Raw genomic sequence first — 144,179 nt, forward strand, 5'->3', positions numbered from 1 at the left:
CCCAGAATGGAGCCCATGGTCTGACTCATTTGCACATTAATAAAAATCACCACAGAGAGGTTTTTTGCTTAATTGAAGGACCTGGACATTTTTTGCATGACGGCCCATACTCTGGGGAGAAGTCCTATTGCTCAGATAGACTTGAACAGCTTCTTTTCTCTCTTTTAAGGATGTTGTGTTATAAATTTTTAAAACCTCTTCTTTTCCTGGCACCCCAACAACCCCCCAAACAGACAATGAGCACCTCATGCGGGTGGCTTCGTGCACCAGTGTGATACCAAGGTTCACCATAACTCAAATACAAGGTTTCAGAGCCTATTTCTACAGGCAAGCTTCATATCTTTTTCAAGGCAACGTGCCATATTTATTGTAGTCTTTGTGCATTTCTTAACCATTAACATTTGTAAATTGTAACACTGGTTTCATTAGGTTCCTATCTTTTTCTGTGTATCACAGATAGAGTTTATGAATGTTGTTTCCCTAACCCCATTTTTTTTCTCATAACTCCTGTTGTTTTCATTGTGCGATTTTGCATACTGTTGCATAACGGGATCCTTGATCAGAGGTCAGCAAATTAGGGTTCTTATGCCAAATCCAGACCATTTGGAGGAATATAATATTTCTGGAACACAGCCATGCCAAAGTGTTTATATATTGTTTGTGGTTGCTTTTGAACTACAGTGGCAGAGTTGAGTGTCTGACAATTGCCACAGCCCGTAAAGACTAATGTATTTACTACCTTGTCCTTTACAGAAGAAGTTTGCTGGTGTGTCTTATGAAGGTTAGGAGAGTGAAGCTAAGTTTTTCAATCCAAGGTCATGAACCCTTCACTCCAAGGTCAAGATCACTGATTCAATATCAAGACATTTTGCAGGAGGATGAAAAAACTCAGAGGTATTAGTACTGGATACCCAATAAACAAGGTAAATATGGGGGAAATGCCTTTGATACAGTGTTATTAGATGTTTCCAAAAGCATCAATGTATTCATCATAGGAAAAATTAGGACTTTTTTTGGTGTTCCTTACAGTTTATTCATTTTTTTATTGTTTTAATTTGAACTGCATATGGCATGTGCGGGCAACTCTTCCATGCTTAGGGTCTCTAAAATCTTAATTCAAGGAAGAATTGTGGCTACTGGGCTAGACGTTAAGATTAAGGCAGGGCAACAAAGGGTGGTCAGATCATTGTGGCTATACCTCTTGGTGTATCCCTCTTCCCAAACCACCTGACCTGGCTCTTCTACTTTCTAATACATAACTTCAGTGTGAGTTCCAGCCCCATCATTTTCTGCTGTTTGGGGGGAATTACTTAACCTTCTTCTGCTCCTATTTCCTATCTATGAATTAGAGATAATAGTATCTACTCAAGAGATATTTCACACAAAGTCTTTAACAGTATCTGCTACACAATTAAGCATTCAGAAAATGTTATTTTAAATTTCATTTAAGTTCCCAATATTTTTTCCACAATGACGACTTAGTAAATACTGGAAGGGAACACGTAGGAGTGACTTCTTTTCTACTTAGAAGAAATCAGGTATTTTTTTCCTCTAATGATCTTAGATCTTCGAAGTAAAACCATGCTTCATGTCCTAATTTGTATCAAATGGTCCTTTAATCACTTTTCTACCCATAAGAAGACAAACCACTTTTGAAAGGATTTTAGTCCAGAAGGAAAAGAACACACACACACACACACACACACACACACTTATGTGCTGGCTTCTATGCTGCACCAATGCTCTCTATTTAAATCACAACAGTCCTATCTGATTGATATTATTTGCATTTCACCTATGAGCAAACCAAAGTTTGGAATAACTTTTCTGCTTGCTTGATGGCCCTGCCAGGACTCTGCTTATCCTGGGTTTTGTTTGCTTTATCAACCAGGGGCAATTTTGCCCTTTGTGGGACCTTTGGCAATGGGATGGGGGAGAGGTAGGGCATGGGTGCCACTAACATGTAGTAGGTAGAGAGGCCAGGATTCTGGTAAATAGCCCCAAAATATTCATCCCAAAGTGGATGTAATGCTGAGGTTGAGGACTCTGGGCCATGTCATCCTGCTTCAGAGATTTGAATAAATGGAAAGAAAACATATGCAAATGAGATTTCTAAAGGACTTGCTGAAATGGTTTCAGTTAATTATTAGTCAATTAAATGGATAAAATGTTGATAAAATGGACTCCTTTTTGAAATCTTTTAGTTGCGTTAACATCTATTTTTCACCACTTCCACTGCTCTCTGAGACTAGTGAAATGGCTGTTTGCAAAATGTGTAGAACATGTCAAGGAGAAAAGGGAATGCTCTTTGGTGTTGCAAATACCATGTTGACATTGCCCAACATTAGCAGAATTCCCTCAGAATAAACTCCAGATGCCAGATGTGATTCTCAAGGCCACTCTGAATAATGCTGTGCCAAGCAGTGATACTAAGAGAACGTGCTCATGGGTATGTTTTTTTTAAAAAAACTGTGATTCATATCTCCTTGGGACTGTCAGACATGAAGCAAATGCTGCTGGTGCTTCATCCAAATCCCCTCTACCAGATAGGGGTGCCCAGCTTCTGTGATTTTTGCTGCTGAGGGTACACAGCTGCCCCCAGGGAACTGGGGCCCCATCCTGACAACAAAGGCTCCAGGCTGCCCACAAATGGGAATGAAAGGCTGGTCCTCTTGCCTTAAGGAGGACCAGCTCCATGGTATACTTCATGTTCTGGAGCTCCCCAAGGGATCAAGGCTGAAGCTAGACTCCAGCTAAGACTGCATCCTTGCATAGATTTCTTCCCCTGCTCTGTTTGGCCTCCTATACTTCTCTTCTCCTGAGAGCAGCCCGAATCAATCACTTTTACAAAAGTGCCTGCTAGGGCTCGGGGTCTATGGAACTGGATCCAAAACACATGGGCTCAACACATCCAAATGACTGTGATGAGCCTCCACAGTGACATTCTCCTTGACCCCAGTATATCTCTATTGTTCCTTAGCCAGGGGTAAAGGAGATGCAGGGGTGATCAGAGCTCAGAAAGGTGTGGTCAGAGAGGTGCCAAGTTCTGCCTGCTGACCCAAAGAATACTGGGAGCTTGTCTTCCCAAACTCAAGTTTTTCCCTGAGAGGAGCAATTTGTGCCCTTGGCCTAAAACCAGGCCTCAAGGCAATTGCAGATCTGCCACATTCCCAGCTCCCATCAGACTTAGTGGAGAGAAATTTATCTTACTTCATCATTTTTATTGAGTTTACACATTTAAGATTGTCAGCACAAAATAGTACATGAAACTTTGCATCCATTAAAAAGACTATTATATTTTATGTGAAATGATTATTTTATTTTCTTTTTTTCCATGATTCCTAAAGTTCTTGAGACATATCTCAACCTATTTCTACTACCCAGTCCACCAACACAGATTTTGGTCAGCAGGTAATTAAAATAACAATTAAGACTATTACTTAAATATGATTTTCTAAGCAGTCCTTGGTGAATATAGGATTTTTCTTCAGGAAATGTTGGGCTTTTTTAAACACACAGTCATGAAGTTAAAAGGAAATTTATGAGTTTTCTCTCCTCTGAACACACATTTCAGAGGGATTTTTTGTCCAAGTGAAGATATACATTTATGTATTAATTCCACGTGTATTTGTTGTTGTTGTTTTAAATATATTTTATTGATTTTTTACAGAGAGGAAGGGAGAGGGATAGAGAGTTAGAAACATCAATGAGAGAGAAACATCGATCAGATGCCTCCTGCACACCCCCCCTCTGGGGATGCGCCCGCAACCAAGGTACATGCCCTTGACCAGAATCGAACCCAGGACTCTTCAGTCCACAGGCCGACACTCTATCCACTGAGCCAAACTGGTTCGGGCCCACGTGTATTTGTTTAATACCTTCCTTGTGCCAGATGCTGTTTAAGCCATTGAAGATACAAAGATGAGCAAAACAGACAAAATCCCTCCCTTCTTTGAGCTTATTTTATAATGGGGACAGATAAGAACATGAATACACTGATAAACATATGTTATTATATCATCCTATATAATAAAAGGCTAATACACAAATTGTCCCCTCAACCGGGAGTTAACCGGGAGTTTGACCAGGGGGGCCAACTGGCCAACAGCCCATGGCCCCTCATCTGGCCGGCTGCAGCCCCTCCCCCTGGCCAGCCCCCCGCCTTTGCCCCCCACTCAGATTGGGGCAGGCCCTCCGGACCCCACCCATGCACGGATTTGTGCACCGGGCCTCTAGTATGTTGATAAATGAAAGGAAGAAACATTTAGCAGAGTAACACCTCACCTTAATGAAGGGGATACTAATTTAGAGAAGATTATGATATAGTGTATCAGGACCAACACATAGGGATATTTGGGGAAGAGCTCTTAGGCAGGGAGCAACTAGTGCCAAATCCCTCAGACTGAAACATGATTGACAGGTTCAAGGAGTGTCAAGGTCACTAGCAGGAGCACAGAGAGCAAGGTGAAGAGTGGAGTGAGTAATGAGGCTATTGCCTCTTACCAGAGATGCTGAACAATTCAAGTAAGTCAGTTCTTCATAATCCCTCCTATTACAGGACAATTGGCTTCCTCTGCCCCCGCTTACCAAAGGCTAGTAACACCCAATTTATTATACAGCCAAACATATGTCCTACTCATTTCCAATAGCACACTGGAATACAGAATTAGTCCCCGTGGAGGACTAAGCTTTATAACACGGAAGTGACAGGGTCAGGTTTATATTGCTAAGGTCGCTGTGGCTACTGAGTAAAAACAGATTGAATGAGTGTGGAGTGAAGAAGATGCACCATTTATAATGCTATTGCAGTGGTCCAGGTGAGAGATAATGATGGCCAGAGCTAGGAAATGTCAGAGGAGGTGGTAAGAAGCAGTTGGTTTGGGAATATAATTTGAAAGTGGTGTTGGCTGGATGTGCTGTTGTTAGAAGTGGAGTGAGTGAAAGAGACGTGTCATGGGAAACTCTAAGGTTTGCTATTATTATTGTTCTTCTGCTTATAAGCAAGTGTTAGAAATAATGTAGTTAGCTACTTTATCCTTTTCTGGTTAATTGCTGCGTTTTGTGTGTGTGTGTGTGTGTGTGTGTGTGTGTGTGTGTGTGTGATGCAAGCCTTTATATTTGAATGTTACTTCTATCCCTAGAGTTTTAGTCTTGACACTGTTTTGTTGGGGAGCTGATCTGTGAATGGTAGCTCATTTAGCAGCATCCCTCTGGCCTTTATCCCAGCAGTATATGCAAGTAGGACCTTACTTCTAGTGTGACAACCAAGACATTGTCCAATGTCCCTGGAAGGGGGAGAGGCAAAATTGTCACCAGTTAAGTATCACTGCTCTAAGCAAAAGTGACAGTGAGGCTGTGGTCCTGGTTCTGCCTCTGAGTGACCTTGGGCAAGTCACCAAACCTTCCAGGGCTCTATTTTTTGCAGTGTGTTTATCATACATCTAAGTAGGACATCTGTAAACTCAAGTTGAAAATGCTATAAATTAGTTAACTAAGTTCACTTTACTGAGGAATTAACTTCCATTGAATTTCAAATGAATAGGGTCTCTAAAATATCTATCCAATATAAACATAAAATGGGTTTTCCTTCTGGAAGAGAAAAATGCCCCACCAATTATAGCTAGCAGGGAAATTTTGCTAATAGGCATTCCCAGATTCTAAAATAGCTTCTCAGCTTTCCTGTTTGCAAAGGACAATTGAAAACTTACAACCACAGCTGTCTATGTATGGTTTTCTATGGGCCTTATTGGGCAAGTTGGTTCAATAAAGTCTAGCTTTTGGTAGACAATATTGAATTATGGTAGGAACTGGTGGGGATTATTTTGCTACATTGCGTATGCTCCTTTGCCCAATTAGAGCTGTCCATAAACAGATGTTGAAAAAGAAAAAAAATTGTAGGAACCTCTTCTAAATTATCTTGAAAATCTCCCAAGATTTTTGTGAAACTATTCCCTCTAAATCAGGGGTGGGGAACGTCCAACCCTTGGGCCAAATAAGGCCCATGAAATCATTTGATCTGGTCCTGCCAAGGCTTTAGGGGTGAGTTAATTAAATCTTTGACCAAATATATCCTGCTACACTTTAAGTTGATAATTTTGTATGGCCCTCGAATGACGTTATAAATACCCAATTGGCCCTTGGCAGAAAAAAGGTTCCCCACCCCTACTTTAAATAAGGGGATAGTTTTTCTTAGCCACCCAAAATTTGAAATTGAGGGGTATTCATAATTAAAAGGATGGTTCTCATTTGAATAAACTGAGATTGACATGATATAGGCTCACCTCTAATCAGAGCGGAATTGGGACCAGAGCCTGGGTCTCTTCATCTTAGGTCTTAGTCTTAGACTATGATCACCACATCTACAGTGCCTGCTGCTTGCCAGATATTGAGGAAGCAGGCCAGCACATAAATCTATGGTTGGTTATGAGGGTTTATTTACAAAATCATGGATAAAATAGTAAGTAAAACTTTATTTCTGTATATTAGTGTCTGTGTTATAAAATGGCAAAAAGCTAGTGTGTGTGTGTGTGTGTGTGTGTGTGTGCGCGCGCGCGTGTGTCTGTCCTCTATTTGGATGACTTATATGTGGGGTTTCTACTTTATAAAATCTGTGGATGCTTTTTATTAAATGAGAAAGATAAATCAATTTTCTATATTTATCCCAGCATTCTAGCTTCACTAAGCTTGGCCACTGCCAGAGCCTTTTAACAAAAGCAGAGTCAGCTGAATGAGCCAGGCCCCTCTTTGTTTTTTTTCCTGAATTCTAGATGGCCATGGATTTCCTTCCTGGCCATATTCAGTGGTCAGTGCTGGATGCTCAGTGGTAAATTGATTTGTGGTATTGATTACTCTAAATTAAGCCATATATATATATATATATATATATATATATATATATATATATAAAATCCCAAGAGGACTAGCTCTGGTGGCTTTGAGAGGGGAAACCTTGAGATGACTTTCGGAATTCTAATGATAGTAAGGCAATTAAGCTTTGGGAAGATGGCAGTGATGTGGCCCACCATGTAAAAGGCCAGGATTACCTGGCCAGTGTGGCTCAGTACTTGAGCGTCAACCTATGAACCAGGAGATCACAGTTGTATTCCTGATCAAGGCACATGCCTGGGTTGCAGGCCCCAGTAGAGTGTGTGCAGGAGGCAGCCCATCAGTGATTCTCTCTCATCATTGATGTTTCTATCTCTCATCCTATCCCTTCCTCTCTGAAATCAATAAAAGATATATATTTTTCAAAGGCCCAGGATTTATGGACATCTCAACTCTGAAGAGCTCTGTGGAGCGGGCTCTCCCTGGAAAAGTGGTGGAATAAGAAAACAACACATTTATAGCCCAAGGCAGATCACCAGCATACCTTAGAGTCCATATGGCTATTTATAGGAGGTTCTAAATTTTCATTGGCCGGAGGAATTGCAAAGAACTTATTATTCCCTTTATTTTTTGTTCCATAGATATTTGAATTTTTATTTTCACGTAGCTTAATTCGAGGCAGAAAGGGGAATACAAAGGCCGATATGACACAGGGCCTACTCAAGAAATGTATGAAGTCACATGGGTCAGCCTCTCATAGATATTCCTAACTGTACTACATAATCATGGCAAAATAAAACAAATGCTGTGATAGAGAGGTGGTCAAATATAGAGTAGCAGAAGAAAGTACAACTAATCCACTTATAAAAGCTCTAGATAGCAAGTGTATTAATTAGAATGCTTCCAACTGCAAGGAACAGAATACCTAATTAAAAGTGGCTTAAACTAGTACTGGGGATCTTGTTAAAACACAGATTCTGATTCAGTATTTTAGGGATAATACCCAAGATTTTGCAGTTTTCACACATTCTAGGATATTTTAGTACAGTTGGTCCACTGACCACCCTTTTGAGTAGCAAAAACTTGTAAAACAAGTTTCTGTATTTTCTCATAACAAAAGTTTAGCGGTAAGTGGTTACAGGGCTCATTATGACAACAATAAGAACCCAGGGTCTTTCCATGCTTTCCCTCCTCACCATGATGGCTACTGTCTTCAGGATTTTTCCCTCATAGTCTCAAAACAACTGCAATAGTTCTAGGCATCATGCACAGAAATGGAAAAGTACATGATTAGTAGAAAGGAAGTGTTTTGTTTTTTCTCAAAATTCTTGTTAAGGGGAAGAGGCCCTTACTAAAAAATGTACTAGCAGCAAGCTTCCCCTTGGTTTCCATTAATCAGAATCATGCCTGATGCCCATACTTCATTGCAAGGGCTTCTGGGAAAGCAGGTTCTCAACCTCTATAGTGAGAAATGGGCTCTGTTGAAAAAATGTTGGGGAGGAAAATGGTGATTTAGTTGGATTCCGATGGTATTCTGCCATGTGAGGCTTGAGTTCTGTTGTCCATGAGCATCTTGAAGTGCTAGTCATACCCCACTGAGTTAGCACGTGGAAGGGATGATTAGAATCTTTCATAATGTAGGTATTTAGATCATGTCAGATGCCTTAATTTGCCTCATCACCATCTCCCTCTATTGGTTCATGACTTACCATCCCTCCTTCTATGGTATTGATTCAGAACACTAACATTTCTCACCTGGAGTATTGTGATAGAGTGCTAATGATCTCACTATCCCCATCCCTGTATGTACACCTCTCAACCATCTTTCATACAGCAGTCAGAGACTTCTAGCCTGCAAATGTGACTATGATACGCTTGTTCAAAATTCTTTAATGGTCCCCATACCCTTCATGATAAAATATTAACTCCATAGTATAGTCATCAAGTCTCATTATAATTTCCTCTCTGCTACTTATCCAGCCTCACCATCCAACACTCCCTACCAAAAAGTCAAAGTCACTGATTTAAAGAGAATAAGAGTAATTTTCCTAGGACTGATGATTAAATTCTATGTGTATAAAGTCATCTACTTAAGAATTCCTTTCAATATCTCCACAGATCATGAAGAGTGATTACTGGGATTCCCCTGATTTAGAACATCTATATTTTCTGAGCTACTTCATATCTTAGATGCTTAATCATCAAGGTCATCCTCAAATATCCCAGTAGGATTTAATACTGAGGTCTCTTGGGCCTTTCCACTCACTGAGACTGGAAGCCATTAGGAGTCCAAGTTCTTATTTCCTTAATATTAACTTTAGTATGCCTTCATGTCCATGATTTACTATGTTCTACCCTAGAGGACTTTCTGATTTACTGAAGTTTCACTATGCATGATTTTTTTTATTATATTACTTTTATCATGCTGTCAGATGTAGGTCACAGACTGCTTGCTTTCCCCACCTGTCTACCACCTCCTAAAATCGCAAGCATGGAGCCTGACGTATATTAATAAGTGCTTAGTAAATGCTCTTTCCATTCTCTTCCTTAGACATTTATTGAGCACCTCTTATATGGTTTGGTGGTAGAGTTGAAAATCCAACTCTAGGTCCCAGCCTTTAAATGATCAGACTTGAGTTCACATTGACCGTGGTAGTTTGATTAACGCCTTATTGATACTATGTACATAGAACATTTGGAATGAGGAGGTAATAGACTTGAGGTCTTCCTGGAGGATTTGGAAATGTAACTTGGGGATGATATAGTGGGAAACACTTAAGCTATGGAGGAACTGGCTTCATGAGGTTAAGATGCTGGACAGTATCTCAGCAAGAGGCACGTGTGTGTGGTGAATTTGGGGGGACTGAGCAACTTAACTTGCTGGATCCTAGAAGAAGCAGAAGTGGCAGAGGTTAGTGCTATTAAAATAGACCGGAGATTATAATTAGACTGTAGGCTGTATAACAAAGTTAAGATTTTAGTATGAACCACTGAAAAATTTTGAGTAAGAAATGTGCAGGCTAGGGAGAGGATTACTCTAGCTGTTGTGCTTAGAATAAAGGGAGGGTGGGTGGAGACCTGGGGACAGAGACTTTTTAGGAGGGTGTTAGAGTACTCAGGTAAGAAATGATAATGCTCTGAATCAAGACAGCAGTGGGGTGGGGGTTGGATAATGTGGTACAGACAATTAGAGCGATGTTTGGTGGTGCATAGGGAGGCTAAAGGTGAATATGACTTAGTGGCGAGTATATATGAGCAAGGAGAAGACTGTGAGTTTCAGTTTTCTTCATTACAAAAAGATCTCCCCTTGCTGAAATTATTGCATGGCTCCTTGTGTACCAAGCTGTGTGCCAGACATACCCAACAACCTGTAAACAGAACTCAGTCTTGATTCCGGGTAAAGCTCACTGGCAATATCTCTCCCAATCTAACTCTTGAGGAAATGAGTACTGCGGCTCATAGAAACAGAACATTGGCCACGTGTGAATATTGCACTTGCCTCTGGAGTATGATCTCTATTTTTATTGAACAACTGTCAGTTGGCCATGCAGCATTGCCAACAACACACTGAAAATAGAATGACGGCAATTACCTCAGCAGAGATTAACACAGAAAGTAAAATTGCACTTATGTAATACTCATCTTCCAGGCACTGAGACCAGCCTTCCGTTGGTTTCTCTGTATCAGTTTCAGCATCATAAGAAAATGACACCATCCCTATTCCCATTGGAGGTACCCACCCTCTCCAATTCCTGCTTCTTTCTTCCTGTGTTCTCTAAACCTTTTCTCAGAGCAAACACCAGAACACAGAGCTTTTTCCAGTAATTATTTTCCATCAAGACACTGCAAACAGATGAAAGATAATATTAGCTAACAACATACCAGCACTCTTCTGGTGTTTGGCAACTACTTGTCAATAAACTTCAGGAAAAAATGCTTGCATTTTAGGGAATGTCAGGACTAAGAGGAACATGAGAGATGATTTAGGCCAGTTCTCTCAATTTAAAGAGGAAAACATTGAAGCCCGGGGAATTAAATGATTCATCCATGGCTTCCTTTGCCCCTTAAATTTGGAGAGAGAACTGAAAACCCAGCCTCCACTCCAACAAGGGCATTTCCCCAATGCCTGGGCTTCTTACAATAAACCAGGGATGATAGGAATAGGGGAAGCTTCCTTGTCACATCCCTAACACCACCAGGGGTAGAGGAAACTTCAATACAAAAGAAGAGAGTCAACCCCATAACTACATACAGAACTGACTCCAAACCAACCAGAAGAAATATTGTGCTAGTTTCCATGAGTGCTACCGAAGAGGAAGGAAAGCCTGAATCAGCAGTTACACACTTAGATGTGGATATGATAGAATGATTCCATTTTGATAAAATAATAAATAAAATAGCTATAATGGGATACAAAAAAATAAGAACAACTAATTGCTCAGTTTCTTCTTTCTTTTTTAAATGTTTTTATTGATTTCAGAGAAGGAGATAGAGATAGAAACATCAATGATGAGAGAGAATCATTGATCAGCTGCCTTCTGTACACCCCACACTGGAGATCGAGCCTGCAACCTGGGCATGTGCCCTGAATGGGAATGGAACCATGACCTTCTGGTTCATAGATCGAAGCTCAACCGCTGAGCCATGCCAGCTGAGCTGTTTCTTTTTTTAAACTCATTGATCCACTCCCTTCAGGGTCATAGTGAAGGGGCCAGAGAGATGACTTAGTGCCAAGAGCCGGTCCATCCTTGCTGTTTCAAAGGACCTGGCATATATGGCATACTGTTCTTAATATGTTTGCTCACCTTCTTGGCACTATGTGTTTTAACCAAGGTCTCCTCTCTGAGAAAGGTTGCTTCCCCAGGTAGGGATTTTCCCCTGAAGTTAGGGAGGGAATAAAACCCCTCAACTAAGTGCCAGGCAGGTAATTAATCACTTTAACTACGAACAATCGTGCTTAAGCTACATAATCTTTACTCCCTGGAATGGAGATAAGAACCGCCCTAACCTTTGTAATAGAGATTGATAGGATTGAATCAACTGGTATAAATACAGATGTAATAAGACAGCAAGACACAGAACTTAAAAGACAGAACCAAGAGAGACAGAACCTAGGCACAGAACCTACACAGAACGTTCTCTAGAGACAGAAGAACTTCGCTGGAGAGAACATGGCAAAAGATCCTGGACAGAAACTGGCCTCAGAACCTAGAGACAGAACCTAGCGAGAGAACATGGCAAAAGATCCTGGACTGAACCTGACTACAGAAATTGGCAAGAGAACCTGACTAGAACCTGGTGACTGAACCTGGCTGGAGATCCGAAGCAGAACCTCTCTGGAGATCCCGACCAGAACTTGGCTAGAGATCCTGGCTAGGCTGCTGATCAACTGAACACTGTCTCCATGTCCTTCCTTCTTCGCCGACTCCGTCCACACCTTTGGGGACCCCTGGACCCGCTGGGGTTGGACCCCGGCAACTTAGCTTGAGTTACCCTAGAGGCAGACCCTTGGGATAAAGGTGAGAGTTCCAGTAGTTTGTTTGGAAAGTTCTGGTAGAGGTCTAGGGAAGTGAGGCATGAAAGGAAAGGGAGCCAATAAAGAGTTCACATTTAAGAAGTTAGTGTGTGGGTACTTGGGCACAGTCACACTGAGGACAGTGCAGAACATTCCTTAGAGTCATACCAGCAGAGGAGTAGAGTGTAGGGTATCTACCCATCAATTCTGATCACTCACTGGAGGTGGGGCGGTAGGTCCCCTGGGTAGCACTTCCAGGCTGCAAGGGATGAGGCATAGAGTAGCAGGTGCTTGCAGGAAGCAGTGAGACTGGGAATGGTGATGCCTAGGGCATGTAGTGGAGCACCAACAGCTACAAGCTTCCATCCTGATGATAAAACTTTCCAAGGAGGAGCTGACTGGCAAGTACTGGAGGCAGCACCGTAGCCTTGAACTCACTTGTCTATAAAGTGAGGACTAATTCTGTGTTCACTAAATTCTTAATAATTAGAACTGGAATCATATATGAAGCAATATTATAGTCCAAGACTACCCCCTTTCAGCTTATTGCTCCCTAAGAGATTTCTGCCCCTTGGAGAAATAGGTTAATATATGATTGTGGTGGGCTAGAGAGAGCACACAGTGTGGAGTTAAAATCCTGATGCCAGTATATAGAATCTGTGTGCAAACTGTTGGATCAAACTCTTTACTCTCTGAGAACAAGTTCTCTCAATTCATAGTTGCCCCCACCTCTACTTCTTAGTTTGGTAACAAATGAAAAGAGATGTTTGATGACCCTTAACACAGTGGCTGGTTTTTAGTGTGAATTCAATAAGTAGTAGTTATGTTTTTTTTGTTTTCCTATTTTTTTTTCTGGAAGTAAGGAAGAGATGCAACAAAAAATACATTAACTCGCCCTGGCCAGGTAGTGGGTTTGATCCCCAGTCAGGGTGCGATGAGAAGTAACCAATCCATTTCTCTCTCTCTCTCTCTCTCTCTCTCTCTCTCTCTCTCTCTCTCTCTCTCTCTCCCTCTCTCCCTCTCCCTCTCCCTCTCCCTCTCCCTCTCCCTCTCCCTCTCCCTTTCTCCCTCTCTCTCTCTTTCTTTCCCTTCCTTCCTCCCTCCCTCCCTCCCTCCCTCCCCCTTCCTCTCTCTAAAATCAATAAAACATATCCCTGGGTGAGGATAAAAATATGCATTAACTCATTCAACAAATATTTTTTTTTAGTATATTTTATTGATTTTTTTACAGAGAGGAAGGGAGAGGGATAGAGAGTTAGAAACATCGATGAGAGAGAAACATCGATCAGCTGCCTCCTGCACACTCCCCGCTGGGGATGTGCCCACAACCAAGGTACATGCCCTTGACCGGAATCGAACCTGGGACCCTTGAGTCCCCAGGCCGATGCTCTATCCACTGAGCCAAACCGGTTAGGGCATCATTCAACAAATATTTATTAAATTCCTACTATGTGCAGAATTCTGTTACAATCACCAGGGTAGAGGCTCAAAGAATTAAAATCCTATCCTCATGAAGCCACCATTCAGGTAAATCACAAAATACTGGAATCCTGTTTGTACAGGTCAGATCCTGTTTTTATTGTCTGGAAAAACAGAGTTTAATTTATGTTATTCTTTGGGCTTTTAACTTCTCAAAATATAAACTTCATATCAAAATGTCCCCAAGTGCTCTCTCTCCAACCGTTAATCAAACATATCCTGAGAAGCATTTCTCACATCTTTCTTTGATATTGCATTAGCTGGAATTCTTTTGGTCCCAAGTGACAGAAGCCAAATTTGAACTAATTTAAGGGAAAAGGTAAATTTCTTGAAAACAGAAGATGAATAAAAAGCTGTGGGAAAAGCAGACACATGGCTTACCCTCCACACAGCTGGGACCAGGGACTGAGACCCTACGGAGAATCATTGTGCATCTCACATCTGGCCCTGGGTGGTGGCTTTATCACACACACTGCAGTGTGGCTTTCTCCACATGGAAGAAGCGTGCCTGCTCACAGCTCCAACAGTTTACATCTTGAGGCTTTAGCCACACAAGTGAATAACTCAAATCTCCCAATGTTTTTGTCTAAAATTGCCAGGGAAGAGATTCTGATCATCACAGCTTGAGACAGGGATTCCCTATTGGATCATTCAGCTTTGTAGTTACAAGATATTTACCACATTACTGGGGACTAATAGGGCCCTCATAGCATCCTGTAGGTACCCACACGACCTGTCAAGACATCCAAAAGGCTGATACTCACATCATGGACACCTTTCTGGCAGGTGTCAATGATGTGAGAATATAAACAAATATTATATATTTATGTATAAATAGCAGCTCTGGAAGCTGGAGAAATGAACAAAAGAATAGAGCTGGAAGAGGCCACGTCTTAGTCGACATAGGTATCCATGAGTAGATTACTTCCTGCAAATTAGTCAAGGATATTAAAAAACATTAAAATGGATTATTCACCATTTATGTGTTGGAGAATTAATAATAGCTTAATAGATCATATTAATGTTCTTGAGTGCTTCCAAAGTACTGTGGAACTTCCAAACATTTTCCAGTTTCATAGACTTCATTCGCTCCCCTGTGGAGCAGCTCAGGAGCAATATTACCAGTTTGGAGATGGAATGATTGAGTTGGAAAGGCGAGAGGCATTGAATTATTCATCTTTTCAATAAGCAGGTATCAAGCACCCACTCCATGTGTGGCTCTGGGCAGATGGTTTTGTGGGTATAAGCTGATTGAAATAAAGTCTCTTCTCTCATGGAGCTTATAGTCTAGTAGGAAAGGTGAGCTTGTCAACAGCTAGCTCTAATACAAGTCAACATAAGGCCCAGATCAGATGGATAAACATGACAAGCTAGAGGAAGCTATGAGATAGGTCTTGGAAGAACGTTAAATTGCAGAAACTCATGAAAACCATATAAAATTTAGTTCAGTCTGTAGAGTTATAAATTCATCTAAATGACTAGTCCTCTTATTTTTTTAAATGAATAATAAACCCATTTCTCATATCCCCAATCTCTGTCTCTCGCAATCACCAATCTACCAACGGTAATCTGTATCTAACAGTTTGTTTTTTAAGTCACGTATGAGTGAGATCATATAATATTTGTCTTTGCCTGACTTATTTCACTTAGCATAATACCCTTGAAGTCCATTCATGTAGTCACAAATGGCAGGATTTACTTCTTTTTTATGGCTGAATAACATTTGTGTGTGTGTGTGTGCATGCACACACACACACATTTTCTTTATCCATACATCCATTAGTGGACATTTAAGTTGTTTCCATGTCTTGGCTATTGTAAATAATGCTGCAATGACCTTAGGGGTACAGACATATCATTATACATAATAATTTCATTTCCTCTGGATAAATACCCAGAAGTGCAATTGCTTGATCATATGACAGGTCTTTTTTAAATTTTTTGAGAAACCTCTGTATTGGTTTCCATTGTGACTGTACCCATTTACATTCCCAGTTAGTTCTCCAATTCTTAATGGCCTGATCTCAATAAATGAAAGAAAAATTGATCCATTTGCCTAAATCATTCAGACAATGAGCTCGTTCACTCATTTATTTTGCCCAGTGAGTTCTGGAGTAAAATTTATAATAGTGGGTGGACACTAGATTGTTTGTATAATGGGCAACCTGGGTTTTCATTACTCGGGGAAGGTCTTATTTCTATTGGGGTTCTCATTGTGAACCCAACTGCCATGAAGTGAGGAAACCTATGAGAAACTGTAGAGAGATGCATATGGAGAAGCCCTGGTGGAGAGAAAGTGAGGTCCCTGGCCCTGAGCTCCTATTGAATGCCAGCGGCCAGCCCAGTCTCTAAGGCATGAGAGGGAGCCATTTGGGAAGCACATCCTCCAGTTCTGAGTTCAGTGGCCCTAAGCTGACACTGAGTGAGCCAGAAATGAACCTTCCTCCCTGAGCCTTGTCCCAATTCCAGATTCAGGCTAATAAAAGATAGTTATTATTTTAAGCCAAGAAGTTCAAGAGTGGTTTGTTATTAAGAATAGTTCATTGGAACACCTTCCACAAAGAATTCATGACAGTAACATTTTTTTTTGCTTTGATTCCATTCATTCATTAGATAGCAAGGTTTTAGAAACCCCAACCACTGAGATTTCAGAAATTTAACTCAGGAGCTCAGAGGAATGCTTTTCCATTTCTGTATACAGTTTCAAAGGGAGAATACAACTCAAAATTCAAAGAATTTCCTTTACATGCAAAATTAATTTTAAAACGATGCACTCCCATTTCTTAAAAAAAAGTTAAACTAAAACCACCAATAAATGGTATTTGCCTCTATATATGTAACAGTTGTAATATACACAGACAAGTTTTACATAATCTCCATCTCTGACCCAGAGGGCACTACTGTAGACGTGAAGGTCATTGAATCTCATGACCTTTCAATGCTAGGCTTTTGTCTCTAATTCACTAATCAAAAGTTACAAATATAGCTTCTGGTACCTCTTCTCTCCTTTTCTTTTTTTATTGGCTATCAAGACAAGGCAGGGCAGCAGCCAATCAGCTCTTTATATTAAACAGTGAATTTTGCTGAGCTGGACTTGACTACTGGTTGCTACAAAACAAATCTAAGTTTATATCAGAGGTGACAAACTCCATGCCCTGTCATTTATCCTTTTTATAGCATGGGTGACACCAATAGTCAGCAAGTCTTGTTGATGATTATGTGAGTCAACTAAAGCAGAAAACATCTAAGTCTATAGATTTCCTGTGTTAATTGTCAGAAATTGTTTTCTTTTTAATAAAAGAAAAACTAAATTAAAAACAAACTCCACTGCTTTTGATTACTAGACAAATTTTTTAAAAGAAACCCATAATCTTAGTATTAACAGCCATAAACACTATTAACTCGGGTGTATTTTAGTCTAGACATGAGCTAACTACATACATATGTAACCAAAAATGCACTATACTGTGAACTCACCTTTATACATTTAATGATTTCCAAAAACCCCCAAAATATGTTGAGATTTTATTATGTAGTAATAAGCACTGTACTAAATGCTTCACAAATACTATTTTATTTAAAGCAAAACAGCAATCTGAGATAAATATCATCAATCCAATTATATAGCTGAGGTCTTAAAGGTCAAGATCACAGCTAGTAAGTAGAAATGTCCAGCTCCAAACCTAAATTTGTCCAGATTTGAATTTTTGCTGTTCTATCTCTCATCTTGTGCACCTGAATTTTTAAACTAAAATTATATTATAATTATCCTTTATGACAATATTCGCCTATTCACTTGTAACAGTTTAATGTCCAACTCGTATTCCATTTACAGCGTTTCAATATATTGTACCATTCCTTTCTTGCTCGACATTTGAGTTTGGTTTTGTTTGTTCTCAATTTTCTCCCAGTATGAACAACACTGCAGTGAATATTCTTGTAGATAAATCTTACACATCATGAATTATTTCCTGAGGAATTTCTAGAAGTCAAGTCATTGGGATAATGGCCTGCAAAAATTTTATGTTTTCAATAATGATGCCAAGTTTCCCTTAAGGGAAATTATACCAAATTGCATACCTGCCATCCATATGTACCTATATCTCGGTCCTAAAACCCATTTTCAAAAGCAAAACAAAACAAATAAAACTTCAAGCCACAACCCTCCTACTCACAGTATTATCTTAGAAGATATCTTAGGAGTCATTTTTCCAATATCCTACCCATTATCGACCTGTCATAGAGCATCCCGATCTAGGCTATCTATCTTCTATCCTATATAATATATGGGAAGTTCTGGGGACCGAAAATTTAAAAAATGATTGTAAATAGCCCTAAACTACAAAGCACATTTTTAAGCCTCTAAGCAATGAAATAATTGCCCAAACTGTCATAAAATTTATCCAGAATAAGAGAGTGTCACTGGAAATCATGAGACCTAACCAGCTTTTAACATACTTGACACAGGTCACCAAATGATAAAGATTTTTTGGTCATTCTTCGCCTGGAATGCGTTTGCTCTAGGTTGGCAGCTGAGTACACATCTCTTGCTTTATGCTGTTTCCCTTTGCCTTTGGGAGTTCAACAAACAAAGGTAGGGTGGTCAGTGGGAGAAAAAGATTGCCTAGAAACAAAAATAAATTAGATAGTTTCACATTTCTAGGCCAAAGGGGCTGTGAGCATAACTATAAATGTCCTCTCCTCCCCCCAAATCTCTTAAAAATTTCATCACTGAGTCCCATTCTAGAGACACTGGGATTTAACTATGTTTAAAGGAGAAAATGACCGTCAGCTGGTTAAGCTTCTCTTGAATACCCATTGGATACAAAAGAATGCTGGATGTTGCAGTGGGAAAGAAGAAAGAGAGAGAGAGAGAGAGAGAGAGAGAGAGAGAGAGAGAGAGAGAGAGAGAGGGAGGGAGGGAGGGAGAGAGAGAGAGAGAGAGGAAGGAAGGAAGGAAGGAAGGAAGGAAGGAAGGAAGGAAGGAAGGAAGGGAGGGAGGAAAGGAAGGAAGAAAGGGGAAAGGAAAGGAAAGCAGGAAGAAGGAAAAAAAGAAACAAAGAAAGAAAAAAGAAAAAGAAGAAAGAAATGGTGATACGGGAGAATGAAGCAATATAAATCGATTTTTTAAAATCTAGAAATATGTAAGTTCTGCAACTGATTGGCAAACACAACTATGACAGCAAAGACAGGGAAAGATTAATTCTGCCTGGGGTGAAGGGTGAGGTATGGGGACTATGAAAAATGAGGTATGTGTAATGGCTGGTCAGGACAGTTCCTTTGGCCCAAATTGGTTTTGTTTTTGGTGCAAATCTGATAAATAATTTAAATTACGAAAGAAGAACATTACTAAAACTAATAATTTGCTTTAATCTGAAAACACACACTTTAAGGGCCATATAGATTCCATTTCAGCTGCACATTTACCGTTATTCCTGGAAGGCCAGGGAAAGATGAATTCTCCTAACACCTTCTGCTTTGGGAAACTGAACTGGTTGGGGTTAGAGATCAGGGAATAGGACTCAACCCCAAAACTTTGCCTGCAGGAACTGCAGGGGATCCTTCTGAGATATGCCCATGGAGCCTTCAGGGGGATATCTCACCTTACACATCTTCCCTCCACCCCCACACGACCTAGTGTAGTACTTGGCACCCAGTAGGTGATCATTTGTCAAATGGATTTTTAAGCATTTTCCTTTTTCTCCAATAGAGGACAACCAGCCCATCACCACGTTCTTTTCCCTGCCAGCTGCATTTAGCTCTGGTCTCAGTAGTTAGGCAAACAGGAGAAGGAATGGGGCCATAGCATCCTGAGAGTGAAGCTATGCAAGGGGGTGTTAGAAAGAAAGGCGAGGGCGGCAGAGGGTGCTAATACTCCCACCCCCGCTCCTCGCCTCCCACTGCAAACGCTCAGCCCCCGCCCTCTATCTCCATCCCAGACCCCCACCTGGGAGATGAGAAGGCAGCAAGGGCGAGGCAGCGGCAGGGCTCTGCCACATTCATTTCCTGCTTTGCCAGTCCCTCGCCTCTCCTCCCTCCTCCCCAGCCCAGGTTTGGAGGCGATTCCCCTCTATTGCCTGAGCCCATTGCAGCTGGACGAGCTGCGCTTCGCCACCTCACGCCTTTGTCTCCTCCTCCTGCGAGCCTCCAGGCTCCGGCCCCAGAGCAGGGTCTGCAGCGGTCACCGCCGCAGCTGGAGCCAAGCGGTGCACCGCACGGCTGCCCGGGGCGCACCCGCGCCGGGTGGAGGCACCAGAGGACGCCCGCGGAGCCACGCACCCGCCAGCCCGCAGCCCGCGCTCCAGCCGCCCGGCACCAACCCTGCCGCCACGGCGGCGGGGGAACCAGCACTGCCCGCCGCCAGGTCCGGAGCGGGCAACCCGGCTAGCGGTCGGGTGCGGAGAGCAGCTAGCGGCCGCTGCAGTTCTGGAAGAGCCCACACCCCCGGGCAGACGCACCCAACGCCTCCTCCCTGCGCCGCCAGGATGGAGCTGTCACCGCAGCCCGGGGCTGGCGCGAGGTAAGGTGCGGCCGCCTGTTGCTTTCCGCTAAGCGCAGTATCACCCCTCTTCCCGGGCGCCCAGGGTGCCTAGGCCGTTCCTCCCGGAGCCAGTGGAGGAGAACTGTCACACCACTTCGGACAGGTCCAAAGCCCCTGCTCTCCTTGGCGCAGACTTTGGAGAGACCCCTTCTGAGGAATGGGGCGGGGTGGGGGGGGGTGACCCTCGCTCTTAGCATGTTGCAGCTGGCTTACCACGCAGTAGTCGGAAAACTTTTGTGCCCCCCTCCCTGCGGTGCGCACCCCATGCCTGGCAAGTTGCACGTCTAGTTCTCGCGTGCACCCTTCCCCCGCCCCTGCCTTGCCGTGTACATCTGCCCATTTCACTCTGTGTTCTCGGCAGCGGACTTTTCACTCCCTGCAGCTACCGCCAGACAGGCGAGGGGTTGAGACCCAGCAGTGCTCATCCAGCCTGTACGGGCAGTTTAGTAGCCCAGGTGGTGGGATAGGGGAGGTGGGAAGTGGGGGAGGCTGCGGCCACCCGGGGGGGGGGGGGCTCTGCCCAGCGCGGCGGGAGTCCTTCCATCCTTGCGTGTGCCACCCCCAACTCCTCGGTCATGAAACCCTTGGAGGCGCTTTCCGCTGTGCGCCCGGGAACGGCAAGTGCAGGGTGGGTGAAGTGAGTGGTTTTGGGAGGGAAACGGTTGCTCGCAGGGGTAGGGGAGGAAACTGAGCGTCAGGGTTAGATCTGATTGAGGGGGAACCAAAAAGGCTCAGCTAATGCATGCAGGCGAGGGGGCCAGCCCCCAGCAGGCATCTGATAGGCAGGAAAAGGGATTTGAATCCCGAGGGTGCTGGCCCCAATGTGTAAATACTGGGGGGGTGGGGGGTGGGGGGTGGGTACCTGGGAGGCGCAGAGAGAGGGATGGAGCCCTGGAATGCCGGCCAGGGACCTGGGAAGGCAGGCTTCTGGCTGACTGGCATGGGGCGCTCTCCCTCTCCAGGGGAGACAAACCTCCGGGCGAGATTCTGAATGCGTTGGTGTCTTGGGCGGCGACGGAGTGGTTTAGAATAGATCATGGACCAGGGATGCTTTTCCCGGCTCCCTGAGGACCGTCGTCCCCTCCTTCCCAGGCACCGGCTTCTCTGCCCTTCCACCCCCGAGTTGGTCTGTGGACCCACGCCCACCTTCCCTGCGGGTGCTGGGAGTTGGGGACGTCTCCATAGCCGCAGGGTGGGGAGGGGGCTCCTGGCCCCCAGGGGGACGTGTGTGCAGGGTGGGAAGAGAATCCCCAGCGCCTAGCAACTAGATAGCGGTCCGAGCTGGTGGACGGGGAGCCCTGGGGTGGCGGCTGCAGTGGGAACCACCTTTCCCTCCTCCCCTCCGCAGATCGCACCTGGGTGGAGCAAGCGAGTGGGGGAGCCCCGTGGAGCAGAGTTGAGCAGGGCGTGCAGGGCGAAGGGGTGTGGGCATTGGGGGGAGGGAAGGCCCCTCCCCCCGGGGCCCCCGCGCGGAGGTGGACTGTCCACTTTGCAGCCCCTTCTGGGCAGATCCTTTCGCTTGTTCTAGACGCTTTAGCCAATGCCGGAAGGCGAGGCTCTTTTCCCCCTTGCAACCCAGCCATCTGAATGGAAGAGCAGTAGCGGGAGGGAGCCTAGACTGCCGTTGCAAAAAAAGGTGCAGCCCTCGGGGACCCCATTTATCCCGGTGGGGAGCACACCCGGCTGGGCTGCGTCAGCCCCGGACGCACCTCATTTAACCCTTCTCTCTTCGGGTTGGCGCACGCCCCTCCTAGCGGCGCCTGTGGCTGAGAGTCCGGCTCTGGGTTCCTACTGTACCGATAAGAGGAGCATTTGCAGGTTGCGTGGATCTGGAGCCTGTAAAACCCTCTGGTCCTCCCTGTTCAAACCAACCACGTGCAGGCTTTTAGGAGCACAACCGTCTCTGCGGTTGCCTGGTGGATATCTCGGGCTCTCCTGTACCAACTGGGAGGAAGCTCAGCTCAACGCAGTTCCCTTTTGGGGGGGCCCACGCCTTGGCCAGACCCTCCCGCCAGAGACATCGACTTGCAAAGGCTCCTGGGAGGAGTCCTGAGGTCGGTCCTCCCATCTGGGGGCACCCCCGGAGCAAGGAGTTCCCTGCAGCCCAGCCTCAAGCTTCAGAGCCCCAAGGAGCATGACCGGGGATTCCCTCTGAGCTGGCTCGGGGTGCAGCTCCTGATTGGGGAGAGAGCGTTGGCTTCTTCTGAATTACCTGGATACCTGAGGTAGGACCCCAGAATTCAATGGGCAAGATTTAGCTTCGGATGCCCTAGGATCCGGTAGTTTTTGGGGGGTGCTTATCACCTGGATTTGTGCACAGGCCACTTCCCTTTGCAGTAGAAACAAGATGGAACATGTCCTTTGAGAACTCTTGAAGGAAGGTTTCAAACCCACACTAAAGGGATTTTATCAGGGTGTTGAACTATCCTGGGGAGACAGGTAGTAATAATAATAACAACCAGTGCCAGCATTTACCGAGCCCTTACTCTGTGCGGGCATTATTCTAGGTATTGTATGTGCACTGTTTTAGTTTGAATCCTCTCACCAACCCTGGAAGATAATTAAATCCCATTTTATTGGTGAGGAAACTAAGCCAGGAAGAAATTATCTGCCTCATAGTCATCCAGCCAGTAAGTGGTGGGGCTGGTGTCTCTTGTGAGTGGAGAACACTAGGTGTGTTCCACACTCCCGGCCCTATTTGGTACTAAAGACCCTTTGTCCACAAGGGAGTGTGGTGGGCCTCCAGCCCATTCCTCCGAACCCCAGGGGCCCACTGTCAGTGCCAGCCCTTGCCTGTGAGCCCCTGTGGCTGTGGCACTGGGGAGACTGATGGTGCATCTCACCCTCCTCAGAGTCTGTTGGGGTGGACCTTGGTAGGCTGGGATCCTGATACTGAAAGCAGACTTAGGGAACTGGCTGCTGACATTGGACTTCCTTTCTGAGCCTTTTGGTAGACATTCCCTTCTGAAATGTGAGGAGAAATGGAAGGAGGGATCCAAATGTGAGAAGAGATTTGCTCTGTGGTCAGAAACTACAGACACTGTATTCTGCAAATAAATCTCTAGTGATGGAATCACAGAATATTAGAGCTAAAGGGAGCTCAGATCTCCGCCCCCCCACCCCCCCCACCCCCCCCAGTCCAGGGGCAGGGAGGTGATACAGTGATGGGCAAGGCCACTCAGTGTGTTCCTAGCATAACAGTATTGGAACCGCTGTCTTCTGACCCTGGTCAAATAAACTGTGTTTGTACATCAATACATTATGTTCACTGCTGCTATTTCTCAGCATCTTAAAGTTAATTAGGGGAAATGGTTGTTAAAAAATAGATCATTTTGCTAATTTTTCATAAATGCCTCAATCAGCATAACCAGAAAAAGTCACCATCATATATAATGGGTAAATCACCACAAATTGCCTGTTTTGCAAAAGATTGCAGTAGAATATTTATATCTTCAAATCAACTAAATCAACTAACCATGCAGCCCTTTTAGATGATTCTAAATAAAAATTAAATGGATTCCCAACCATTTTAGCGAAGTTCTTCTGTCAGGTTGAGTAGGTCTTTCTTGCCCCACTCCCAGTTATTGCTGAAAACAAGAGAAAATGTAGCACATCAAAGGGGGGGAAAAATCCTTTTGAACCCAATGAAATGATTTGTTATTATTTCTTTTGGATTTCTGACCCTTGGGTTAAATTGAGGCTGATGTAAATCTGAGGCCAAACAGACTTGGGGGCTCAGAAAGGGGGAAAATAGTTCTTTGCTACTTTCTCACGCATTGAGCCCCTTGACAAAGGGAGCTTTCTCCAGGGGCTTAGGGTTCCCATGTACCCCTAGGCATTCTGGTAGGACAGAAATCTGGTTTCTAAGAACATTCCATGTCTGTTCTCTGTGGCTGTATTACCAAGATGAACTCCCCCTGGAGACAAATCAACAGTCCGCTGGAGGAAACAGAGAGGAGGGCGGGAAAAGCCTCAGAATCACAGTTGGGGGGTGGAGTGGGGAGTGGGGGCGGGGGGGGGGGAGTAAGAATTACAGGCAGATAGTGGAAACTTGGTGCCTTTATGTCACCAGGACAGGATTTTCATCCCTGATGCTGTGACAAGCCAGGTCAGAGGCCCTCTAGCAGTAACTAGGGGCGGAGGAGGAAAAGGTGAGGGTGAGGGAGCAGTGCTGGCAAGGAGGCATGGGGTCAGGGAGAAGGGGCTTGGTTGATCCAGGGCTTTGGTGTGACAGAAATGGCCATGGAGAGCCTGCCCCAAGAGATGCTCTTCTCCCTTTCCCTGCTTTCCACCACCTCAGTCTGCCCTCTGTGTTGGGTTGGCTGATCTGAATCCCAACATCCCAGTGATCTCAAGGGAAGCATTCACTTTCTAGAGAATGCATTAGAAACGAACATTGTCTTTACAGTGTAAGTGGGGGAAATATCCACCAGCTGGCCCACTCTTCAGAAAAACTATCAAACATGCGATCATCCCACAAAGGTACTCTGTGAAGGTGGGATACTCTTCAGTTGTATTACAGGGGTGTTAGAGTAAAAAAGATGTAACATTGAAATCAAGCATGACAAAATCTAAAGGAAATGGCCTATCTGTAGGAACTACAACAAGAGAATCTTTTTGCACCTGGATATACATCTTGGATTCCAATTCTTAGCTTTTCCAGGGAGGATAGGGGAGTTAGCTGTAGCTTCATCCTATTTATGGGGCCCTCGTGCCCTCTACTTATTTTACTTCTGTGTGGGGTAGTATTAAAGGGCAAACACAACACCTCGACTGGGAAAATTTGGGGGGTATGTATTTATCTTAAATCATATATATATATATGAGTTTGTTGACAGTTGGAATAACAATTTCTATTAAGCAACATGCTCTGGGGAAAAGGTTATGAAAAAAAGAACTTTTTAAATTTAGAACACAGTGAATAAATATGTTCGTGCAATACATAGTATGAATGAAAATTCTCAGTTTTGGTTAGATATTTAAAAATGAAAAAATCCAAGAACCAGAGCCTCTGAACTCAACCTCATTTTAATAACAAGAAAAGCCATGCCCAGCCAGCATGGCTCAGTGGTTGGGCATCGACCTATGAATCAGGAGATCACAGTTTGATTCCTGGTCAGGGCATATGCCCAGGTTGTGGGCTCAATCCCAGTGTGGGGTGTGACAAGGCAGCTGATCAATGATTTTCTCATTATTGATGTTTCTATCTCTCTCTCCCTCTCTTTTCTTCTCTGAAATCAATAACAAATATTTTTTTAAAAATAAAAAGAAAAGCCAAATAATAAGGTTCTGTGGAGTTTGAAGAGGACCTTAGCAAAGGGAAAAAAAAGAAGAAAACACGATGACTAAGTAGAACCTGTGAGGCTTTATGTTCATGGTTTTTATTTTAAATAAATATTATAACATCTTAATCTATATTTAGATTGGAATAGCATAAGATTAATAAATTTATCTGCAGATTGACAGCTTGATGAGCTTTATTCTACAAGTGACTGGGAACCAGGATGGAAGCTCTTATATCTGATATGCTAGTTATAGCTATATCTACACTAATAAAAGAGAAAAATGGTAATTGGCGTATGGCGATACCTTTTTCATTGGCTAATCAGGGCTATATGCAAATTAACTGCCAACTAAGATTGGCAGTTAACTGCCAACAAGATGGCGGCTAATTTGCATATGTAGGCACAATGCAGGGAGGCGAAAGGGAAAGCAGGAAGAAGCCCCCTGCCACTGACAGTGATCAGAAACCCAGGGGGGAGCTAAGAGCTAGGGGGCAGGGCAAAGGCGGCCCTGGGGCCGCCTTTGCCCTGCCCCCCAGCCATGATCCGAGAATCAGGCGCCTTTGCCGCCCTGGCCAGTGATAGCAGGAAGTAGGGGTGGAGCCAGCGATGGGAGCTGGGCACGGTCGAAGCTGGCAGTCCCAGGAGCTAGGGGTCCCTTGCCTGGGCCCAAAGCGAAGCCCACGATCGCAGCGCCCCCCGCTGTCACTGCAGGTCCCCGCTGCCTGGGCCGGACGCCTAGGCCAGAGGCGTTAGGCCTGGGCAGGGGCGGAGCCTGCAACCGCGGGGAGCTGGGGGTCCCCTGCCCAGGCCTGACACCTCTGCCGGAGGCCTCAGGCCTGGTCAAGGGGCCAATCCGGTGATAGGTGATCGGAGGGTGATGAGGGTCAACTCCTCTGGCTGAGGCATCAGGCCTGGGTGGGGGGCGGAGCCGGGGACTGGGGGGATATGATGGTCCCCTTGCCCAGGCCTGAAGCCTGGGTCAGAGGCATCAGGCTTGGGCGGGGGTGGAGCAAGCGATCAGAGGGAGATGGGGGTCCCCTGCCCAGGCATGATTCCTGGGCCAGAGGCCTCAGGCCTGGGCGGGGGCCAGAGCCAATGATGGGGGGAGATGGGGGTCCCCTGTCCAAGCCTGACACCTCTGGTGGAGGCGTCAGGCCTGGGCAAGGGGCCGATCAGGCAATCGGAGGGTGATGGGGGTCAACGCCTGAGGGCTCCCAGTATGTGAGAGGGGGCAGGCTGGGCTGAGGGACACTCCTCCCCCCCACCCAGTGCACGAATTTCGTGCACCGGGCCCCTAGTATGCTTTATAAAAACTTAATGAATTAAAACACAACATGACACCTGAAATGCTTTTGAATATGAGAATAAAGTCTGAACTCTTCTCAAGAGCTTAAAGGCTTGGAACATACTACTTTCCCAATGGGAGTATGTTATCAGTAAGGGCCCTACAATTCATTTAATATAAATAATTGAATAAGTATTAAAAAGAACCACATTGATAAAAACATTTTTTCCCCAAGAGGATAAATGAACAGATCAGTACAGTTTATAAAAGTTATGGTTTTATTTTATCCTAAGCTCTCTGAGCTGCTTTTTATGTTAACACTAGTCCAATGCAAGTGTTCCTACACTTCAGGTTTTATAAAAGGCTTTGTCCCTTTTATTACAAATAAAATGGAAACAAATATAAAAAAATAAAATATTGTGAGTGATTCTCACACATGGAGTAACACTTGATGAAACTAAGTATGTTTTCAAATGCAGATTGGTTTTCTTTTTACTCCTTCCTCCCTTCCTTCCTTCTACCTTCCTCCCTCCCTCCCTCCCTCCCTCCCTCCCTCCCTCTTTTCCTCCCTCCCTCCCTTCCTTTTTTCCTTCCTTCTTTCCCCTTTTTCTGTATTTCTTTTCTTCCTTCTTTTTGTTTGTTCTTTCTTTCTTTCTTTCTTTCTTCCATTCTTCCTTTCCTTCTTTCTTCCTTTCTTGGGTCATTGATAGAACTTTCAGTCTGCATGTAAGTATTCAGTACCTAGCTGGGAGAGATGGCTATTTAAGGGCAAATATTTCTCCTGGTGGAGGCAGGGAGAAGGTACAGTGCATTTGTATATTTGTCCAAAGCTAAAACACAAAGGTCATGAAGTCACACTGGCCTTTCCTCTAATCTCCTAACCTCAGTTCTGCTTTAGAAAAGCATACCTGCTACAGAGGGCTCACCCTGTTAGCAGTGACTAAGCAATGTGCTTCCTTTTGCTTGAATGGGAATGCATGCAATGAGAAGAACCCAGCCCAGCCTGCTGGCCTCCCCTATATGACTGGTCATCAGGAATTATCAAGACGAGATGTTTTCCATCCTTTCTACAAATTATATTCAAACACGAGTTTACAAAGTTATGTGGCCTCCTGCCATGTTTCGTAGTTGTTTATTCGGGTGTGGTGAGTCTAGAAACAAAATTAATACCCTTCTCTAATGGAAGGGATAATATAGACTCTTGGTGCCCAAAGTATCTGCTATAAAATTCATGAAAGAGGGATGGCTGATCACCAGCCAGGTCAAGAGGGTCCAGAGAGGCAACGGAGAAGCAGCTGGGATGGGTGTTAGAGGAAAGGGGGAGGGAGGAGAGAGAAAGGCAGTCAGGGAAAACAAACCACCCAAAGGAAGAGAAACGAGTGATTGGCACAGGAAAATGAAGAGGTGTTTGAGAGTAAGCTGAAATTGAAAGATAAGAAAAAGGCATAAAAATAGGAGAAGATAAATAAGGCTAATAGGAGTGATAAAGAAGAAGAGGTGTGTATGAAAAACACAACAACAACGTTGCTAAATAATTCCTCACAGTCTAGATAACTCAGAGGCAGCCTGACTCCTCAGTTAGGGGATGATTCTCTTTCCCACATTCCCCTGTCCCTTGTTAATGTGGCTTCTCAATTGCCAGGTCAAGGGTTCTTCATCCTATTTATGTCTTGGTGCCCTTTGTTTTTTCGTGTTTTTTTTTTAATGAAACATTTTTTTAAAAAAAATATATTTTATTGATTTTTTACAGAGAGGAAGGGAGAGGGAGAGAGAGTGAGAAACATCGATGAGAGAGAAACATCGCTTAGCTGCCTCTTGCACATGTCCCACTGGGGATGTGCCCGCAACCAAGGTACATGCCCTTGACCAGAATCGAACCTGGGACCTTTCAGTCCGCAAGCTGACGCTCTATCCACTGAGCCAAACCGGTGCTGACTCTTGGTGCCTTTTGATGGTCTGACAGGCTGAGGGTCGCCAGAATGATGTGTTTAAATGCATGAAATGAGATATGGAAGATTGTAGTACAAATTTTATTGTGATAACGATATTGAATGTATAAAACAATGTGACCTATTCATGTCTTTATAACAAGATCTAATTGTGGGACCACTGGCTACCATCACTTTGAAGTGGGAATGAGCATACATACTGCTATGAGATCATTGCAGGAACTGTGCTATAATATGAAAATATCTGATTTGTTGATGAAATGGTTGGGGCTGCTGCTGCATTTGAGGTTTGTGGCCTGCATTCATTATACAATGAAATGCTAAATTGTCCCTCAGTGCTCGCAAACAAATTTGTGACAGTTTTCCATTTGAGTTTATGGATCCCTTGAATTCTATTGATAGGTGCCTTGGAGGTCTGCCACCCCAAGGCCCCTGGACTGGGGTGACCATCTAATTTACTATCTACAACTGGAGTAATCTTGAGAATGAAAGGGATCCAAGTTGTTACCCTGAAACAGCAAGTGTGAATCGGGATGGGCCTGGGAAAACTGTGACATAAGTCCTCCTAGCAGCTTGTCCCTCTCTGAGATCTTTCTCACCAGATCATTTTTCACTTCTCTGGCCTAAGGAATTGGATTTCTCTGCCCTGTTCATACAGAGGATGGTTGTGGATACCGAGTGGCATTGGAAGTGGAGAATAGCTTTAGCTGAAAGAAGGTCACATGTCAGGGCCACAGCCAGGCTATGGGATGCCTTTGTAAGAACTGGAAAATGGGCTTCATTGGAGCAGCAGGCTCCGGCTTCTGGCTGGGTGACCATTGACCTGTATTTCAGTTTCCCCCTTGGCCAGATGCCCTGTAAACTTGGCCAATTTCACCTGTAGTGAAGTTCAACTATCACACTATATTGCATTTCAGCCAAAAGTTTTATCTTTTCCTCTAATAAGCTTTTTCAAAGCAGAGGGTCCACAATGGCTTTTAAAGGTTCACTTCCTTTCTCTGCCCACTTCCTCATTATCAAGAACTTGCCTCAGTACAGGCAGGTGGATGGAAAAGGCCAAGATCTAGAGAATTCTTAAATTGGACAATAAGGCCTTGAGTGATAGGGAGGGCACTGTGGCCATGCAGAGTTTCCTAAACAGATGGCTCATATTGTCAGATCCAATGATGGGACCAAAGGCTACATCACTTTGAAGGAGGGATGAGCGTACATATTGCTGTGACATCATTACAGGATATGAAAATACCTGATTTGTATTGTTGATGAAATCATTGGGGCTGTGATTCATTAATAATACTGTGTTGGGGGAGGATGACAGGATGCCCCTGCTCCCAGATATCTCCATGTTTCTATCTGTTCTAATTGGTGAAGTGGAACCTGCTCAGTAGAAAAAAAAAAAAGATCTTTTAAGAAAGCCTTTGACGCAGCAGGGGGAAGGCCAGATCCAAGAACACACTCTCTTTATGTGCATGTAGAGTATTTGACTGGGAACCAGGTGACCTGGTTCTAATTCCAGCTTTGGTTCTAACCAGCTTGATGGCCTTGGGCTGGTTAAATGGATTGCCTCTCCCTCAGTAAGAGGATGATTGGAAGCTAAATGGTTCCTAAAGCCCATTCGGGCTCTATGCTCTGTAATGTCAAAGATGTGTCTGGCATTGTTTTATTTATACTCATATGGTGGCTTCTGTGTTTAAGCTGGTTCAGACCCACTTCTTTGCGTAGGCTGTCCAGCCCTTACATGCCACAGGTGCTACAATGATAGGTGGACACTATGACCCTGAGGGTCTGAGACACCTGGAGCACATGTGGGAGCCTAGAATATAAGGGGATGGGAGTGGGGAGGTGGACGGGAAGATACCTGACAGGTAAAGAGATAGAGTAGGAAAGAAATGGAACCATTGATAAATTTCCTTGCAGCAATCACTGTTACTCAGGAAAGAGGAATAGGGGTTTCTAAAATGTTGACTGTGTATCCATCCTGTGTCTAACTCTTTATAACCATAAATCATGTCACTCCCCATTAACAACTTCCAAATGACTCCTGGTTGCATAGAGGAGGATTAAATCCATGGTATGGTTTAATAGGTCCTTCCTCACCTTGTCCTGCCTGTCACTTCATCTGTCATTTTCCTTGGCATGTCCTGTGCCCTGATGTGTTAGAGCTGGTTAGCATAGGCGATTGTTCATGAGTCTTCTTTCCAACTCTGGTAGCTGGAAAGAGTTTGTTGTTAAAATTTACCATCACGGAGCACTGCCCCCACCTCGCCAGAAGACTTAAAGTTTCTACAATAGAAAGTGCTCCTTCACATCTCTCTCCATTGGGTTTGCCATTCCCCATTCCTGGTGGTTCATCTGTCCCTCCCTCCTTCTCTTTCTCTCTTCTTCTTTCCTTCCTTTCCACCCAATTGTCCATCCACTAGCCATCCACCCATCTATCCAGAGATAGACAGACTCAGTTCTCATTTCTCTTCTGCCACTTAATAGCTGAGTGAGTGACTTGGGGAAATTTTCCTGACCTTTAATATGCCTCCGTTTTCTCTATGTAAAGTGGGTATAATAATAGGTAGTTGAGAGGCTTAAGTGAGTTAATATGTATAAGGTGCTTTGAATGGCATCTGGCACATGAGAAATACGATTTAGTCTTTGTTTTAGGAATTATCACTATATTATGGATTGCTTACCATGTGCCCAGGATTGCATACACTCATGTGATGTGAAAAGAGGTTCAGTAAAACAAGCACAAGAAAATGTTCAAGAGCCTCGAACAAAGCCTGGTTAGTTTTTCCAGAGATATCGAAATTGACTTCATGGAGCCAGGGGCATTTGAACTGAATTGATTGATTACACACACCCACCAAACTGGCAGGACAGACAGAGGCGTCCCAGGAGGAGGGAAGTCATTTGAGCACAGAATTGTGTGTGGCTGAGCATGAGATCAAGGAGGGAGCAGGGGAGCCTTTGATTATATTTGGGTTATCACAAGATCCATGGGGAAGTGAGCTGCAGTGCCCTCTGTTTCTGTTGCTTGTGCCAGTACAGGACAGACCTTTTAATTTTCACCCCCCAAAAGTCAGAAATCCAGATTTTTTATGTGAAAGCTACTAATGTTTAATGGTAGAACTAATTCAATTAACAACAAAGCACATCCACAGGCTCTATTCAGCCCCCTGTGGAGAGTGGAGTCCTAGGTTCCCAAGCTTGGAGAAAGATAAGGTCTACACTACAGCCTGGACTGCGTGGCTCAGTGGTTGAGCATCAATCAGCCTATGAACCAGGAGGTCACCATTCAATTGCAGGTCAGGGCACATGCCCAGGTTTCAGGCTCATTCCCCAGCGTGGGGCGTGCAGGAGGCAGCGGATTAATGAATCTCTGTCATTGTTGATGTTTCTCTCTTTCTCCCTCTCCCTTCTTCTCCTTTATATATATTTAAAGATAAGCTCTACAGTTGGAATTCCTGATTTTGAATATAATTCTGCCATTAGCTGTATGACCACAGGTGAGAGTCCTTACGCTCTCTGAGCCCTAGTTTCCTGCCAAATGGGTATCATATTTCTTGTCCTACATACCATGCTGTGAGGAGCCTTTGGACCATGGAGATAAAAGCTCTTGCAAAGAACCACACAAGCTTTGGAATTATTCGTCAGCCCTACATGCTGTGGCAGAGCCCTACACTTAGTGCAGCCTCAACCCTTATTTGAATCACACCCAAATATTCCCGAATGTCCTCACCTGCCTTTTTAATTTTAACAGTAGATGGGGGAAGAGAAATGTAGGAGTCGTTTTTCCCCTTCCTTCTGCTAAAAACATCACAAGGAGCTTGACATTCCTTTAGGAAGTCTGTATGTCAGAGATTCAGCTAAAAGTTATTGATTGCTCCTGCATGGGTCCAGAATCATGGGGGAAAGGCACACGCTGCCTCTGCGTGGTGTGTCGTTGATTGTTTGAGGTGAGGGGGGATTCTCTGAGAAATCAGCCCGACGTGTTAGTCTAGGTCATGTCAAAATCTGCACCTGCCTTTATGTAATGTCCCCTCTTTTGATCTCTTTCCATTCCAGGCTGGCTTTGATCATGTAGGCTTTTAAGGGAATGATCAGCCTTAGAAGAGTTGAGTTATTTCTAGTTGAGGGGCTGAGCTTGGTGGGTGTTGATGTTCACACAGCTGAGAGATGGCTATGCATCCAGCCTACTCCATCAGACCTGGTTAAAAGCACAGTGTAACTGCAGCTTTGCAAAAACCCAGGCTTGTTCTGATACATTGAGTATCTGTGTCCTTCTGATTTTGTGTTATCTTTATGTGTTTTGTTGGATTGCTTGATTGAACTTGATCCTGAGAAGCTTCAAAGATGCAGGCAGGGCTTGAAGTACAGATACCTGATTTACACAAGAACATCAGTTATGGATTTGGGCCCCACTGCACAGATCTTACCACCTCTGCTTCAGGAACTGACCTGAGCCTCAGAATCTAGTTCATTCTCTTCCTAAGCTCCCTGGGCTCTCAGTATCGAGATATCTGATGCTCCTACAGCTCTCATCCCTTGTTGGTGTCCGGGATCCTGTCCCCCTTATCCACTGCAGGAGCTGAACCACAGAGGAGCAAAGGTCCCACTATTCTGAGATGAATTGGAAACATGTAGGTCTATTGAATTAACATTATAGGTGAAATAGCACTTTTGTTATTAAGGAAGTGTTAGAGCCCTAACTCCTAATGTGATGGTATTTGAAGGAGGGGCCTTTGAAAAGTAATTAGGTTTAAATGAGTTCATGAGGGTGGGGACCTCCTGATGGTATTAGTGCCCTGATAAGAAGAGACCAAAGAGCTTGCTTCCTCTCTTTCTACCTACAAACACAGAGGAAAGGCCATGTGAGGAAACAGCAAGAACATGGCCATCTGCAACCTGAGGAGACTGTCCTCACTAGACATTGCTCTTGCTGGCACCTTGATCTTGGACTTCCAGTCTTAAGAACTGTGAGAAATAAATTCCTGTTCTACCCAATCTATAGTATTCTGTTATGGCAGCCTAGGCTGACTGAGACAGGAAGTTACTATAGGTTAGATTGGGTTCCTAGCCACCTTGTGAAACATCTCTTTGAACAAAAATGTGCCTGTTTTGTACCACTATACCTGATTTTTCACCACCAGCCTTTTACATAATAGGCACTCAGTAGCTACTTGTTGAATGAATGAATGAATACTAATAAATGGAGTGAAAACATCCAATTTATGAACAAACATTTGGAAAACCAATCAAGTGTTAGGGATTTCCTGAAATCATGGTTTGAAATGAAGAGAAATAATTATTTTAAGTATATTGTGTGTGTGTGTGTGTAAATTATATATGTAATATATGTATATGTATAATATGTACATATATGTAAATAAATATACATATGTAAAATCAAGCTTTTAACAGCTTGCACTTTTTTACCAGCTCATCCCACGGAGACGTAATGATAGTAAAATAAATACAGTCAGCAGGGTTTCCTGTTTACCCAGCATGCAAGCAAATAATGCTGGCTGAGTTGGTCTGCTGACTTACCAAAACTTAAGTTTAGCAAATAAAAAAGTACTTTATTTATAGGAGAATCATAGCACCTCAATATTGGAAAGGACTTCTGAGGCACCTTTTCATTTCAAATCCCCGATAGGCAGGTTGCATAAGAAATGAGATTTTTCTGAAAGTATGGTGGTTTTAGGTTTCTTTCTCATCCGTCTAAGAAATCATACAGACTCTACGAGGCATTTGCTCCATGGCTTTGCCATTTGAGAATGGAGAAGCTGTTTCCTCAAGATGCTATTCATCTTTATTCATATCTGGGTGCAGATGAGTTCAGAACGTGTGGGTGTGGGATTTGAAGAATCTGAAGTGCTTAGGTAACAGTTGGCGTGCCAGTTGTATAATGAAGAACATGTATTGACAATATTAAATTGTGGGCTGAATCTTGTTTTTGGTGTTAAAAAAAAAACCCAGAACAAAATTTCTAAAAGCTACAGCCCTGTTTTTATGCCGGGATGTTTCTAAATGTTGGGACAACAGTGCTGAGAAATGCGGGCCTCCAGTATGCATCACTTTCTTCTGCCTCGCCTGATATGTAAACCGTGCATAGCTTGCTTTTTAAGGTGGTAGGTGCTGTGGTGTTTCTAAATCTAGATGCATATTGTAGTCAACTGACAGAGGGAAATAGCTTCAGTAATAATAACAGGTAAGATGTGAGTTCGCTTTTCATATTGAAGCTGGGAGAGTCAGCTGGTTTCTAGAAAAATTGGTGGTAATTTATTAAGTTACTAGGAAGTGACTATTTGCTTTTCAGTCTTCAAACCCTCTGTCATCGTCAACTTCAAGGACTTTTTGCATATGAAATTGTGCACCATGACTTTTAAAAAAACTCATGTTCCTTTCTCTACCTTTGTGTGTGTGTGTGTACTGACAACAGAGGAGGAATACAGAGAAGCCTTCTTTCTACTCAGTTGTGGGTGGAGTGGGAAGTGTGAGCATGACTGTGACCAGTGAGAGGTAACATTTGCAGATTCCACATGCAGCAGGCATCTCTAGCTAAAAACACATGGCTAGTCAGGGTTCCAGATTAGTCATGTAATACCTAGGGCAGGTTTTATTTAACTGCTTTTCCTTTCAGAAGTCTAGAGAAACCTATGTACCCCTTCTTATTTTTAAAAAATTTGTTTACATTAAATGTCAAAATATTTTTAGATGTAAAGTATATAAGATCCTATATTTTTGTAAGTACATAGGATCACAAAAACAACAAAAAAAATACACAAACACACTGATTCTCACAGAAGTTACAATATTTTGCATGGCCTACATCTCTGCCCAATCTGTCAAAAATATTTTTAGAATTTGCTTTTAATAACACACTTCAGTAGTTAACTTACCCATCCGATGTGTTTGAACTTGCCTGATCTAGACTTGTAGCCCACATGCCTCTCACATTTCAAAAGACAATGATAACTAAGGAGAATTAAAAACTCTCATTAGTATTGTTCAGTTTTGCAAAACTGCAACAAATAATTTAAATGGCTGACTTCTTTTCATGAATCCATAAATAATAGACAAGTGCAGACAGGGAAGACCGTAAAGCACTGTAGATGTGGGGGTCACAGTGAGGAGATGCAGCTGCCCCCTTTGTGACCAGATGAGAAGGTAACCAATAATTGCCTCTGTGTATTGTGAGAGTCTATAGTCAGAAGAATGAATTCTAATGCTCTTAAAGTCATGATGTGTATAAATGATATTTCAGGATTTCTGGAACAACTGTGTTGTCATCTTTTTAAAAAGCTGTGAGTTTTACTTGTGACATGATAGGTACTGATAATAGTGTAATCTGTTGCTTGCCTTTAAAATGAAAGGAAATGTCAGATTTCACCCCCCTACCATCCCCTGTTTTTTTTTTGTTGTTGTTAATCCTTACCCGAGGATATTTTTCCATTGATTTTTAGGGAGAGTAGAAGAGAGAGGGAAAGACAGAGAGAAACATGGATGTGAAAGAAACACATTGGTTGGTTGCCTCCCGCACAAGCCCTGACCAGGGCCCGGGCCAGGGACGAGCCTGCAACCAAGGTACGTGCCCTTGACCACAATCAAACCCAGGACCCTTTGGTCCGCAGGCTGACTGACACTCTGTCCACTGAGCCAAACCAGCTAGGGCTCGGATTCCCTTTGGAGATCAATGGAAAAAAATCAGAAAATACACTTCACAGTTGTGGATCCCCTGCATTCTAGCCATGGACACACTGCGGGACTATGGACCCTGAGTTAAAAACCTCTGTTTCAACGTTCAAGTCAACACCTGATAACATGGCAAATTACAACCAAAGCAGCTTTCAGATAGATGAGACCCATAGAAGGGATTATAAAAGAATGCCATTTTCTGTTTGATAATTTATGTGACAAACATGCCAGAATTCTACCTACAGAGTGTGGCTGGCTTCAAAACTGGTCCCTTTGGAGAGAGGGATGCTGTTGACTTTATTCAAAATAGCATTGGGTCTTTTTTCAGAGGCCACAGTGAAATGTTTTGAATATTCTCATCAATGTCAATTCTCAAGTGATTTGGAGTGGGTCAGGTGTTTTTAAATAAGCCAAAGTCATTTGAAGTAAGGCTGCTGAATGAAGAGGGTGATCAAAGTGTGCAAGTACCAGCCTGGGACTTGAAAATCCTAAGGCAAGTTTTTGGAAGGGGCTCACCAGCTGCCCTGAAGGCTGCTCCATAGTGGGTGGAGAGGGAAGGGATGAGACCCTGAAAAGATTGCATTTCCAAATTGATTGTGTCCTTGGAATCAGCCTATAGTCCTCTGACGGGTCCTCATTTCCCTCCATTCAGTAACATTCCAAGATAATTTCAAAATATTCAGTGACAACATTTGATCGTCACTTTCTTCACGTTCTTCAGTAGAACTTTCCAATAGAAATGTAATGCTAGTTACTCGTGTAATTTAAAAATTTCCAATAGCCACGTGAGACATATATAATGAAAAAGATGAAATTAATTTTAGTAATATATTTTACTTAACCCCACATATCCAAGATTATCACTTTAACATATAGTCAAATTGAAATTTATTGAATTATTTTCTCATCTGAGTCTTTGAAATCCAGTGTGTGTTTTATACTGATAGCACATGGAACAGAGGGCTGAATTTTCATCAGAAACACTTGACCTGTATTTAGAATTCATTAAATTTACAGTTGAAAAAGCAGACTTACATAGCCAAGTTGTTTCAACTATACGTAAACATTTTCCAGTTACTGAATCGAGTATTCGTTTTTAGATTTAAATTTAAATTATTCACAAAGTTAAACGTTTAGCTCGTCAGTGTCACTAGCCCCATTTCAAGTGCTCAGTAGGGACATGTGCCTAGCAGTTACTGAATGGGGTGGTGCAGGTCTGGATTATATGAGAGAACAACTGGAGCGGGATCCATAGGCACAGTGGAGATCATTAAACTCTCTGGAAAAATTAGGAGGGATGCTTATCTTCCAGCTTTTTGTCCTTTCTATGAATCAGTTGTTAGTTTGTCAATTCAGTATTTTTCCAAACATTTAGGGTCCTTTTATATGACCCCCTAAAGGGCCTTTCCTTGAATATGTTCATCATTTACATTCAGGGCCACCATGTGGTCTCTGCTTTGTAGATGGAAGGTTCAGGGATGAGTTTAGATGATCAGATGAAGATAGGAAGTTAATGCCCCTGCCCCGGGTTCTTTTGATGAAGCAGTTAAACCAGAGGAGTCAAGTTTCCTGACCCTCAGCCCACTGGACACCCACCACTCTCGAAGCATCTCAGATTCTGAAGATTTGGGTGGGACCCGGGACACTGCATTTTTATCAAGTCTTCCTTGCTTTCCCTATCTCCCTCTACCAAGGGATTCAGAACAGCCCAGTTAAAAGTCACTACCCTAAGCAGCCCTTCTTCCATGATATTCTTTGTGCTCATGGTTCATAAGGTGTGTTTCCAGGATCCACTTCATCAGAATACTGTGTCTTGTTAAACTGAAGAGTTCTAGACTCTGCCCAAAACCAGCTAAATCAGAATATCTGACATACCCCATATTCACAGAATAGCTGTGGCACTAGGAATCTGCACTTTAACAAGCTTTCTAGTAAGTCTTATGCCCAGTAGACTTTAAAAGCTGTAGGCTCTATGCAGACCCTCCAGCTTAGAAAAATGGAATTTTTCAACCCCACCCTTTCTCATCCACCCTCTTTCCCCATGTCTGACACTTAGAAATCCACAGTGCCGCATGTATTCTGCCTCCCCTGTGTTCAGGTCCTTTAACAAGCAGGCATTTGTTCCAGAAAATGGGGATACGGAGATATAGATTATGAGATCCTGTCTCTGATCTCAGAGAGTTTTCAGACATAGGAGGGAGCTGTATCTGTGGAAAAGGCATTACAGGTGGAGAGTTACATGTATGTGCTACGCGCAGCGTGGACACAAGGAAGACAAGGGTCATATCCACCTGGATTGTGAGTTTGTGATAATGGTTTTAAAGGGCTTTTGAGACCCTGGGTTGATTTAGGAAAGATAAAATTTATATCCCAACCCTGATTAGGTTGCTCAGTTTGTTAGAGCATTGTCCTGATACACCAAGATTTCAGGTTAATCCCCATTCAGAGCATGTACAAGAATCAATCTATGAATTCATAAATAAGTAGAACAACAAATCAATCTCTCTCTCTCTCTCTCTCTCTCTCTCTCTCTCCCTCCCTCCCTCCCCCCCTCCCTCCCTCCCTCCCCCCTTTCTCTTAAAACTAAAGTAAAATAGGTATTCCATTAGACAGGAGGGGAAAGACCCCCCCTGGAGACTTGGTATGAATTAGGTTGTGCACAGGGAAGCGGGCTTGTTATGAATGATGTGGAATAATGGATTTACTGTAGGGATCAGACCTTGCAGAGTTGTGGGGAACAGCTTGAGCTGCAGAGGTCTGGCAGGGCTCAGGTGGAGGAGCAGAGAAAACTCACCGAGCAAGGATCATGAAGGGAGCTGATGAGGAGGTTGGCAAAAGGCATCGCCTCTGCTGCTGGTGGTGGACCTGAGGTTGCCCATAGGGCTGACATGAGAGGAAACAGCATGGGGATTGGAATGAACTGGTCTGAGCATCTGAAGTTGTGGATGGAGTTCCTGGTTTGCCACCAACTGGCAGTGTGATCTTGGACAACTCGCTTACTGTTTCTGCGTCTCTATCTCCTCCTGGGAAATGTAGAGGGTGTGAAAGACCAGGAATCCTATGATCCAGTATGCATATTTTACAGCCATAAAGAGTGATCTTCCATCAGTGTCAGAGTTTGCCTGACAAGCCTTTTCCTGAGCCTCGTTTTCAGTCTTGCTGGTTAAGGGTTTGGGAAATGAATGGAGAAGCAATCAATCTGAATCAGGAGACTATAGATAGACGCTCAGTCTCTCAGGAGCTGCAGGTCTTGTCATTTGTTTGGATGCTATCCCCAGCTTGGCCTGCCAACCGTGGCACCTTCTTGTTCCCTTAGTTCTTGAAAAGGCAGGCTTTTCTGCCAACTCTATCTACATGCACATAAACACACACACACACACACACACACACACACACACACACCAATTTGATTACACTCTACTCAGAGTTTCCCTAAGTACTCCATTATGGTATGGGAGGTAGTTTTAGATACACACAAATATTTTTTTGATATTTATGTATACTTTGATAGGCATTAGAAATATACACTAAGCATAGCAAAACCACTAATATAAATATTATTTCTTAGGTTAAGAAATAATTTAAATAAGTCAATTGAATTAAATGATTGCATTAATGTTAATACCGGCAGAATTTGGATGCAACAAAATTCTTGAAGGGAGCATGTGAGTGACTAACATGTGGGAAGCACTAACTTAATTGTATTTTGAAGATTTTAACCAATTCAGAAAAGGTCTTATCAAGTGCTATCTGAAACATATGCCAGAAGTGTTTTATTCCTCATTGTTTTGGCATTTCAGCCTGAAAATTCCTTTAGGAAATCTGAGTTATTTCACATTCACTTCATATTGGTCATGTTAGGTACTTTAAATGTGAGACTTTAATCAGATATAGTTAGGAGAAATAATCAGGCCAATTAAAATGAAGGGAAATTCTGTAAAACAACTGGACTCTATAAAAATCTCTATGTCATAAAAGACCAAAACAAATAAAAACAAACAAAGCCCAAAAGACCATGTCTGGGGAACCATTCTAAACAAAAGGAAACTAAAAAGATATGACAATCCTATATAATAAAAGTCTAATATGCAAATTGACCGAACGGCAGAACAACTGGTCACTATGACATGCACTGACCACCAGGGGGCAGATGCTCAACACAGGAGCTGCCCCCAGCCCACAGGCCCCAGGCTGACAGTAGCCCCACAGCGGGAGGCAATCAGTGGTGGTGGCGGCAGGTGGGGTCAGGGAACAGGCAGCACCAGGCTGACCAAAGTGGGTGCCCTCCCCCCATCACCCTGCCAGTTGCCCCACAGATCGGCCCTGATCACGAGCCACGCCTGGGGACCCTACCCATGTATGAATTTTGTGCACTGGGCCTCTAGTTAAATGTAATGTATGGTCCTTAATTGGACCCTGGATAAAAAATAAATTATAAAGGACACTTGGATATACTTAAGGAAATTTGAAAACCAACTTTGTATTAGAATATAGTATACTTCTAAATATTAAATTTTCTGAATATGATAATTATAGTATGAGGGAATAATCTTGTTGAGATATTTAGGGATGAAATACATCAATATCTGCAACTAACTCTCAGTTTAAGCCAAAGTATATATACATCCACATATACTCACTTGCACATATAATGCCCATATACACACACAGATATATACATGTACATAACACACATATGCACATACATATACACAGATGCATAAACATATGTGCTCACATTTAAACATATGCCATAGATGTGTGTACATGGAGAGGGAAAGCAAATGTGACAGAATATTAACAGTTGGTTAATCTGAATGTTCACTGTGCAATTCTTGCACCTTTTCTGTAGACTTAGACTTCAAATTTTTCAAAATAAAAAGCTGCAAGAAAATATTAGACTTTTTGAGATAAGTCACAGAGGTAATCTAAGAATTTCACTGTATAAATCAAGAATTAGGTGTTCAGGAATCGGATAACACTTTTTAAAAAATTCTATATAATAAAAGCCTAATATGCAAATTGACCAAACGACCAGTGGAACGACTGGTCACTATTACATGCACTGACCACCAGGGGGCAGACGCTCAGTGCAGGAGCTGCCCCCAGCCTGCAGGCCCCAGGCCAGCCAATGCAGGTGCCAGTGGGGGCTCTCCTATCGCCCCACCAGTTGCCCCACAGATGGGCCCTGATCGCTGGCCAGGCGTAGGGACCCTACCTGTGCACAAATTTCATGTACTGAGCCTCTAGTTATTATTATTTTTATTGCTCACCTCACCCTATTTTTAAATTTTTGTTGTTTTTATTTTACCCATCTCCCCTTCCACTTCGCCTACCATGAGATTGTTTTCTTAGCTTTGGATCTGTTTCTATTTTGTTTATTCATCATTTTTTACATTCCACATGTAAGTGAGATCATGCAATATTTATCTTTTTTTGTCTGACTATTTCACTTAGCATATCATCTAGGTTCATCCATTGCAAATAGCAAGATTTTTTATTACTGAATAATAATCCATTGTATATGTGTTCCACCTCTTCTTTATCCATTCATCTATCAGTGGACACCTAGGGTTGCTTCCATATCTTGGCTTATGTGAATAATGCTGCAATGAATATAAGGGGCCATATGTCTTTTTGAATTAGTATTTTTGTTTTCTTTGGGTAAATACCACCCAGAAGTGGAATTGCTGGCATGAATGGTAGCTCTATTTTTAGTTGTTTGATGAATTCTCCATACTATTTTCCATATTGGCTGCACCAATTTTCAATTGATTTGCATTTCTCTGATGATTAGTGATGGTAAGCCTCTTCATATATCTGTTGACCATTTGTATGTACTCTTTAGAAAAATCTCTATTCCATCCTCTGCCCATTTTTTAATTGGGTTGCTTGTTTTTTGTTGTTAAGTTATAGGAATTTCTTATATATTTTGGATATTAACCCTTTATCAGATTATTATTTGCAAACATCTTCTCCCACTCAGTAGGCTGTCTTTTGGTTTTGTCGATGGTTTGGGATGACGTTTTTCTTGAGCCCACTAAGGAGCATGCTTACATTGGTGCAGAGTCCCACAACAGCTCCACAGCTATTCCTCCACTAAAATTCCCTCCACCAACCAAGTAACGATTAGACATAAAGCGGGCCTCTGGGCAGCAGACCCGAAGATGAACAGTTCATGGTGACTTCCTGGATTCTAGCTTGCATAGGCCTGTCTATTACAGCCGATAAAACAATACGATTATAGAATAGCCTCTGCTCTAGTATAATAAAATGTTTGTGAATTCAAAAGTCCTTCAATAACTATTTATTGAGTGTCTACTATCATCCAGGTATTGTTCCTAGGGCAGAGGAAGATGGTTAAGATCTACTTCTTCTGGAGATTACGTTCTTGAGTGGGAGGGACAGAAGTAGCCAAGCAAGTACTGAGATGAATCAGGTGATATAAAAAATTGCCAAGTCTTATAAAGAAAAAGAAAGTATGAGAATAACGTGACAGGGAGTGATGAAGCAGGGTGTTGTGGAAAGCTTCTCTGAGGAGCTGATGGATCATTAATATCACAAGGAAGAGCTATTTTGCTTTAAATGTCTCTGCTGTTTATTCCTAATTAACACAGCCTTTGAGCTTGCCTCTGATGTCAGGGTCTAGAATCTTCTGAAGCTTGACTGTTCTGCTGGACTGCCTCCGGGTCAGTGTGTCTGGTGTATTTCACACCAAGCGACTACAGGGTGGGGCCGACGCACAAGTGTGCTCTCGTTCCCCTGTGCTCTTGTTGACGAATGCAGGTGTTCTCTGTGTACTTCTCATCTTTATGATGGACTTTTAAGGAAGTTTAATTCACAAACCACGCAAAGCTCATCATTTGCTCCTACTGACACACGGTGATGAAAGTGAGTTATTGTTCCTGAATAATGCTGCAAGGAAGCCTTCCAACCAGCAATTTTCAATAATGCCACATTGGCACCCCTCTGAATTACTATCTGCTTTGGCTAATTCAATATGACAGGTTTCTAAAGCAATTTGAGTTCATGTGAAAGCAGTGAGAGAGAGTATTCAAACTTACTTAAAGGAGGGCGTGTGGAAGGAACTTATATTGCAATCTCCTGTAACACAGATCGAGATTTACTTGGATTCATTTCCTGGAGACATTCAATATATTTTATCTTTTTCTTTTTCAATCACCTTTTCAGTTACATCTGATAATTATATTCTATCGGCCGTGCTTCAGTTTACCCCAGAGTATAGAATCCATCAGCTGATTCTCTGGCTCAGAGGCCAGTATTACTTAGCATGAGAGAAATTCCAGTTTTTAAAAAGGAGGTCAACATATGCCCCACATATAAAAATCACTCAGGAAATAGGCCGGCAGGTAAAAAGGAACTATGTAGGATTCTGAATATCAATGTTCCTTCTCTTCCCCTGTTTCCACCTGGCTGAACCAAAGCTGGCTTTCCAGATGGCAAGGTGTGGGCCAGGCAGCGTGGTATTGGTATAAATGAAAGGATTTGGAGTCAGAGAACCTGGTTGCAGTCCCAGCCGTGCCACCTATGACTGTGAACTTGGCTCAAGGCCTGGCTCATTGTAAACATTCAACAAATATGAGCCCCATTTCCTCCTCCTCCATCTTCTTTGCCTTACCATTCTGTCCCTCAGCTCCCATCAGGCATGTTGCCCTTCTTTCTGTCTGTAGAACATGCCACGCATATTCCTGCTTCAAAGCTGCTGTACTTGCACTTCCTTCTGCTGGATATGTCCCTCCCACAGATCACCCCATGGCTTTCTACTCACTTTTAGTTCTCATCTCAAATGCCACCACTAAGAGCAGCCTTCCCACGCTTGGTCACTCTCTAACATATTACCCTGATGGGTTTTCTTCATGGCTCCTCTCACTGTCTTTTGTTACCTTGATAATTTATTTGTTTGTTTGTATTATCTTTCTCCCAGTTTCCACCCTGAGCTCTGTGGGAGCAGAGTCTTGACTATTGTGGGTATACCAACACTGGTGCATATTAGGTGCTCAATAAATATTAGTTGCATGGAAGTTATTGGGACCTCCCTGAGAGATGGAAGAGCCTTGCGTGGCTCTTCTGAAGGTCAGATGATGCAGATCTCAGGGAGTCATTTGGAAATTATCAAACACTTATTATTAAGTCTTCTCCACCTCATCCATGAAGCACCTCTTCCCATCACCCCAGGCTGAAGTGCCCTTTTCATATCCTTGGCAGCTTTTTCTGTAAAGGTCTCGCTTTTCTGACACGTAATTTAACTCCTGATACCTTTCATTGACAGGTGTTCCAAATGAAACTCGGAAGAATTTAAAGCAAGATGAAAGATGTTCCAGCTTGGAAATTGGTACTCAGCCTACAGTTTAGAGATGTAAGTACACAGAGCAGGCAGCATTTACACAATGCCCAGCAGCAGAGGGAGACCGTATTGAGAATGCAAGGTACACACAGCCTCCCTGTGCCAAGTTAGGCCTAAAGAAAACAGTATCATATGCCTGGTTTGGGGGAGGGAGGACATAAATGCAGAGGGTTCTGCTTGGCAGCAGGCACGCTGGTGCCAAGGCCACGGCCACGGCCCATTTCTGTTCCTTGTGTTCTTTCAAGACAGCAGCTCTGTGATGGAGGAGGACAGTGCTGATAATGAGTTGCCGGGGACATCTTGCCCGTGGAAAGTAGAAGGATTCTTTTTTTTTTTTTTTAATCTACCTACCTTTGTGGAAAAATTTCAACCTTTACTATTTATAACCTTTTCCGTCTTCAATCAACATGTAGTATGTTGGCTTTGAAACAGCTTGATTTAAACTGTGGAGAAAAGGAAGGGGAGTTTTCAGAAATCTCAATCCATTATTCATGATGTTTAGAAAGATGTGTGGTTTTCTGTTTTTTCACAAGTGAGAAAATCATCCTGATAGAAGCTGAATCAGGTAGCAAATTGTGTTGATTTCAGAGGGTGAAACCCCTTCCTCGCTCCCACCTTGCAGACACAATACTGTATTCAAGGGCCCTGTGCCTTTTCCCCTCCCCATCTCAGTTTTTCCAGGAAAGGGGTCATTTAATGGTCAGTGGAACTTGACATTTCTAGTTTAAGAAAATGTAACCACATTTTGAATTTGGGGACAATTACTTCACCCATGGATCTCAAAATGCATCATACCCCTCTATTTTGAAGTATAAAAATTTTGGTAAACTGACTCAAAAAAAAGGAGAGTGCACATCCGACCTGCTTTCTCCTCTCCCTGTCTCAGAGGGGCAGAATCCTGCCCAAACCTCCCAGGACCTGGGCTTTCATGGATAAACACCCAAGAGAAACCTTATAAAAATGCTCAGATCTACTGAAAAAAGAAGTATATAGCACAGGATTTTGATGCCAAATGTTTTAATTATATATTTTTTTTATTTGTGTGACTTAAAGAATGAACAATTGAAACATCAAATTTGTAATATGGGCTATACTTTAAAATGATGAATTACACTGTGTATATTCTCTTAAACTCACATTTCTCCCTTTAGGCAACTCAAAAATAAGAACTGGCAATTTTTATTCTTTTGGAGAACTGAAGATTTCTTGTAAGGAGTTTTGTTTAAAGAGGAGTGGTGAATAAGTCAGCACAGGAGAAATCACAAATTAAATCCAGCCCCAAATACAGCTCATTCAGAGGATTCAAGCAAACCTCTTTTGTTATTTATTTTTGAAGCTCCTTATGTTTTTTAAAAAACAATTAGAAATAGAAAGTAGATCTTAAAGGGGTCCAAGGGTTTCATATTGTATCATCTAACTCAAGGCCAGGCTGCCCCAGGTAGGACCAACCACTAGACAGAATTTCCTTGAAACATCACATGAGTGATTCTTTCCCTTGCTGGCATGTTTTTGAGGATGAAAAGCTTCCACTGGCCTTTGTGAAGAAACGAACATTTGAGCTCCAAGGTTCAAAGAGAATGCTTTGCCCCTCTGACTTCTCTGGGCTGTTTCTTTGGAAACTTCAGTTCAGAACATTTCGTCTTTAGTTCAGAACACCACAAGAACAAGTAAAGAGAATTTTTCTAGATGCCCGTTATATGACAGTTTTCTCCAGGTCCTTTTCACATATTCCCCATATTTAAAAAAATTAAACTCTGAGTTTTAATTTTATGGGTTTTGACCTAAGGTCTTATATTCCCATTCTATTTGAAGGAGAATTCCCTCAGTTTAGGTTTCTATCAGTTTATGCCTGTTCTCAGATTTGCTTGTTCTTCACCTTCTTCCTCTACCTCAGGCCTTACTTCAGAGTACCACCAGATTCATTTTCCCAAAATGCCACTTTGAGTTGGTAACTTCCTTGCTTAACGTACTTGGTGACTCTCAGCTATTGATTAAGTCATATTCCTTAACCTGGCATTCAAGGCCAACCACGACCTCCTTCTCCTTCTCCTAATACATTTCATGGTGGGATTCAAGGCCAACCATAGCCTCCGCCTTCTCCTAATATTTTTCATCTTGCATCTCAGTGCTCATGCTGGATGTCATACACACTACTGATGGTCTTAGCACATACTCTAAATTTTCTATGCCACTGATGTAGTCTCTGCTTAAGACTTTCTCCCTTCTCTTCCCTTTTACTTGTCCATTCCTATTGCATCCTTTCTAGACCCAGGTCAAGAACTAATGCAAGTAGTTGACCACCTCTGATTACAATAATCCCTCCTTTTAAATAAACTTTTTATCTTGAGATTATTGGCTCTATTTTTTCCCTTTTATAAGCTGTTTCCAAGACTACATGTCTTATGGTCCAAGACCATGTCTCATAACTTTGTGTACCTCTATTCACTGCGTAGCTTGCCATCTGACACATGATAAGTATTCTGCAATATTTGTTATTTGTTCTCAAAAGTGATGTAAGTCTCTTTCTAATAAATGGGAAGCCTAAGTGGCTTCCATTTCTTTAAAAAAAACTTTTTATTAAATTTATTGGGGTAGCATTGGTTAGTGAAATGACATAGGTTTCAAGTGTACAGTTCTATGATACATCACCTGTATATTGCATTGATATTTACCACCCAAACTCAAATCTCCTTCAATAAACATATATTTGACACTCTTTACCCTTTATTATCCCACCCACCCCTTTCCCTCTGGAAACTACCACACAATCGTCTGTGGAGTTTTTCTTTATTTATCGTGTTTGTTCATTTGTCGCTTTCGGTTTTATTCCCACATGTGAATGAAATCATATGGTTCTTGACTTTTTCTGCCTGTCTCATGAGTCAACTAAGCTTTTCTGTTGAACCTCGGAAACCATATCAGGTCACTTTACTTCCAGAATATGGGCTGTTGTATCCAGGGTCTGAAAGGCCCAGGAAAGAGAGTGTGAAACATATTTGGAAGCGGGAGCATGCTAGATCCAGAAATGGGGAGAAATGGGCCGCCCAGCTCAGCCCGTAAGAGGCATATCCAGGGTGGGGCAGTTGTAGCAGCTTACTGTGGGGCAGGCAATAAAGGCACATAGAAGATTTAGAACTATCATGAAACCAACTAAGAGTTGTTCTGCTTCTTATCAGCAAACACCAGCATTTCTAAACACGGTCAGTAATGAAGTACTCTTTCCTCCCACAATATGCATATTTATTACTGTTAAATTTTAATAGTATAAGAAAGCTCCAAATTAGCACATCACCATTATTATTGTTGTTATCATTATTATTGAATAAATGCTGTATTCTACACAGAAGTTAATTCGGAGAAGTCCCAGATATGCAGACTGGCACACATAGCCTCAGTTACCCACTCACAAAGAAAAACTGAATGGTTCCAGATCCTTCTCTTGCTTCCCGCATAACTGGTGGCTCCAGCCCAGTGGTACTATGTATGTTTGCATTAATCTAGTAGATTCGGAGCAAACAGTGGAGCACTGTGGTTGTAAAACTAAATAGAACCTGAGTTGCATTAATTCTGCCATTTTCTGTGACCACTTGTGGTTTTTCTTGGTGTTTAACTGTTAGCTATTTCCAGCTATATAATTTTGTTTGGTGAGTGTACATTTTTTTAAAAAATAAAACAACTTTGTTTTTTTATTATTGATTTTCAGAGAGGAAGGGAGAGAGATAGAAACATCAATGATTAGAGAGAATCACTGATTAGCTGCCTCTTGCATGCCCCCCACTGGGGATCGAGCCTGCAACCTGGGTATGTGCCCTTGACCGGAATCAAACCTGGACCCTTCAGTCCATAGGCCGACACTCTATCCACTGAGCCAAACCAGCTAGAGTGGTGAGTGTACATTTTAGTTTATACATGCAGTTATGTTTGCTCCATTTCATGATTATCATGGATAATCATTTCTTCCATATAGAGGAGGGTATGTTAAAATGATTACTCCTAGAGGCATGTAGAGTAAGAGTTCCCCTGCATCAGATGTGCTTGTTTTACTGAAGAACGTGAGCTTGTGTGTGTGTGTGTGTGTGTGTGTGTGTGTGTGTGTGTTCACCTGCTAGTATTTGTCTCCTCTGCTAGTCTCAGCTTCCATAGGAACAGGAAATTTGCTTCATCAATGCTGTATCCTGGACATCTTTCAATAAATACTTGTTGAGTGAATGAATGAGAGAAGTGTCATAATATATCCCACAGATACCTTTCATTGATTGTCTTCTCTCCAAACAAATGGGTTACAGAAGTACTGTTTGCCTAGCCTAAAGAATGTGGTTTTCTTGAAATAGATGGAAAATCACCCGAACTTCCTTACGCACCTATTTAGCCTGCAAACCTAACTCAGAAGGGGGCAGCATCGTCAAAGTGACCATATATTGAGAGTTTACTATAATTAGGCCCTTTAATATGTATTATCTCAATGAATTCTCAAAAAGGCCTTGTTATAGGTGACAAAACAACCACACTTGTGTGACATCTAAGCCCGTCCTGTCCCTGGGACTGGGAAGGAAGGACAGCTGGGGACTGCATTTCTCACAGCCTCGGCTGCTTTGGCACCGGCTTCTCCCAGCATCTGCTGCCGGGAAGTGTTAGGTGTCATCGCACAGCTGTGAAGTGGGGCAGAACCAAGAAGCAAATGGAATAGCACAGCGGAGCCAGGGAACTAAATGCCAGCCTTCAGAGGGTAGGAGAACAGACTCAGCTCAAGTTCTGCAAGAATAAAGGTGCTTGGGGGAGGGCGTGTAGGAATCCGTTAGTCCAGAGTCAACCGCGCATAAAGAGGACGGGCCATTTCCAATGTCCCTGACTCAGTATGCCTCTGCAGAGGTACTCTTTATTTTGTCTCACAATTTGCACCATTCACCCACAACCCCACTTTTTAAAAACAATCTATAGATGTTTTAGAGACATTAAGACAAAAATTTTTTAAAGTGCATCCTCTGTTATTTACAAGTTTGAAATGCAACTAACTCAGTTGTAACAGCAGAACAGAGTTACAACAACACTAAGGAAAGTGGACAAAACATCGTCCTAAATTTTACAGTACTACAAAACATTTTCAGGTTGTTTTTTTTTTCGGGGACCTAGGCTGATCCATACACAGGCCGCTTTTATTGTGGTGTGAGCCTGTAGCCTTACTGTGCTGGAAGCTGTTTTCACTGCCATCAGTGCAAAGCATTGCCAAGGTCAGGGAGGAGGAGAACAGATGAGAGCACCCTTGGTAGATAGATACGTGCTTAGTGAGAGGCCACCCCAGAAGCTGAGCTGGAGACAACAGAATGAGCAAGATGTGAATGGATACACTAGGGAAGAGAGAACAAAAGTGCCTAAAAGACTGGATTTTAAAAAAAAATTGAAGTGACATAGGTGGGAGAAAAGAAAAATGAGGTAAGAAGAAGCTATTAGTGGGAATTAATGAAAGGAAAATGACTTGCATCTCTGACATTAAGTTTGGCTAACTCATGTTGTATTATGATGGTTTTTCCATGAAATCTAGAATTTCTGACATTTTCTACAGGCAGAGTAACAAAGACAGCCAAAAGACTGATTTGAAATATTCTCAAAGATGGGTTATACATGTGAGTTCAGAAATTGGCCTGTCATTAATAATATTTTTGGAGAATCTGACATGTCATCTCTCACTGATTTAAGCCTCTGGGAGACTGAGAGAGATGGAGTATAAAACAAAACCTGTAAACTGTCAGAAGGAAGAACTCACAGAATATAGAGCTGATGGTGTCCTTTAAATCACACTAAGATAAGCCGTATTCCAGCAGAGATTTTGAAACTCTTGACCATGCTGGGTGTATTAGGCCCTTAAATCATGTCTCTGATTACAGCTCAGGGCCTGGGGTTAGATTTTACTATGACCTAGGATGTTACCGATTTAAACTCACTCTTGTTTGTTTTGAGGAACAGACTGCACCCATGTGTGTGTCAAGAAGTGTTAGGCACAGTCATACTGAAAGACACCACGTTGAAAACAATGATTCACCTCATTGGTGGCATTTAGTTTACACAGACTTGAGTTGTATCGTGTGGATATTGGAGGAGTTCATAGTATCCATGCCTGTGGCACCAGACATATCTAAGTAACAACCTAGAACAACCTGCATGATACATCTCCTAGTTGCAGAAGCAGTCCAAAGCCTGGCTGAATGTGATGCCTTCCTGTTTCTGGTGATCTATCTCCAATAACCTGCACAATAAAGTGATAGAGTCATGATGGGAATGCATTAGAGATGGGGCTATGCTGGAGCAAGACCAGGTCAGACTTAGCAAGCCCAGCCCCAGATCTGGTCAGAATGCTGAAATGGATTCCTGATTGTTTTCCCACCGCCATTCCATCGGTACCAAGGTGAACAGACGTAAAAGGCTGAAAGGTCCAAAGCAGGGGCTTAGAGAAGATCATATGTCTCTAGCGATAGTTCCTGAACTTTGCTGCCCACTAGTGACTCCTGGAGAGCATCTCAAATCCTCCAAGGCCCAGGCTATACACTAAACCAGAGTGTCTAAGGCTGAGGCTAAAGCACCGGTCATCTAAAACGTCTCCCAGGAGGTTTTGATACACAGCTGTAAAGGAAAGTAGGGCATAATGAATCCTGAAGAGCAGTGTGGATAGGCCTTAGGAGTACTTCAGAGACAAGAGAAATAGCAAAAACTTCTTTGTCAGGGAGTAAGGAGGGTGAGCTAGGCAGAGGGACAACCTAAGCAAAAAGAGAAATAAGAAAGTGTGTGGTGAGTCAGTACAAAGTTCTTTTTTGGCTGTAGCCTGGAGGCATAAAGGAACAGCAGGAGAATACCAGGGAGTATCAGAATATGCTGTAAAGGGCCGGATGTCAGGCCAAGGAAATAGTGTGTATAGTTTCATTGGCAAAGGTAACCATTGGAGAGAGAAAGTGGCTTTTATTTTTATTTTTTCATGAACACAGCACCAGTGTGAATAAATTGCTTAGAAGAAAACAAGAAACTATAAAACCTATATCACATTAGGAGGCTAATGTTGCTTTAAAATGACATTTCCTAACTTTAGTTTTTACCTTACATCTTCATGTATTTTGGTGTACAATTGCCTGATGTTTTTTCTTTAAATTGATTTATTTTTACTTAAATATTTATTTAAAGAATACTAGTATCAATATCTAGATGTCTGTCTATCTATCAAATACTTCTATTATGCCCTTAAATGAAAAAAATGGTATCAATAGTATCACTTTTCATAAATAGAAGTTTAGTTTTAGGAAATAATATCATAAAAATAAAACCAAGTCGTTTCTTGTTAGATATGCTCACCTGCCAGTGATTCTGAGTTTGAGGCCTAGTCTCTTCTCAAAAAGGGAAGATTTGCAAGTGGGTTCAGGACAGAGTAGCACTAAGCAGGGTGGCGACCGTTAGGATGGAGAAGAGGGAATGGAAAGGAGGCAGCTCAGAGGCAGACGCACCCAGGCTTTGGCCCGTGGTCCTTGATGTCTGTGCAGGGGAGTGATGAGCATTTTTTCAGTGGTACCCCAGCGAATAGAGTCCCAGTTTGCCATGCTTCAGCTTTAATGCTAAAATACCGGCAAGGGCCGTGGCTGAGAAACACAGTAAAAATCACAACACCCAATCTTTGAAGGTGCTATCAGATCTAATCATCCCCTTTTGTTCTGCCTGCAGAAAAGGCAGCTCCTAATGGTTTGGTAATCCCAGGAAGGATGTACTTGCTCTCAACGTGAATGCATTTTAACAGGTAACATATGATGTCACTAAATATACTTGCACTTAGAGATTGTCCTTTTGAAAATGCAATATTGAATAACATGAGACTTTGGCATGGCATGGAATTTGAAAATAATATACTGCATGGCTATCGTTTTATATGGGCACATTTTATTTTGGCAATGGTTTCATTAGGTTGAAAGCAATGGAAACCCTGTGGTGTCCACGTGTGTGTCTGTGCTATGTTCACTAAGCACTTTGGTAAATGGGAAGTTTCCAAAGTCAAGTTTTAAAATTATAGGCAAAGATAGCAATGAAAGAAATCCGGCAGTCACAGAGCAACCATTATGGCCCTATCACCATTAAGCCAGTTACCAACAGATAAGAAAATGTAACTCTTTTTAACTCTCTGGAGTTCTCTTAAAGCCTCTTAGAAGCATAATATTCTCTGTATCTTGAGTTACATGCTGCTTTGTTTATGTAGACTATTGGTAAAATCCAATCTGGAACCTTCTACGCTTGCATGACTTAGGCATTTTGCTGATAAGTAGATCTTACTTGGCAGGTTGACCTGGGATGATTAGTAAAATCCAGTCATGCTGGAGATAAATGTGCTTCTGTTCATTTCACTAACTCATCTCAACAGCACTTACCTTTACCGCCTTGTCTTAACTGTCGTCCGTAGCTGTGTCCTCTTTAGAATACCAAATGAAAAAGAGCTCGTGCCTCAGATCCATTATTGACAACCCATACTTTCAGCCACAAGTCAAACTGTGTTGTGGTGACAGAAGAGGTCAGCAGGGCACATGCTAAATATGTATTAATAATGCCTAGAGATTACTGAGTATCCTTTAGGTGGCAGGGTCTGTGCAAGCATATCATATAAGTTGTGATATGGCTTAAAATTCAACATAACAGCCCTGGCCGGGTAGCTCAGTTGGTTAGAATATCGTCCTGTACACCAAAAGGTTGCAAGTTCAATTTATGGTCAGGCCACCCACATGCCTAGGTTATGGATTAGATCCCCAGTCAGGGCACATATGAGAAGAAACTGATATTCTCACATCAATGTTTCTCTCTCTCTCTCTCTCTCTCAATATCAGTACAAAAGTTCACCATAACATTATTGCTGTTTATTATCATCTATAAAATGAGGAAACCAAGACTCAGAGAAGCTAAGGGACCAGCCAGAGTTTGCACAGCTAATAAATAACAGAGCTAGACTTCAGACTGAGATTTTTATCCCACAAAGCCTGATCTCACCTACTTCTCTACGCTGCCTCCAAATAGCTGTGTCTGATTGCTCGTCTCCCTGGGTTATTTTGACTGGATGAGTTAATGGGTGTCCCAAAGAATCACTGCAGGGATGGGTCTGAGAGTCTCTGTGAAGCAGAGCGAGAGGTATGCAGCTGCTGCTGATGCCCCGGGCAGCGGGATTGCAGGGCTGATTGTGTATCAGGGCCGAGATAATCCAAGTATTAAGACAAGTTGACCCAAAGGTGATTGTTCAGGGCAATTTGAGGTTGGTGGTGAGGTGGCAGGCAAAGGTGACTTTGCTCCCTGCAGTCACTCAGGGACCTAGGCTGACTGTGGCTCTGCTAGTGTCAATACATGACTGACAAGAGTGTCACTGTGTCTCCATTCCAGTTTTAGTGAGCAGGGAGGAGGCTTAGAAGACTGTGCACATGACACTTGTATGGACCAAGCCTTAGAAGAGGCCTACCTTGCGCTCTCATTCCATTGACCAGAATTAAGTCACATGGCTGAACTGAATTGCAAGGAAAGCGATGAAATATAGTCAAACCAGGTATCCAAGATGGTTAGGAAATGGATTTCAGAGAGTGCTCACATAGGAAAGCAGAGAAAAGCTCCCCAGTTTAGGAACCCAAAGATGGGAGCTTCAGTCCTGATGACTCATTGCTAGAGCCATTGGACAAGCTTCTCATCTGCTGCTTTCTACTTCACAGGGTAATGTTAGGTCAACATTAGTGTGAAGAAAGGTACGCAGATATTCTTGGCAAGCAACTTAGGACTTTGCATGGGAGAGTCCACAAAGACCTAGATTGGGATATAGAATCCGAGACCAAATTCTTTTTCTGCCCCTTCCTGTCTATGCAAGCATGACTCACTCACTCCGCTCTCTGAGCTGCAATGCCTTTTCTGTTAAGTCAGGAAGAAAAACACTTCCCTTATCTACTTTACAGGGATCCAGAGTATCTACAAATCAGTAGCCTGTGCGTAAGTGTTTGAAAACCATTAAATGTCAAAGAGATATTAAAATTTATGGTTTTGATTTTCACCGGGCCTGCTGCTTATGGACCTGTTGCCTGGAGAGTGCTTCCTACATTCCCAGCTTCGCCCTCCCCTCCTCACCAAATGAAGCAGAGTATTTATGCATAAAAATAATAATTTTTCTCAAAATTGTAACAGAGGCTCACTCTTGACACACACTATGAGTGCCTGCAGAGCACTTAAAGAACAGCCTGAATCGCCTCCATGTTTGAAATTCCCACCACGCGAGGTATATAGTTGCTGCCTAATTGACACTTACTGAATTATATTCAATTTTAAAATATACTTTTTTGCCGAAGATGAAGTGACCAGGAGGCTGGCACAGTAATGGTTAGTGACTAACTTCCTCTGGGGCTCCCATGTCTCTCTCTGAGGGTAGAGCTTGTCCTGAGTGATCCCATTACAACTTTCTTATCTGCTAAGTCGCTTCTCTTCTCTGAATGGATGATGTTAGTCATTTAAACAGATTTTGACTTTCATGCTTTAAGTAGTTCTAGAGTTAGAGTGATTCATTAAGCTATTTTTCTTCCCCCGCCTCCTTTTTTCACTGGATGGAGTCTCTTGGAACTTCTTCATTGCAGCCAAGGTGTTTATTACCTTCCAGGTTGCCTTCTGGGCCCAGTTTTGCAGAGAGATGATTATCTGGCCTGGCTTTTCATTCATTTCTGGGCTCATCCAGCTATGAATCAACAGGCAGGCCCGCTCTGCTAATTATGGAGTGGGATGACTCATTCTTGTATTTTTCTGAGTTGTGGCAGGTGAGGCCACATCTGCTGTTTCGAGCTTTCATAAGTAAATAACAAAAGACATTAGAGAAAATCAGGAAGAGCCTGGCTGTCTTTAGTTCTAGATGATTGTTAAAGTGTACCACAGTTCTATCAAATTTCTGCTAATCTTGACTAACTAGCCCCGGAACAACTATCAGGGTGTTATTCTTTAAATGACCCTTCCAGTAAAAGAGGAATTGCAAATAAACCACCTGCAGAGAGGTAGCCCTGTGCTTCTCCAACTTTCCATGCACAGGGACCTGAGATCTTTTTGAAATGCAGATGCTGATGCAGTAGGTCTGAAGTGGGGCCTGGATTTGGTATTTCTCACAAGCTCCCAGGTCCTGCTGGTCCTGGGCCAGCCACCACCCTTTGAGAAGAAGGGAAGTGGGCGAGTGGGCGAGGCAGGGCCCGTTCTTACCAAGGCCTCATTCTTTATACAGAACCTTTTCAGATGACGTGACCTCTGTGATAAGGGAGTAAATAGCAGGCTGCACTTGGGGAGATAGAGAAAAATTCGCAATCAGAGGGAAACTGGGATATTTTATGTTTTTTCAATCTACAGTATTTTACAAAGTGCCTCCTCTGGGTCATTGTGAGTTTGCACAATTTAGGCAGCCCCAATTCTCTTTATCTTTTTTTAAAATTTATTTTATTGTTTATACTATTTTTTAAATATATTTTATTGATTTTTTACAGAGAGGAAGGTAGAGGGACAGAGAGTTAGAAACATCAATGAGAGAGAAACATCAATCAGCTGCCTCCTGCAAACCCCCTACTGGGGATGTGCCCGCAACCAAGGTACATGCCCTTGACTGGAATCGAACCTGGGACCCTTCAGTCCACAGGCCGACACTCTATCCACTGAGCCAAACCGGTTAGGACTATTGTTTATACTATTACAGATGTCCCCATTTGACCCCACCCCTCTTTGCCCACCTTCCTGTGTCACCCCTTACCTGCCCTTACCCCTCCTTCCCTCTGGCCATCACCACACTGTTGTCTGTATCTATGGATTATACATATATGTTCTTTGGCCAATCCCTCCACCTTCTTTCATCCAGTCCCCCTCTCCCCTCCCCTCAGACAGCTGTCAGTCTATTCCAACTCACAGATTGCATCTACAATGACAATAAACAGGAAGGTAACAGATCTCATTCCATCTGAGTGATGAGATGAGCATGACTATAATCAATTACCTGACAGAAGGGATGGTGAGCTGTAAGAGCAGGGCTTTATCAGGATCCACACACGATTAAGGCCCTGGGTTGGTGTCACATGCTAACTTGCTAATGATTTTGCTCAGCACGTTGAGAGCTTTAGTAAATACAAGTATAAATATTGGAAACAAAACTTCACAAATATATATCTTTATGTTTGAAAGGGGAGGTGGAACCAAATATGTGTATGTATGTTAACAATAACAGCCACATGCATGGTACTTATGAGGTGCCAAGCACTTTACAAATATTAACTTATTTTATCCTTACAACAGTCCTATGAAGTAGGTACTATTATTATCTCCACTTTATAGGTAAAGAAACTGAGTTATAGGGAGGTTAATTTCTTACACGGCCCAAATCCAGCAGGCTGGCTGCTGAGAGTACTCTCTTACCATCCTTTTCCTGGATTTGCATGTGGCAAGGACATGTGAGTTCAAGTTCAGGTTCCACAATTTGTATTTGTCCTTTAATAAGTCCTCTACTCTCTCTGTCTCCGTTCCATTATCTATGAAATGGGCCTAATGATGCCCTGGCAACCTCTTGGAATTGTTGGGAAGTCGAAATAAGATGATGCATGTAAAATTGTATAGATTATATACAACTGCGCAGACAGAACCTGGGATTAGATGGAAGTACTTGATTATTATTGGGATATTTTAAGTAATATTGTGCAAATAGCCAACTTATGTCTCTTTAGTTTACATTTCTATATTGTTGCTGCTTCCTCAGGAAGAGCTTGTTTTGCCTGGACACTTAAACAAAAAACAAACCGAAAAATCATTTTGGATTTGCTTTCTTTAGGTTTTCTGAAAATAGAATGTTCTGTAGAGACTAAAAATCAATGGAAGATGCACCAGCTGATTTCATTCATTCCCGCTTTGTGAAATATTATTCCCTGTAGTCTTCTCTCCAGTGTTAGCCCATCTGAACTGAGATGATTCTCCAATGCCTCTTGCATTTAGCTCTTCATCTGGAAAAGTGTTTCATCATGAAATCAATTTTATCATAGAATTTTACACTCAGATTTAGCCCATGATTTTTCTTGTTGCCTTGTTTCACTCCAGCGTATTTCTCACTCTGCACAAGTCCTCACTTTTCTTAGAACCTTAATGTTCCAGCTGCACATTCTTTTCTTCCTCTGTTTTATGGGAGATAAAACAGGGCTCCCATCATTATATTACTACATCCCTACTCAGCCCAAGAATTCAGCGAACTTGAGAATAGAGGACAATACATAAGGAGGACGAATTTATGGGGCTTTTGCTTGTGTTACTTGGGCCAAGATTTATTTCTATGCCTCTGGTTCCTGGATGTATGTGGTAGAGGTACCTCCTGATTATGCAATCAAAAAATTATAATTGCCATGGCAGCAAAGCTAGTGAATTTTAAACCAGAATTTTATTCTATTTCATTTCATTTTGCCAGATCAGAATTTGTTTCCTTTTAGGCTAAAAGTCATGACAATTCTTTGAGAATAAGTGGTAGAGTTGGATATAATGAGCTCTCTTAAATAAATTAGCACCTTTAAAACAGAACAAAGAAGAAGGAATAAATATTATGCATGTGAATAGGTAACACTTTAAAGATGACTTAATCAAAGGAGAACCCAAACAATTACATCATCATTTTTCTTTAATGTAGCTGCCATCAATTTCTTAACTGCATGTTCTGATTTTCTTAGATTCCTTCAGCTCTAGACCAAAGTCCAAAGTTGGACTCTGACATTTCTGTCTTGCAAAGGCTGGAAGGTCAGGAAAGCGCAAATAAATCGAGAATGAAGAGAGTTTACTCATCCTGCCCAGATAACTTGCCCTCATGACTGTTCTCCACATTCTAGGTTCTGATCTCTGTGACGCCTCAGAAACTCTTAATAATTATCTGAGGGTGCTGAGGCACTTCTGAGAAATGCTGTTCTGAGAAATGCTGTTGTCCTTAACATATCACCCCAGCATTTACTTACTAGTATCCATTCCAGAACACTGGTCATATTAACCTCACCATTAAGGAAATGTAAATTTCAGATCTTTCAGCAAGAGTCCCTCTTTAGTCTTCTCTTGAGTTAGATAATTGAGTCATTTCTTTAGTTATTAATGCTGGTCTGCCCTATCATCTTTGTTTTCTAGATCACTATGATCAATTTAATTCATTACTGACCTTAGACTCTCTTCCATGCCCTACTTGGGCTCCACATTCTGGGATTTGAAGAGTTTAGTAAAAGAAAAACATTCTTGTTTGGGAGGACCGATATTCATTTGATATGCTTGGCTACCAGACCAATTGTTGAAATGTTGAAATGCATTAGTACTGATTAATAAATAGTTTCTGTTTCTATGTCCCCTTAATGGGCCACCATTTAGCCCCTAACATCTCCTCATTTCCAATATACCCTGGCAACCTCATATCCCCCTCTGAAATCTCTCTACCATCCAGCTCCTCAACTCTGCTGTAGCTATGGCATTGTTCATGTTGATCAGTTTCTGTCCATGTCTTTAGATAGGTGATTGATAGATAGACAGATAGATGGTAGATGATAGATAGATAGATAGATAGATAGATAGATAGATAGATAATTTTGTGTGTGTGTGTGTGTGTGTGTGTGTGTGTGTGTGTGTGTGATACTATGCTCTGTTTTATTCAAACTGGGATTTGAGTCTGTAACTATAAATTTCTTGGAGAGAGTAACTCCTTTGGTGGTGGGGAAATCTCTTGATTCCCACGATTGCCTCTTACTCTTACCCACAACCCAGCCTTCTTCCCCAGCAGACAACCTTTTCTCAGATTATGGTGAGATGTTGAGGCCCATTGATATTTCTCTTATTTTTGTCAAAGCCTGAAAGTGATCTTTCCTGTTGCGATTTCTCTCGTTTTGGATACCAAGCAGCTGAAGTCAAATGGAGCAGAGGGAAAAGAGAGATGTGAGTATGTGCATCTCTGTTACTCAGGGAGTCTTTCTAAGAATCAAGAGACTGAACCTTTGGGCAGAAGAGGAAGTGATTTCTGTGCTGACTCTGCTATTCTGTCACTTTTGCTCCCAATGCATCAGGGGCAAGAGGATGGGACTAGACTGGGTGGTATGTTAGGCCCCTCCAGGTACAAAGGCACCAGTATAAAACCTCTTCCAGGCACTTTCCTCAGGCTTTTCCCATTTTTGCAGGCATCTTTCAGCTTGGTGAAGAGAGTTTCATACAAGGAAAACATCCTTGTGTGCTAGAATTGATATTCATCTAATGCGTCTGGTCCCAGCAGACCTGTTGAAATATTGAAATGCATTAGTACTGATTAATGTATAGTTCTTCCTGTTTAATAAATAAAGCTCTGTACTGATTAATAAGTCATGTTCTGCCTTTGAGAAAGGGGCACATTTGATGGGAATATTTATGTGCCAGAGTGAGGTGTTGTCTTTGCTTCATTCCCAATAGTAATTTGTGGAATTCATTTTGCAGTTTGACATATTGACAGCTCATATTGGTAATGTTTTTGTCTTCCCCTAGTTAACACACACACATACATCTTCATTTTACTGTTTGTTCCTTTGGTAAACTTTTGCATGTCTCTATGTCTCATTTTCTCCAGACTTGGAATGTTATTAATTGAGAAATATTGAACATTTTCATAATCTTTCATTTAAAGTAATCACGCATAAATCGTATTTAACTGAAAGGGCTTATTGATCGTACCTGTTGTTTTTGTTGATTTAATTTAACTTAATTTATTACTGCTCTTAGACTCCTTTCATACTCCACATTCTGAGATTTGGAGAATTTAATACAAGAAAAACATTCTTGTGTGCTAGGGATGATATTCATCTGATGTGCATGGTACCAGCATACCAGATGTTGAAATACTGAAATGCATTAGTAAGGATTAATAAATAGTTTCTGCCCCTATATCCCCTTTCGGGGTCCCTATTTAGCCCCAACTTCCTCCCATTTCCACTATATCCTGGCAACCCTAGCCCCTTTGTATCAGTGGCAATTCCATATCAATGCTAATCAAAGCTGCCTTGTATCTTTCAGCTCCAACCAAGTTTTCTACTGACTGTAAATTTAGAATATTAGTTGTATCTGGCATTCCTAAGATAGGAGAGCAATTCTTAGAATGACTGTTTTAGTCATCATGCTAAACTAGCAAAATGGAAATGATTGTGACTCTAAGTTAATTTTATCACTCAAGCCAGAAAACCTGGGTTGTTGTTACCTGGCTCCTCCCTGTCATTCAGTTGAAGTCTTGCCAATTTCACATCCTAAATATTTCTTGGGTTCCCTATGCTCTAGTTCGGGCTGTTGTTATGTCTTGCTTAGACGATGACTATGGTTTTTGACTTGGTTTCTCTGCTGATAGACTTGCCTCTCTTAATTCAGCCAGAAGGATCTTTCTGTATACTTCTGGACATGTTATTTTCATGCTTAAAACTCATCAGTGCATACCCATCATGCATATAATAAAATGCACACTGCCTAGCAAGGTATAGAAATCTTCCTATGCTTTGGAACTTTCCCATTTTTTTCAAGTCCATCACCTGCCCATCTTCATTTTCAACTTGACACCACATGAACACCAAAGGATGTGTGGCTTTTCTCTGTTCCTCATTTCCACGTTTTAGTTCATGGTTTTGGCTGAAATATTGTCTTCACTTTTCATACTACGACTCACTAATTCTTGTCCACACTTCATCAAGTAGGTTGAACTATTGCCTCATTCAGAAATTTTGGGGAGAAATGTTTCCTTAGCACTATTGAGAATTTCAGTATGGCTCTATTGACAAAATCCATGCATGTGTCTGCTCCCCACCACTATTAACAATAACCCTGAGTTTTCTGAGGGCAGAGAGAGTCCTATTTATATTGTTATGTCGAGCCTCTGGTATACAGTCTAGTAACAATTGATAATGTAATGCCAGGCCATAGGGCCATAACCAATGACGTTGAAATTTTCAGTGAAAGAGGTAGTTTTGGTTTAGTCCCCTGTAAGCAGATTCTGAATTGGAGATTCATATTAAATGATTTATTAGGATGTGGTCCTAGGAAAAAAATGGTAGGGGAGGCGGGCAGTGAGGCAGGGAAGTGAAGGGAAGGAAGCCAAGTGAGGTTATGCATCCAGAGAGTTCCATAGAGGGTCGTTTTGGTTCAGTTCTACAGGGCAGTTCTGGAGACAGTTTGGGTTCCACCTCTGCTTTGTTCTCACCAGGGGTCAGACAGCCAGGGTGTTGGTATTCCCACATTTATTGGCATTGGCTAAGGGTTGCCTCTTCCAAAAATATAAACTCCCAGGAACTTGGCTTTCCAACTGTGGTCAGTGAGGCTAAAATGGAGCATGTGTCAGGATCAGGTAGAGGGCTTGTTAAAATATTTATTATTGAGACCTGCTCCTAGATTTTCTGATTCAGTGGGTCTGAGGTATGGCCCAAGAATTTGCATTTCCAACAGGTCCCCAGGTGACACTGAATCTCCTGATCTGTGGATCACACTTTGAGAAGTACTGGATTAAGCAAAATGGGTTACAGCACCCTAAGGGTCATCCTACAACAAATGAGAGTGGAGGTTGTAGGGAGTGAAAGCACACCAGAAGCTGGTGTACTTGAGCCTATCAAGAGATCCATGGTGATGAGGGTAGAGAAACTGCTTCCAGGGATTGGTCCTGACTAATGCCCGAGAGGATCTGAGCTGCCCAGAGCAGAGAACTGCTGGCCCCATTGCTCATCCAAGACCAACTGGGATGCAGAGGACCAACTTACCTGAGTATTTAACTTCTAAATCAGATTTAACTTTGCTGTGATTAAAAATCACAGACACTAAAGTATCTCTTCTATCTTCTTTAGTTTTCTTCTTGTGTTCCTCATTTAGTTTTTTTCATTTTTGCTTTAAAAAAATTTCCTAGAGGCACCACTGCTTTGTCTTATTGCTGTGTTTTTCTTCTCAGTTGACTCTGTGTGTTCTCTTTTATCATAATTTACCAAAACAAACTTCAGAATGTTGTTATCTATCAGAAAAGGGTGGAATTTATTACTGATAGCTACAGAAAAGAGAGTGGAGGCAACAAATGATAAAATATATGTGGTATTAGAAATCTATCACCAGACACTGAAATTGGCTAACTGGGCAAGAAAGAACCTAGAATTTAAAAAACAGCATGCTGATTTGCCAGACGCTCTTTGGAAATAAGCGAGGAATCTTTTGGCAATTGTGGGAATTCTGGTCAAACCTTAGGTACGCTTTTATTTTACTAAAATAAAATAGGGTTTTCTTCGCTGTTTTCGTCCTTGTTGTTTGACAGAGATCATGAACTTGCAGGGGCATCTCATGTTCACAAGAGTAACTCATGGTCTGGAAGATGTGTCTAACCTGGTGCTTTGAAATAAACAGGAGAAGAATAAAAGTTTAGTGTTGTAATTAAATCTGACATCATGCTGAAATTTTGCAAAGGTAATAAATCATTTAAGAATCATGAAACAATTATTTCACTGTAGTCCATGTTCATTCATTTAAATCAATTTAACAGAAACATACCGGGAACCTCCTGTATGAGAGACCCAGGGAGAGAAAGGAGGAAGGAAAGAAGAACTTTGTCCTTAAGAAGCTTCCTATAGGATGCCTCTGCGAGGACACTTAGTATGATTCAGATCCCAAATCTAGTCTCTTGTATGGAATTTAGAAAGATTACAGATAGAAAAAAACTCCAAGGAAGAATGAGGAATAACTATGAAAAAAAAACAACCCACAAATAAACCTGACAACAAATAGATAATTGATGGTATAGAAGAAAAGGGCAGGAAAACATCTTCAAATTTATAAGCATTTATGATAAGAAAATAAGTTTTTCAGCCATACCAAGACTGAAGTACATATAAAAAATTTATCTAATAACAAAAGGGTTGGTGGGGTTTAAGGGTTTACTTGGAAGGAAGGATATTGCCATTTATTGGATCCCGTCTGCAAGCCCCTGGCCTTATACCTATTATCTCAGCCATTCTCATCAACCACTTATCAATATATATTGCTTTTTTTTAATAAAAATTTAAATTTAGAATGATTTTGATGCATAAAAGAGTTGTAGAGATAGAACAGAGAGTTTCTGTGTGTCCTCACCCAGTTTCCCTGATTATTCACATCTTATATTAGCTTTATTTGTCACAATTAAATATCCAATACTGGTACATCACTGTCAAACAAACTCCAGGCCTTATTTTGATGTCACCATTTTTCCTGCTCTAGTGCTTCTCTCCTCCCCACACCCCACAAACCCCGCTGCCCACCCTCCAGGATCCAGTCCAGAACCCACATTACCATTGGTTATCATGCTCCCTCATCTCCTCTGGTCTGTGACAATTTCTCAATCTTTCCTTGTTTTTCATGACCTTGGCTGTTTTGAAGAATATCGGTTAGGTATTTTGTAGAATAGAAATTACTATTTTTACACTTCAGAAATATATCATCTATAACATTTTTTTCAAAGATAGGGATTTGGGCTGAAAAGAAAAGTATCACTAATAGTTTCTGCCAGCAACAACATTAAAACTAAGAATGAATTTGAGCTGTTTTGTAGTGATGCCTTGGCTCCTTGAATTCTGGGAACTCTCTCTCTGTGATTTTTTTCACTTTTAGTAAAGGCTTCCTTTAAAGAAAACAAGAAAAGAAAAACACTCCGTTTAGACAAATATACCCAACCCCACGGTCTTTCAGCCTTTGGGAGGTTTGACGAGGATGCTATCTTTCTAAATGAATTTGCTAAGCATCATTAATACATGATATTAACTAAGTGAACTTAGTGAGTTATTAATTTTATTAAGGGTTCTAATTCTGTATTCTGCTAAAATTCCTGGTTGTCATACAAAGTTTCATCTACCTGTTAAGATTAAGGTTGACTATAAGTATAGAGATCTTTAAAAATAAATTATCCTGCAAATACCAAGGCCTAAAGATTTATTCTTTTCTCACCTGGAAAGAATTCAGCGTAGGCGATCTAGAACTGGAATGAGAACTATAGAAATTATTCATTCAGGGACCTAATGTCTTCTAACTCACTATTTTGTCATTTCTAGACTGTGCCTCCACCCTAATGGTCCAGAAGGGCTAGTAAAACTCTACTTATCCTTCATCACATACAATTCCATGCAACAGGATGGAGTAAGAATGGGTGTGTCTTCTCACTGATAAGATTTTCTGGAAGTACAGCACAACACAGCACTTGCTTTTAATATTTCCTTAACCAAAACTTAGTTGCCTGGAAACTCATAACTATAAAGAAGACTGTGGTATATGGTTTTTATTTTAGGTGGTCATGTGCCAAGCAAAAATTGACTGGAAATTGGGAGGTAAATAGTGGTCACTACCATACTTGGTGCTGTTGTACACCCCTCCCGCATATATAGACATAGATAATTGAGTTACTAACAGTTTTCAGTGCATCAGGTTTTGGATCTGTCATTAATTTTTGCGTAACTAGTGTTTTTGACCTATATTTTTCAAATAATTAGATGATGGAGACATATCTGGATTGCTGTTAATTCTTTTAAAAACTGGGTTTGCTGTCTATGTAATCTTTCTTGGGAATGCATAGAATAGTGAAGCTGTCTTTGTTCCTACATAAATGAACGCTATTAAAAGAACTGGAGGCCTTTGTTACAGAGGATGTGCTCTGGGAAATGACTACACTATTTTAAGAAAGCAAGAAAGATGGCTCTGAGGGCCTTGACAGGTCCAGAGATGGTTACTAAGCAGAGAAGTCAGGCATGAGACTAGGGAGGATCAGAAAGTTTGGGGGCATGAAATTACCCTACACGTCAATGGGAGAGCCATTGAAGAATTTAGGGAGAAGCGTGATAAGATTACTTTTGTGATAAAAATGTAGTTCTTGCCATAGATTTTGTTTTCAATAAATATGCCATGGTAGTAGAATACGCATTTAGATTTCCATAGTTTCCTACATCACTTTGCAGGAATGGGTCCCCATGAGACAGTGAGGGCAGCTATTAGGGACATTTCCCTAGAATCTGGGTTTGTAAGTTGACAGAGGATTGCCAAGGCTTTCCTGATATGGTGGCAAGGAAAACTTTGGTTACGTTTTTTTGTTTAGCCTTTTTCGTTGTTGTTTGTTTTTACTGTGTAAGGGACAAATAACTATATTTGAAAAGTTGGAAAATACAGAAAAGCAAATAAACCTCCCTAAACAATTCTAAGCCATCAGTGAATGCTATTACCATTTCAGTGTATAATCCTCTGGCTCTTTTTCAATGCATATAGACTGCAGATTTTTGCAAGATAACATGCTGGAATGCCTTCTAAAAATCTATTTTTGTACCGTGGAGTCTTTAGTAGAAATAAAGGGTTTAGTAGTTCCCATCTGGCAGCTGAAGATTCCTGGGGAGCGACAGATTACTTATAAGGGTCCTCAAATCCATCTACTTATCAAACATTGTCTGTTGATTGAACATTTTAATATCACACACACACACACACACACACACACACACACACACACATTGGGTACACATACAAAGATGCTATTTGTTGAGATTTTAAAAATGCAAATTTATTCAAAAGCACTACTGAATTTAGAGTACCTTGCTGTCATTAGTTATTTTTTTTCAGTCAATGAATATTAATTAGTTCAACTATCTTATGGTAGGCTCACAGATGCACTGGTGTTCCCAAGAGGTCCATGGGCTTGTGAAGGTGGAAACAAAAATTTGATGAGGGGATGAGTGACTTGCATAGTCATTGCTGCTTCCACCATATCACACTGCAGCCAGGGCAGACACATGCTTCCAGAACCACCGCCTTTGCCTTTGCCTTTCATTTATTTTCTCTTACTAACAGGAAGAAAATTGCTTCCAAAGTTGGGTGGTCCTTCTTCTAAGGTTTGATTAATAAACCTGAGCTGTCTTCACTAAGTCCAGAAAATGAAAGATTTGATTTTGAAGCAAAAATATTGTCTAGCCTGAGGCAGTTTGGCTAAGTGGATAGAGGTCAGCCAACAGACCACAGGGTCCTGGGTTCGATTCTGGTCAAGGGCACCATACCTAGGTTGCAGGCTCCTCTCCAGCCCAGGCTTTGGTCGGGTTCCTGCAGGAGGCAACCAATCAATGTGTTTCTCTCACATGAATATTTCTGTCTTTCCCTCTCTCTTCCAGTCTCTCTAAAAATCAATAGAAAAATATCCTCAGGTGAGGTTTAAAAAATATATATATATACTAGAGGCCCGGTGCACAAAAATTTGTGCACTCGTGGGAAGGGGGGGTTCCCTCAGCCTGGCCTGTGCCCTCTCGCAGTCTGGGACCCCTCGGGAGATAACGACCTGCTGGCTTAGGCTTGCTCCCGGGTGGCAGAGGGCAGGCCCAATCCCTAGGTGCAGCCCCTGGTCGGGCTCAGAGCAGGGCTGATTGGGGAGTTGCGGCGCCGCCCCCTGTCATGCACAGAGCAGGGCAGATTGGGAGGTTGCAATGCCATCCTCAGTCACGCTCAGGGTAGGGCCAATTGGGGGGTTGGGGCACCGCCCCCTGTCACACTCAAGGCAGGGTCGATGGGGAGGTTGCGGCGCCACCCCCTGTCACGCACAGAGCAGGGGCAATCAGGGGGTTGGAGCGATGCCCCCTGTCATGCACAGAGCAGGGCCCATCAGGGGGGTTGGGGCTCCGTACCCTGTCATGCACAGAGCAAGGCCAATCAGGGGGTTGGGGTGTTGTCCCCTGTCACGCACAGAGCAGGGCCCATCAGGGGGGTTGGGGCTCCATACCCTGTCACGCACAGAGCAGGGTCAATCAGGGGGTTGGGGAGCTCCCCCCTGTCATGCACAGAGCAGGGCCGATCAGGGGAGTTGGGGCACCGCCCCCATCACACTCAGGGCAGGACAGATCAGGGGGTTGGGGCGCCACCCTCTATCACCCACAGAGCAGGGTCGATCAGAGGGTTGGGGCGCCGCACCCTGTCACACACAGAGCCGCAGGGTGATCAGAGGGTTGGGGAGCTCCCCGCTATCAGGCACAGAGCAGGGCTGATCAGGGTGTTGGGGCACCTTCCCGTGGCATGAACAGAGCAGGGTGGATAGGGAGGTTGTGGCCCCGCCCCCTGTCACACACACAGCCGCAGGGCGATCAGGGGGTTTGGGTGCTGCCCCCTGTCACGCTGATCCCGGTGCCAGGAGGCCTCATGGCTCCACTGATCCCGGTGCTGGGAGGCCTCACGGCTCTGCTGATCCCGGTGCTGGGAGGCATATTACCCTTTTACTATATAGGATAGAGGCCTGGTGCATGTGCGGGGCTGGCTGGTTTGCCCTGAAGGGTGTCCTGGATCAGGGTGGAGGTCACCACTGGGGTGCCTGGCCAGTCTGGGTGAGGGGCTGAGGGCTGTTTTCAGGCCGACTGAAGCTCCCAACTGCTCCTTTTTTTCTTTTTTTTCTTTTTTATTCTGGGCCAGCTTTAGCTCTGGCTCCAGCTCTGAGGCCTCTGCTGCTGAAAGCAGGTATCTGGTTTGTTTGGGTTCTATAATCGAAACAATGTATAACTCCAGCTCTGAGATCCTGGCCGGCTGAAAGCAGGTTTCTGGGGTTTTGTTTAGCTTCTATATTTGTTACAATGTTTCAAACTGCAAGCTCAGAGGCTGACAAGGCAGGCGGGGAACGTTGGAGTCCTCCATCACTGAAACAAGCAAGCCTCATGTTCGCTTCCAGCTGCCTGGCTGCCGGCCGCCATCTTGGCTGGCAGTTAATTTGCATATCTCGCTGATTAGCCAATGGGAAGGGTAGCGGTTGTACGCTAATTACCATGTTTCTCTTTTATTAGATAGGATAGTGTAAATGTACCAGTATCTATAAAATAAGGAGATGATGATTATTACCTTTTTACCCCATCATGACCTGAGTCATGGAGCTGAACTCCAACTTTTACAAATTGCTTGTTTTTTATTCTTTCAGGTTTATTTTGTTAGTTAAAAATCTGTCTTATCTGAAGAGAGCAAGCCAATAACTTGGAAAATAAAAGAGGTTTCCCATTTGCTATTCTAAAGAAAAAACTTTTGCACACTTCATTACTTTTCTTTACCCGAAGTTGAACCTTAAAGTCATATGGCTGCTGGTGGAAGAGATGATTCCTTGTATTTTCCATAAGTAGGATGTGTTAACAAATACCCTTTCCAAGCCAATTATTTCAGTTTAGTTCATTTGGGTTCAGTTCTGTTACTTGGGAGTAGGCACTGCCTCCCAGGTGAAAGATCAAGTCCCTCATCCCTCCATTATATTCCAACTTTAGTAACATTTCCCTGAGCTTCCTTCCCATGCACACTACTTAGCTTGCTTTTTTTTAAGTTATTTGAATTAATATTCCTTCCCTTTCTGGTCCTGATTGAGTTTGCCATCAGTTTAGCGCCTCATTCTAATCATTTCTCTCCTTTGTCCCATTCATTTTTATGCTGTGTGTGCCTCACAGGAAAAGTGAGAGTGAGTTAGAAATGGATATACATTTCCTGATACATGCTCAGTTCCAAAGAGAAGTCATTTCATCACTTTGCCTCCCAGAAATGAGAGACGTGAACCAGTCTCCTAGAATACAGACAGACATATTAGTAGTGTTTCTCCCGAAATAGCTAAAGGAATTTGGTGTTGAATCCTGTCCCCTCCCTCCTATCTCATTACTTACTTGAATACCAGTCGGTGACACAGGTGGCTGGCTGTTCATTGTATTTTTATTCTGAAGCCTTGAGTTCTTATTCACTCTGCCACTTATATCATAGGGCAAAATGTTTCTTCTTTCTGAGCTTCGGGTTTTTTTGTGTGTGTGTGTTTTTAAATCTATAAAATGGAGCTAATGATATCTCCAGGTTGTTTGGTTGGGAATCTCATAAATACCACCTGTGCTATAAAAATATCAGGAATTATTGCAGCATCAAAGCTTTTATAATAAGCTGAAGGCAAGAGTCATTTTTGTTTGTTTGTTGTTTTTGAAGGAGATCACGAATCATGTAGGAATACCCAGTCCTACCAGCTAACTATGTGATCTCGGGCAAGTCATTTGATCACTTTGTGTCTGATTTTCCCCAAGCATAAAATAGAGATAATCATTGTTACTACCTCGTTAAGTTAGGAGAAAGAAAAGCAATAATTCACATAAATAGTTCAGTGTGATATTAATAGACTCTTAATAACCATTAATGCCATTATTATTACATTGAAAGAACTAATGAGAGAATTCTGATATTTTAATGTTTTTATTTAATCCCTCTTCATTGTTTACTTTGCCAATTTCATCATAGTGTTCTCGGCATTGGGAGAGGTTGAACCAGGTCTCTTCTCATGTATCTTACAAAAATAATTTCTATATTTAGAATATCAAGACTAGCCCCATTTTGCAGATTGAAAAATTGAGGCTCAGAGATGTGAAGCAAATTAGTTTATCCAGGACCACATTCTGGAACTTTGAGTATCTGTCCTAGATGAGCTCCATATCCTTCCTGAACAAAAGAGCCAAGAGTTAAAATGTTGTGGATTTTAAACACAAGATCTGCTTTCTTGCTAGAAAATTGAAAACCCAATAAAGTAACAATGACTCATTGTTAAACTCATTTTACAGACCTTTGAGAAACATGGTGACTGTGCACTCTCTTTCTCTCCAGCTCTAGGCTTCAACCCATTGAAGTAAAGGAAAATTGTAAAGGGAAATTTGTTTTTCTTTTTCTGCATTTTAAACTTGAATATTCAATCATATTTTTAAAAATAAAGTGATAGGAAATGCTTTAATGCTTGTTTCTTGGGAAAGACCAGCCCTTATTCTAAAATGTTTCCCTTCCTATTTTAAAAGATGTCACTTCTCTTAGGAAATAATGACGATAGCTGGCAAAATAAGATGTGGCAACCCTATATCAGTCCTGGTCGATGTTTGAAATTCTGCATGTCCATGAACACTGGTCTAGAAGCGTGGTTTGGGAAGGTGGGAATCTAGCCCTCACAGCACGCACTCCCTGGATGGCTGTGTGGAATGCAGATGTTTGTGCTTCTGAATCACAGTGTAAAGCAGGTGAGAGGTGTTATGGGGAAGTAGAAGTGGCCCTCGTCCTGGATCAGAGAGCAGGATTCTCATTCCAGTTCCATCATGGACTAGTCATGAAGATGAGTCATTAAAACCCTCATCTGCAAAGTGGAGACAAAAACCACATCCACCTTACTCACAGGGGTGTGGAACAAAGAGAATAATGTTCATGCAGCATTTTGAAAATGGGACAGTGCTACATAAAAATAAGGCATTAATCATAAAGGACACCATGTTTTCCTTTGGGGGAGTGGGAATGTGTGTAGGTTGGTAGAAAAAATATTTAATCACGCGTTATGCTGCAGAGACTGCACTTCCCAAGAGCTACCACATGAGGGCGAAGTCTGAGGAAGGTCTGTCCAGTGACTGGCAATGGTCCCAAAGGAGGGGGAAGGGGGGCGTGTATCTGTCATAGTGTTAAAATGTCTGCTAAGGACAAGCTCGTGACCATGGTTCTGGCCACTCTGGAGGGGCTTGCATGTGAAGAAGGGGTGGTCTGTATGAGTTAAAGCAGATTGGCCAGCGGGCCATTTGTTTGAGGGACACTGGGAGCACCCCTGTGTCAATGTCCTAGACATTTGAAAGTTATTTAGAGCACGTAAGGACGATAATTCTATAATTCCAAAGAACCACATTGTACACATGAAACATATTCTTGTTATTAGCCAAAATTGAGTGAACAATATAATGAGTAGCCAGATTCGGATTTTTTAAAGTTGTGGTAGGTGCACATGAAAGCCCCAGAGAGGACTTCTTGGTGGAACTTGTGAATGTCGGGCAGAAGTAGTCAGATCGTAGGTCAGTGTTGGTGCCTAAGGGACCAGATTTGGCACCTGTGAGCCAGGGGACCCTCAAAGCCATGTGCCAAGTGTAATGCTGGTTTTTGAAGCTTGTTCTGGAAGAAGGGTTGAGAAAACACCACATCAGAGAACATAAAATCATAGATTCATAGAATCAAAGATAAAAAATGACTTTGGACATCATCCAATACCCAATCCACAGTCTGCTGAAGGTTAGCATGGAAGCCTTTGAGAGTAAAAACAGAAGAGCTTTCTGATAAGAAGGATTAGGAATTACTTTCTTATATTTAAGTTTTGCCTGTGAGAAAAAATGTGTATTTTTTCATTGTCTTTCATTGAAAACAAAGTGAAGACTAGACTTCCTCTAGGAAGCTTAGATCTTCTAGGAATATTTGGGTGGACTTTCTATTGACATGTCTGTTGTCCTGTAGCAAATTCATACAGACTTGATGAGAAAAGATCTTAATGAATGTCATAGCATAGGATTATTTGCCTTGTGTAGGCAAAATCTTGACTACTAGAATCATCATTTATTTATGCATATATTAAGTTATTTATTCAGTCATCAAATACTTGAATGGCGGTATAAAATTCTCCAGGATGGACAGTCTATGGCGGTGTAGGTGCTTCAGCAGGAGAGGTGATGGCAGGTGGCCTAGGTGTGACCACAACAGCCCGAGTCATCCTTTCAATGTAGGAACCAGACTATGTTGCTTCTCAGCTCACAATCCTCCAGTGACTTCTCATCATGAGGTCCTCTGTGATGGAGCCTCTGCTGACCGCTCCAAACCTATCTCCACCATTGTGCCCCTGCCTGCTCTGCTTCACCTGCACTGTGCTTTTTGTCCTCAAAGAAGCTAAGTGTCTCAGGGTCTTGGCACATGCTCTTCCTTCTGCCTGAACACTGCCCCCCGCCCCCACTATCTTCATAGATCATTTCTTCACTTCAGTCAGTTCTCTGCTCAAAAATTACCTCCTTAGAGAGGCTTCCCCCAACCCCCTATCTGAAATAGCACCATCACATCTCAGTGTGCTTCAGTCTTCTATTTTGCTTTGTTATTATTTATAGGAGTTGTTGCTCCCTGGCTTTAAATGATTTCTTTGTCACTTGTTTGGCCCTCCCTCCTCCTCTAGAATGTGAAGCTTTATGAGAGCAGGGACCTGGTCTATCGTGTTCACTGCCATATCTTCAACTTGGGGAGCAGTGCCTGGTACATAGGAGGCTCATGAGAAAATATTTATTGAAAAGGCAAATAAATGAATGAAAGGGGAGTGATCAAAGGGCTGAGTTTGGGGGAAAAGCAAAGGAATGTTACATGAAGGAGAGTAGGGATCCCTTAGTTTCATTTGCTCCATCAGCCACCACTTTACTCCTTATGACACTCACTTGCTTTCTTCCTTCAGCCGCAGAGGAGGTCAAGGCAGAGAGAACCAAACATTCATGCGCAACACATCACCTGGACTTTGTGAAAATGCAGATCCTTGGATAGTGGGTCTCAAGTGAGACCTGAGACTTTACATTTCTAGGGATGCAAGGGCTGCTGGTCCACAGCCCAGGGGAGGATGAGGAACAAAGCCACCCTAGGGCACAGGAGCTTCCCAGCCCTCCTGGTCCCACCCAGCCCTGCCTCCACAACATGAGGAACTGTATTGAAGGGTCGAGGCATTAGGAAGGTTGAGAACCACTGCTCTAGGGAATGAAAGCTGTGTGGGAGACATCGTTAAGAATCCTGTGTCTATGGTGTTAAGCATTCTCTATTGATTGTGCTGAAGATTTTCTCGCCAGAACAAGAAAGTATCCTCTCCCTGTATTTTATTTATAATTAACAGGTGAAGACTAACGAAGATACGTGAGAGACCTCATGGTCTTGCTTTCATTTCGTAAGTACATTCAGATTCTCAGAGCACTTAGGTCATCTGCCCAGAACCACACAGCTGAGACTGGAATGTGAGCCCCTCAACCTTGAGCTCTCCCCTCCACGCCCCCCGGCCCCTGATGTCTTGCGGTCACTAAGATTTAGACTTAGGAAATATTTGTCAAGTACGGAGATGGTACCGTCTTGTTGTGTGAAGTCTATAGTCTTGTAAAAGCAGGGGTTTACACTGCTGTACTTATTTCTGCATCCACAGCTCTTTAATCGGTGCCTGGCACATAGTCGGCTCCCAGGAAGTAGTTGTTGAATGAATGGTTGTCATTACTATTTGCTGAGATGAATATTACATTTTGTAGGGAACTGTTCAGACTCACAAGATAGAGCAACACCTGTCAAGAGTCAGACACACTGTGGCTGTTTCATTTGTCACATTCTTCCCCTCCAGTAGCATTGCACACCCTCCTTCTAAAGGTTTATGCTCTTCTCTAACACTCAAGAGGCACATGGGCATCCCTGGCACCCTCGTCCATTACCCCTTATTTGAAACCTCAGACCCTTGCTCTCCCATCCCCACTCCACAACCAGAGACCTGCAAGAGAAGCAAGGTCTCGCCCAGAGGCAGGCTTTATGAAGGAGGGCTGTGATTTAGAAACCAGACACTAGTTTACCACCTACCCATCACAATCCAGCATGAAAATCCATTCTTTTAGAACATCAAGGATGCATTATTAGGTTAACATAGGTAACATCCATGTTAAGTTTGTCTGGATGCAGAAAATAGCTACTCTGAGGATCCGTTTCACTGCAAGTTATTATTATTTTGTTTTTTACTCTATGTGGAGGACATTCTGAACGCTACCTTTGCAAGAGTATAAAAAATTTCTGGCCCATGTGAGATTCACTTCCATTTCACCTGCAGACTTGGATCACAGGTCCTTACTACTCTACTGAAGAGTCAAATGGAGAATTAGTAGAATGACTGTGGAAGCAGATAAGTAAATCTTAAGGTAGGGACAGTTGTTGTCCCCATTTTGCAGATAAGGAAACTGAGGTACCGAGAGATTAAACTAACTTGCTGAAAGTTATATAGTTGATAACTTACAGATTCTAGCTTTTAGAATAGCTATTTTGTTTTTGTGGAAGAAGTGGCAAAGGTTAAGTATTTCTTTTTTTGGAAAGGGGATGTACAGAGCTTTAGTGTTAACTGAAATTGCTGGGAGATATCAGGAGATTTTCCATAGGAATCTGAATCTCCTGGTCCTTGCTATGTAAAAATTATTTCTTCTTATATTAATCTAAAGATATAATAAATAATGGCCATTGTCCTAAGGTCTCAAGAACTTCCCCACTAAAAATATTTCCTAACAGAGAATTGCAAGCGTAAATGTTCTGCTTGAACTGTCTGTTTAGGAATCCTGAAAGATGTCTCATTAATCTACTTAAGAATCGACTACATTTTTGTTTAACAAATATAACTTTTTAAAAGTTTGGATGGCATTTCTTCTGGATGAGATCTAATGCCATGGGCAGAGATTGGAAACTTCTTGATGGGACTGAGAATTATGATTTTACATCTTTATCCACTTGTTGAAAGGGTAGCCCAGAAATGTCACACATAAGGCACCTCTTTAGTTCCCTGAAGCCTCTGTGTGTCACCCCAAGTCACAGACATGCAGTTCCTACTCTGCAGAAGCCCAGAAGCGGTCAAACGACTGACCTTTAACACATTCAGACAGAATGCCAAAAGCCCACGTACAAATTGTTTGGGCGTTGCATTTGGCAAACTCTATAGCTGGCTCCTCCTTCTTGGTCTCCAAGATCTTTTGTTTCCTTGTCATCAAAAAAAAAATCAAAGTATGGTCCAGCCCAGAACAGGGGACCTATTTGGGCATATCTTTAAACACAGGTTTCCATATATTTCAGAGAAGTATCCTAATTTAGAACTATGGCTTTCTCTTGCCTACTTCATTTTTAATCATAGGATTTCCCTTTGAAAGCTACAACCCAAAGGTAACATTGGACCAAGAAGAGAAAACCTAACCTTTTATTTTCTCAAATATATATTTTCTGTCACATACTATGCAAGACAATTTAAATAATGTGGCCTGGACTAGGATTTTAGAAATATAGCTTTTGAAGGAGTGAGACAGAACTAGGAAGAGGTTAGAAAGTGAGGTGACTAAACAGAGTTTCTGTTCTCGCTGGCATTTGCTTGTCCTTTTCGTTGTTTTGTGTGCATATGGAACTCTTTTAGGCAGAGATAACCTGATGTCAATCCTTTGGGATTGCATTAAATTGTGTTAACAAAAATTATAGGTGTAGATCTTATGGTTAAAAAAGTATAATGTTGAATATGCAGTTATAACAGGGAAATCAATTTGAAAATCAAGGCTAAATAAAATCTATTTATGAGAACCTATTTGCAGCTTATGACACTTTCTTCTTCACAGTCTAATAGGGAAGAATAGACATAAACCCATCACTTCTGCACAGCAAGAGATAACATTCCATAATATTTATGAGCTCAGGCTTTGCAGTCAGCATCTCTGGGTCTGCAGCTGACTCAAGCAAATGTCTTTGGCCTTGATTTCCTTATCTGTAAAAGGGAATGATAGTGGCTCCCACCTTTCCTGATAACCCTTAGGGTGGAATAGGATGTGTGTAAAGCATAGTGTCCAACCCGGCTGGCATGGCTCAGTGGTTGAGTGTCAACCTATGAACCAGGAGGTCACAGTTCAATTCCTGCCAGGGCACATGCTTGGGTTGCAGGCTTTAACCCCAGTTGGGGGCATGCAGAAGGCAGCTGATCAATGATTCTCTCTCATCATTAATGTTTCTATCTCTCTCTTCCTCTCCCTTCCTCTCTGAAATCAATAAAATATGTTTTAAAAATAAATCACAGAGTCCAAAGTAAGGAGTAAATAAATGTAATCCACTGCAATTATAATCATCATCATTATCACTATATTATTATTAATGTCAATCACCGTCTGGAACTGAGATGGTTGATGAACCTGGTATGAGTACAGGTATATCTGAAACGGGCAAAGGCTCTTGAATGGAAGAAACAAACCAGTTCATTTAATAAATCAGTATGTGCAATGTTTACCAGATTTGGCAGCTGACCAGATCCATTTTACACCATAGCCAAGTGGTGCAGTTAACCCTCAATCTTTCCTTTTTCAGGATGTGGCAGCAGCTTTGCAGCTAGCTCCTCCCCTCTGCCCAACCCATTTACTTCCTGCTGCTTTGTTTCCCTTCTACATTCCCTGGGATTTAGACCTCCTCTGCAGGCAACCTGTGTCCCATTATTGCCATCTTTCCCTCATAAATTCTCAAGTTTACTTTCTCTTTCTGCTTTGCTCCCTACCCACCTCCACCTCTGCATACACACATTGTCACCTGCAGAAGAGAACTTCTTTGGTTGCTCTCTAGTCACCTGGTTTACTGCATGACTACCTTGCCTTTTCCTTTGTTCCTGGTAGGAAGAGCTATTTATTTTCCGCAGGAAGTCCTGTCACTGAGATGGGAAAATAGGTTTTCTGTCCAGGAGCCTCCGGAAAGATAGTCCCAGGCCTGGAGAAAAATCAGATGTTCTCTTTGATGGTGGCATTGTTCACTTTAAAGCCCCACTGAGACCTCCATGAACGCCACCCCCCACCCCCACTTTATGGTTCTCACACAAGAGTGTCATTATCCCAGTGGGCTGGTTCTTCGCCTTCCCATTGAGTATTGCCTGTGGTGCTCACCCACAGAATGTTAGCATCAAAAGATTGCTGTTTTTCTTTCTTCTACATCAATTAGCTCTCTATTTCTTGTTTCACTTTTCCATTGTGTTTACCCAAAACAATGCAAGAGCTGAGATTTCCTAATTTACACCCTGTGTTTCTCCACACAGGGATTCTGCAGCATGTATTAAAGTGACATGCAAAAGCAATCTGTCTTCATTTTTTTTTATACCTGGTAAACCAGAGCCACTCAATTTGGAGATCAGTTATATTTTAATCATGCTCAGTCCCAAGGCATGCTGACACTTCAGCCATCCCCTTTGGAAATGGAAGGTTAAGAAAAGTCAGGATCTGGGAAAGGGAAATGAATGAAGCTCTAGGGCTTCCCTTGCTCCATCCAAGAAGGGAACAGCAGGTCAGATCACACCACCAGGGGCATGGTAAACACTGGCTGAATGCAGATGGCATTAACACCACCGTCATCTTCTCTGTTGGGTAAGCTGCAGCAGCTGGAATCCCAGACGTTGGCAAAGGCAGATTTGAGCAGTTGCAGCATCACAGTTCCTGGGGCCCCCATCAGTTTAGATGAAGCATAAGGTCTAGAGAAATGAGGAAGGGGTTAGCAAGGATATGCATGGAGTTGGAGTCCCAAGGAACAGAGAGTCATGGCAGGGCCCCATGGGGAGCTCTAGGCTGCAGATCAGGAATGAAAGCACAGCCATTTCGATGGTCCAATACGGGGAGGCTGTGGCTATGTGGACCCATTGGTGCCTGAGACTTTTACCCTATTGAAGAAGTGAAACCAATCCTATATTCCACTCTGAAATACTACCTGCTCAGAACAATACAGCTTCCCCCACTCTGCAGCCCAGTAGTCACCAGTTCTTCTGGCTCCAGGAGCAGCCTGGCCAGACTTCCATTTTGTATTCCTCTGTTTGTTTATGCAGAGCTGGGACACCCACTCTTCCTAGATCCCCTACAGCAGAATGTCATGTCAATAAACCTCTATCCTAACTTTCCAGCAACTTGCCAGGCAGATATTGGTCTAGTTCTTTGGGCTCTTCTGAGTATAATGCCTGGTAATATTTGGCATTGGCTGATCCTTAGCCTACAGGCTTGTTCCTCTCCATGCTGTATCTGAATGCTCTGGCTGAATTGGCTGCTGGGGATTTGTCCCATTTCTTCTGGTGGATCAGCCAGGTTAGATGGCTTGCTGGTTATTCAGTCAGGATCATGGCTGGATGAACATTCCCTTGGAAGCTTTCTCTCTCTCTCTCTCTCTCTCTCTCTCTCTCTCTCTCTCTCTCTCTCTCTCAAAATAAAGTTTGGAAAGTTCCAGCCCTCTCTGGGAAGGCTTTACATTTTCTGATAGTGGTCAAGGACCCAAAGGTAAAAGCAGATTGCATGGGGCTGGTCAGTTTAGCTGGTTCCCAGAAAATCAGCTGAATCTCCACCTGCATGGCAGTGAAAGGACCATGGGGCGTCAGGGATTGGGCAGGTTGGTGGGAAAATCTTGATGACGTCTTGGCCTTGACCATGGCACAAGCTGCATCTGAGCTTACACTTTTCTCTTTTCTGACAATTTCTGGTCCTTGGCTCCAGTTCTCTTGCTAACTTTCTATAAACATATTTAATAAGTTCATCATGAACTCCTTATTCATGTGGTAGTCAGCACTCTGATTCTACCCTGGTCAGCACTTCAACATTCCCACACACACTAGTACTTTACTTGCTTAAATATACTTTTTTGCCTTCTTGACATTGCTCAAGTTATTCTTCTTTTCTAAAATGATTTTGGCCCTCAGTTTCTGCTTGTCAAAGGGCTTTCCATCTTACTAGTGTGGCCATGGACAAGTCATTAAACTTCTCTGAACCTTTGTTTCTTTATCTGTAAAGGAGGTGAAGCAACTGTAATGGTGAGGATGAGCTTGATAGTGCTGCAATAATAAATAAGCCCCACTCCCAGTCAGGCACATGCCCAAATTGCAGGTTTGATCCCCAGTCAGGGCGTGTGTGGGAGGCAGCCAGCAGATCCATGTTTCTCTCTCACATAGATGTTTCTCTCTCTCTTTGTCTCTCTCTCTCTCTCTCTCTCTCTCTCTCTCTCTCTCTCTCTCATCTCTATCTTTATCTCTCTTTATGTGTGTGTCTCCCCCCACCCTCTCCCTTCCCATCTCTTTGTAATCAATGAAGAGCATATCCTCAGATGAGGATTAAAAGAAATCACCTAAATTCTACTCAGAACTCATTAGCTAAAGTGATCACAAGGCCACCCCTAACTACAAAAAGGATAGAGAAAGGCAACCCTACTACCCAGAAGGAGCACTGAAATTTTATGAAGCACTGTAATGACCCCTCTGTAAAACACATGGTAAACCCCAAGACATCATCCAGACGTTAAGTGATGTCACTGTATTTCCCACTTGCAAGGGCCAGCTTCAATGTGCTGATGAGAGAGAGAACAGTTCCAGCCTGGCGTAACCACTTGCTAACTCTGTGACCTTGGGAAAATTAACTAACTTCCCTGTGCTTCAATTTCTCCACCTGGAAAAAATGCGGACTATATTTGTAAATTTCTTGAAGGGCGGTTATGTGTAGTAAATGACTTAGTAATTTTGAAATTGTCAGATGTAGTTCTTGATGACATATATGTATTTGCTGATTAGAATGGAATTATACTGCTAAGCACACTATTCTACAACTGGCTTTTTAAAAAAATATTAGGATGTGGTAGACTTTATGTATGTGTGTATGTGAGTGCCTGTGTACAAGTGTGTATATTGCTTTATTTCTAAAAATAGCTGCATATTATTCTACCTTAAATTTCTTAGGCAGTTCAATCAATGGCAAATGCCTGTAAGACAACTCAGGAAGCTCTTGGTTTCATGAATCTCCATTGATTGAGCTGTTTTCTGTGTTACTCCTCTCCGACGTCCGGTCTAAAGGCTGTGTCTAATGACATTCAGTGGGGGAGTATGTCCAGATCAATCAATACTTTAGTCCAGTCTCTCTGCTATTGATATCTTTATCTGGTGGCAAACGTTCTCTAAGATTGTACTGCAAGCAGTTCCCCCACCCCCAATAGGAAATCATGTTCTTAGGCTTAGCCAAAGAAAAGGTTACCTGCCCATTAACGGAGTTAGCTATGGTAGAGGATTCACACAGACTATGCCCCTTACCTTTCCCAGGTAAACACCACGCTGCCCCCTTCACTGTTCTCTTCCCAATTCTTGGCACCTACTATGGGTCCCGTAAACATTTCTTGACTGATGTAGTTGTGACTTTGAGTGCTCCATGATCCTTATGGTTACTTTAACACTTTCTTTTAATATTAAATTTGAAACCAAATCTCTATTCCATTTCCATCTGGCTCATTGAAAGCCTTTTTCTCTCTCCTGCATTCCCCACTCCCTCTCCCCCATCAACTAGCATTTCTTCTTCGATGTGTTTTATAGCTTCTCTCCTTGTATATATCAAAGCATATACAAACGTGAATCTTCAGCTCAGAGAACGTGATCAGCTCTACATCCCAGGCAGGGTGAAGAACAAGTAGTGACCACTGCATGTCGAGCTTCTAAGGGAGAAGACTCTGGAAATGGGAGTCCACATGCCAGAGGTTTATTGAGAAGTGCCCTGGAGATCAACATTTGTGGATGGGAGGGGACGAATTAGAGAGAGGGAGAAGTCAAGCTGTGATGCAGACCCAGCGGTAGCCTCAGCCATCCCCACAGGCAGCCCTGATCTAGAATGGCCCTTCAGAGCTGACCCAAATTAGGCCAAGATGGCCAGGCCTTTAACTTTCTAAGTAAAGGTCAGTCATTGGATTTGGTCAGTCATTTGGCTGGAAGGCAAAGTAACTCTCTGCCATGGAGACGATCCCTAAAGGGTCTGATAGCTGAAAATTCTCTGCCACCGGCATTCCCTGCAGCTGGGATAAACCCTTCATTGCAGGGGCATCTTGGTGGTATATCTCAGTGTCCACCACAGGGCAGGACAGGACATTGTGACCATAGTCCAGCCCCTTCCGATGCCGTAAGCTCAGAGAGAGGGGATTTTTCTTCTTCTCTCCCTGCCATCTTACCTGTGTTGGTGATAATGACTTTAAACATCTTAATGTATTTTTCTTTCTTTTCATTATCCTTTAAGGTTTTGGTTCAGCCTTTGCTTGTTTCTGCTTTTGCTGTCCTTGGCATAATCTTTTAAGAATACTTTCTCATTTTCTTTGCGCTGCTATGACAGTCAGCACATCCTCTGCATTATAATTGCTCTAAATATGGTCTCAGCATCCCTGTTCCTCTGGTTCTGAGGGGATAAGATGCTTCCAAACATGAGTTTGTTTAATAAAATGTGGACTAATCTGCGTGGCATGCTGCCACTGAGCATATAATTCCCTTTCCTTTTCTTTGAAGAAGCTACTGTTGGAGGGAACTTCCCCCTCCTTTCTTCTTTCATCCCCCAGATCATTTCCATGCAGCCCACTCGATGTTGCAGGCAGCAGGGGGAACAAGAATAGCATGAAGAATTGAAACTCACAGGAGGGCTGCAGCCGCCTCCCCTTGTGTATTTGGGAGCTGAGCTGCTAATGAGTGGCACAGTGGATTCATTTGAATTTCATCTCCCTTGGTTTCCTCTGCCTTCCCTCTGATGCTGATGACAGTAAGCAGTGAAAGTGACCCAGGAGGAGGAGAGAATCCAGGAACTGGGATAATCCTTAGTTTGAATAATCAGGAATTAGCCCTGGCTCCTTCATCTCCCACAGCTTTGTTTCATGCAGCCACTGGACAGTGCCACCAAACAAGGAGAACTTCCGCAAGGGCCTCTGGAGAGATTTCTGTCCATTTGTTGGCACTATAAAGACAGCTCATGGAAGCTTCCGTCTTGGTCCCCTCAGTAAAGGCTCAGGTGCCCCAGGTGCACCTGGGGAGACAAAACATGAAAGTTCTACAGTGATAGATTCATAGAAAAGAGATTAACCTTTACAAATATGTTCATACCCGGACAGTCAGGCATCTGTCCTTCTCTGGGAAGCGGATAAGAGAATGCTCCCTGCACAAACAGGCACACGTTTCAGATAAGGGATCACAGGAAGAATAGAACTGCTGCTTCTTTGTGCTAGGGGCAAAAGTCCAGCCTAGCTGGGGAATATTGGGGAATATTCACCAGCACCAGTAGAGAATAATGACCATTTCCACCTCACCCCCATAATTACTGCCTGGAGTGCCCTTTTCAATCACTCCACCTAGTTCTGGCTATTAAAGGGCAAGGGCAGCCTCTGTCCTATATAATTATTGGCCAGTTGGGACAGACCTACCTGGCTCCCCTAAACAGACAACAATCTGCTACCTAGGTAGGAGAATCAGTGCTTCACATGGCCAAGGTCATGGTTTCACCTCCACTCCAGGGAGTTCTAGCAGCTAAGCACAGGGAGGCTTTGTAGACTCTCAGATGCTCCATATCCCTCGGGGATGCTGATGCAGGCTTACCTTCTAGAGCTGAGACACAGTGCAGGCCAATTTAAAGTGAAAAATCCACTTACTACAGATTCACTCTCTCTGCCATTTGCTCCCCATAAATACTTTTTAAAAAAATATATTGATTTTTTTTTTATTGATTTCAGAGAGGAAGGGAGAGGGAAAGAGGGATAGAAACATCAATGATGAGAGAGAATCATTGCCTCCTGCACGCCCTCCACTGGGGATCAAGCCCAAAACCTGGGCATGTGCTGTGATGGGGAATCGAACTGTGACCTCCTGGTTGATAGGTCAACACTCAACCACTGAGCCACACTGCCTGGGCTCCCCATAAGTACTTTACCTTCATATTTTTGACTGTATGTTCTGAATAACAAGCCATGTCAGAGCATGACCTCCTGTGACCATGCCCATCCCTGCGTGGTTTGTGGGGAGCAGTGGCGTCTTCCTAGTGATCTTGCTAGATGCTGGTTTTCATGAATGGGATGCTGCCTTCTTCATTTCCCCAGGGTGAGAGGCGCTCTATTTTCATTCTGAACCTGATTGCACAAGAAGCAGCTCACAGTTACTGGCTCTCCGTCCTCCATTTCCATGGGACTGCCATACAGATGGGGGTAAGGGGAGGCTGATTTACTTTTAGGACTTGAGCCACCACCCCATCTGGCTCTGAGGTTCCTGAGAAGCTTTTGCAGTGTTGTCAGCCACCCAGTCTTTCATTGAGCAAACATGCCCTGAGCAGACACTGTGATGCTGGCCCCAAGGTAGCTGTGGGCATCCCCGCGGCTGACACATTCAGATTCTCCACAGGATCACCCACACATGAAGGTCTTGCTGTTCTGTCCACCCTCCTCCCATTTGTGACTTTAGTAGGAATTGGTGGAGTGTAAAGACAGAAAGGGAAAGAAGTGCTGGGGTGAGGAGTGATGGTCTTCTTTTTAAAATTGTGCAAGCATTTAGGGGAGGCAGATGGGGCTTTCTGTTATCTTTTTCTGGAAATGGCTCTCTCTCTCTCTCTCCTCTGCTTGACTTTCTTAGCTGTGCCTGGACCGAGTCCTACTTTTTACTGCTCTTTCTGGATGGTTGGTTCACTGAGCTAGAATAAATGCTAGGATGGAGAATACTAATTTCGTTTTATTTATGTAAACTGGTGAATCAAAAAAATAAAATCAACTTGTGTATCATGTCTGAGCAAGGAGACAGGGAAGTCCTATTGCATCAGGCAGACAATTAAATGAGTTTGGAAAGTTGTATTTGGTTTGTTGTTGACACAAGCTAAGTCCCTGGGTAGCTGTTAATTTTTCCGGGTGATTCCACCCATTTCCCTGTGGAACGTCAATGAACTACGCAGTATGGAAAAGATAAACTGTACATCTTGGTTCTGACTTCCTTTTTGTTTTGTGGAGTTTCTTTACTATGAAGGGAAGATTTCTTATATTTGGGAGTAGCCTATGTATAACCGAGAAGGTAGAAAGCTCAGGTGGAGAACAGAAAGAGACAAGAATATTTCAAAACTATATCCAATCCATTGATCTAAAAAGGGCTATCTCATTCATCCATTAGCATAGTTAGGTAAACAGAAGGCAGCCTGTCTGATATAATTAAATCAATAGTACCCAGGTATGTTCTTCATATGACTTTATTGTTCTATGGATATTGGTTGGCTTTTCCATTCTGTCTTCTTCTTGAAGGAGGACTTAAGTTTTTTAAAAATATATATATCATAGAATAAAATAAATGAGGTAAACTTTGATCTTACATGATCAAAATATGGGACAAGATGAAATTTAAAAGTGCTTAACAGAATGAAGAATCTAAATGTGAAATCAAGGGCAAATTGCATTAAGGTTGGAGATGATTTAAACACCATATTTTTCTGCTAACAAGTTTTAGGAGTAGCAATCCTACTTGGGTTGATAGGGGTTCTGGAAAGGAAAAATTATGAAATTCTAGAAGAAAAGATAATCCTAGTGCAAATGATTTCTCTAGTCTAGTCCTTGGCTGTGCTCAATCGTGAGTCTGTGGTCAGATGCAGGTCAGATAGTTGGCTGTGATCCAGTGGTCGGCAAACTGCGGCTTGGCAAACCGCGGTTGGTGAGCCACACGCGGCTCTTTGGCCCCTTGAGTGTGACTCTGCCACAAAATACCGGCTCTTCCACAAAATACCAACTTCTGCGCATGGGCCACGAAGTTTCAATCGCACTGGATGTGCGCGCCCGCACGTGGTATTTTGTGGAAGAGCCACGCTCAAGGGGCCAAAGAGCCGCATGTGGCTCGCGAGCCGCGGTTTGCCGACCACGGGTCTAGGCTGAGCTTTCTCACATGTTTGGAGTGTGTCTGGCTCTAGGCTAGAGTACCTTTTCTGGGACAAGTGGCCTCTCCTTTATATGATCAGTCATCATCTAGCAGGCTAGCCAGGGATTTTTCACTTGGTAGCTGGGGATGGGGTGGGGCAATTCCAAGAGCAAAAGCAAGAGTCTGCATGGACTCTTAGAGAGGCCTAGGCTTGGAACTGTTTATTGCCTAATTATTATGATGATGCTCATGGCCAAAAGTTGCAATAGTAGAAAAGGGTATAAGATAAAAAGTAAAAATTGTTCTTCATACCATCAGCTCCAGAGCCAGCCCCAAGAGGTAAGACTATTATCAATTTTTATTGTTCTTCCATAATTTTTTAATTATGTGTGTGTGTATGTGCTTGTATGTGTGTGTGTATAGATCTTTCTGTTTTGTCTTACATAAATGTGATCTTACATGTACACTTTTCACCTAACATATATTTTAGATTTTTTTAAATCAGAATTTTTAGATTGCATCTTTCTTTTGTATTGATGTACCATTTTTAATCTTTTTGTGATGGACTGATGGATTTTTAAGGTAATTCTAGTTTATTTTTAAATTCTTTTTTATTTTGCTTTTTCTCTGACAAACAGTGTCGCACTGAAATAATAATCTTATACATATGTCTTTGCACAGTTATGTTTTGAATGAAAAACAAAAATACATATAGGGCATTATATACAGGACTATTAAAAAATGTTAAAGGGGCTGTAAATAAAAGGTTTTTTTAATCCAAATTTTGACCAAAAATAGTAGCCTGCTTCTCTGGTCTGCTGTGCTCTGACCAGAGAGGAAATGGACTGAGCCAGTGGTCCTGTCAGATATCATTATGACTGAGCCCCACAACAGCTAAAACTAGGAGATGGAGACAGCCTTCTGGAGCTGCCACTTTCCCTGTGGAACAACTCTACATAGTTTGGGTTTGACATTATGGACAAAGATTCAATATAAATTGTACAGTGGTAACTAACTCTGTCATTTTATTTTTATAAATATATTTTTATTGATTTCAGAGAAGAAGGGAGAGGGAGAGAGATAGAAATATCAATGATGAGAGGGAGTCATTGATGGGCTGCCTTTTGCACATCCCTACTGGGGATCAAGCCCACAACCCAGGCATGTGCCCCGACCGGGAATCAAACCAGTGACCTCTTGGTTCCTAGGTCAACGCTCAACTGCTGAGCCACAGCAGTTGGGCCAATTCTGTAATTTTAAAGACACTGCCCATCATGTTATGTAATGGCCCTTTCAACGATGTAGACCATGAACAGAATTCAGATGAGAAGCTGAGATCCTTTGACTCAAGTAATTTCACTTCCAGGAATTTATAATAAGGAAGTAATCTGACAGGGAAAATGAATTGACTCAAAACACACATTTTAGTTTCACACTATTTATGGTACATTATTAGCAAAATATGGGAGAAGACCAAAATATCTAACAAAAGAATAATGTTTAAATAGGTCTAATATGTGTAGGTATTAAAATGATAAATGTCATGACAATTTAGAACCTTGAAATAGAAAAAAAAAAGTTACCTATGCTAAAATTTCAATTATAAAACATATGTGCATATGCATATTTTATAAGGCCTGGAAGAATAAAATATTTGATTTGTTAGATGTTTGAATTCTGCATAGTCTTTTTTAATTTATAAAAATTGTGTTTATTTTATAATATTTTTTGTAAAATGAAAAGTTAATAATCTGCAGGAGTTAATTTGTTGTCTAGAAAGAGTGTGAGCCCTGAACAAAAGTCTGTTTTTGTCAGGGACACTATGGGTTTGACGAGGCTCTCCCTCACTCTTAAGGATGTTGTGTATAATAAGATGACCACGTGCCTCTTTTTGCTGGATCAGTTTCTATTTGAGCCTGTTGTCCCAGTACAATTGTTACCAGTACTTCTTTTCACTATCAGAGTGACTTTGTTTGTATAATAAATTTTATGAACCACTCCCCCCCAGACACACACATTATAAAGGACATGCTAACTATCCTGAAGGAACATGCTAACCATCCTGTTCTACCCCATTTTCTATTATATCCCTGTTTTTTTTAAAGTATATTTTTTATTGACTTCAGAGAGGAAGGGAGAGGGAGAGAGAGATAGAAACATCAATGATGAGAGAGAATCCTTGATCGGCTGCCTCCTGGGGATCAAGCTCGAAATCCAGGCGTATGCCTTTGACTGAAATTGAACCCGGAACCCTTCAGTCCACAGGCCGACCAGCTAGAGCTATTCTATCCCTGTTTTATTATGCATCTGTAGCATACATCATCCTTAGATGATAATTTAGCTTTCTATGGCTTAGAAAGTCTTTTACAGGGCAGTGATTTCACCTTGTACCGAAAGCCAAAGAAGATTATATACGCATCATCAGTGAAAACTTAAAAATATTGTCCATTATGTTATATATGGTAGCCCTTTTAAAGGATCTTATAAAATTTCTGAAAATTTGAAAAAGTTTCTCTCTGCTAATAACTAATCATCTTTCACTGTATTAGATAATAACCAGTTTGTAACTTGATATTCTGGTCTTCCTTTGGCTGCCAAGGGACTCTGAGCTAAGCCAGGCATGTAGTTGCCGCACAAGTCCTTAACCCAGTGTAATAGGGGGTCAGAAGAACTGACTTTTTGAGTTCTGTTTCCCACTTACTACCGAGTTCGTATTTTAGAGCTGTTGTAACAAATTACCCCAAACTTTGTAGCTTATAGTAACACACATCTATTGTCTTACAGTTCTGAAGGCCAGAAGTTTGAAGTCAGTTTCACCGGACCAATCCCTCCAGAGTCTCTAGGGGAGAAGTTATTCCTTGCTGCTTCCAGCTTCTGGAAGCTGCCAGCATTTCTTGGCTTGTGGCCACATCACTGCAATCCTTTCTTTAATAGTCATTTTGCCTCTTTCTCTTCTGTGTCAACTATCCTAACTCTTTCATATAAGGTCACACCCAGATAATTGAGGATAATCCCTTCATCTCAAAATCCATAGTCACACCAGCAAAATCTCTTTTTCCATAAAATGTAACATTTAAGTGTTCAGGGAGTAGGACCTAGATATTTGGGGGGACATTTTTCAGCCTACTATAATCTACTCTCCGGCCCCCAGAGATTCACATCCATCCCTCGTTGAAAATATATTTATCATATCCCAACATCCTCAAAAGTCTTAACCCATTATAGCAACAACTCAAAATTCAAAACCTCAGCTAAATATTATCAGCTCAAAAGTCCCAAATCTTATCATATGAGTCATCTAAAGCAGACATGGGAACACTCTGGGGCAAAATTTCTCTTGTCTTCAAATAAAGCATTTGGTCCAGTGCTTTGCACATAGTAGATGCTCACGGAATTTTAGCCACTATCAGAATTATTCTATACTTTATTGCATTAAGGCGAAAGTAGCACTCCCTAGACCCCACATTGTCTTAGCTGAGAGAAGACAAGGTGTAATATGATGATGATGATGATATCAATATACATAGTAGTAGAAGAAATGATAATAGCAACTCTTACTGAGAGATTATCATGTGCAAGAAGCTTTTCTAAAATGTTTTACATGTGTTTTCTCAATCCTCATGAAACCCCTTTGGGGTGGAAACTACCATTACCCCCATGTTCAATTGAGAAAATTTTTGCAGAGGTAACATAATTAGTAAGTAGTCAAACCATGAACTCCATGCAGCTTAACCAAAAGCAGATTCCCCTGCACATGGGTTCTATGTCCTGTTCCAGTCCTTTTTCTAGTCTTGGCATACATGAGATACAATTAAAAAACTACACTCATTTTACCTTAGGTTTCCATTTTGTGTCACTACAAGGCTATAAGCCATATATACTGTGACTAGTATTCCTAAAATGGGGTTTTTCTTTTTAGTTGTTTATTTTTAAGTATAGACTCTCCCCTTCTCCAAATTTTCATTTTAAAAGCTTGAAACTTTTCAGACATATTGAAAAATTGGTACAATGGACACTTTTGTACTTTCTATTTACCAATTGTTAATCCTTTGCCACTTTTGTCTCTTGTTCCACATATAAATACAGTTTTGTTTTTTGTTAGATGATTTGAAAGTTGCTGTGTCATGACACTTCACCCCAAAATACTTCAGCATGGGCCTCTTGAAAACAAAGCCGCTCTTTCCTACTCATATGATGAAGCCCAAGAAACTTAAATTTGATATAATATGTAACATGCAGTTTGTGCTCAAAATTTTAGCCAATTGTTCCAATAATTAGCTTTTCTGTTTGTTTGTTTGTTTTAATCCAGAAGTTCGCTTGCCTTGCCTTTAGTGGCCGTGTCTTCTTTTATTTCTTTTTATTTTTTTATTTTTTAATCTAGAGCAGCTCTGCAGCCTATTTTTGTTTTCTGTTTATTTCCCTTCAATGACTCTTGAAAAGTACTAGTCACCCTGTAAAATGTCTCAAGCTCTGATTGGTCAGATCACTTACTATTGAAGAGATTCAGGTTAAATATATTTTGGCATGAATGTATATAGGTGCTGTGGGAATCATTTCCCAGTTGATTATGCTTAAGAAGAAGAAATGTTAGGCTCTGGATAAAGAATGATCTGACATTTTAGGAAAACAACTAAATACTGATCCGTAATTGAACATCATCGTTGAATGGTCATTGATTGTTTATGAAGCACATTTCGCATATATTTATTTGATTTTTTTCCTTATAACTATGAGACCTCTTAGGTAGATGTTATTGAGCATAGTCCTAGGGCAACTAACACACGAACGTGTGAGTGACTTGTTAAATTTCTGGAATTTATTCCTCAGAAGTTGGAGGTTGAATCCAGTTTCTTGACCTTGGTTTTGGATCTCAAGTCTGTACCCCTCCCACCCAGTCATGCATACGGTTAAGCAGTATCAATTTTTTAAAAAGTGGTAACAATCACTCATTCTACTCAGAAATGCAACAGAATTCAACATAAGTTAGTGCTTTGTAAAAGCAGCTTTCTGCCTCTGGATCCTGGCAAGTCTTTGGGAGTCTACATTTATGGAGATTCTGTGTTAAGAGTTTGCAGAGCTGACACTATTTTTAATAACATGGGCACTTGTTGGGAAATAATAGAATAGCAGAAAGAAACTGAGATGGATGAGTTCCCACTCAGTCTTCCTATAAACATGGGGCATGTTGAATAATAAATACAGATATTAGCAAAGACCTAGTCTTATCTTTATTCTGTTTAATCCCCACAGAGAGATAGATGGTGGGTCCAAAAAAAGTGATTTTTTTGTTGTTGTTGGTTGTTTTTCCAGTGTGCTCCTGGGTAGGAAGAACTTTTAAGTCCACCCTGGAGATCATGTAGGAAGGAGGCAACTTGCTCATAAGAGTGGTTTTTTTCCTCCCAGTACATTGAGAGTTTGCTTAAATCTTTATTTTATGAAATAGGTTTTAAAAGAGGAAAATCAGTACCTGAACCTAAGATCTGGAACATATAGATTTCATGTTAGTTTGACCGAAGTTGTATATCCCTATAGCTTTTAAGAGATTCTCACAGGGAAAGGGAGTTTTTCCTCCTTTTATTGACTTTCCCAAACTTTGTAGGAGGCTGTCGGCAGAGAGCTAGCTTGGCATTTGAAACTCAGCACTTCTATTTAAAGACTGTATATCAAAAAGTGGCCAGTATAAGAATTACATAAACCAATGAGCATTGAATAGGATTTACTCTGCGGGACTAAGGGGTCCAGGTTCGTCCTTCTCCTCATCACTTGTGCCCATTCAGTGAGTCCCCCTACTGTACTAAAGTAGGACTCATGATGTCCACCATAGGTATCCAACAGGGCTGTTGAAAGGTAAGGAGAGCATATCCATAGACTTGCCCCTCAAGCATCTAATGTAGGCATACCAAAGCCTTTCTGCCTCCCTCCTTCTATCCTTCCCATCTTTTTTTTCAGCACATAATAATTCTCCCAATGTAAAATGCATCCTGGTCCTGGTTCCTCATCTTAGTAGAGTCAGCTGAGAAGGAAAGAGAAAACTACTGTAGTTGAGATGTAAAGAGCTCCGTGGTACATTTTTGACCACACAAGCTTCAGAAGCCAAAGGGCTAAGTTAAGATCTTGCTTCTGTCACTGAGCAGCTAAGACAGTGGGCAGATTGCATAACCTCTCTATGCCTCAGTTTCCTCATCTGTACAAGGGTCATAATTGTGCCCTTCTGGGGCTGTTGTGAGAATTGTGTAAGGAGATATATGTGTATCCAGAATAAAATGCAGCTTCACCTGTTGCCTAACCATTTCTTCAATCTCTATTCTGTGTGAGTGATCATCCTCCTTTAGTCTCTGAGTGAAAATGTCCATCAGTCCCATAATCTTGTGCTTAATCTTAGGTAATAGATTGTCCTACCATTACTTTATCATAAACTCAATTAACTTAAACCAAAGTTCAAATTAAGTATGATCATTTCAATGCCTAGTTCCAGAGATTAACCTGTGCTCTGAATTTCTTTAATGTTCAACTATTTTCCCCTCCTCTTTGTTCCAAACTCAGGGGGAAGGGGAAAGGGCATGTGGCGAGTGGCTTGATTTCTCCTCTCTGCTCTTCCACCCCATCCCTCTCTCAGGCCATTTACATAACTGGGTTTTAGCTGCTTTGCTCAGAGACTCACTGGAAGGTATAGTAGGATGAACCTGGTGCTTCTCTCCCAGGGTTCTTTTATTAACCATCCCCGCCCCCAATTCTCACCCATAGGTCTCCCCTGACCGTTGTAGTGGATATATTTCAGATGGCCCCTTACCCAAAATATAAGCATCTACCCTTCATTTTCTGTTGCTGGGGTCCTTCTGCCCTACCATGGAATCCAAAGGGACAATGAGACAGAACACAAGATACTCTCCATTGGGGATCTCCTTCCTACATCTGGCCATATCTGACCTATAGGAAATAGGATGTCATCCCTTGTCTGACAAAGTCAGGGAGTAAAGGCTCACCCCAGCATTAAAATATCACCCAATCCCACCACTAAACAATGCATCAACATGGTTATTATTTTAGGACATTCTGCCCCGCAGCTCCAGGGGTCATGTAATAACTCCCCTTGGGGAGGTGATAGGGTAGGTAACTCTTGATGCTTTTTACCCTCAAAGTAGGCAAGGAGATGTGGTACACGTATCAGTCAACCTTCACATAGCAACTTGACACCTCACTTTGGATTTCTATATCCACTTAACCAGGAACCAAATCAAAATTTCAATTTTACCATCTTGTTAAATGAGATCATCACGTAATACCTGGCATGCAATAAGTGCCAAATAAATCATTGTTTTATAATGAAATGAGAATGGGTCTTAATTCATTTCCTTTTTTAAATATATTTTTATGGATTTCAGAGAGAAAGAGAGGCATAGAAACATCAATGTGGAGAGAGAATCATTGATCGGCTGCCTCCTGCACGTCCCACACTGGGGATCGAGCCCACAACCCCTGCATGTGCCCTGACTAGGAATCAAACCATGATCTCCTGGTTCGTAGGTAAACACTCCACCACTGAACCACGCCAGCAGGGCTTAATAAATATTTATTAAATTCTTACCGTGGGCAATGTGAGAATATAAAATGGGTAAGACACTGACTTTACCATCTGAAATCTCATGGTCTGATAATAAAACTAAACAGATGTCTTTGAGAAGAAGTGCCATTCATCTTCTCAGCTTTCATGTCATTGATCTATGTTTATTGAGCTCAGGTTTCTATGTCTGGGTAAGGAAGTGTGGGAGACAGGATAAGAATAGAAGGATTGTTATGGACAACAGGGGGTCATTGCTGACCAGCGGGAATCCATGATTAGAGTATTTTTTAGCCTGATATGAGAGGGGACTGGGAACAGGGCAAGACTGTATGCAGGCAGTCCAGAAAGGAGACATGTTTGCTCTCTTTCACAAGAATAAGATGGAGGTTTAAACAGAAAAGAGGCAGTGAAAATATAAAACAGGAGAGATAGAAGGAAGAATAAAAATGAAAAGTTTTAAAAAATCAGGAGGAAAGAACAGGTGATGTATAGCAGAGGAGGCATGTGATGGGGGGGGGGGGGGATGATGCCTCCTGCATGCCCCCTACTGGGGATCGAGTCCACAATCAGGACATGTGCCCCTGCTGAGAATTGAACTGGTGACCTGAATTCCTGAATTGACACTCAACCACTGAGCCACACCTGGCTGGGCCAGTCACAAGGTTTTTTTTTCTCATTAATTTGAATTGTATGTCCTGAATTAAAAGATTCAATTTTGCTTTTTAATCAAATTATTCTGTTTGGTAGCAGAATTGCATGGGATGCAATTGGAAGTAATTGGAGTCTGGTATTTCTCTCTGAATTGTGCTCTTATTATCTCAAAAGAGCTAATGAAAGTTTTGGGATTAGAAGTCCTGAGTGTCCCCTAATGATGAGAAGAAAGAAACAGGAAACAAGACAGGGTTGTTAATCAACCACTGAAAGAACAGTCTTCTCAGGCAATCTGCTAAGGGCAGATTCTTTCCTTCTGGAAACAGTATTTGATGGTTGACACCCAATCCTGGCATTAATTCCTGTAGCTCAGAAACATGGGTGACAGGAAAATGTGAGCAAGGCATGGGTCCGGGGATAACATGGCCCTCTTTCAGGAAAGAGCTCATCCCTGACATCGTATCCAGAAATACAGTAGCTTCCTAATTCCCCCAGATCTATTAGAAGGGGGGGAAGGGATAAGGATAAAGTAGTCTAATGAATTGAGAAGTGCACACAGGGCGTTAGGAAGTAGAAAAGATGCTGTTGAATTTGGCCTGTCCCTTTGGTTGGTCTTGTTCCTTATCAGGACACTGAACCATGCCAGCAGGGCTCAATAAATATTTATTAAATTCTTACCGTGGACAATGTGAGAATATAAAATGCAGTAGGCTGCTGCCGCTATTGTTACCCAAATCAGTTGTAGGTTTCCAGGATTGTCTTTAACTCTGTACTCTGCTGCACAATAACTGATATCAGAAGAATAGCCACTCTTTTGCTCTGAGGCACACATTCCCATGTCTTCCTGTTCCAAGAGCCACTGTTGACTTAACCAGTAATTTAGGGCAATGACAAGATGGTAATCCCTTTGGGAAATAGTATTTCAATATAGTAGAGTGGAGAGGCAGCTCTCCCATCCTCCCTGCTTGGCATGATCTAGACTCGATACTGTTGGCCTTGCTGTCTGCCTCCTGGACATCCAAGGGCTCAGCTCTCTATATCCTGCATCTCTTGTCACTTTGTCCTGGCCGAGGGTGGAAGCTCTACAGTCTGAATCATAGCAACTCAGCATCTATCCAATCCCCAAAACTTTTATTCCCCTTTTATCAAACATCATAGAGAGAAAAGTGAAAATCTTTGTTTGAATCCAACTTCTTTGAATGAAAGGGATACTCTGAATTTGTACTCCTAATAAGAATTCCATCCAGTGTATAGGTGGACCATTTAGGGCATGAAGCATTCCATTTCAAGAGGGATTGCACACTGATGTGGAGAAGTCAAGATTTGCCCTAACCATTTCCTATCTGTGACCATGACCATTGGATTGACCTTTCTGGAGAAACATGAGTAAGTCTAGAGGAGCCTACTAAGAAACAGTTCTATTCTGCTTTTCATCAATTAGCAGCCTGCACTCAGGATTTTTTCCCAAACCATTGTGTTGAGATCTAAAACCAATAGACATTTCATGAGCCAATATTTATGTTAAAAATAATGAAAGTAATTACCATAGGGAAGAAAAAGCACAGCTAGATTCTTTAGTACTTCATTGGTTCATTCATACAATAGATACTTAGCCCTTACTACATGTCAAGCACTAGGCTAGGAGTTGAGAATATATCTAGGATAATAACAGTAACTATAGCTAAAAAGTATTGAGCTCTTAACTACCTATTAGGCATTGTGGATTATCTCCTATAATTCTCAGATCAACCTTGTAATTAGGTGCTTTTTTAATCTTTATGTGAAGATAAGGGAAGTGAGGTTTAAATAACTTGCTCAGCAGCACACTGCTAATAAAGACTATATCTGGAATACAAACCCAGAGTACTTTCTACTTTTTGTTAACTTGTTTCTATGTGAGGCAAAACAAATCCCTGCCTTCATGAAGCTTGTAGTCTAAATTACAGAACACTTTTCTTCAGACAGAGTCTTAATTTGTCTCTGAAGAGATGTGGAGTGTCCTCCAGAAAAGGCTTCCCACCTTTCTGCAAGACTTGATGGAAATTGCTTGATGACATGGACACCCTTTATTTTCTCTAGTCACATTCATTTCTCCCATCTTCTATATCCTTCTCATGTACCACTCCTAGGTCCTTTGCCTTGTTCTGCTGCCCTCTTTCCTAAGTTCTCCCCTCATACCTGTTGATTTTTTCTCTCTCCCATTTAGACAATTACTAGACTCTCTAAATGCCATGCAATGCAATTCTGAAGGAAAACATGAAAGGAAGAGAAAAATTTACTGTAAATGATGTGAGCTATTGATGGATGGCTTAGTAAGCCTAGGGGTCCTTCTTTAGCATTCTCTGGCATTTAAGGGACTTAGGATTCCAAAAGCACATTCGCACTATACTGCTGTGGCCAATCTCATGTTTTCCATGATTAACAACCCAGTTCATTATATTTTCATCTCACATTAATCTTCTCTTCTGTGAGTTTGGTAACATTTGGAGTCATTTCCCTCTGTATTTATCCATCTGGGATCTTTAGAAAAGATAAGTTTGCAGAGAGTCATTTGTTGCTCATGCTGAAAGATGTTGTTGCTCACTGCTGTGAGAGGAATGAATGTTTCTCCCATCCTGAGAGAGAATCCTCTGAAGGCAGGCATGGATTCCCTATACAACGCAGAGGGGCCCCTCAGTTGGAGGTCCATGGGGGTCCTCCATTTGGGATTGAGCTGCAACATAACAGCATCAGAAATCAAAACAAGCAATGTTACTCAGATCTTGATTGTCCTCATGGGACAGATAGATTTGCGGAGAGAGGTGTGGAGATGACAGAGAGAGTTGTGAGAATAATGAGTCACAACAAAGTCTTTGGCTTGAGTCCTTTCTTTACCACCTACATGCTGTTTGACCTTGGGCAAGTCATATAATCTAAGATCCACTCATCTCCTCTACAAACTGGCCCCAAAGATGTCTGTCCTCTCTACAGAAGAGAATAGGTTTGAGGGTTAATTTATATTCTCAAGGGGGAAAAGGTAGACTTACAGTTGTTCATATGCAATACAATAATTAATACATAATAATACAAGAATAAACTCTTGTTTTGCATACTCAACAACTGTAAACCTACTTTTGCCTTACCATGTATTTATGATTGGGAAGGGAAAATAGGCTATTGGGGAATTCATAAAGGCTAGTATTTTTTTTATTTCTCATATTTTAAAAAGGGCTTGGAGGTATGTATCATAGTTGAAAATCTATTGTGGAGGGATATGTTATTTGGAGAATAGAGAGAGAATCCTTTGGAAATTCAGTTAAGGGCATCCTCTAGGAATAATGTAATTTTGGGAGGTCACATGAGAGGCAATTCTTATGGAGATTCTGGGCTGTCAGTCTTTAGCAACAGTTTGTGATGAAGGTTGGGATGCATTTATTCATTTCTTAATTCAAGTAAGATATGTCTGTAGAGAAAATATTCCACATTGGAAATCCATTAAAAAGCCATGACAGATACTGCTACCTATGGCCATTACCTGTGAAATATTATTGTTATTTTTCATTGCTGCCCAAATGCAGGGCTAAATTTCATTCATGCATGTTATTGTAGGAAGGCAGGAAGGTGTAATTAAATTTTACAACTGTAGACATGAATGGTTTCAGGAAAAGAACCAGCAGACATGTAAGAAATCTGGACTGTTGGCTCTAATTCTGCACAACTAAAACAAGGTGACATCATTCGGAAATGTGGTTATTTATTGACAGTTTTCTCCCCCAGCAACTGGAATATGAGCAGGAGACTCCCATTACGCAGATAACTCCCAGTGGTGTTAATGGAAATTACCTGTGTAACCAACCCTCCTGCCCAGATAGAATGCCAGATGCCTGAGAGCACTTTTAATTGCAATGTACCTCCCTTCGCAAAAAAAAGCTAATTGCATCTGCTTCCCTTTCCTTTAGGTATCCAAGCAAGGACAGGAATAATGAAGAGACACATGTGCTAGCGGCAGCCTTTTGAACCACACAAGAAGGAAATCAACGGTGTGGACAGAGCTGGAACCGTTGCCATGCTTGTCTGTTGGAGTAAATGAGGAATGGGCTTGTGATTATGCGGACATTCCAGCATGAATCTGGTAGACCTGTGGTTGACCCGTTCCCTCTCCATGTGTCTCCTCCTACAAAGCTTTGTTCTTATGATACTGTGCTTTCATTCTGCCAGTATGTGTCCCAAGGGCTGTCTTTGTTCTTCCTCTGGGGGTTTGAATGTCACCTGCAGCAATGCAAATCTCAAGGAAATACCTAGAGATCTTCCTCCTGAAACAGTCTTATTGTATCTGGACTCCAATCAGATCACATCTATTCCCAATGAGATTTTTAAGGACCTCCATCAACTAAGAGTTCTCAACCTGTCCAAAAATGGCATTGAGTTTATCGATGAGCATGCCTTCAAAGGAGTAGCTGAAACTTTGCAGACTCTGGACTTGTCTGACAACCGGATTCAAAGTGTGCACAAAAATGCCTTCAATAACCTGAAGGCCAGGGCCAGAATTGCCAACAACCCCTGGCACTGCGACTGTACTCTCCAGCAAGTTCTGAGGAGCATGGCGTCCAATCACGAGACAGCCCACAATGTGATCTGTAAGACTTCCGTGTTGGATGAACATGCCGGGAGACCATTTCTCAATGCTGCCAATGATGCTGACCTTTGTAACCTCCCTAAAAAAACTACCGATTATGCCATGCTGGTTACCATGTTTGGCTGGTTCACCATGGTGATCTCATATGTGGTGTATTACGTGAGGCAAAATCAGGAGGATGCCCGGAGACACCTTGAATACTTGAAATCCCTGCCAAGCAGGCAAAAGAAAGCGGATGAACCCGATGACATTAGCACTGTGGTATAGTGTCCAAACTGACTGGTGTTGAGAAAGAAATTTGTGTGAAATTGCAGTAGAATACGTGGTTTACTTCTCCCACCCATTGTAAACATTTAAAACTTTGTATTTCCATTTCCTTTGAATTATGCCACTGTTGGTCTTTTAATAGACATGACAACACATCAAATGATTTTAGTTTAGGTGATCCACCCCTTAATTGTACCCCCCGTGGTATATTCCCGAGTCAGCTACTATCTGAACATTAGTTAGCTCCATCTCACTATTTAATAATGAAATTTATTTTTTTAATTTAAAACCAAATAAAAGCTTAACTTTGAACCATGGAAAACAGAGTGACTTATTGGTGAAGAAATCAGTATAGTCATTCCATTGCTTTAAAGAGGAACAGAAAACTCTGGTTGAACCTAAAGAACTATCATAATGAAAGATGTGTTATTAAACCCTACTATACACTGGGGAGCCATTGCTGAATTATTTACCAAGTGAAGTATCTGTCAGACTTTAGAATACTGTACTGAGCCTTAGTAAACCCAGGTGGGAATACACATTCTGCAGAGGCTTAATCAATTGGGATGCCTCCAGGTGTTTGTTATCTAAAAGTTGGTATGTTTAGCTATAAAGGTCTTTTTATAGCTAAACACACTACTTCTACTCTATTCTAGAAATGTGGAAAAGAAAAAGACAATATTCTGTCTTCAACGTAACCTTCTGGTGAACAGGGGTATGTGACAAACAGAAATAGCCATGGTAAAAAGGAAGGTCCCAATAATCAGCTGTGTGCAAGCACGGTGCAAGGCATTCTAATACTACTATTATGTCTGTAAGCCTTCACTACAGGATGAAAAAGTGACAACTGTACCCCATTTACATAGGAGGAAACTGTGGGTGAAACAGTTTCAATGACTTGCCCGGTAGAGTATCAGAACCTGAATTTGAACCAAGTCTTCCTCTCTCCAAAGATGGAGGTCTCATTGTGTTCCTACTGGGTTGGTTTAAAGAGATATAAACTACATATTTAAAAATGCACCCATACAGTGGGGCCTTGACTTAACGATTGTCCCAACTAACGAGTTTTTTGAGATACCAGCTGTCTCTCTGCCGATTTTTTGCACTGAGTTGATAGAGTAATTTGAGTTAACGAGCTCCTTAAGAGCTCGGTCTCGGAACGAATTAAACTCGTAAGTCAAGGCCCCACTGTATTAGGTTTAAAAAATGTATATACCTCAGGATATTATGTCCCTGTTCAGTGATATCTGAACAATAGGAGAAAGCTCATTTAGTTCTTGGAGTAGGGAATTGTGTGTGTGTGTGTGCGTGTGTGTGTGTGTGTTTGTTGTTTTGGGGGGGTTGGGGAGATGTTAGGGTGCCATTACAGATAATTCTCAATATTTGGGTGGGATCTCATCAGATGGTGATATAGCCAAGGAAGGCAGAGGAAGCAGAGAGAGCAAAGGGATAAAAGTGTAGGGAGGTATTTGGGATGAAGGAATTTATATAGGGGGAGAAGTGAGAGACAAATTGGAGGCAGACCATAGGGATCTCAGTTCCAGACTCAGGAATAGGAGTAACTGATGGTATTTATGGAACACTTACTATGTACCAGGTACTTTTTTGAGGTTGTCTTAATTAATCCTTACAATTACCCTATGAGATAGTCTTTTGTGAATGAGGAATCAGAGACGTGGGAGTTTACGTAATGAATTCAGTTCCCTAGAGCTTATAGTAAGTAAAGCAGGTAATGAGACCCAATCAGTCAAATCCAGAACCTATGGACCTCTTAACCACTGTACTGTATGTATTACTTTACAGTCGTAGACTTTACTACATAAAGTTGCTGGCTTCCCAGACCTAGAGGTTTGCACACTTCTGAGCTATGGTTGCATTAAAAAAAAAAATTAGAGAGAGAAAAATAGCCCTTTGTGGGGCTTTGGTAAAAAGGAGGTATCCTTTGCCATTTTTACCTACATCACCGTTTCTAATCCATATTAGGTTAGCTTTGGGGCTCCAGGAATCACATTTCTGCCCTTAGAAAGCACTTTCATTTTAGACATATCAATTGACTTTAAAAGTGTTACTGGCATGAACCATGGAGGTCAGACCTGCTGTAGGGCTTTCAGACCAGGCTACATTGGGACAATTCCCTCCTCCCTCTCCACTACCCCCCACTCCCCCACCCCACAAACGCCACTGGTTTTTCATGTCCACCCTAGTCTTTCTAAAAAGTTTAAAGCCTAATCTAGAAGCCTGAGATGTGAAATTCAGGATATGGGCCCCAACACTCCTGCATTCCAGCGAGAAGGAAGCCAGACTGTCTGCTTTGAGGGTTAACTGGATTTGAAGACCTTCAGAGAATTTGGAGCTTTGCTGAAGATTTAACGCCCCCTGGAGGACAACATTATAATATATCTCTGTAAATAAGACCATAGAAAGACGCCTACCTAAATATACCCTTTTTTAATCCCCAAAGAAAGGAAAATCAAGCTCTTGCTAAGATCCCTTTATAATTTTAAATAATTTGTATTTATTTGAGTGGTGAGTCACATTCACTTTAGAAACACTTTCACAAATTACATACACTTTCGTACCTTCTAAATCCGGGGTCCTCAAACTTTTTAAACAGGGGGCCAGTTCACTGTCCCTCAGACTGTTGGAGGGCTGGACTATAGTTTTAAAAAAAACTATGAACAAATTCCTATGCACACTGCACATATCTTATTTTGAAGTAAAAAAACAAAACGGGAACAAATACAATATTTGTATTTGCATGTGGCCCACGGGCCGTAGTTTGAGGACCCCTGTTCTAAATGTTTTAAATAGCAGCTTCTTTGCTCAACCTTCTCCTTTAGCTTCATAACCTCAACCTTTTACATTAAAAAATACCTGGGGATTTTAGCCTTATCATTGACAATATGTTCATCGGTGAAGCAAGGGAAATCATAAAACATTGCAACCGAACTGGAACATTTTTAAGAAAGGGCTAAAAAATTATGTAATGCAAGATTTAACTTTCAGGAACACCCTGGCAAACTGTAATGCACTGATATACAAATTCTGCCAGGTACATGCTGTTCTTTTCATGGCCTCCTCTGATTACCCACAATAATTCTTGTTCTGACATCAACAAGCATAAGGCAGTCTGAGATGTGGGTAGGTTTTCCCTATTGGCTTGAGACGTTCAGTTTATAGAGTAAGTTCGCTCATTTATCTGGCACAGTTAGAGAACGAAAACTCTGCTTAATTAACTCTTCAAGGTACTAGAGACAGGCCAAGTCTTAGAATGTCAGGACTGGAAGAGTCCTAGAGATCATCTCACCCACTGATTTCACAGGTGTTGAAATTGAAACCCTTCAGGCTTGGGGTTTGACACTCATGTCTTCATAGTCCTCCTCCAGCATCCCTCTCAGAGAACCAATTGCCTCTCCCAGTAAACTGTTTCCCACTCTTCAGAGAAACAGAACAGCATAATAATATACACCATGAAAATATCACTGGCTATCAGCAGCTGTTTCTTGAGGATTCAGAAAGCATTTAAGGTTTCTACATTGTCACAGAGCTATAATAAGGAATAGCTATGATTCTAAAAAGCTTCTGATTTTTTCAGATCTGGTGAGAGGATCTGTTTCCCTTTCACAAATAGTGCACGATCTGGTTTTCCAAATGATCTTGGTGCAACTTCCTGGGGAGGAAAAGTTGATTAGCATTTGTTCCCTTGACTAACAACATACACCCTGAGTGGTCAAGTGCAGCCCTGCTGGCAGGGAGGGAGGGAGGGAGTGCAATTAAGCAATGTTCTTCTCCATTTCCAGAGCCCTTTCCCAAAGTGGTATCATTGATTCACCAGGTTGGCTGCGTCTGATCCACGCAAAGCAAACCAGAGGCAAACACATTTACGACACACTTGGAAATGCCCTCCCAGCCTTCTCCCAAAGCCAAAGAGGTGAATCAGAATTCAGGGCAAAGGAAGACCTGAATTCCTCATTCCACATTTGCCCAAACTCGTCACATGGATGGTCCCAAATGTACCAAATGAATAAATGGGTCACATAGACACAGCAAGGAGAACTTCTCAAGGTCCAAGACTTTTCCATTCCAACCCAGAGAAGAGGGGTGACAGTAAAAGGAAATCCACTTCTATGTATGGCTCTAACTTCTTCAACATTGAAAGAACCAAAGCTAGTATGAATCACTTAAGAAGTGTGTGTGTGTGTGTGTGTGTGTGTGTGTGTTCCCCAAGTTCAGTGAAAACCTCATGCTTCTCACTAATGGCAACTGAGTTGATCATGCTTGTTGATAAATCAACTGAGTTGATTATCCTTTGACTGATAAATGCTCTAAATTTTGCTCATTATTTATAAAAAAAAATCAATGCATTTACTTTCTTTCCCTGTGAGTGTCTGGGCATCCAACTGACAAAAATTTTTTAGATCTGACCTTACAAGCTGGGCCCCTAAAGAATACACTAGTTGGGACCAGCATTCTATTTTTTGCTTTGATATTTTATTTATTATTTTCTTCAGAGAAGAGTTTATAAAATGGAGGACGATCTGAAATCTGGCTGTTGGTCTAAAGATGAACAAACCAGCTGTTGGCATTGAATGCTAAGTAGATTTTAATGACCCATAGTGCCCAGCCACGGTGGCTCAGTGATTGAGCAGCGACCTATGAACCAGGAGATCATGGTTCGATTCCCAGTCAAGGCACATGCCTGTGTTGCAGATTCGATCCCCAGTGTGGGGCATACAGGAGGCAGCGGGTCAATGATTCTCTCTCATCACTGATGTTTCGATCTCTCTCTCCCTCTTTGAAATCAATAACAATTTTTAAAAAGGCCTATAGTGAGTCGGATAGGGCCAATCCAGCTTCCTTAGGGTTGCCCACATTCTTCTGGAAGAAAAATACATAAAAGATGCTGGTTGGCCCTCAGGGTCTTTCATCCTCACAGAAGTCTTACCAATTCCCTATCTCTCTGAGGAGCGAGATGCAGTAACAAGAAGAGAATGTGAAATGAGAAACGAAGAACAAAAACTTGGAAAAGTTCTACCCAGAAGCAAGGCTTTGGGGGAACAAGCAGGTCTGACTTAAATTGACATTTTCAGCACTTCACCATTGACGAGCCCTATCTTCACATTGAAACATGAACCGAGGAAGTCCTGTGTATAAATCACAAATAACCTTTTACAAGTGAAAAAGGTTTCACCTTTCCCTAACCAAAGCTATTATTCACTTGGCATCATGTTCCTTCCATCTGTTCCTACCTTCCCTGGTTTTCACAATAGCCCTGCCATGTATACACTATCATTGTTCCCATTTTACAGATGAGAAAACTGAGACCCTGAAAGTATTCTGTCCAAAATCACACAGCTAATGTGCAATAGTGGAGCCAGATCCAACTACCTGCAAAGTCCTTTGTTCCATCTAAGGCACACTTCTTAATCATGTGTCATCCTTTAGTTTTATGAAGTCTCATCTTAAGGCCCTTAGTTTTAAGGCCCAAGATAAAAATGGAGGATAGGGTAAGACATTTGTCTTAATTTGTTCAAGAGAGACATGAGGTTCAAAAGAAAAAGGCAAGCCTTAGCTTATTCAGCCAGTGAGCAGAACCTGGTATTTGGGAACCACAATGGTTCATCCTCTCTTCACACCCATCCCTCTGTGCCCAACCCTGAAATCCCATGTGTACCGACAGTCAACCATGGTCTTGGGAAGGGAAGACATGTATATTGCTCTCAGTCATGAAAATTATGTCCGTTGGTTCCATGGTTGCTCCTGGGATGGTGGTGACAGTGGTATCCAATGCATTGCTTTATGGAAGCCACAGCTACCCTCACTCCTACCAGCCAGATTCTAACTGGCACCTCCTGCATGCATTTGCATGAGGATTTTCTCTGGCCACTTACAAAGAAGGTTGAAGATGCTAGGGAGTTGCCACCCTCTAGGAGCAGCCCTCAGCTGATGACTACTGGGGACGTGATATATAAACAACCTGCTGTTTTGCTCCTGGAAGCATGTATCTATCCCACAATAGAACTCTGCTTTCTCGTGTCACCGAGTTTCCCCAGCCTGATGAAGCTCCACTTGCTCATTATGGTAACGTGTTTGGTGAGGCATGACCAGGTATTTTGAGGGTCTTTCCTTCTTTGTCTCATTTCTACATTACCCTACCAGCATTCCCTTCATCTCCCACATAAACTCTTTGGACTCAAATCCTTGCCTCAGTCTCTACTAATTAGAAGAACTCAAACTAAGATACCTGAGTATACCCTATATCAATGCTTCCCGTGCCTGGATAATGATCTGACAGATTGAGACAGCTTGTGAAAGATTTGGGTACCTATGCCGACCCAGACCTGAACTGTGATCCCTGAAGGTTGGGTTCTGGTCTGTGTTTCCTGTTGGTTCCTCTCTTCTTGGGAGATCTAGGGTGGTCAATCAGTAATCAACAATCAACAGGACAGCCTCTACTGGGAATTTCTTCTCCAACATTGTGCTTGATGAAACTTTCCTGCCTTAAAAAAGTAAACTGGCCTTCACGCCAGCTGCCCAATAAATCCGCAGTGCCAGGCTCAGGCTGCTTGGATTTCAGGAGACTTTTGGAAGATGGCGGCGATATAGGCAGACGCGTCCCAGGTCGTGTCCCGGAGCAAATGGAGTCAGCAGCTGAAACTAGTAACACCCACACCGAATTGGCGAAATTGCTCAGCTGGTGAGACGGTTTGCAGCCGTGAAGAGCACAACTCCCCAGGAAAGCAGATCGAAGCTACAGCAACCTCCAGAGCACCAAACCCTCTGCTGAGGAACAGCAGCTGTATGTGAAGCCTCGCCCCACCAGCCAGAAGAGCCACCTCAGCTGTGAACAGCACACACCAGAGGAGCTGCTGCCAACTGAAGAGCAGCTGCTACCGCAACCGCCCGAAGAGCAACCACAGACCAAGGAGTCACTGCCACCAAGGGAGCAACCACTGAACGACTCAACGTCTAGATATGTCAGTGAGATCAAACATGGGTAGACAAAGAAACCCCCAAAGGAAAGAGAAGGAGGGCTCTCCAGAAAAGCAGCTAAGTAATACAGAGGCATGCAACATGACAGACAAAGAATTCAGAATAAGGGTCCTAGAGTGCATAAACCGGATGGAGGAAAAAATCGACATCCTCTGCAAGAAGCAAGAAGAAACAGATGAAAAAATCGATAACATATGGAAGAAGCTAGAAGAAACAGATGAAAAAATCAACAACTTAAGTAAGACCCAAGAAGAAATGAAGAGTGATATAGCTGCAATGAAAAACTCCATTGAAAGTATCAACAGTAGACTAGGAGAAGCGGAGGACCGAATTAGTGAATTAGAAGACAAGGAAGCAAAACACACCCAAAATGTACTGCAATTGGAGAAAAAAATTAAAACACAGGAGGAGAGCCTAAGGGAGCTTTGGGACAACATGAAACGAAACAACATACGAATAATAGGGGTACCAGAACAACAGAAGGATGAACAAGGATTAGAAAACCTATTAGAAGAAATAATATCAGAAAACTTCCCTGAGGTGGGGAAGAAAAAAGTCACACAAGCCCAGAGAGTCCCAAACAAGGTGAACCCGAAAAGACCCACACCAAGACACATCATAATTACCATGGCAAATGTTCAGGACAAAGAGAGAATCTTACAGGCTGCAAGAGAGAGACGGAAAGTTACATACAAGGGATCGCCCATTAGATTGTCAAATGATTTCTCAACAGAAACACATCAGGCCAGAAAAGAATGGACAGAAATTTACAAAGTGATGCAAAGCAAAGGACTGAATCCAAGAATACTCTATCCAGCAAGGCTATCATTCAAACTTGAAGGGGAAATAAGAAGCTTCACAGACAAAAAAAGGCTAAGGGAGTTTATCACCACCAAGCCAGCAATGCAAGGAATGCTAAAGGGACTGGTATAAAAATAATAAAAAGCTCAGAAAGAAAACAGCCACACACACAAAAACAGAAATGGCTACAAACAAGTACCTTTCAATAATAACTTTAAACGTAAACGGACTAAATGCTCCAAACAAAAGACATCGAGTGGCTGAATGGATAAAAAAACATGACCCATACATCTGCTGTCTACAAGAAACCCACCTCATTAGAAGGGACTCACACAGACTGAAAGTGAAAGGATGGAAAAATATCTTTCAGGCAAATGGAAAGGAAAAGAAAGCTGGGGTAGCAATACTTATATCGGACAAAATAGACCTCAAAGTGAAGGCCATAACAAGAGATAAGGAAGGCCATTTCATAATACTAAAGGGATCAATACAACAAGAAGATATAACTCTGGTAAACATATATGCACCCAATGCAGGAGCACCCAAATTCATAAAAAAACTCCTGGAAGATATCAAAGGAGAGATCGACAACAATACAATCATAGTAGGGGACTTTAATACACCACTGACAGCACTGGATAAGCCCTCTAGACAAACAATCAGCAAAGATACAGCAATCCTAAATGACTCACTAGATCAGGTGGACTTAATAGACATCTTCAGAACACTCCACCCCAAAGCCAGGGAATATACATTCTACTCAAATGCTCATAAGACATATTCAAAAATAGACCATATATTGGGTCACAAGCAAAGTATCCCCAAATTCAAGAAGATTGAAATCATAAAAAGCATCTTCACAGACCACGATGGCATAATATTAGAAATAAACTACAATAAAAACAACCAAAAATACTCAAACACCTGGAAGCTGAATAGCATGCTATTAAATATTGATTGGGTTACCAATGAGATCAAAGAAGAAATTAAAAACATCCTGGAAACTAATGACAATGAAAACACAACAATCCAAAACCTATGGGACACAATGAAAGCAGTCTTGAGAGGGAAGTTTATAGCTCTACAGGCCTATCTCAAAAAACAAGAAAACATGGTAGTAAATCATCTAACTCTACAACTCAAAGAATTAGAAAGAGAGCAACAAGAAAACCCCAGAGTGAGCAGAAGGAAGGAAATAATAAAGATTAGAGCAGAAATAAATGACATAGAGACCAAAAAAACAATATAGAAAATCAATGAAACCAAGAGCTGGTTCTTTGAAAGGATAAACAAGATTGACAAACCTCTAGCCAGACTCACCAAGAAGCAAAGAGAGAGGACCCAAATAAACAAAATCAGAAACGATAGAGGCGAAATAACAACAGACCCCACAGAAATACAAATGATCATTAAAAACTACTATGGACAGCTCTACTCCAACAAACTAGACAACCTGGAGGAAATGGACAAATTCCTAGAAAAATACAACATTCCAAAACTCAATCAGGAAGAATCTAAAAATCTCAACAGGCCAATAACTATGGAAGAAATTGAAGCAGTCATCAAAAAGCTTCCATCAAACAAAAGCCCAGGACCAGACGGCTTCACAGGGGAGTTTTACCAAACATTCAAGGAAGAACTAAAACCTATCCTCCTCAGACTACTACAAAAAATTCAAGAGGAAGGAACACTTCCAGGCTCATTCTATGAAGCCAGCATCACCCTAATACCAAAACCAGGTAAAGACAACACAATGAAAGAGAACTACAGGCCAATATCCCTCATGAACATAGATGCCAAAATCCTCAACAAAATCTTAGCAAATCGGATCCAGCAGTACATCAGAAAGATCATACACCATGACCAAGTAGGATTTATCCCAGGGATGCAAGGATGGTACAATATCCGCAAATCAATCAACGTGATACATCACATAAACAAACTGAAAGAAAAAAACCACATGGTCATATCAATTGATGCAGAAAAAGCATTTGACAAAATTCAACACCCATTTTTGATAAAAACTCTCAGCAAGGTGGGAGTAGAAGGATCATACCTCAACATAATAAAAGCCATATATGACAGGCCCACAGCCAACATCATACTCAATGGGCAAAAGCTAACACCATTTCCCCTAAGAACAGGAACAAGACAGGGATGCCCCCTCTCACCACTCCTGTTCAACATAGTACTGGAAGTGTTAGCCATTGCAATTCGGCAAGAAGAAGAAATAAAAGGCATCCAAATTGGAAAAGAGGAAGTAAAACTGTCCTTATTTGCAGACGACATGATATTATACATACAAAACCCTAGAGACTCCATCCAAAAGCTACTAGACTTAATACATGAATTTGGCAATGTAGCAGGATATAAAATTAACCCCAAGAAATCTGAGGCATTTCTATACACCAGTAGTGAACTTTCAGAAAGAGAGATTATAAAAGCAATCCCGTTTACCATTGCACCAAAAAAATTAAGCTACCTAGGAATCAACTTAACTAAAGAGGTAAAAGACCTCTACTCAGAAAACTACAGGACGTTGAAAAAAGATATAGAGGAAGACATAAACAGATGGAAGAACATACCGTGTTCCTGGATTGGTAGAATCAACATCATTAAAATGTCCATACTACCCAAAGCAATCTATAAATTCAACGCACTTCCCATTAAAATACCAACGGCATACTTCAGAGATCTAGAACGAACTCTCCAAAAATTCATCTGGAATAAAAAAAGACCCCGAATAGCTGCAGCAATCCTGAAAAAGAACAAAGTAGGTGGGATCTCAATACCAGATATCAAGTTGTATTACAAAGCCACTGTTCTCAAAACTGCCTGGTACTGGCACAAGAATAGGCATATAGATCAATGGAATAGAATAGAGAGCCCAGAAATCGGCCCGAACCAATATGCTCAATTAATATTTGACAAAGGAGGCAAGAACATACAATGGAGCCAAGATAGTCTCTTCAATAAATGGTGTTGGGAAAATTGGACAGATATATGCAAGAAAATGAAACTAGACCACCAACTTACACCATACACAAAGATAAACTCAAAATGGATAAAGGACTTAAATGTACGACAGGAAACCATAAAAATTCTAGAAGAATCCAAAGGCAACAAAATCTCAGACATATGCCGAAGCAATTTCTTCACTGACACAGCTCCTAGGGCACTTGAAACTAAAGAGAAAATAAACAAATGGGACTTCATCAAAATAAAAAGCTTCTGCACAGCAAAAGAAACCATCAACAAAACAACAAGAAAACCCACTGTGTGGGAAAACATATTTGCCAATGTCATATCTGATAAGGGCCTAATCTCCAAAATTTATAGGGAACTCATACAACTCAACAAAAGGAAGATAAACAATCCAATCAAAAAGTGGGCAAAGGACCTAAATAGACACCTTTCAAAAGAGGACATTCAGAAAGCCAAGAGACATATGAAAACATGCTCAAAGTCACTAATCATCCGAGAGATGCAAATCAAAACAACAATGAGGTATCATCTCACACCTGTCAGACTGGCTATCATCAACAAATCAACAAACGACAAGTGCTGGAGAGGATGTGGAGAAAAAGGATCACTTGTGCACTGCTGGTGGGAATGCAGACTGGTGCAGCCACTATGGAAGACAGTATGGAGTTTCCTTAAAAAACTGAAAATGGAACTCCCATTTGACCCTGTGATCCCACTTCTAGGATTATATCCCAAGAAACCAGAAACACGAATCAGAAAGGATATATGCACCCCTATGTTCATAGCAGCACAATTCACCATAGCTAAGATCTGGAAACAGCCTAAGTGCCCATCAGTAGATGAGTGGATTAGAAAACTGTGGTACATCTACACGATGGAATACTATGCTGCTGTAAAAAGAAAGGAACTCTTACCATTTGCAACGTCATGGATGGAACTGGAGAGCATAATGCTAAGTGAAATAAGCCAGTCAATGAAGGAGAAATACCACATGATCTCACTCATTCATGGATAATAGAGACCATTATAAACTTTTGAACAATAATAGATACAGAGGCAGAGCTGCCTCAAACAGATTGTCAAACTGCAGCGGGAAGGCCGGGGAGGGTTGGGGGGCAGGAGGTAGGGGGGTAAGAGATCAACTAAAGGACTTGTATGCATGCATATAAGCATAACCAATGGACATAAGACACTGGGGGATAGGGGAGGCTAGGGGACTGTCTAGGGCGGGGTGATAAAATGGACACATATGTAATACCCTTTGTAATACTTAAAGCAATAAAAAAAAAAAAGAATAAAAAAAAAAAAAAAAAAAAAAAAAAAAAAAAAAAAAAAAAAAAGTAAACTGCTGTCCATCATGGAGAGTGTCATATGAACCCATGATAAAGTTCCTCTTTTGCCTCACATGCCATGAAATTAAGAGAGAAAAAGAAGAAATCTGTGCTTCTAATTTAGGAGCTGTATTTCATCGAGCTACAGTTTAATTTCCTCTTCTTTTCATCTTCTGCAACATTTACAACATCAGTTATTCTGATTGTTTTAAATTCCTTATTGGAAATGTTCTATTTTATTACAAGTATCTCTTTAAGACTCCTCAAACCCTTTATGTAATGAAACAGGGGGGAAAATGTTGTTTATTTCCTACCTTTTACATTTCCTCAAATTTATAGAGTGTTCCAGACTCATGTCTTGTTCTATATTGCTTAAATTCTGATTTCTTATAATTTGTTTCCCCATGCTTTCATGATCCAAAACAGTTTGATATCCATTATCTTTTCTATGAAACTATCCCTGAATCACCAAGATTCAGGAACACAAGTTTAAGCCTCACAATCACACAGCCCCCAATAGCTATTTGTCATATGACTCCCCCACCCACTTTGAAAGAAGATAGAGAGTATAATAACGTCATTTTCCAAGGGAAGTAACTGAGATTCAGAGATGCTCAGTGACCCACCCACGGTGTCTCCAGGTAACAAGTGAGCGAGCTGGGACTTGCAGGAAGCTCTGTTTTCAACAAAACTCTTGCTCAATTCACTTCTCGTTTATGAGACATGAACGTCTTCGGATAAACTTCAGGGAAGAGCAAGGAGAAGAGTAATGGCTCAAGACAACATCCAGTTTTGGGGGGTGAAAAGGTTCACATTTACCTCAACTCAAAGTTGGCAGATCATATCGTCATTGTTCATATTATAAGACAACAAGCAATAGTACTTTATTGTGGGATTCCCGCCCCCCATTTACTCTTTCCAATTGGTGCCATAGTTATCACTGTAATTGTGTTCACCTCAAAAGTTGTCTTATCACCCAATGTCTCAGAATGGGACTATATTTAGAGGTAGGGCCTTCAAAAGGATAATTAAGTTAAAATGAGGCCTTTAGGGTGTGCCCAAATCCAACAGGACTGGTGTCCTCATAAGAAAAGATGATTAGAACATACAGAGAAACACCAGGGATGTGTGTACCCGAGGGAAATGTGAGGACTCAGCAAGAAGGTGGCCAACTGCAAGCCAAGGAGAGAGGCCTCAGAAAATCAAACCTGCTCATATACTGATGTTAGAGTTCCAGAACTATGAAAAAATAAATTTCTGTTGTTTAAGAAATGGTATTTTATTATGGCAGCCTCAACAAACTAACATATCATATTAACCCATGATTTCCAGGAAGTATTTTGCAGGAAATGCAATTAATCAATGCCATCACACATCTGGATTTTTCTCTGTCGTGCTTAGTTTTTAATAGGTGTACCGGTTAATAATGCGGATTTCTTTCAGTAGATGGAGTTACACATATGTTGAGATATATGCAATTTGATATGTATGCTAGTTTGTTGTATTGACAAAAAGCTTCAAAACTTCATATGTCAAATTTTCTGAAGGTGTTAACATCATAGATATTTTTACACTTAAAAATGTCGAATTTCGTGCCAAAAAAAAGAGCATTTGCGGGAAGTTTTAATTCATTATTTTGAAGAAAAGTGCTGCTGAAAGTTATCGTATACTTCAGGAAGCTTATGGTGAACATGCTCCATCTCAAGATACTCGTGAACGCTGGTTTAAACGCTTTAAAGGTGATGATTTCAATGTGAAAGACAAAGAACGTCCAGGTCAACCGAAAAAGTTTGAAGACCAGCAGTTACAAGCATTATTGGATGAAGATGCGTGTCAAACTCAAAAACCACTTGCAGAAAGATTAAACGTTGCTCAGCAAACAATTTTCGATCGTTTACAAGAAATGGAAAAGATTTTAAAAGAAGGAGAATGGGTGCCACATCAACTGAATGAAAGACAAATACAAATGGAAAACCAAAAAGTCCTCAGTAAAATGTTGCTTCAACGGCAAGAAAGAAAGTCTTTTTTGCATCAAATTATGACTGGCGATGAAAAGTGGATTTACTTTGAGAATCCCAAACGCACAACATCATGGTTGATCCAGGTCAACCATCAACAGTGACTGCAAGGCCAAATCGATTCGGAAAGAAGACAATGCTCTGCATTTGGTGGGATCAGGAAGGTGTGATGTATTATGAGCTTCTAAAACCAGGTGAAACCATTAATACTGATCACTACTGACAGCAAATAATCAATTTGAACCATGCTTTGATTGTAAAACCACCAGAATGGGCCAGAAGACACAGCAAAGTAATTTTGCTTCATGATAACGCACCATCACACACTTCAAAAACAGTTAAATACACGTTAAAAGATCTTGCCTGGGAAGTATTAACCCACCCGCTATTCACCAGACCTTGCTCCTTCAGATGACCACTTGTTCTGATCAATGGCACGCACACTTTCCATGGTTCCTCTGTCCTCCATCAAATCTCCATCCCCGCGTGCTCACACCCCCGGGTGGAGCGGGGTCCCTCAGCCACATGGGCCTCACTCTGAACAGTGCCCGGCTCCTCAGTGCCCCACACCTTTCTTACCTCAGGGCCTTTGCACGGGTTGTTCCTCCACCTGATGGACATTCCCCCTCCTCCTCTTTTTTTTTTTTTAAATATATTGATTTTTTTACAGAGAGGAAGGGAGAGGAATAGAGAGTTAGAAACATCGACTCAGAGAGAGATAGTTAGAAACATCGATCAGCTGCCTCCTACACACTCCCTACTGGGGATATGCCCGGAACCAAGGTACATGCCCTTGACCGGAATCAAACCTGGGACCCTTGAGTCCACAGGCCGATGCTCTATCCACTGAGCCAAACTGGTTAGGGCCCCCTCCTCCTCTTATAACCCTGAGTGCACTGTGTCATCACCCGCTCCCAGTCTCCTCGTGCCTGCACTCTGAGCTCTGTGCGAGTGGGCACTGCACTGTGCTGGTCATTTTGCACGCCAGCACAATGCCTGGCACCGAAGAGGCGCAGGAAATACCCGCTGGCTGGCAGAAGGGTGGCTGGACCGTTCCCAGAGCGGGGAGGGAGGGGAGCCCACACTCTCCCATGGGCCGTGGGTGGTGCGTGGCTGTCTGGAGGGCGCGCAACCTGTGAGGAAGGCTGGAGACCTCAGAGGGTCTCAGAGAGGAAACTGAGGCAGGCCAGGTGTGTGGGAGGCCGCGGAAGACACTGCCAACTGCCCGCTCCTGCTCCGGTGCACAGTCCAAGAACCTGGGAGTGACAGCGTCTCTGAACCTCGCCTCAAGGGAGCCTCTCGCCTCCCCACGCCCGCAGCACACGATGTGTCTGCAGGTACAGGAGGCTGCGTGGCCAGCTCATGGGCCTCTCTTCGGCTGCCTCGCCTGTGGTTCTGGGACTTCCAGGGTCGGGCTCTTGTCTGCCTCTCGGGCTACCGCGCCAGGCCCTCCTGCACACGACCCCCGAGGGTCCTGAGGCTGGTGTGGCTCTTCATGAATCCTTTCAATAATATATGTATTTTTATTGATTTCAGAGAGGAAGGGAGAGCAAGAGAGAGAGAGAAATATCAGTGATGAGAGAATCATTGATCGCCTGCCTCCTGCATGCCCCACACTGGGGATCGAGCCCACAACCCAGGCATGTGCCCTGACCGGAAATCGAATCATGACCTCCTGGTCCATAGGTCGATGCTCAACCACTGAGCCGGCCCAGCTCTTCCTGAGTTTTCACCTTCCACACCGTCCCCAACATAGCTAAGCCCTTTTCCATAAAAACCATGCCGCCCACAGAGAGGGCAGGCCCATGGCCCTAAAATTTAATGATGATACATGAAAATAATAGAATCAGACAAATACATGGACTTATGAGGCTTCATGAAACCAGCCTAATTACTCTAGCTAGGCAAAATGGCTTCACTGTCAAGTTTAACCTGAGGTAGCCAAAAATAGATTTAAACTTCATCAGAGATTAAATGGTCTTAGATCTGGTTGTCAGAAAAGGATGAAATTCATTTTATTTGAATGACCTCTTTTAATGAAGGCTTTAAATCAAAAACTACCTGCTTGTCACCTCGCAGGAAAATAACTGAGCTCATGTTAATGCAGTTTATTAGATTTCTTTTCTAATCTTTGACCTGAGAGTCATAATCAGCTGGAATCTTCATCCTCACAGCTCTTCCTACATCTCCACCCATGTGGGGACCTGTTTCTTAGGTGATCTGGGCAACCTTTGAGCATTCATTCAGGAGACAGGATACGAGGTGCTTGTACCTTGAGCTCACAAAAAGAGATGTTCTTTAAGAGTGGATGAAAACAACTGCAATATTCTTTCCCATGCCATTCAAATGTCATTACACAGAGTCTGAAAGGCCAACTAAACTGTTGTACAGGGTTAAAGTCTAGTTGTCAAAAAATAAAATGAAGTGAATTGTTTTTAAGACTCTATACAATCAAATGCTCTCTGGGGCCCTTTTCTGTTGCAGAAATCTAACACATACCACAAAATAATGAAAGTAATTATTTTTTAGTTGATAGTATATATTAAGCAATTAGTATGTACCATCATGCAAAGCACTTTTCATGCCTTCTTTGGTTACTCTTCAGAGCAAATTTCTGAAGTAGATACTATTATGTTTCACATTTTACAGAGGAGGGAAATGAAGCATAGAGAGATAATTAATTGACCTGAGGTAACACCTCCTCCAGGTGCAGCAGAGATTTCAGCACAAGCAATCCAACTCCAGGGGCCATGTGGCAAACTGCAGCTTCAGAGTGCTGCTCCAGGCCAGGAGAACATGGGTCTACATTCTCATCATAATATTTAACACTTGGGCTAATTCATTTAAGCCCAAGACCACTATGCATCATTATCATCCTCATTCTCTAAGTAAGGATCTATACCCCAAACCTTTAGGGACTCCCCGGGGTCCCTGAGCTGGTAAGACAGAGCAGGGACCATGACCTCAATCTTCTGATACTCGAAGTTCTGTGCTGCATCTCCTCATGTCAACATCACATGTCCCATCCCAAGTCTGGCCGTCACTCCTGAAGTTGGCTACCACCTGTCATGGGGAGGCAGAGCTGGGCATTTTGTAAATTAAGGGATGTTGAACTTCATCAGTGTTAATTATCTGTATGTCTTGACCAAGCTGCCATGCTTAATAACTCTTGGTCATTCTAAGTTATAGACTATACAATTTAATAACTACCTGAATGTTTGATTTCCACCTAACTACATTGCACTGCCAGTACTGAGATCTGTAAAAGGTCTTGCTTAAGATGATAAACTAAAATGATCATATTATGGGTGTATGCTGAATCCCAATTGCTCTTTTCTATCACAACATTGGGTATGTCAGCCATAAGGTATACCTTTTTCTTTGGGAAAATATGCATAAATTAAGTTTTTGATTTTTCCTAAACAAGAGAGATATGTCCAAAACACAACTTTGTGATTCATCTGAGAAGCAAAAATCAAAAATTAGAAAAATAGCAGCTTTGGGGATGAAGTAATTGCCATATAATTTTAGTCTTCTTTTTCTTAGAGTTTTAGCCCTATCTAATTTAAATGACATTTTTAAAAAAATATATTTTTATTTTTTTTCAGAGAGGAAGGGAAAGGGAGAGAGAGAGAGAGATAGAAACATCAATGATGAGAGAGAATCATTGCTTGGCTGCCTCCCGAACACCCCACACTGGGGATCGAGCCTGCAACCCAGGCGTGTGCCCTTGGCTGAAATCAAACCCGGGACACCTTCAGTCTTCAGGCTGATGCTCTGCCCACTGAGCAAAACCGGCTGGGGCTTAAATGACATTTTGAAGTGGCTGTTCATATAGGTATTATAGGAATCAGAAGGCATGGTGTAAAGAGCCAATAGGAGGAAAACAAATACCTCTGTAGATATTGGACCATGACCCAATGCCCTATGACTTGCAGCACCTCTCCCTGTACAGAAGTAACAGTGTGCCAGTTCACAGTCCAGGCTTTAAGAGACATCAAATGCTTCCACTCACCCTCCTGTGCTCTTGCTATTCATCATGAGAACACCATATCTTAGGTAGCCACTGGTCTAAGGAGAATGAGACACCCATGAAACAGAATTCCCAAACTTCCTGAAGCAAATCACCTGGTAACTTGAAGCAGAATCGCCCTTGCTGACCTTCAGAACTATAAACAAGAAAAATAAATGTTTCCTCCTTGTCTTTGTCTGTCTGAGTCTCTATAACAAAGACACAATAGACTGGGTGGCTTAAATGTCAGAAAACAAACTCTCACAGTTTCAGAGGCTGGGAAATCCAAGATCAGAATGCAGGTAGATACGTTGTCTGGCGAGAGCCCATGTCCTGGTTCATAGATGACATTCTTCTCATTTACCCTCATATGGCGGAGAGCAGTCAGAAGCAAGCTCTCCCAGGATTCTTAAGACAGCACTCAGTCCCTGAGGGCAAAGCCCTCATGGCCTCATCTAATTCTAATTACCTTGCAGAGGCCCTTTCTCCTAATGCCATCCAACACATTGGGGGTTAGAATTTCAACATATGAGTATTAAGAAGACACAATTCAGCCCATAACATTTTTTTAAACCATTGAGATGTTTAGGTTTCTTGTTATGCACTATTATGGCAACAATAGCTGACTGTTACAATCTATAAGAAATAACTCCAACAGTTTATCTAAAGCTAAAGGTTTGAACAAAAGAATTCCTTCAAGAATTTTGTCTACTGCTTTAATTTAATAGTCCCCAACATAAGTGGCAATAAAATGATTAATGCCACTGCTTTCTAAGCCTGGAGGACACCCTTTATTTTAAAAGGATATATACTATGTGTATGGTGTGCATAGAAGCAACCCAAGTTCTTCCTTTGGAAAATTCTTTCAATACAAAATGTCACTCTGGTGTGTTTTATCTGATTCTCACATAAACGGCAAATAACTGTAGGCATACTGCTAAATATCAGCAAATGTTCAGCTCAGTTCCAAAAATCACCATAAATAAGTTTATTGGAAATCATTCCAGGTCATATGTCTATTTTATCTGGGCTATCTCCTCGAGATTGCCTGAAACCTTCATAAAATGTAAAGAACACATAATCCATGGGGAATGGAATGTGTTGAGGTTTTGCAAAGTAATTAGTACTTTGTTTAAGGACCAAAGTACATTGAGAAGAGGCTAAGTAGGTGGCAGGAACGCCAAGAATTTTCACTTCACTTCCTCATTCACATCCTGGGGTCAAAATGCATTGATAGTCCACAGTGCGGCCTGGTATGACCTGCAAAAGATCCCTCACAAGCTGTATCACTGCACATGTCACAGCTATCCAGTGAGTCAGATCTAGCTTTGAATCCTTGGTTTTCCATTTCCTGGGAAGTCACCTGGGGTGATTTAAATTCTATGAGCTTAAGTTGTTTGGACCATAAAGTGAGAAATAATAATAACTATCTACTGGGGTTATTATGAAGGTTAAATGAAATGTTATGTGTCAAGTGCATAGTAGAGTGCTTAGATATAAGTCATAAGACCTAAGATTTAGGTTCGTTATCATGTGCTGCTTTGACATCTGGTGAAACTGGAAAGGAATGAGTGGACTAACTGCTAAGCTCCCTTCTGAACACTCTGATTCCCTGAATAAGAACCCCTCACCAAACAATTCTTTATCATCAGGACCTTGATTATCCCTGAGTAGTGTACTTCAATTTCCTGCCAGCCACAGAATTTATTCAAACAAGTCAAATACTTCCTCCCATGCAAACCAGTGAGCACCTCAGTCTCTTACTCCTCCAAAGCCTGCCCATGGCCCCTGGCTGTTTCCTCGGTGCCCACGTGCAACCTCTGTGTAACCTTGCGTAGCGTGTGCCCTCTGGGCTGTGAGTACATGTAACTAATAAAGGCTGTCAACATTATTTATCCAATGTTGGATGTCTTGTGTTTGGCCATCCTTGTAGGGCAAAATCTATTTCTTACCAATGTGGTAAAGAGGAAATGATCACAACACATACCTAACAATGCAAATAATAAATGGTAAATGATATCAGAATAAAAAAAACACACCTTAATATTGCTCTCCAGCCTCTTAGAAATTCCTTTACGTTGCTTATCCCAAAGCAGAGAGGTACTCTTCCTCTGTACTTTTTCACCCAGAAGCTGGCATTTGGGTACTGGAACTAAGGGGTGGGAGTAAGGACCACAAATGGGGAGAAATCAAGGGGCCTTTGGCCTCTATACTTCTGCTCCATGTGACCCATAATGTATAGGAAACAGAAATAAAAAACACCAGGTTCCATAGTCACCATAATTCTCTCACCATATCTAGGGTATCTCGCCCCCCTGAGATGCTATGGGACCATCCGAGGGTTGTGTCGGAGCATCCTGGCTCTGTTGTTGGCTGTGTCCCAGCATCTTGGGGCTTTCTGGCCTGTGAGCCTGAAGTATAACCCCAGGTGGATGAGGAGAAGCAGGAGTGCAAAGAGGACCTCCAAGGGGTCTGGGGAAGCTAGAAATGGAGACAACACTCCCTAAGTTGCTGGCTGCTACTACTTCCCAAGGAACACTTCTTTTTGAAGGTTCAGTCATTACATTAAGTAAGATGCAGTGACCATGCTGTTCACTGTTGCCTTCATAGCACTTAGTGTGATGCCTCACATTTAGAGGGCTCTCAGCAAACATGAATTATTGATTGAATAAATTCAGAGAAAATGAATTTACTATGCACCTAGCACTAAAGGAGAGTACAATTTTAAAAACATGGTCCTTAAACTTAAAGAGACCAAATCCAAAATCATGTGGAACTGGAGGAACTCAATGTGGGAAGAGTTGGTGGTGGCTCCTTGAAGAAGGTGGGGGATGGAATCTGAAAAGATCTGAGCCCAGCCGGCATGGCTCAGTGGTTGAGCATCAACCTATGAACCAGAAAATCACAGTTTGATTCCCGGTCAGGGCACATGCCCAAGTTGCAGGATCAGTCCCCGGTGTGGGGTGTGCAGGAGGCAGCCAATCAATGATTCTCTCTCATCATTGATGTTTCTATCTCTCTCTCCCTTTCCCTCTCCCCTCTGAAGTCAATAAAAATATTTTTTAATTAAAAAAAAAAAGATCTGAAAAGGGAATGAGGATAAAACAAGGAGTCAGCTGGGAGTGGAACAGAGTAGACACATGCCTGTGTGTTCCCATTGGAGAATATCTTCTTTGTTCCATGCCCCCTATTTCCATAAAAAGGAAGCAAAAAATGTAGATGACTGGGCACATGAGGTCCTGCAGGAAATGCTTGTGAGCCTTTAAAACAAATCACCTTCTATGCATGCAAATTAAATCAAAGGAGATCTTGTGAAAAGAGGCAGCAATTGCGTCCCATTTAGCTTTCTTTCAAACAGCAGCATTATTAATTTTAAATGTTCTCATCTGTGAAATTTAGTGTACCCAGTGTGATGCTAAAATATCCTTGAGATGATGTAAATGAATTCCTACCTTAGGATAAACTCATGAAAAGTGTCAGTTTCCACTCAATGCTCTTTTTCATTATGTGCAGAATAAAAAGGGAGCCATGCTACGATGAAGACCTGACAAAGCAGTATTGAGGTGACAAATATCTGAGACACAGAAGTTGAAATGTGACATAAAATACGATCACTAAAGGAAAATAATGGTTCCTTTCAAACTTTCAAAAAATCTCATTATGGAATTTTAAAAAAAGGAGTCATGCTTTTAGGAAAAGGCCTGAAGCCAACCTTTCTTGTCTACTCTGCAGGTGTGGTTCTGTGTCAAAATATTAGAATTTGAAGTTGAAATACAGTCTTAAAAGCCTGGATTAATGGACAAAATCTCATTAGTAACCTAAAAATAGTTGGTAACCTTCAGAGTAAAAAAGAAATAAATGTTACATCTTGAGAAATTATCCCACTGCCATTGTAGATAGGAAAGATACAGGCAATTTACAAATGTTTTATGGCTGATGTAAATAGCTTCTGAGTATCAATTTTTCACCTAAACACACACACACACACACACACACACACATCGCTAGTTATTATTTTAGAATAGAGATTTCATTTTAAAGCAAGCTGACAATTTCATCTGTTTATGTTTGATGAATTTGTTTCAATATCTCACTATTTCCAAATAATCTGAAGTGTATAATTTCTTCCTTCAGCTAGAAATTCTCCGTGATGTTGACTGAGCTTTTTTTTAGGGATTAGGGGCTTGTGATTTGGTTTTATAGAGTCTCGTTGTCATGGTAATGTGAGATGCTTTCCCATATAACTCAGGGGAAGCAGTGAATATTTTCTTGGTCATTATAATTCCAAGTTATGGCTTCCTAAGAAAGTCAACATTAAATAACCATGAGGAATAGTTTTTCCAAAGTGTCCAGACTTGCAAATCCAGGAGGGAAAGTAAACTTTGCAATAGTGTGATGTACAGAGACATGTTAGCACATATTCCATATGTAATTTCTAGAGAAATATGTTTTTTCCCCTGAATTTTCAAAGCAACAGCTTCTTTTCTTGCAATCGCATCTCCTTCACAAAGAAATGTGGCACTTGGGTTACAGGATGCTTCAGGACTTCTCAGGTTCTTTGGATCTGCAGATGAAGGGGGAGACTGGAAACTGTGGCTGGCAGGAAGTTTTCTATTTTTAGCTGTGGTGCTTCCAGTCCAAGGCTCCACTTGTAGATGATTTTTATCACTTTCAAAGTTTCAGGAGGACAAAGATGGATCCGTTTACTTTCTAAAGAAGAAAGAAATCCGCAGCATTTGTCGCAATCTTATAGAACTAATGCCCTTTCACGGACAAATGCATTCATTGAAAAGGCTTCTGGAATTCTACAGCGTTCCTCTAGGAGAAGGACCAGGTGTCCAAGGATGGAGATTGTTATCACTCCACTGGAGGCCACCCGCCAGGAAAACAGTGGTCCTCTCCTGGAAGACCCATCACGATAGAGTTTGGCACTTGCAGCCAACTTAGCCAAGAGCTATAGCTCAATTCAGGGTCAAGATACAGCCAATCTCCCTTTTATATAGAACTAGAGGTCCTGTGCATGATATTCATGCACTGAGGGAGGGGGGAGGGGGTCCCTCAGTCTGGCCTGCACCCTCTCACAGTCCAGGAACCCTCGGGAGATGTCCAACTGCCAGCTTAGGCCCGCTCCTTAGCGCTGCCACAGAGGTGGGAGAGGCTCCCCCCACCGCTGCTGCACTTGCCAGCCATGAGTTTGGCTTCTGGCTGAGCAGCACTCCCCTTCTGGAAGCACACTGACCACCAGGTGGCAGCTCCTGTATTGAGCATCTGTCCCCTGGTGGTCAGTGCACATCATAGCGACTGGTCGTTCTGCCATCGGGCCGAAACCGGCCCTCCAATATCCCCTGAGGGGTCCCAGATTGTAAGAGAGTGCAGGCCAGGCTGAGGAGCTCCACTGGTGCATGATTGGGGGTCGGGGAGGGATGCGGGAGGTTGGCCAGCCAGAGAGGGAGGGACCACAGGAGGGCTCCAGGGCATGTCCGGCCCGTCTGGCTCAGTCCCGATCAGCCAGACCCCAGCAGCAAGCTAACCTACCAGTTGGAGCGTCTGCCCCCTGGTGGTCAGTGCATGTCATAGCAACAGGTTGAGCAGCCTTAGCATATCATTAGCATATTATGCTTTGATTGGTTGAATGGCCAACTGGACACTTAGCATATTAGGCTTTTATTATATAGGATTATTCTGGTCAATTAAATATGTTGACTGGTTTACACTAAATGCTATGCATTAATTCTACACCAGCACTTACCACATTGTATTCTATGCTCTTGCTCTTCAAGTAGCTATTCACTATTTGAAGTCAAAGACTTCCCTTGCAACTGCTTACCTCCCAAGACGCTGAAGAAAGTGCTTGATAAATATATGAGTGTTCTATAAATGTGTATGAAGATGATTGATCCCTCCATTTCCCTGACAGGATTTATGCTTGATTCCTGGCCTCATTGACAACAGGAAATCAGAGAGAGGAAGAAGACACGCAGGCTCTTCTGAGCTGCCATGGGCTGCTATCCTCATGCACCCTATGACATGTATGTTCTATGACGTCTAGGGCCAAAACTCTTCTTTCCTCCTGCTTTTGGAATTGCAGGGCTGAGTTGAACACAATCCTGCATTACAATGAAGACAGAAACAGTATCCAGTCGCTGTTACACAGAGATGCCACAGAACTCTTGTGGATCTGGCGGGGGTTAAGGGTACCCAGGGCCCACGTAATTGGTAGTATTGACCTTCCATCCTGGCAAAAGCACATAATGCCAGGAACAGGCCTTTACGTGCTCAGTAAATGCTTTACTTTTAGTGGGGAAGAGACTCCAGAAGAGGGAAACTTTATATTGATGGCTTATACTACATATTGCTTTTCTCAACACAGACTCTAGCTTGCTTTCCTAAGCGATAGAATTGGTCAAACTGAAAATTACATTTTAAAACCGTCAGGAAGGTAGAAATCCACAGGGGAACTAAATTTCGCCCATATGTCTTAGAGGTCAAGGGAGAAAAAGAAAGCAGTGCCCCACATTGGAAAGACCCAGTTTGGGGCTAGCAGATATACGGTTATTGTAGACCATTGAGACGGCTCAAGGTCTAGTCCTTGGCCTCATATTCCTGACTACTAGGGGGTGTTAGCAGTGATGCTCTTAGTAGAGAGCTCCTGGTTATGTGTTGATCCATTTGGCTGCATTCTTCTGCATTGAGTGACATCTAAACCTGAATCCCTGTTTACTGCTTACTACCATCTCATCTTTCTTTCTGATTAATCGCCACAGTGGATTCCGCTGTCAGTGACTAACAGCCTCAACCAAGAGTACTCCATCATGGCGTCCTTCCAAAAACAAAAAAGAACCCCTGCATTCAGATTTAACCAAACATTTGGAAAAGGTCAAATGAGGTGTGTGTTTTTTGTTTTGTTTCATTAAATAAATGTAAGATATATATCTATCAAAATAAACAGTGATTTCTATGTAATATCTCTAATATTATAAAGTAGAGAGAGAGAGTTCTTTTTTCTATGATTGGAATCAATATAGTTATCCATGTATGCAAAGTTTATGTAGTCAGAAATTTTTCTTTTGGTGGGGGAGGGGAGTAAAGTCTATTTTCCTTTACTATTCCCAAACCTTCCTTCTAAACCCATGTCTTCAAATTAAGAGCAGTGCTTCCTGCCAAAAGTTGATAAGGATATTTTAATTAGTGTTAGGAGGTCCTCCTAATTTGCAAATAGATATTTTAAAATTGTGATTTGTAAAGTTCAAATAGCATTCACCATATTTTGCCCTTCTGGGGACTTTCTGCTGGAGGATTCTTAATTTTTTGGGTCCAGAGTTTTGAGGCATTATGTATAAATCATGACTTGAGCCTTGGAAGAAAATTGAGAGGCAGAGATACCTGTATTTATTTTAGATGAGAGAGCTAGCCAAAGGTCATTCTAGCAACTGGATGCTTCTTCATTCTGAAAGAAAGAAGAAAGAAAGAAAGAGAGAGAGAGAGAGAGAGAGAGAGAGAGAGAGAGAGAGAGAAAAGAAAGAAAGAAAGAAAGAGAGAGAGAGAGAGAGAGAGAGAGAGAGAGAGAGAGAGAGGAAAGAAGGAAGGAAGGAAGGGAGGGGGAAGGAAGGAAGGAAGGGAGGGAGGAAGGAAGGAAAGAAAGAAGGAAGGAAGGAGGGAGGGAGGCCTCACATTACCCTCTAGTTTCAGAACAGAAGCTAGACACTTGTCCCATTTCTTTTAAATTAGATCCCTGTTTTATTTTTGTTTGAATTCTCCAGAGTGTAGTCTTTCTTTAAACCTTAATCACTTTGCTAGGAAACAGTATTCTGTTGAAAAAGTCAAAGATGATCTTGTCTGCCCAGGGAAATGCTTGTTATCATCTCATAATTAAATAATCTATATCAGAGACTGCTATATATTCACCACAAACTGTTCCCACTTTGTAGTTAAAAGAATGAGCCCCCTACCCCCTACCACTAAGATGTTCTAGATATCTACAACCTAATTTCTAGAACCTGTGAATATGTGACCTTAGGTAGAAAAAAGGAAATTTCAAGATGTGATTAAGAATCTTGAGATGGTCCCTAGCCAGTTTGGCTCAGTGGATAGAGCATCGGCGAAAAAAAGAGATGACATGAGTTTTCCTCTCATAAAATGTATAATGTTCTTAAACATCCTTCTGATACTTAGTGAAAAACCTATTGGTAGCTCTTTTTAACATTAAAGTATGTTAAAGCTTATTACCCATGTGGAAAAATGTGAAATGATGTTAGTAACTATGTGGATAATAGATTAGTGACTCCCCTGTGGAATAATAACTCCTATTAATCAAGGTATGCTAACTTTATAACAAATAACCTGAAAACCTCAGCGCTTTAAGGCAATGACTTTTTTTTTTCTTTTCATTTCTGAAAAACACATTATGATGAAATTTTTTTGAGTAACTATCATGTGAGAGTTGACTCAGGAACACATTTACTTCCACCCTGAAGCTCTAATGTTCCGGGGGACATGACCAGCCAGAGATGAAGTGAAGAAAGTATGAGGAGGGTACACAGGTATGTTTAACTGCCAAGGACCAAGGATGGACCCATTGCTTACTATCAGCCAGCACTGACCCTATCATTCTTTCCAGAAAGGGAGCTGGAAAATGTCCTCCCTGATGGATAATCATTTCCCATCAATTACTGTCACTGAGACATCTCTGCCACAGAATCATTAGGCAACCCCTTAAGAAGGATTTTTCTCATTTAACCTTAAAGAAAGTCCTGAGGCTGTTGATATTTCCCTAATTTACAGATGAAGAAAATAAGTCTCAGAGAGGGGAATTCGCGAGGTTATGCAGAACTGCAGTGGGCAGAGCCAGGATTCAAGGAAGTTTTCAGAGAACTTTGCATCCTGAAAACTTGTACAGTCTTACATAACAATGAAGCAGAAAAGAGACAAGCACCTAAATTTACTGTTGCAAAGACAGATAGCACCTCACTTTCAGAAAGGATTATTTAAAGTCTTAGGGAATAGGAATGACTGTGAAAGGCCTGTACTCAAAAGTTTTGTTCGCCATGCTAAGGGAATATTTCTTCCTTCTCCTTCAGTACCCCAGGGAACTCGTCCCATCGTCACAACAGCTTTGCTCCATGTTGGGGAAGCTCTGTCTCTAATTTAACCTCCACTACAGCCTGCACATTGTCTATATTCTCTCTTGGAATGTAACCTGTGAAAAAGCTTCAATGCTGAAAGGCAAAAATCAATCCAGGTGGGAGCAGTTCCTTAGCATTTCGCTTTCTACTCCGTCTCCCTCACAGCAGTGTTGGACGGTTGCCATGGCTTCCCACAGGGAGTTCCCCTCCTGCTGCCCTGGAGGAGAAGCCAAAACGAATCCCAAGTTTTGCTCTCGGGTGTCCCACACTAGGTGATTAGGTTGACGCTTACCTTTGAGCGAAAGGAAATTGGATTTGATTCTAGGAAGCCCTGCCCGGTGGGGAGCTCCAGAAAGGGGGAGACTTCCTTTCCCAGAACCTCTCTTTCTGGGATGTCTTCATTCACCTCTCCTGGCAGAGGTCATTGTAGCCATCACTTGTATCTGACTGCACTGTGCCCTTTGTGTCAGTCCAGTTCCCTGCTCCACTGTTAGTCAGGGCCAGGGTCCTTAGAGGCAAGATATTTCTTAAATTGATTTGAGAGAGGGAGAGAGAAAGAGAGAGAAAGATAGAAAAGGAGAGAGAGAGAGAGAGAGAGAGAGAGAGAGAGAGAGAGAGAGAGATATTTGTTGTTCCACTTATTTATGCATTCATTGGTTGATCTTAGAGGCAATTTTATATCCAGGCTAGTGGCTCCTATACATAATAGGAACAGTATTTCCTGTTTTCTCTGTGTGGTCAGTGTAGTGAGAAGAGGAAAAGAAGGCCTAGTTTAGAAGCTGATAAAGAGAAGTGGACAAGCACAGGAAAGTAAAAGGAAAGAGAGACCTCAATGGAGGGTCCATCTGCATAAGTATATACACACATGCAATTCCCCCTTTCTGAAATCACTGCCTTCCTCCGTGAAGGGGCTCGGGCTCCTGTTCCCTCAGAGCTCACAGTCTGCACATTGCCCTCCTGCAGTTTATTCTCCTGACCCCATTTACCAGGACTCCCGATCCCGTGCTCCTAGACCGCTCTCCAATGGAGCCATTAAGATGTTCATTCTACTCTTCTGTGCTTGCTGACTTTCTCATCAGTCTCCTGCACTTCACTGTAGTAAGACTTGGGGCAATGTCTCATTTAGAGTTTTTAAGAATCTCTGCCCCAGCTCTTAGTGTGGGGCCTGGAACATTGTAGGCCTTTAATAAATACTTTTTGAGCCCACAAATGACACCAGAACTAGGAACAGCCCCCTGAGTCCTATTTAGTTTGTTTAATCTTATGCAGGAAAGACCTAAGCATTTTCTTCAAGAAATGTTCATATTTTAAAGGGTAAAATCAGTCATTTCCTCCCACTGTTTAGCAAAAAGGACATTTCCCAGCCCCATTTGAGAAAGTTACTGAAAAATCATAGGAGAGCTTGAATGTTTTTGAAAATGATACTTGACAATAAAGGCATTGCAAAAGAAGATAATATATATAGGAAATATATAGGAAGCATTTATATAGGAAATCTGACAATGGAATATTTATGTGGGAGTATTCAGGGTTCTCAGGGATTCCAGCCAAGAAAAATACTAGCTTCTTGTTTTCTTGTCTCAATCTTGTTATTTTATTCAAAATTTTCAGTCAATTTTGTAGCATGTTGCATGGGCAACAAACTGAGCAGCTGTGCTCTTCTTTTAGACAACTGATGTATACAAGTCTGATTCATTGAAAAAAAAATCACTCAGGGGTATTTTTATGAAAAGATGTACCTACCATGTCTCTCTATGTGGGACTCACTACATGTTTAATGTGATTAACTTTATTGAAATACACATGCAATCCCAATTTTCCTGTTTGAACAATGAGAGAAAAGACTGGAGAGGTGTCGAATTCATGGTGAGGCACCACAAAGATGGGTAAGTTTCCCTTGAGCCAAGTGAATGCCAATGAGATTGCTGAGTTTGAACCAAATTGCCGAGACCCTAATCCAGACAGTAGCACAGAGACAATCACTTCTTACTGATTTCTCATTCCTCACTCATCTCTAACAGAAGAACCATGAATGCAAACCTTTTACACCAAAGCCATTGTGATCTGGGAACTACCAAGGTATTGGAAATATTATTTTATAAACATATAATACTTTCAGTATACATATGGCTGTATCGGCCAGTAGTTTTCCTCTTTACCTCCTGGGTATCTTACAGAGAGAACAAAGAAAATATAAAATTAATTTTCAGCGAAACCACAAATCAAGTACGTCTAAATCTGCAGACTCCAAAATATGTCCAAGGGCTTCCCAAGCAAACCAAATCGTGCAAAAGCCTTTCAGGAGAAAGCAGCAGCTCAGAGGGTGATAAGCTGGACAACTAAAGGCAGATATCAGAACACCTAACAGAACTGTCCTTGGTGAAGGTGAAGGACTCAGCCTGAGGAGCATTCTTCATTTGCAGCAACCAGCGTCAGATCTGAGGTGAGCAGGGCTAGTGATAAAACTCCTCCCCGCTGCTCCTTCTCCCCACCATATCAAGAAGAGGCAGTCTGTCTCGGTAGCAGCAAAGAAGAGAACCTTTGGGTGGGATTTGGAAAGTTTCTTCCTCAAAGTAATCCCCTCCAGTTACTCAATAATGAGCAATGAGGAGGGATGGGTCTAACATGGAAGACAGCTACTACAGTAGAAAACTATGAGAAAAGCCCGAGCTGGTTTGGCTCAGAGGATAGAGCATTGGCCTGCGGACTAAAGGGTCCCGGGTTTGATTCTGGTCTAGGGCACATGCCTGAGTTGTGAGCATGATCCCCAGAGTGGGACATGCAGGAGGCAGCTGATCAATGATTCTCTCTCATTATTGATGTTTCTATCTCTCTCTCCCTCTGCCTCCCTCTCTGAAATCAACAAAATTATATTTTAAAAAATAAAGAAAAATATGAGAAAAGAACCCAAACTTACCAAGAAAGTACCATGTTGCAGATAATACATTTGTCCAACATTTTTTCATGAATTTAAAAAGTATGTTCTAAACTTTATTGAGGCAATCGTCTCTATTCAGGAAGATCACAAAGAAGAAATGTTAGAAGCTAGCGATGTTGAGGCAAAAGGAGAAAATGAGATGCGATCTGACAGGGCTCAAGAAATAAGGAACTAAAGCAAAGAAGAACCATTACAGAAAAGAAGTTGGAATTGAAAGAAGCAAATGGAAATAGACTCTGCAAAAGTCATAGGGGACAACTAAAGGATAGAAATAAGAACATTGAAAGGACATGGAAATGAAGAAAGGAGTAAGATAGATTAGAGAGGAAAATAATAGGTAAAGTTAAAGAATCCATCATATTCATAATTGGAGCCTTCAAAACTTTTAACTAATGAAACAGAGAGAATATTTAAAGCTACTCAGTATATACACCAGGCCTTCACTTCCTTGAATTGAACATGAAAGATGCTTATCTTTTACTAGATTAGTGAAGAATAAAAAGGAAAAGTGCGCATGAAGCCCTTCTAAGCATGAATTTTATTGCTATATTCAGAAGTGATGGAAAAGTGATGGTCAGAAAAACTTTGGACCAAGGAAGGGGGTGCTGCTTAGCCAATAACTTAGCAAAAAGCTTGAGTTAGTTTTCTGCAGCACTGGATTGATGGTTTAGCTTGGGATCTGGCACGGACAGAGGTCTGTGGGGATGACATCCCTGTTGGAGGAAGATAGAAATGACACAAGGATGAAAGAGGAAGCTGCAGAGAGAGGGGGAGAGAGTGAGGAGGAGGAGGAGGAGGAGGAGGAGGAGGAGGAGGAGGAGGAGGAGGAGGAGGAGGAGGAGGAGAGAGAGAGAGAGAGAGAGAGAGAGAGAGAGAGAGAGAGAGAGAGAGAGAGAGAGAGAGAGAGAGAGAGAGAGAGAGAGAGAGAGAACGAGAACATACTAAGACACTCCGCAGCCAAAGTCCCAAATTAATCCCTGCGACTGTGCTGGAAGCACTGCCGAAGCATCACCAGGGTTTGTTTTCCTGGCGTCTTTATGTTGCCACAAATATGAGGTTTGACATTTTGAAAGGCTCCTCTTTGCCCTTTGCTCAAGAGCGTTGGAAGGCATAAAAACCACTGAAAATGAAAATCATAACAATAACATAAGCAGAAAGTCATAAAAAAGTGCCCCACAGCCAAAACCGGTTTGGCTCAGTGGAAAAGTGCCCCACAGCCTAGAAAACCTGGCTGGCAGGATGCTGGGTTGCATCCTCGTGAGGTCTGCTGTGGCTGAACATGCAGGCGAGGATACACGTCACAACACTGTTGGCCTCCAGAGTTGGTGAGGAGCCACCAGCAAGGGGCTCCTGAGGTTCTGATGCCCCCACAGGGCCCAGGCATGACATGACGCTGCATCAAATGGCTCTACCTTCCGCTCAGGTTCCTGGACCACAGATTGAAGGCACACAGTAGTAGCCTAATGTGCGCCAGGCTTTCATATGCACTGACCAACCTTGAGGTTAGTATTCGCCCTCAACTGTGTGTATAAACCCCAGGAAGTTATCAACTTTCCCCAAGACATGTACTGTCTAAATATGAACCTGAAACTGGAGCCCAGACTCAGACCCGAATTCAGTTGTTCTCTGGTTGCAAATGAATGGAGGATGCTGTGAATATAAGGTGGGGTTTGGGGATAGGGACACAGGGCAAGACCCCAGCCAGCCTGAGGCTCAGATCTTTATAGTGGAAGGACCTGCAGAAACCACTCTCTCCCCCCAATTAAAAGGGTTCCCCCTTGCCGGAACCGGTTTGGCTCAGTGGATAGAGCGTGAGCCTGCGGACTGAAAGGTCCCAGGTTCGATTCCGGTCGAAGGGCATGTACCTGGGTTGCGGGCACATCCCCAGTGGGAGATGTGCAGGAGGCAGCTGATCAGTGTTTCTCTCTCACCGATGTTTCTAACTCTCTATCTCTCTCCCTTCCTCTCTGTAAAAAATCAATAAAATATATTTAAAAAACAAAAATAAAAAATAAAAGGGTTCCCCCAATCTTATTCAGGAGAGACCTAAGCATTTTCTTTAAGAGTTTCAGAAGTCCATCTCCTTCGCTTGTTTGTACATCAGTTCCATCTTCCAGAAAAATGTTTCCAGAGAGGAAGTGAGGAAATGCCAGAAGAGCCATCAGAGAACTTTATGGAGGCCACTTGATCCATGGAGAAAGCAGTGAATTATCCCCACTTACTTTATCTTCCCTACCAAGACTTGATCTAATCAATTTGATTTCTCGTCTTCATCCTCAGCTACTCCAATGACACCCTCAGCACACCTAGGCGCACTTTCAGATTTGACTCCCCGCAATCTAACCTAATGCTAATTTTAAATGTCAGTCATCTAGCCAGTTCACTGCAAGGTGTGAATATTTACTGCCAGCATTTAATTGTCCTAAAAAAATAAAGAACTATTAAAATGCCAAGCCTAGCAGACAGAGCTTATTGTCTGTAAAGGGCATTTTCACCAGTTACTTTAAAGGGCTCAGCAGCTATCATCACTTAGGCACTAGCTGCTCTATTGCTTTGGGAAATATCAGCTTCTCCCAAGATAGAAATACATTCTGCAGACATTATCAATGCCTCTCATTGGAAAAATAATTGCAATACTTGGCTTTTAAATAATTCTCCGTGTTGGAGCTCCAGAGGCGCAATCGGTTAGAGCGCCGTACTTATAAATAATTCTCCGTGCCTTTCAAACCTATTGATGCATGTTATTTCATTCTATCCTCATATTTCTTAAAAGTCGTTTGATCATTCCCATTCATTTAAAAGAAAACCATGATTGTTTCAATTATCTGTCAAATATTTAACTTCTCTTATATATTTCCTTGTCCTTATTGATGTCGGGGTTGGTCACGTGTCTTGCTTTAGCCAATGAAATGTTTAATGTCTGTGATGTAAGCAAAGGCATGAATCAACTTTGTGATGTGGGCATGCCTCTTGTGCCTTTCCGATTTTCATGTGAAGGGTTTTACCCCAAATAGCTGCTGTGCCTTCAGCCTAGGCCTCACAAATGACCCCTGTAGAGAAATTCTAAGACACAGGGAGAAGGCAAGCCCAGCTCATAACTTGAAATAGAACCACTCAAAAGAGCCTGGCCAATCTACAGTGGAACTACAGGCAATGAACATTAGATTAAATACCCTCTGTTGTAACTGAGTTTTGTTACAAAGCATGTTGGGAATAGCTGTCTGATACAGAACCTGAAGTTCAGAGAGGTTAAAATTTTTTTCCAACATTGCATAGCTGGTAAGTGTTTAAGATGAAATTCACACCCAGATATGTCACACTCTGAATAGATTATTCTCTTTAGCCTATCACTAGGAGGTGTGGGGGCATGAATAAGAGAAGAAGTCCTTTGCACACTTATTCTCCAACTATTCTTTAGAGGCACCTCACTTCCTCCATAGCTCCATGTCTATTGGAATGACTTTGGGGAGGCAAATCAAAAAAAATTCTCCTCTATTTCTACAGGCCAGAGCAAATTCTAGATGAGACAGGGAGCCGAAACCGGTTTGGCTCAGTGGATAGAGCGTCGGCCTGAGGACTGAAAGGTCCCAGGTTCGATTCCGGTCGAAGGGCATGTACCTGGGTTGCGGGCATATCCCCAGTAGGAGATGTACAGGAGGCAGCTGATCGGTGTTTCTCTCTCATCGATGTTTCTAACTCTCTATCTCTCTCCCTTCCTCTCTGTAAAAAATCAATAAAATATATTAAAAAAAAAAAGTAGATGAGACAGGGAGACACTTCTTCCATGTCTTGTTAATGGCAGACTCAAACCAGAGGTCTAGAAATTGAGGAAGGGATATGTCATTGTGATTAAGAGCACAAACTTTGGAATCAGATTTAGGTTTCAATTATGGTTCAGCACTACATACATGGAATTTGGATGCATGGTTTAATTTTCCTGAGCTTTATTTTCCTAAAGTATAAAACTGCAGTAAAATGGACCATAAAGGTGGTTCCGAAGATAATGAGCTGATATAAAAATAGGATCTGACAACTATTGGTGTTAAGAGCATGGATTCTAGAATTTGACTGCTTAGGTTTATATGCTTGACCTTATATGCTTGATATGGGAACTTAGGAAAATTCATATACTCTCTATTTATTTGTTTACTTTTGTATAAAATGAGGACAAGTTTGTACCTAACTCCTCAGATTATTTCATAGATTAGATATGATAATAAAGAGTCTGACATAAAGTTTGTACTCAGTACATACTAGCTAGTAGTTTCCTTCCCTAGTAAGTGCAGAATAAATACTGGCTTTATAAAAATTTCATTATGTGTATTCCACTCTACAATGCTGTAGGGGATTGGAAAATCAGGTAAATCAATCTCTTTTGTAGGGAGACTCTTTGAGATATCAATCCAGTGCCGAGCATGTAAAGGAAATTTCTAATGGACAAGTTTTTAAAGCATAGTCTCCTCAAACTAGAACCTTGAGCAAATGTTATGTAAACATTTTTATTTTATAGAACTAGAGGCCGGGTGCCTACCCCTCAGCCCAGACTGCACCCTCTCCAATCTGGTATCCCTTGGGGGATGTCCAACTGCCAGTTTAGACCCAATCCCAAAGATTTTTGGGATTGGGCCTAAACCGGCAGTCAGATATCCCTCTCATAATCCTGGACCACTGGCTCCTAATCGCTCACTTGCGTGCTGGCCTGGTCATCCCTCACTAACCCCCCTGCCAGCCTGGTCACCCCACACAGCCTGCTGTTCAGTCCTTTGGTTGTCCCTCACTTGCCAGCCTGGTCATAGGCAGCCATCTTGTGAGGGCATGAGGGTTAATTTGTATATTACCTCTTTATTATATAGGATGTTACAGTACAGCAAAAGACCCCATGAACTTCTCCCAATTGCCCGGGGGTGGGGGGGTGAGTAAAGGGTGCGTGTATGTGTACGTATGTGTGTGCATTATGTTGACAAAACAAGGCATATTTTCAGGCTACATTCAGCTATGAGTCACCAGCTAAGATCTTTCTGTGGGTGATGGGGAAGCAAATTTGTTTCAAAGCTCTTACTGGTAGTAGAGGGTAGTAAGACATTTCTGTGTCCATGGAGACACTAAGGGATAATAGTTCTTGAGCACCTATTTAAATGGACTGATTTCTACTCAGAAGAAATTGGTCTGAAAGAGATTTGTGTATAGTGACCAGTGGACAGATCTTGAAAAGGATCTTGCTGTCCATGTCCCATGCAGGAACATTGTGCACAGTTGGGCAGATTGTACCCTGCACAACCCATGGGGTTCCATTCACATCACCATCTATGAGAATGGCACCAACTAGGACTGTGTATTAAATCACACGTATATGCAATAATCCTGTAACAGCAGACCTTCTATTGATGTGTGAGCTGTATATAGAGATGGCTATTTCTTTTTAGAAGCTCTGTGACCTGAGCAGTACTGTGTGAGGTTCTAATAGTGTGTAGCACAAAAGAAGCAACAAGTCTTCCTTTACTGCAATAGAACAGACGGCAGGTGATTCTAACAGGAGGCAGTGCCATCCCCATGGGGAAGCATGAAGAAAAGGAGTGTATCAGTTTGCAAAACTAAGTTCCAAATTATTTGACTATTTGATTATTTTTCATCCATCTAAGCAACTTTGATGGGAGGTATGATATTATTTTTTTACATGTATTAAAGAAAGCTTAAGCCCTATCATGTCACATCTGCCATATCATTCTGAGGCTCTTGGGTCTAGTAGAGATATGCTAGATTCCAGAAAATGTCTGGGGGTGCAGATGCATTCTGGAGTGTATGGGGGCCTTCCCAAGAGGGCTCTTAGAAATTCATACTTCTCAGGGCCTGAGCAAAAGGGGTAAGAATTAGGGAAATTTGAATATCACTACTATTTTCTTCTTCTGTCCCCATAGACTAGAACGTTCTGGGGAAGCAGGAACATGTGGTCCAGATTTTTAAAAATGATAGTGAATGTTATATAGTTTTAGATAAACTAGTTATTCACTCAGGAAAAATATAGACACTGCCAACTTGAAACTATGTCCCATGCTTTGATGGTGCCCCATCAAGCTATGCACTAAATGATTTATATGTACAGTTTTTCATGAGAATCCTTCAAGCTGAATACTGTTATCTGCATTTTAAAGATGGGAAACAGAGGCTTATAAAGACAAGCAACTTGCCCAGAAGTATTGAAACCGAAGCTTGACTGGCTCCAAAGCCAGCTGATACCTCCCCTGTCTCTGTGATCTTGGACCTACTGTGTAGACCAGACTATAACGTCGGACACCACCAACTGAGTTCTGGAGAAGCGATAGCTTGTTGCCCCATTATTATGTCTACTGCTCATCTAAACTGAAATTATCCAGAACCTACTCAGCCATCTGGTTCACGCTCTGCAGACACAGCATTTTTATAAGATTCATGAAGTTCAAAAGTGAATCTAGTTCATCAAGTGTGTGGGGCCTTGGAGAACTCTGAGTCATCACTGCCCCACGGAAGTGATCTCGACTGCAGCGTCATCCTTCACCCTTCATCAGATAACCAGGCGTCTGCAGGTGCATCTGAGGTTATTTTAAGTGGGGATAAAATCGTTCCCTGACTTTGCAAAAAAGAAACATAAATTCACCTATATAAACACACAACTTTTCCAAGAGCATTTACCCTTCACACCTAAGAGGAACAGAAACATGCTGTATCTATTTAACTGAGAGAAAATTGTTTTTCCTTTTAACTGTGAGTCCTTGCTTTGACTCATTCTGTTCAGGTTCTTTTTCTTTTAAAGACTGAACCTTATTGCCCTGACCGGTTTGGCTCAGTGGATAGAGCGTCGGCCTGCGGACTGAAAGGTCCCAGGTTCGATTCCGGCCAAGGGCATGTACCTTGGTTGCAGGCACATCCCCAGTAGGAGGTGTGCAAGAGGCAGCTGATCGATGTTTCTCTCTCATCGATGTTTCTAACTCTCTATCCCTCTCTCTTCCTCTCTGTGAAAACTCAATAAAATATATTTTAAAAAAAAAAAGAAAAAAAAAAAAGAATGAACCTTATTAAACAATTTTATTAAAGTAAATTGATATACAAGAAACGGGACGTATTTAATATATACAATTTGATGTCAAAGTGTATTTGAATTAATGTACACAGTTTGGACTTAAGAAACTATACCACAATAAAGGTGACATAACTATCACCTCCCGAAGTTTCCTTGTGTTCTTTGGTGTCTGTGTGTGTTTTCGGGGTGGGGATGAGAAGAAGGAAATTTGAGACAAGAACTGCCCTCTCAAATTTGTTAATGCACAATAGATTATTAACGATAGGAACTATATTGTATAGCAGATCTCTAGAACTTACCCATCTTGCATAACTGAAATGTTACATCCATTGAACAACTCCCTATATATTAGCCTTTGCAGAACATTCTATTTGGCTCAAGGTGATTTGGGAGAAACCCTCAGAGTCTACTATGGAGCTAAGGAACTGCTTGTTGAGAAAGAAATTCCACAAAAGCATGCTTACTATTCGCCATGCACCCCACTTCCCAGAAAGCATACACAGAATAATCGCCTTAAGTTCAACATTTAAAAATGCCTTACCAAGAACTAACTGTATGCCAAGGTGGAAAAATAGGTTTGGCTATAAAACTTTTCCAGGAAGAAAAAAATTATGCAATAAAAACAACTCAGAAAGTGTGAGCTATGGTGGCTTTTGTTTGTAGGGACCCTCTGCATTGTCATCAGAAGAAAAAGAAGCAGGACGAGGAGGTGTGAATTGCGATGACTCTGTGCCTTTCAGTGCTGGTCAACTTGTCAATGTTGGTCAAAACCAATGCAGGCGCAGGGGCCGTGTTTCAGGGGCGAAGGTCCTGAATAGTGGTTTTGTGTCCCATACTCCACCTCGGAGTGGATGTGTATCTAATCCCAGGAAGAAATCTTTTAAAAAACTGTTTACTACTTTATTTTGCACTTCTCTACTCAGCAGCTAAAAAATCTTCCTGAGCTGGAGCCCTTAGCCAATTGCCAGTGTTTTAAAATGGCTCTTTCAACAAACACTGATGTTCTCATAAGCAACTACCCAGAGGCCAGCGAAACTTTGACAAGAAAACATTTGCTTTGAAACGTGCCGAACAATCAGGATCGCATTCATCCTGGGATTTGCCGAGGCTGACAAACCCCAGAAGATGCTGTGGGGAGAGTATTCAGGAGCACGATCTCCTCTCACCATCCAGAGCTCTCCCCAAGGACCCAGAGGCAGGGCCTGAAGTGGATGAGTTCACATTATTTCTGAAGAAGAAAAGAAAACCCATCGGGCTGCAGACGAGGTCGGCAAGTGTGTCATGCAATCCAGTCTCCAGAATTAACGGAGACACTGTCCTGTCAGCCCTGATGGACACAGAAGGAAAGCATGTCAGGAGGGTGGAGGAGATTGAGAACTGTCTCCTGGGAGCTGGATATCACAACAGTAAGGGGTCCTGCTGTCTTCTATTGTCAGTGGGACTCCAGACCTGCATTCGTGGCTTCCGGAGGATAAAATGGGAAAGCAGTAGCTGGAGGTGTGGGAACCTAATCTCCTATCCCCCAGCTCTGCCCTGCACCAGCTCTGTGACTTTGGGCAAGTCACTTTCCCTCTCTCTGGGCCTTAGCTTTCTCATTTATAAAATAACTCGAGTTCTGAATTGGCCAATATGATAGCCCTTAACTACACCATGTGAATTAAATTAAAATGTCCGTTCTCAGTAACATGAGTCCAATTTAAAGTGCCACGTGTGGCTAGTGGCTACCCTATTGATAGCACCGATGAGAAACCATTTTCATCATCACAGAGAGTTCTTTGGAATAGCGCTGGTAGAGATGATGGATCTGGTCTTTTCTAACACAACAGTTCTGAATCTAGGCCCACATACCATCTGTGCAATGCTGGATGACAAGGTGTGGACTTCTGGCCTAGAACAGTAGCCTTTGTCTGCTAAACATGATAATGAGGATGGCATTTGTAAGAGAATAGGGAGATATTGGCTGGGATCAGTATTCACCCACCAAGCAGATGCAACAAGGAACACAATAGAAAACCCCACCAAGGAGAAATAAAAGAGAGCTGGCTGGCCAGATGGCACTCCTGGGTCCCCAGTCCCAAACCTCCCACTTGGTCAAACCTCAGGAAAGGGCAGAAATATTAGACCCAGCCCTCCGAGAAGAAGGGCTTTATTGCATATTCACTAATAACTTGCTAACTCAAGATGAGTCGCAATTTAAAACATGGTTAATGCTATAAGAACTAAACTCCAAACGAACCTGCCTCCAAAGAAGCCAGAATTACAGATTCAACTTCCCATCAAACCTCAAGGAAAATGAAAATGCAACTCATTGTTATCTCTGGGCCTCAGAACGTGGTGCTGACAGAGCAGATCAAGATTCCTCGGGCCCTGGCTGGTATAGGTCAGTTGGTTGGGTGTTATCCCGTCCACCGAAAGGTTGCCAATTCAATTCCTGCTCAGGGCACATGCCCAGGTTGTGGGTTTGATCCCCAGTGGGGGGCATGCAGGAGGCAGTCAATAGATGTTTGGCTCTCACATTGATGTTTCCCTCTCACATTGATGTTTCGCTCTTTCCCTTTCTCTCACTTTAAAAATCAACTTGAAAATCTTAAAAAAAAAAAAAAAAAAAAGATACCTCCAGCCACTCAGCTCCTGCTCTTTGGCCACTGAGTTTCTATGTTTTCCTTGGACACAGCTCCCTTTTGGTTGCTATTGTGGTTGTTGGATTTTTAATTTTTGAGTCAAAGAAAGCTCTGAGCATAGAAAAGAGGCACTGTTGAAAGGTGATAAGGATCCAGGCCGAATGGAAATAATTCTGGCACATTTTTCATTCTAATGGAGTGCAACTGAACCCACAGCTGACGCTCATTTAATCACGGCCTCAGGGTCCAGAGAGCTAGGCCAATGGAAAATCCACAGCAGCACCCTTTTAGCCCAAAGTTTACATTCCCTACTCAACCTGTGTCAACCCTTGCTCTAATAAGACTCATCATGAATATTTGTCTAGCACTCATTACACACTTAGCATGCTTGCAAATGCTTTGGATATAGTTGCTCATTTAATCCTCATAGTCAACCTATGAAGTAGGTATTATTGTTCCCATTCACAGTGTGAAACAGAGGCACAACGACTTTAAATTTTTAGCACGCACACCCCTCAATTTGAATTCTAGGGGCAAGGCCTATAAACATTGAGCATTTCATTTTCCAGGTTTTATTTTCTGTTTATTTTCTTTTTACACTGTCACTGCCATTTCTCATTCCCTCAATGATGTGTTCCTCTCTGGGGGCAAAGTCTACACATTTTAGGTGCAGTCATTACGAGGTTTGTATCTGGTTTGGCCCAATACTAACTGTGTCAACGTGGAATGTTTGTATGAATGAAAGAGGATGGGTTTTCATAAAATATCAATGGTTCTGAGCTTGACAGAGTGAAAACACCCTCAGGGTAAACTAGTTAACTAGACTCTGATTCTAGTTTCCTAAGTCCTTTGCTCTGTCTGTACATCCCCAACCTCTTTTGTTCATGCCATTAAAAAGATATGTCTCCTTCTAAATCAGACACAACTACAAGTTGTATAGCTAGGAATAAAAATAATTCAGAATATAACCAAGTAGATAAGTCCAATCAAGCTGTAAGGTAGCATGGATTGCAAATTTCCTTAAATAGTGAAAGAAGAAAATACCATTAGGACTGACACTCGGATGATGGGCAATCTGCCCTGTTGAAATGCTGGAGTCCCGGCCACCGCGATCATTAAAAGCCTGTAAACAAATTTTAATTAAGGTTCTAGACAGTTTCTCTAATGTTTATGTAACCTTCACTAGTTGAGAAGGTAGCCTCAAACTTATTTAGATAATATAAATCCTTGTTAGCGAATAAGAATCTTTTGACCTTGAGAAAATTGGAAATAAATATAGACATGCTTTTTAAAGAGCATTATGATTTTGCATTAAATATGTGCTTAATTTCTTAAGAGTTAATACTATTTAAAAGAATTATGCCTTTGAGAGTAACATATCAACTTTATGGTTTCAATGTGAAATGTGTAACTGACTAATTGACTTAGCCATATAATTTGAGGTTAAAATTGTACTATGCCAATATACATTGTGGGACTGTTTAATGTAAATTTAAACTTTCTATTTTTATATGTTTAATTTATAGATTTGAAAGAGTGATTTAAGTTTTCAAAACATTTTTTACATGTCTGTTATTGGAAATTCTTAATAAGAAAATTTAATTTATAAAGTGAGTTTACAGTGTTCAAAAGAGTTTAACATTTAACATTTCAAATAGGACAGAATATTAGTTGAAGTCCCTTTAAAACTGAGTTTTATATTTTGCTACATTTATAAATATAATAAAAGATGTATGAGTAGAATTAAAAATAAGAGAAAAACTTGTGTTGAATTAACTTTAATAAATGAAATATTATTAAGTAACATCTAGATAATTTTTTCTGTGAATTAATATCTTCCTAGGGAACCCCAATTCTTGTCTTAACAGTTTACTATTTTTAGTTTCTTTCATCCTCCTTTTGGGAATCTCCCAGGAATGGATTGTGGAGGTGGATAGGGCCAGGCTCTACATTCATGAAGAGGAGGTTAGCTTGGGGCAGATCAGGGGGTCAGGGGTGTACTTAAAGGTCACCTGAAGACTAATGACCTGTCAAATATCATTTTGGATGGAAAGGAAGAGATAGTTCCAAGCCAACCCTAATGACAAATGATACTGGGTTAATTGGCTGGCTGCCTATTGGCCACTGGAGTTAGTACAAGATGTATGCCCTTAGGCAATCAGTCCCAGGCTGTCATGTTGTTCCCTGAGTGGTGAATAGAAAATTTTTTCATTGACAGGAAAAGTGTGGAAAATTGAGATTGCTATTGGTTCATGAAAAGCTCATTTGAGCTGAGTGGTTACCTTTCTTTTTTTGTTAGAAATGAAACCAGTGAGAGATAGGTAAAGGAAATGTTCCTATTAGTATCCACCCAAATTCATTAGACTTTTGAGGAAGAAATAGACTTATTGGTGGAGAAAAGCTGATATGCTTGAGGATGGGGACATCCATTATATTGTCTTCTCTGTTAGTCTTCACATGGTTAAAACAATGGCAAATTAACAGGTTTTTAGTGAGCCATCTGCACCACAACAGAGACTGGGTGAAGTTTTGGAATGAGCTGCAACTGCTCAAGGCTGTTGAACTCTGCGTCCTAATTTTCGTTTTCACTCCCCGCTTGGATTCCACTCATCAGAGCCAGGCTTGGAGCTTTTCAGGGACGGAGTATCTCACTTGCTTCAGTGAGTTCTTTCACATTCTTCCTTTCGGTCCTGTAAATCGTTTTGCTTTGTGTCTGTTCACTTTGGTCTTCAGAGCAGAATAAGGCTGCTAGCCAGGAGCCTCCAAGTTAGAGTTGTCATTTTTAGGCAGATTTATGAACAGGATGTAAAAGCAGAAAGAAAGTAACAGAATCAGAGGATTCTAGCATGTACCAGGATCATCACACAAAAAGAAGAGCAGAGCGTGCTGTTGGGAGATGCCAGTAGGTCAGTATTCTGTGGGATTTGGAGGCTGCTCCAGGGTACGCTTTAACTACAATGCATCAAGATTCAATCACCAACTGCAAAGTTTAAGCCAAGAATGAAAGGAACTTGGTTGGGGGAAAAGAAGAAAAGTGTGATTCAGGGAACAACGACTAAGTATGCAGAGAATGTTTAGCAAATATTATTTGTAGAATTTTAGAAGTAAAAGACCTTGGAGGAGGATGGAGTCTGAGCCTCTCATTTCATGGATGAGGAGAGTTTTACAAGTCTTGCCCCGGGACAGTGGGCATTAGCGTCCCAAGCCAATTAATTTCCTTCCTATTGCATGAGGGTCATTTGGAAGGTGATGCTTTTGGTGGGATTCAATTTCAGGCACAGAGACTGCTGGTCAGCTTGTCCGCAGAGCCCCCTACTGCTCTTCCTCCAGGGTTAGCACTCATCTCCCTCAGAAATGAAGGGTTCTCTTCTAATTAAATATCACCGACAAAAGGAAGTAGTTATGCCAAGAACCACAGTTTACGGCTTTGATTGATTCTCTTGGAATGGTGCATTACAGTAGTATTTCTCTTCACTACGAGTTTTTGGCACCCTCTTAAGTTTTGCACACACCTCATTGGCCTCACTCTAGTCCCCGACCTGCCTGGATTTACCACTTCTTGGTTAGAGGGGAGAGGTAACCGGCTCCTATGGAGCAAACTTCTCCCTGGCGTGTGGTAAGTATGGGAACTTAACCAGCCACTGAACATGTTTTCGTAGGCAGATTTCCTGTGTACATTGTGATGACCAATGTTTAATGCTTGAGATTCTTCAATGATAAAACCATCCAGGAAAATGTTGCCAATTTACTTTATATTAAAGTTTACAAAATAGTTCCAAGTGGAATAAAAACCAGTTTATTTTAATGAGCCACAGGAGGGAGGGTGGGGCTGGCCAGAAAGGAAAGATAGGAGAATGATTTATCTTAAGCTTCCATGAGAAGGTCGAATTAGAGCTGAGAGGTGATAGGGAGCTGATACCACGTGGTAGCAGCAGAAATGGGGAGAAGTCATCAGGTTTTGAGAATATTTGGATCTATAGCCAACAGAAGGTCCTAAGGGGTAGGATATGAGAGAAAGAATGGGGTTGGCACTGATTCTGAGATTTTGGTCTGCGCAACTGGAGGGATGAAATCACCATCCAGGGAAATGAGCAAATCTCTGAGAGGAGCAACTTTGATAAAGTGGATCAATAGTTCAGTCTTGAACTTATTAAATTTGAAATGTCAATCGTTAGGAGATTCCCTGTCAGGAAGGTATGCTCTAAAGAGAAATCCAAAAGTGTGGTGCTACAGTCTTTTTCTAGATCCTTGAAAGAGATAAAAGGGCACAATATTCAGCCTCACAGGAGGCTTTTTGAAGTGATTAGGTGTGTAAATTATGCATCCCCTCCACCATCCCAAAAGAAACCAAAAATGGAGATGAAATTATCTAGAAAGGACTCATAGAGGAACAGCTTGTCTACTGAAATCAATCCCTGAGATATGACAGGAGACCCAAAGGTTTTTTAAGGATGTTATATCAGCAGATACACTATTTGTTTGGACTAAAAGGGACTAAGAGAGAATGAATTCATCCAACAGTTCATTTTCCAGAATCCACTGATCATTGTAAAAGAGGATGGAATGCTTTCTTTTACTCAGTTTCTCAGCAGTGATTCAATTTAACATACCTGTATTGAGTGCCTGCCTGATGCCAGCTAATGTGATAGGAACTGGGCAATGAATGGAGTCTGAACATCTGCTATAGCCTCATGTACTTGGAAAACTTCATTAATCTTAATTGCAATTTCATTTCAGAATCCTTCCAGTAATTTCCAATACTTCTTTCCTCATTTTTTCTGAGGTTGCATTCATGCATCAGTGCATACTTATTGTTTCGGACCCATGCCAACCAGTAGATGGGTGTAAATCCTGTAGCCATTTCCCCTAAGGAATTAAATCATACTCAGAATTTCCTAACTTTAAAAACTTTAATGAAAACTTGAAGGATGATGTGAAAGGATCATGATATACTCTCTCCTGTTTTCTTCTATCTTATTGGTTCTATCTCTCTTATTCTTCATCCTTTCAAAGGACTCTTCTTCTACCATTGACCTTCCCTACTACCTGCCCCTCACTAGCATAAAATTCCACTTTTTTAGGTGCTATTCCTGTATAGTGCAGCTCCCAATTGTCAAGTGTGTGTGTGTGTGTGTGTGTGTGTGTGTGTGTTATAAGATATTGTCAAGATTTCATTTTCTCATGGGGTATTCTATTGTCCTGGCATCATTTATTAAAAAGACCACCAGTTCCCACTTCCCTTCAGTGGCACGCTTTTCATAAGATCAAAGGACTGTCTATATAAATATGGGTCTGTTGTTAAGCTATTTATTCTGTGACATCTGCCTTGTTGTTCATACTATCAAATAAACCTTGAGTGAGATAAATTAAAAGAGAAGCACAATAAATCACATCATAGTCAAACTGCAGAAAAACAGAGATAAAGAAGGAGGGCTCTCTGCTGTCTCTTCTTATAAGAACACCAATCCTACTGGATCAGGGACCACCCTCATGACCTCATTTAACCTTAATCACTTCCATAAAGATCCTATCTCCAAACACAGTCACACTGGGGTGCTAGAGCTTCAACATATGAATTTGGGGATGGGGGGGACAGAAACATTCAACCATAACAAGTAGTAATGAATGGTTTCTTTAAAATAAAATAAAAACCTTGAGTTCATTGGAGAGGAGTCATTGATTTTGTTTTATTGTGTTATCAAAATAAATAATACAATAAAACATTTTAAAGACACCCTCCTATGGAATATCAAATTAAGCAAAATAAATGGGGGACAGGTATAATTCTGTACCTGGAAAAGTACCTGGAATGAGCTGAGAGAAGTTATTTATTTTTTGAAGTAATGATTCCAATGCAAAGCAGGCAATTAATTTAGCAAATGGAAAAGGAAAAAAAAAGTTTACGTAACAGCCTTTAAATGATAAAGATGTGAATAACTCCAAACATTTGTAACACTTCAAAATATTTCATGAAATAATCTTCTAACATCCTGCCTCAAATATAGAAGCAAAACAGGCCAAGCACCAACTAATCCAAATAATAAATTTATAAATTTCATTTTGAGAAATATAGAAA

At 41.9% G+C, this 144,179-nt stretch overlaps 1 protein-coding gene and 1 long non-coding RNA gene across 3 annotated transcripts in view; both read left to right on the forward strand.

Annotated features, from left to right (window-relative positions):
* Positions 1–19,907: 19,907 nt before the first annotated feature.
* LRRC3B (leucine rich repeat containing 3B) lies at positions 19,908–98,546 on the forward strand. Its single transcript, XM_081106225.1, has 3 exons — positions 19,908–20,339; positions 44,859–44,945; positions 97,285–98,546. Exon 3 carries the CDS (start codon positions 97,449–97,451, stop codon positions 98,226–98,228), a length of 780 nt encoding a protein of 259 aa, XP_080962351.1. The 5' UTR covers positions 19,908–20,339; positions 44,859–44,945; positions 97,285–97,448; the 3' UTR covers positions 98,229–98,546.
* Positions 98,547–140,722: 42,176 nt separating this feature from the next.
* LOC308529453 overlaps positions 140,723–144,179 on the forward strand; it is a 16,625-nt gene continuing 13,168 nt past the window's right edge. For both annotated transcript variants that reach the window (XR_013996769.1, XR_013996770.1), the window contains exon 1: positions 140,723–140,763. This is a non-coding gene — a long non-coding RNA (uncharacterized lncRNA). The remainder of the gene's footprint in view (positions 140,764–144,179) is intronic.

This window comes from Myotis nattereri (genome assembly GCF_964212035.1).
Source record: "Myotis nattereri genome assembly, chromosome: 14".
In the NCBI taxonomy this organism is placed as follows: domain Eukaryota; kingdom Metazoa; phylum Chordata; class Mammalia; order Chiroptera; family Vespertilionidae; genus Myotis; species Myotis nattereri.

Coding starts and splice junctions, on each gene's coding strand:
- LRRC3B (XM_081106225.1), top strand. CDS start 97,449: ATGAATCTGGTAGACCTGTGGTTGACCCGTTCCCTCTCCATGTGTCTC.